Below are 114,337 nucleotides of genomic sequence, written 5' to 3'. Positions count from 1 at the left end.
TTCCTCCAACTGCATAAGCAAAGGACAGGTCGGGTGCTTTCAGTTTGTCAAATGCCCTGTTAGTGGGAGTGGCCACACTACTATCACCGGTAGATGACAGACCCTTTATGCTATGTGTGTGTGTGTGTGTGTATGTGTGCAAATGTTGGAAGGAAATGTCGACAAATATCCATTCCATAATTTGTCATCTGTTTCAATACCACCACATTTCACTGCTGTCATATCAGGCCAGGTGTCACTGTCATTCCCAGTCTTCCTAACCTCATGTACATACTTGCCAACTTTTCAAAATTCTCATAGGGGAGAAAAGTGCGTGAACGACATTTTCAATTGGACGAGGGTCTGATGCACGGTTGAAACAATAAAAACAGTGGCTCCCAATTAATTGCAAACCATTTGAAATGTATACAATTAAAGAGTTTTTGAATTGTTGATATTGTTCTATCAGTTCCTATAGGTTATCGGATTCCTGTATCAGGCATGAGAGAGCTCAGAGTGAAAAATCTGAAATAATACTCGTCTTGAATTTTAATATAATAACAGTGAAAGGGAAGTCTGAAATCAGATTTTGAGCTGAAAAATCTCCTGCCTGAATATTGTATCCATACAGAGACCCACAGAAAATAACACAAGTGATGCTTTAGAAGAATGTTTATCATTTCACTTGTAAACTTTCACTTAAAACTTTCAAACATAAATTCAAAATAGCACTAAGGCACTACCACACTATTCAAATACACTCACCAAACACATTCTCTGTCCTGCAAATTTTCACTAAACACTTTAGAAGTTATACAGTTTGTTTCTGAAATGGTATCATTTTTGGCATCATTTTTTCCACCATGGTTGATGCTAAAATTTCTGCGACACAACTGCAAAAAGGAATTCTCAAGAGTTAAAAACATTTCAATATGATAAATATACTTTGTTTATACAGAGGTGCAGATCCTACTGTATAAGCAATTTACTTATACTTCTTACTACAAAAAAATACAAAACATAATATAAAGCTTAAGTTAATTTCAATGTCTCATAAGTACTTGTTACATACATGTACAAATGATCAACTATTTTTAATTAAAAAATAAAATAACATTAAGAATTTACATAAAAGGGTGTGAATGACCTATTGTAGTTTTGAAGAATATGTAACTTACCTCCTTTTACCCCATGATAAGATTGGGATAAGTGAATTGCAATTGAATAATTTTGAATCGCTTTGTAGTCTTACCTTGCAAAATGCATTGGTCTGGCTGGTCGAACATTTGCTTATCCATGGAAATTCATTCTCCCAGGCAACCTGGTATTTGCATTCATATTTTTGCTGTTTGGTATTGGGTTTAGTGGCCATGATGAATGACTGCTTGTAAAAAATGTCGGACAGCCTGGGTGAATCCTACATTATGGAAGTGACTGTCATTCTGGTCATTGATTGGTTAAAAATCAGTTGACGTCAGCAGTGTTTCTCATACGATTCTGATTGGACATAATCAGGAGTATTTTTAACTTGGCGGTAGGGATTTCCCAAAACCGGGAGATTATCCAGTTTTTAACAAATATGATCGGGAGGCGGGAGACAGAGGCTAAAATCGGGAGCCTCCCGCCGAACTCGGGAGGGTTGGCAAGTATGATAGTACCACAGAGCTGTCAGAAACTGGAATGTTGGAGTGAGGGAAAAGTTCCAACAAGTAGCTCATTGCAACTCTTCCCTAATGAGAACTTCCCAAGATAGGATTTGAGCTCTGGTTAGCCTGTACCTGTTTTGGATGGCTTCATCACTGTAATAATAATAATAATAATAATAATAATAATAATAATAATAATAATAAGTTAGATTTATATAGCACCTTTCAAGAAACCCAAGGACGCTTTACAGTATAAACAAGGAAAAATAAATAAATAAATAAATAAATAAGAAAAAAATTAATAATTAAATAAAATAAAAATAAAAAGTCCACCAAGTAGGGGTCAGGATGTAATTCCCGTGGTGTAGCAGCCACAGTCCCACCAAAAGGCGCATAAAAATGAGTCCCACATCTCCAGCACCGCCGCCGTGATGCTGCCAGCAACATCGCTCGAGCACCACGCCGTGGATCCACAAAGCGAGCACAGAAGCTCCGCCACGCAGAGCGCTGGTGTGTCCCAAACTGCCTGCACAGCCGCCGTGACGGCACCGAGCAACATTGCTCAGAACATCACGCCAAGCGTTAAAGCACAGAGCGCTGGACAACCACGATGTAAAATGAGCAGCGAGCTCACTGCAGTCCATAGCTGGGAGCACAGGCATCACCCACAGCGAACCAAGGCCTGGAGGGAACCGACGCCCAAAACTGGGTCCGGAGCTACACCACCACTGGCGGACAAAAACACTCAAACAAACATCAAACTACACAAACACACACAAAAAATAAATAAATAAAATGAAAATAGAAAAAGAAAAAATAAATAAAAATAAAATAAAAAAGCTCTGGTGAGAAGCGGCAGCCAGAATGCACATGACGTACTCTCAACCGGAAATGGAAATGAAAAAAAAAATCATGATTACATGTAGTGTTCAAGTGGATTGAAATGAATCTTTATTTCCACATTTCATTAGGCAGTGTTGGTATTGCATTGTTGGCGTGGAGTTGCTGGATTTGCTGGAGTGCAGCCATGACTATTTGAACTGTTATCCACAATGCTAAGTTGGCAATGTTTATATATATATATATTGTGTGTTTAACAGTACAGAAATTTATCTTATTTATGACACTAAATTAGATATTCATTTGTTAAATGGAGTTAAATTTGATAAAAATGTGGCGATATCAATGTGACATTACAATATCCATATGTGATTCCATAACATATTGAAATATATTCAAAATGTTTTGTGTGTATTTATGTAATAATTAACTTGATGTACTTGCAATGTACAAGAAAAATAATTTAACACCAGCAGCAGATTCAATACCAGTTTCTGCCCATTGATTGTGAAAGTCCTTCAGAGGCACATGCACATTCTGTGTATTCAGGTGCCAGCGATACGCTCTTTGTTGTGAAAGAGTGATCCAAGTCCATCATAAGTTAAGAGAGAACTAAAGTACTACTTTGGCTACGACATGGTTCGGGAAAACCACGTTTGCATCTCAAGAGGCAGTTACAGATGCTCTTCACATTAAGAGGCTTTCGGGAAACCCACCCCAGACCTGTGCCACATTAAGGCAAAAAAAAAAAAAAATCACATTTGATTCACTTTAGCCTGCTAATGTGAATGTACATAGTGTATTCAGTATAAAATAGCAGGTTAGTGATGGTGTTTTTCCCATTAATTAGGTTGCAGTCTTTAAACAGAGTGAATGGATTTTCCTTTTGTGTTTTTAATTTGTACTGCTTTCTGTCACCCTCATACCCCTTTTCTACCAACAGGCAACAGGTTCTTGAACTGTTTCTGTAATAGATTGAAGTGATTTACAATTGAGTTTGTCACATTGGGGGTCATTACTGAAAAGGCAGTTAGTTGCTGTGTTGTGTTTTGGTTGGCCAACATTTTTAGATGTTTTTACTGAGCTAAGCAGCACCTGTAGTGGGTGTGTCTGTTGCCCAGAAGTCTCCAAGTAAAGATGTGTTCTGAAGCCATGCCCGGCCTGATTATTGCCTCCTGCACAAAACACTACAAATGGCGACGAGGATTTTAAATGAAACCACTGTGTGAATGGACTGAAAAAGTCACCGTACACTGGTCATAGTCGAGGAAACAGAGTTTTTTTTCTCTTTTTTTTCGTGGAGGAATCAGGCATGAGTCGGACTAGCAGTTAGTATTGGAAAAATCCGCCATGGCTGTGCAAATCGGTCGTGTGGATGAATACAATGACGCAAAGGAGGATTTTGAGTCATATCTGGAACGTTTGGAACAGTGGATGTTGGCAAATGAGATAAAAGATGAAAAGAAGGTGTCTGTGTTTCTTTCGGTGATTGGGGCTGATGCTTATAAGCTGCTAAAGAATCTGGTGTCGCCGACAGTACCAAGCACTATGCAGCATCCTGATCTAGTGAGAGTACTGAGCACACATTACAAGCTGGCACCGATTGTAATCGCGGAATGATTTCGTTTCCAGAAGCATAACCAGAAAGAGGATGAAACTGTCTCTGAGTATGTGGTCGCTTTGAGGCAGCTAGCAGCTACTGTACCTGTGATTTTGGACAGTACCTGGATAATGCGCTGAGAGATCGCTTTGTGAGTGGACTACGCTCAGATGCCGTGCAGCGCAGGTTGCTGTCTGAAAAGGATCTGACCTTTCCGAAGGCTTGTGAGGTTGCAGTAGCAATGGAACTGGCATCGAAAAAATCAATGGAGTTTTCGGGACACAGTGAGCCTCATCAGGTAAATGCCCTAACAAGTGCTACTGTTTTTTCTGACAAGGGGAGGAAAGGACAGTTTAAATGAGAGAACAATAATAAAGCACAAAACAAAGACCAAAGGGGAGTAAAAAACTACTTTGGGACACAATAGACATGCTACAGATGTGGGGGGAGACACTCAGCACGTGACTACAGATTTAAAAATGAAGTGTCATACCTGCTCCAAAATTGGACACATAGCCCATGCATGTAGAAGGGGAAAAGCCACTTCTCAAACTCAGTATGTAGACACTGAAGGAAGTACATCCAGAAGAGAAGAAGAAACAGAACTTTTTGGAGTGTATGCAGTATACTCCACCTCAAGCTGTGAAAAGGGGTACACAGTTGATGTCGCACTGGGTGATAAGAGCACAACAATGCTACTGGACACAGGGTCAGCTGTGTCAGTGGTATCTGAGGATTATTACCAGAAAAATCTGAACAGTTTCCCATTAAAACCAGCCCCCAGGTTAAAACTGAAATCATATTCAGGCCAAAGTGTCGCTGTTTGAGGATACATTATGATACTAGTACAGTACGAGACACAGAAAGTCACTCTACCTCTTGTGATTGTGAAAGAAAGTAGACCAGCTCTGATTGGTCGGAACTGGTTAAAGGAACTACAACTGAACTGGAAACAGATTTTCACTGTACACCAGGTGCCAACACAGGCAGAGTGGACCCCAAGAGTCAATGAGGTGTTACAGCGCTACCAGGCAGTGTTCTCGGAGAACCAAGGCTGCATAGAGGGTTTTAAAGGCAAAATCCGCTGTGGCAGTGGGGGCGTGGTCAAGCATCGGTTTGTGACCGGAGGGCGGAGTCAGGGAAGGTAAGTGGCAGAATCACTGCACCTGATGTCAGTTAACATGTGTTTTGTGTGTCTTCCCCAGTGACCGCGCCCTATATAAGGAGAGATAGGGCAGAGGAAGGAAGCTCTCTCCCCAACCAAATGCCTTGTGTGTGTGCATGCGTGTGTGGCTGGGAGAGTGGAAAATAAGTACACTGAAAAGTGGAAAATAAAAGAGTTTTGTTGAACTCAGTTCTGGCCTGCCATCCTTCTGTGCTCCACCCACCCGTCAGAATTGCTACAGTGGTGCCGAAACCTGGGATCAGAGCACAGAGAAGAACAGCCCCATGGAGTCCTCCCCCTTCGCGGACCTGGTCCACGCCCTCGCCACGGCCCAGCAGAGCCAGCACCAGGCACTAATCGCCCTCCGGAAGGAGCAGGAGCAAAGATTCGAGGCCCTAGTGCTGGCGCAGCAGGAAGATCGTCAGGCTTTTCGGCACCTCCTCGCGTCGGCGGGGTCCACCACCTCCACTGCCGTGGGCCCTCCCCACCTCACCCTAACGAAGATGGGCCCGCGTGATGACCCCGAGGCCTTCCTCATGCTCTTTGAGCAGGCAGCAGAGGCCTCGGGCTGGCTGGTGGAACAGCGCGCGGTGTGCCTCCTCCCCCTGCTAACAGGCGAGGCGCAGCTGGCTGCGCTACAGCTCCCTGCCGACAGCCGGCTGGTCTACGTGGATCTCCGCCGGGCCATCCTCCAGCATGTGGGGCGCACCCCCGAACAACATCAACAGCGCTTCCATGCTCTGCACCTGGAGGAAGTCGGCCGGCCATTCGCATTTGGCCAGCAACTCCGTGACGCCTGCTGGCAGTGGCTGAGGGCTGACAACCGCGACGCCGAGGGAATCGTCGATCTGGTGGTACTGGAGCAGTTCATCGCCCGACTACCCGAAGGGACCACAGAGTGGGTCCAGTGCCATCACCCGGCATCACTGGATCAGGCCATCGAGCTGGCGGAGGACCATTTGGTGGCTGTTTCGATGCCAGGACAGCAGATCTCCTCTTCTCCCCTCTCCTCTCTCTCCCCCTCCCCTTCTGTGTCTCGTCCTTGCCCCATTCCCCCACCATGGAGGCGGGGGCCGGCTCCACCCCAGCTGGTCCGCCGCACCCGCGGTGCCCTCCCATTTCCCACTTCTGTGTCTGTCTCTTCCCCCCCTCAGGTGAGTGAGCCCCAGAGTACCGGTGCAGAGAGAAAGCCCGGGCCGGTTTGCTGGCGCTGTGGGGAGCCGGGGTACCTCCAGCAGCAGTGCTCAGCAATGGAGGTGGGCACGGTGGTCCGGATCCCCGACGCGCCAGGAGCTGCCCTCGATCGGGCTGGAGCGTATCGCATACCAGTGAGTGTCCAAGGGGATACATAATCAGGCATTGGTGGACTCTGGCTGTAATCAGACCTCAATCCACCAAAACCTGGTGCAAGACGAGGCATTGGAGGGAGCACAATTGGTGAAGGTGTTGTGTGTGCACGGGGATGTTCACAACTACCCTTTAGTGTCAGTCCACATTCTTTTTTGAGGGGAAAAATTTAGTGTAAAGGCAGTGGTTAATCCTCACCTTACCCACTCGATAATTTTGGGGACTGATTGGCCAGGATTTCAGGAGTTAATGAGGCATTTAGTGAAGAGTGAGTCCTGCCGTAGTTCAGCAGGGGGAGGTCCCAGTGTGGCATTGATGGGAGCAGCTGTCACAGAGCTGCCTACGTCATCTCTGCGTCAGAGTGAGGAGCCGCAGGCTCCTCCTCCCTCTCTCGGGGAATCCCTTGCGGATTTCCCATTAGAGGAGTCGCGAGACGAGACTCTGCGGCATGTGTTTGACCAAGTGAGAGTAATCGATGGTCAAACGCTCCAGCCAAACGCCACCCCGTCCTTCCCCTATTTCTCCATTATGAGAGATAGATTATACCGAGTGACGCAGGACACTCAGACTAAGGAGCCGATTACACAGCTTTTGATTCCAAAGAGCTGTCGGGAATTGGTATTCCTGGTGGCTCACTTTAATCCCATGGCTGGACACTTGGGGCAGGATAAGACACTAGCCCGAATAATGGCCCGGTTCTATTGGCCAGGGATTCGCGGCGATGTCTGTAGGCGGTATATGGCATGCCGTGAATGCCAGTTAGTAAATCCAGCGGCCATTCCAAAAGCACCTTTGCGCCCTCTACCATTAATCAAGACCCCGTTCGAAAGAATTGGGATGGATCTCGTCGAGCCATTAGCCATCTCGTTAACACGAGGGTATCGCTTTATTTTAGTTCTGGTGGGCTATGCAATGCGATACCCGGAAGCAGTGCCTCTTCGCAATATCTCAGCACACAGTATTGCGGAGGTGCTCTTCTGCGTCATCTCCCGAGTCGGAATCCCCAAAGAGATTCTGACTGATCAAGGCACCTTGTTTATATCACACACCCTGAGCGAACTGTATGGGTTATTGGGAATTAAGCCAATCCGCACCAGCGTTTATCACCCACAAACAGACGGTTTAGTCGAACGGTTCAATCGCACACTCAAGAATATAATTAAAAAAATTGTTTGCAAGGACGCACGCAATTGGGATAAATGGCTCGAACCCCTGTTATTTGCAATGCGAGAGGTCCCACAAGCCTCCACGGGGTTCTCCCCGTTCAAATTATTATATGGGCGTAAGCCACGCGGCATCCTAGATGTACTGCGAGAAAATTGGGAGGAGGGACCAAAAATGAAATTCTATACGTTATTGACCTGCGTGCAAAACTCCACAAACTCACACACTTAACCCAGGAGAATTTGCGGCAGGCCCAAGAACGGCAAACCCGCCTGTATGACAGGGGTATGCGCCTTAGGGAGTTTGTACTGGGAGATAAAGTACTCATGCTGTTGCCCACATTGAGCTCCAAATTGATCGCCAGGTGGCAAGGACCCTTTGAAGTCACACGGCGAGTCGGGGACGTCGACTATGAGGTGAGGTGAATGGACAGGGGTGGGACGCTACAGATTTACCACCTCAATCTGCTCAAACTCTGGAATGAGGAGGTCCCCATGGCGTTGGTGTCGGTGGTTCCGGAGAAGGCAGAGCTGGGGCCGGAGGTTCAAAAGGGAACATTGACATCACGTACCTCTCCGGTCCCCTGTGGAGACCACCTCTCCCCGACCCAACTCACGGAGGTTGCCCAGTTGCAGACCAAATTTTCGGACGTGTTCTTGCCCCTGCCCGGCCACACTGACCTCATAGAACACTACATCGAGACGCCCCCGGGAGTGGTAGTGCACAGCCACCCTTACAGGCTACCCGAACACAAGAAAAAAGTGGTTTGGGAAGAACTTGAGGCCATGCTCGAAATGGGCATCGTCGAGGAGTCCCACAGTGACTGGAGCAGCCCAGTGGTCTTGGTTCCCAAGGCCGACGGGTCGGTCCAGTTCTGTGTGGACTATATAAAAGTCAACGCAGTGTCTAAATTTGATGCATACCCAATGCCTCATATTGATGAGTTGCTGGATCGACTAGGCACAGCTTGCTTTTACTTGACACTGGATTTAACAAAGGGTTATTGGCAGATCCCCTTGACTCCACTATCCTGAGAAAAAACGGCCTTTTCCACACCATTTGGCTTACACCAATTTGTTACACTTCTTTTTGGGCTGTTTGGGGCACCTGCTACATTCCAGCGGCTTATGGACAGGGTCCTCCGCCCCCATGCCACCTATGCGGCCGCGTACATAGATGATATCATAATCTATAGTAATGACTGGCCGCGGCATTTAGAACACCTAAGGGCCATCCTTAGGTCACTGAGGCAAGGGGGTCTCACGGCCAACCCGAAGAAGTGTGCGATTGGGCAGGTGGAAGTACGGTATCTGGGCTTCCACTTGGGCAATGGGCAGGTGCATCCCCAAATTAACAAGACAGCAGCGATTGTGGCCTGCCCGAGGCCCAAGACCAAAAAGGGGGTGAGACAGTTTCTGGGGCTGGCTGGCTACTATCGGAGGTTTATACCTAATTATTAGGACGTCACCAGCCCGCTGACTGATCTCACTAAAAAGGGGGCACCAGATCCGGTCCAGTGGACAGAGCAATGCCAGCGGGCTTTTTCTGAGGTGAAGGCTGCACTGTGTGAGGGGGCCACTGTTACACTCCCCTGACTTTTCTCTCCCCTTTATGTTGCAGACAGACGCGTCGGACCGAGGGCTGGGGGCTGTTTTGTCCCAGGATGTGGAGGGGGAGGATCATCCAGTGCTATATGTCAGCAGAAAGCTGTCGGTGCATGAGGGGCGCTACAGCACCATCGAGAAAGAGTGCCTAGCCATCAAGTGGGCAGTCCTCACCCTCCGCTCCTACCTGCTGGGACGCCCTTTCACCCTCTGTTCGGACCACGCACCCCTCCAGTGGCTCCACCACATGAAGGATGCCAATGCGCGGATCACCCGTTGGTATCTAGCACTCCAGCCCTTTAACTTCAAGGTGATCCACAGGCCGGGGGCGCAGATGGTCGTGGCGGACTTCCTCTCCCGTCGGGCGGTGGGGGTATGTGGCAGTGGGGGCGTGGTCAAGCATTGGTTTGTGACCAGAGGGCGGAGTCAGAGAAGGTAAGTGGCAGAATCACTGCACCTGATGTCAGTTAACGTGTGTTTTGTGTGTCTTCCCCAGTGACCGCACCCTATATAAAGAGAGAGAGGGCAGAGGAAGGGAGCTCTCTCCCCAACCAGATGCCTTGTGTGTGTGCATGCGTGTGTGGCTGGGAGAGTGGAAAATAAGTACAGTGAAAAGTGGAAAATAAAAGAATTTTGTTGAACTCAGTTCTGGCCTGCCGTCCTTCTGTGCTCCACCCACCTGTCAGAATTGCTACATCCGCATAAAACCAGGCACCACACCGATCCTCTGCAAAGCTAGCTCAGTTCCTTACACATTAAAGGAAGTGGTAGAGAAGGAGCTGGACAGGTTGGAAAAAATGAAAGTGATTTCAAATACTGAGAAAAGTGAGTGGGCCTCTCCAATAGTCACTGTGCCGAAAGCAGATAAAACAATTAGGATCTGTGGCGACTACAAGGTCAGTATAAATCAGTGTATGGAAGAGCAGACATACCCATTACCAAACACAGAAAATTTGTTCACTACTTTAGCAGGAGGAACATCATTCAGTAAGCTTGACCTCTCTCATGCCTACCAGCAGCTGCTTTTTGATGAAGAGTCAGAGAACTATTTGACGATCAACACTCATAAGGGCCTGTACAAATTTCATCGTCTCAGCTGTGGTGTTTCCAGTGCACCTGCAATTTTTCAGTCTGTTATGGACCAGATTCTGCAAGGACTGGATCATGTGACATGTTTCTTGGATGATATTCTCATCACTGCTTCATCGGAGGAGAAGCACTTAAAAAGACTGGACGAAGTGCTCACACGCCTGGAGAAACATGGTGTCCGAGTGAAACTGTCTAAATGTCAGTTTTTTCAGAGCAGTGTGGAGTATCTGGGACATCGCATTGACCAGGATGACCTGCATCCCACTGATGAAAAGGTTGCAGCCATAAACAAAGCGCCCGAGCCAACAAATGTCACAGAGCTGAAGTCCTTCTTAGGTCTTCTTAATTACTACAGCTGTTTCCTGCAAAACTCCTCCACCATCCTCCACCCTCTACACAACCTGTTGAGAAAAGAGGCTAAGTGGGTTTGGACTTCTGAGTGTGCTAAGGCATTTGAAGATGCAAAGCAGCTTTTAAAGCAGAATAAGGTGTTAGTGCATTACAACACACGTTTGCCGCTCCGGATTGCATGTGATGCGTCACCTTATGGAGTAGGGGCTGTAATTTCTCATGTCATGGAAAATGGAGAGGAATGGCCCGTGGCTTTTGCATCGAGGACTTTAACTGAGGCTGAAAGAAAATATGCCCAAATTGAAAAGGAGGCACTCACCATCATCTTTGGAGTAAAGAAATTCCATAAGTATTTGTATGGGAGGAAATTCACACTCATCACAGATCACAAACCACTGTTAACTATCCTGGGACCAAAGTCAGCTGCTCCAACTTTAGCAGCATTAAGGATGCAATGCTGGGCTCTCATCCTCATGGCATACAGCTATGAGTACAGGAGATCAGCTGATCATGCAAATGCTGATGCTTTGTCTCGCCTACCCAGAGCCTCATTTGACAATACAGGAGAAGAGGGAGGCATTTTTTACTTCTCACACTTGGAGGAACTACCAGTGTGTGCAAAAGACATTGAGAGAGCCACTTTAAAAGAACCTATACTGAACAAGGTGTGGAGCTACACAATGAATGGATGGCCCAGTCATGTGCAGGATGAAGCACTGCGGCCTTATTTCATACGCAGGCAGAAGTTGTCTGTGGAACAAGGCTGCACTCTTTGGGGCCAGCGAGTCATCATACCACCAGGTTATCGACAACGATTACTGGAAGACCTTCATCATGTGCACCCAGGTATCTGACGAATGAAAGCTCTCACCCGCAGCTACATGTGGTGGCCTGGCTGTGATGGGAACATTGAAGAGCTGGTGAAAGGTTGCTCTATCTGCCAAGCTGTCCAGAAAATGCCAGCAGTCGCACTGCTGCACCACTGGAGATGGACGGAAAGAGTGTGGCAGAGAATTCACATTGATTTTGCTGAGAAGGATAAGCAGTATTTCCTGGTGGACATCGATAGCCATTCAAAGTGGTTAGAAGTTTTTCCCATGTCTTCCATCACCTCTCACAACATCATTGAAGTGCTGCAAAGCCTGTTCTCTGCGTATGGACTGCCGGAAGAGCTGGTATCAGATAATGGTCCGCAGCTGGTGTTGAGGGAGTTTACAGTTTCTGGAGAGAAACGGTATCAAACACACTGCTGTACCTGCGTACCATCCTGCGTCAAATGGGGCTGCAGAGAGATCAGTGCAAATTCTAAATTGAGCGCTGATGAAGGATGTGTTGGAGGTGGAGGGAACGGCTCCTTTGCCACTCAGTCACAGACTTGCAAATTTCCTGCTCATGTACCGCAGTACACCCCATACCATGACTGGACAGACACCGACTGAGTTATTTTTGAAACGCCAGATCTGAACCCATTTCAGTTTACTTAAGCCAGAGCTTGCCAGACAGATTGAAGAGAAACAAGCCACACAGAAACTTCATCATGACTGTGATGGCTCATCTCTTCATTTCTTTCAGGAAGGAGATGCTGTCCATATCCAAAATTTCAGGGGAGGAGTGGAGAAATGGATTCAGGCAAAAGTACTAAAAAGACTGGGAACTGTCACATACCTGATACAAGAGGGTCAGAGTCAGCGCACAGTGCATGTTGACCACATGTTGCCATGGCGAGGAAATGTTGAGACACTTCCACCAAGCTTGCCCTCACCAGTGGTTGAGAATGTGCCACCAGTAACTATGGACTGTGCTTTTCCAGCTGTTTTGCCTAGTACACCAGTGAAGCTAACACCACCTACTGTTCTCACTAAACCAACTGAACAGGTTGTTGAGGTGTCATCATCACTAGTATCTTCACACACAGCAAACAAAAGCTCACATGAGAAACGCCACTACCCAGAGAGGGTCCGTGTACCTCCTCAAAGACTGACTCTCTTAATTACAGTATATTTAAATCTACACAGTGAATGTAACTGCCAAGAGACATTTTATGTTGATAGTAGGAAGTTAATATTATGCTAAGGAAATTTTTTTTAAAGGGCAATATATTTATTTTTGTTGTTGTGAGATTTAAATGCCCAGGTTAGTGGTTGATAATTATTCCTAAACTTACAAGGGTTAAAGTTATAAAATCTAAAAGGGGAGGAATGTAATAGATTGAAGTGATTTACAATTTAGTTTGTCACATTGTGGGTCATGACTGAAAAGGCAGTTAGTTGCTGTGTTATGTTTTGGTTGGCCAACACTTTTAGATATTTTTACTGAGCCAAGCAGCACCTGTAGTGGGTGTGTCTGTTGCCCAGAAGTCTCCAAGTAAAGACGTGTTCTGAAGCCATGCCCGGCCTGATTATTGCCTCCTGCACAAAACACTACAGTTTCCATTCAGGATTCTTTGAACCTTGGTGCCAGCTAGTGAACCAGCCCACATTTTCACCAATTTTGAGTGGAACCATTGTAAGCAGGTATGCGTCATGAATGGAGGGTGTTGCACAATACACAAGAGGAGTAAACAGTAGTAGCAAGGTGGTTGAGTGCATTGATTATCTGCAAGCTTTTCTTCAGATATTCAGATATCTGCAGACTGCAGATATTTGTTTTCAGTCCATTTTTTTCTGAAGTTGTATCCTTTTTCATTGTGTTCTCCATTGCTGTACTCCACTTCCTCTCCAAACTAACGACATGCCCACTGATGTTGTCATGGTTCATGCTGGAAAAAACAGTGATATTTTGGTTCCAGTCAAGAATCAACTTTTAAGGTTTCGACCAAAAATAAATTGGTTCGGAATGCTCTAAATGATTCAAAATTTGGTGTGCCAACAAGAACAGAACCCAATCCCTGTTGGTCGAAAAGGGGTATCAGAATGAATCTCCTGTGGGAACTCAAAGAGGTGGGGCTTCACTGTTGTTGCTGCTTCATTGGCTTTTTCCAACAATATATCAACATTTTGAATAATACTGGCATTTTAAATAACTAGTTCCACAGTTAGCAAACAATTACCAAACCTAGCAAGATTAGCACATAGCAAGCTAATGATAACTGCTTTATCTTCAGCTTTTTGTGTGTTTTTTTTAAGTTTGTGTGTGAAGAACAGGTTTTAATTAAAAGTCATGTAACTGTAAATAAAATACCCTGGTTGTACAATGTAGGTCATGTGAAGTCCTTTGAGCTGAATTCTCTCCAGACACAACTGAATATGCACCTATGTGCGAATGGTGTTCTTGGATTACAGTTCAGCATTCAACACAATCATTCCCCAGCAGCTAATACAAAAACTCAGACATTTGGGACTCAACACCTCTCTCTGTAACTGGGTGCTGGACTTTCTTACAGGGAGGCCACAGAACATTCGGGTCAGCAGTAACACCTCCAGGACCATCATGCTGAGCACAGGGGCCCCACAAGGGTGTGTGCTCAGCCCACTGCTCTTCACCCTGCTGACCCATGACTGTGTACCAATCTACAGCACCAACCACATCATCAAGTTTGCAGATGACACAACTGTTCTGGGCCTCATCACTAACAACAATGAAGCCAACTACAGGAATGAGGTGAGCCAACTGGTCCAGTGGAGTAAAGACAACAATCTCTTCATGAATGTGGGGAAGACCAAAGAGATTGTGGTCGACTTCAGAAGAGGTCACTCACAGCATCCCCCTCTGACCATTGATGGCGCTGCAATGGAGAGGGTGAGCAGCACCAAATTCCTCAGGGTGCATATCGCTGAGGACCTCTCCTGGTCCAACACCACTGCATCGCTAGCCAAGAAGGCTCAAACTCACCTCTACTTCCTCCACAAACTGAGGAGTGCATGAGTCCCACCCCCCATCATGTGCTCTTTCTACAGGGGCACCATTGAGAGTGTCCTCACTGGCTGCATCACTGCATGGTGCAGAGGCTGCAATGCCTCCTGCCGGAAGATTCTGCAACGCAGAGTGAACACACCCAGCAAGATCATCGGTACCCCTCAGCCCTCCCTTACAGACATCCATCACTCCCGTCTCACCTGCAGAGCCATCAGCATCGCTGGTGACACCTCCCACCCTTCACACTCACTCTTCAGCCTCCTGCCCTCAGGAAAAAGGTACCAGAGCCTCCAGGCCCACTCCACAAGATTACTGAACAGCTTCATCCACCAGGCTGTCAGGATGCTGAACTCTGTCCATTACCTACCCCCTACCCCTGGTCTGTAACACATTCATTCACACAAGAAATTCTATCTCATCCGTTTGCACATCACACTACAATTGTTTGCATTACTGCTGTATCTGCTGCTATTGCTCATTTGCACTACTGCTCATATACACCTCATAAGCTACTCTTTGGGGGTTCTGGTATGAGCGGTGCCAAGTGAGGTCACATTTCTTTGAGCTCCTCATCAGAATCATTCATTTTGTATATATTGGCTAGATATAAAGTACTAGATTAATGTTACAGTAAAAATCTTAAATATTTAGGCAATCGCTATGTCTCTGTTTCAATATTTTGCGCCTGCTATCTTTTTGTTTTTCGTCTGACCATGACATCTCATCAAAATTCTTTTTTTTTAAATAATTTTTTTCCCTACATGCTCTCATGGAAGGCGGTCACATTCTCTCTCCCTTCCCTTATCTTTCCTGCTTCTGCTTTTGCTGTCTTGTCTGTCTAGTGTCTTTACTTTTGAGAGACTCTCTCCGCACTGCTCTCCGAACTAAAAACCATGGAATTGATTAACTGGTCTCTTCACGCAACTGACACAATCTTCTCGACAAGAAGCCTGGGTTCGGGGGAACCAGCCTGTCCTGCCAGAACGTTCACAGCCGGCTACACGATGGATGCGTGGGAGAAGTGGCAGGTCGTGTGCCTGGCGGTTCTTTCTGTGGAGGACATTGAAGACATCTACCTATTCGGAACCATGATTACAGGACTTTTGCTGATTGGATTAGGCATTGCTCTGGTTTATCGAGGAAATCAGAAAATGGTGACAGCTGTTCAAAGCCCCATAAAGCTGTCCGGCATGATGGAAGTGGTGGGCAGAGCTGTCGGCACTCAGACTGTGGCTATTCAGAACTTGTCTGTGAATATTCTCAATCATCCAGGTCATAGTAAACTGTGGGTGGTAGAAATGGGCAACTGGACTTGCTTGAAGATTCTTGAAAACATTTCACCTCTCGTCCAAAAGGCTTCCTCAGTTCTGTCTGTCTGACAAAATATCTGATACTCCCTATTAGTCAGACAGAACTGAGGAAGCCTTTTGGACGAGAGGTGAAACGTTTTCAAGAATCTTCAAGCAAGTCCAGTTGCCCATTTCTACCACCCACAGCTTACTATTCAGAACTTGAACCGCAATGTGGATAACACCTTGGAGAAAGCTTTCGGCTTTGCAATGGAAATTGGATCATTTTGGAGACCAACATGGACAAAATGTACATACAGAGTAGGCGTGCAAAGAATGTGTCTGCTCGCCAAGACTAAACTAATTCCAATTTTATCTACTTTTTTGCGGGCGGCACGGTGGTGTAGTGGTTAGCGCTGTCGCCTCACAGCAAGAAGGTCCGGGTTCAAGCCCCGTGGCCGGCAAGGGCCTTTCTGTGCGGAGTTTGCATGTTCTCCCCGTGTCCACGTGGGTTTCCTCCGGGTGCTCCGGTTTCCCCCACAGTCCAAAGACATGCAGGTTAGGTTAACTGGTGACTCGAAATTGACCATAGGTGTGAGTGTGAATGGTTGTCTGTGTCTATGTGTCAGCCCTGTGATGACCTCGCGACTTGTCCAGGGTGTACCCCGCCTTTCGCCCGTAGTCAGCTGGGATAGGCTCCAGCTTGCCTGCGACCCTGTCGAACAGGATAAAGCAGCTAGAGATAATGAGATGAGATCTACTTTTTTGGCTCCTAAGCCAGAATGGCCTCGGCCAAGGCCGTTGCTGGGACAACAATTCCCCTGGAGGACACTGCTGTTAGACTCTCTCATATTCCTCCCCCCTCTTCCCGCAGTTGCTGTTTTACCCCCAGTGTGACAAGCGGGTACGTGACCAGCGCCATATGGCTGCAGGAGCGGATGGCTGCTTGCTTGCGCTGGGTTACCTTTACCTCCCCCCTCTTCCCCCCCAAGTCCCGAGTCCTGAGTTTTCATGTTGTAAAATGTACCTGTGTTATTTGTGCTTATGTGCTGATGTTTTTTAATGTTCCCATACTGTGCTCCTCACAGGAGCATAGTGTGGGGGTTGCTTTTTCTCCTCCTCTCTCCTCCTGTTATCTCCTGTTTTATTTTCTGTTTTTCTTTATCCCTGTCTTCCTGTCCTGTCTATCCTCATGTGTATGTATGTACCGTATGTGTGGACAGGTTGATGGTCAATTTTGCTGGTAACAGTGACAATGAAGGATTCATTCATTCATTCATTCATTCATTCAAAAGCACACCAATGCTAATGCTAGTGCTAAGCTTAAAACTAGCACTAATGATGACAAGGCTCAAGACCAGGAGACCACCAGCGACTCATCTCACACCATTCTTGACGTGATCCAGTGCCTAAAGGATAACCTGCTGAAAAGAATCGACGAAAGTGCCAGGACACAGTCCCTGGAGCTTAAACAGCAAATCTCTCAGCTGAGAGAGGAGTTGAAGAGTAGCATTGAGCATGTTAGCAGCCAGACTAGGGTGCTGGAGGACACAGTGGAGAGCCTTCAGTCGGCGTGTAATAGCCACTCAGACTCCATCGCCAAATTGGAAGAACAAGTTCAACAGCTGAGAAAGGACATTAAAACAGTTTGGACAAGAATGAGGATCTTGAGGCCAGGTCAAGAAGGTGCAATCTCCATACCAGCAGAGTGAAAGAGGGATGGGAGATGGGGGAGGCACCTGTGGTGTTTATGGCAGGTTTGCTAAAGGACATGTTAGGGCTGGACAGTTCTCCAACACTGGACAGGCCCCACCGGACTCTGCACATCCGACCTGGTGATGGGGAACCACCCCGAGCCTTTGTGATTAAGTGTCACTACTACCAGGAAAAGGAGGCAATCCTACGCAAAGCAGCCAAGGCTAAAGAGCTGACGACACCAGAAGGTGATAAAATCAGGATACACCCCAACTACACACAGACTGTGGTTAAGCAATGTACTGCTTTTAGAGATGTCAAGAAGATCCTTAGGGACTGTGATGGTGTGGAGTACAGGCTGAGATACCCAGCTGTGTTGCTAATCACCACCAAGTCTGATGGCCAACAACACAGCTTCACAGACCCAATTAAGGTGAAGGACTTTGCATTGACTCTCCCGGGTGCTACATAGCTAAGTTAGCTGCCGATGTAATGTTTTCTTGATTGGTTAGATGCTAAGTTGGCCGGATGGGTGTTAGCTACAGCCTGCCCTGAGCTAAGTATATTTCCGAGCCTTCATCATCTTGTTACGTTACTGGGACTCGTGCATTGTTTTGTTCTCTTTGTTCGATCCAACATGGTGATGTGTTGTGTTGATGTGGTGAACTTTATATCGCCAACTGGTTGAAATGACAATGTTTTTATATCTTGCTACCCAGGTACTAGCGTTGGCTCCTGCCTATTTAGCTCTGCTCAACCAAGCTAGTTAGCTGTTAGCACCAAACTAGACGGTTTCTCACGTCAAGTTTCATGACGTTACTCCCAGGTAGTGGGCAATGTTTATTTGATGTCTGTTCAAGCTATTTCATCTTTTTCATAGTAGTGATGCTATTATATAATAATATACATTGCAATGCTGAATAATCTAGCTAATATACATGTTGTATCAAGATAAAATCTAAAATGATTCTGGTGCAGCTCAGTCTCGCTAGCTAAGCTGTTCACTTTGGGATATGAGTGTTCTGCAGGGTTGGATGCAGTCTCTCCTTGGGAGAGAGACTGGCAGGGTTTGGGTTATGTCGGTGTGGGCTCTGGACCTGTGGTTCAGATGGGCATATTGAATAACTTCAAACAGTTCAATGAGTTTTATGAGATTCAGTTATATGTTGTATGTTATGTTATTAGTGTTTTTAAGTTAATCTTTGTTTTCACCCCTCCCTCCCCCTACTCCTCCCCCCTGTACCTAGTAAAGCTTTATGCGGGTCGTCATCCACCATGACTAAGCCATACCAGTTTAGTAGTACTGCTACTACCTTTGTAAGTTGGAATGTCAAGGGCCTTAACCACCCCGTCAAACGTAGTAAAGTTTTTGCCCACTTAAAGGCGTCGTGCGGTAATTTCAGCAATCAGGCTATATCATGTGTCAAAATGTCGGGTTTGGTGGGTTATTCAAGCCCCTCGGTTTCCCGCGATCTCAGTGTCACGATGCGCCCGCTACAAGCTTTTAAAGTTGATGCGCACAGCCAAATTTAGGCAGCCAGCCGTTAACTAGGTCAACTTATGTGTGACGTCATACCAGTAACCTCCCTTGGGTGATGCTGGCCTGTCGCCATGTTTTCTCTATAGTGTGCGTTTACCAGAGTTGTTTACATTGTGGATTTTGTGGATTAATTCAGTTTGTGGATAGTTTTGAACACTCAAAACACTATGAAATGATGTATTAATATTCTGTGATACAAAATGCCTAATCGGTTGTGGCAGCGGGGGCGTGGTCAAGCGCCGGTCTGTGACAGGAGGGCGGAGTTGGGGAAGGTAAGTGGCAGAATCGCTTCACCTGAGTGTGATTAACCTATGTTTTGTGTGTGTTCTCCCCAGTAAACCACGCCCTATTTAAGGAGGGAGAGTGAGAGCAGAGGGGGGTGATTATCCAGAGGAGACGACAGTCTGTGTGTGCGCGCGCGAGTCAGCCTCTGAGAGATTGAATTATATGTTAAACTGAAAAGTTTGGCAATAAAAGCCAGTTGTTTTCATCCTGATCTCTGTCCTGCCATCTTCTGTGCTCCACCCACACATTGTACCCGCTACAGTGGTGCCGAAACCCGGGAAGGTGGAGCACCTGTCCTGCAGCCCCATAGAATCCTCCCCATTCGCGGACTTGGTCCACGCCCTCGCCACGGCTCAGCAGAGCCAGCACCAGGCACTCATCACGCTCCGGAAGGAGCAGGAGCGCTGCTTCAAAGCCCTGGTGCTGGCTCAACAGGAAGACCGAGAGGCGTTCCGGCGCCTCCTCACGTCGGCGGGGTCCACCAGCGCCCCGGCCGCGGGCCCATCTCCCATCACCTTGACTAAGATGGGCCCGCAGGACGACCCCGAGGCGTTCATCACATTGTTCGAACAGGTCGCTGAAGCCTCGGGGTGGCCGATGGAGCAGCGCGCGGCGCGCCTCCTCCCCCTCCTGATGGGAGAGGCGCAGTTAGCCACACTACAGCTCCCCACCGACCACCGGCTGGCCTATGCCGACCTTCGCCGGGCTGTCCTCCAGCGCATGGGGCGCACGCTGGAGCAGCAGCGCCAGCACTTCCGCGCGCTGCGAATGGAGGAAGTCGGCAGCCCGTTCGCGTTTGGCCAGCAGCTCCGGGACGCCTGCTGGCAGTGGCTGAGGGCCGAAGATTGCGATGCCGAGGGGATCATTGACCAGGTGGCGCTGGAACAGTTCATCGCCCGCCTACCCGCCGGAACCGCGGAGTGGGTCCAGTGCCACTGCCCGGCGTCGGTGGATCAGGCCGTAGGACTGGCAGAGGATCATCTGGCGGCTGTCCCGGTGGCAGGACAATGGATGACATCATCTTCTCTCTCCTCTTCTCTCTCTCTCTCTCTTCCCCCTCCTCCCGTGTCCCGTCCTCGCCCCATTCCCCCACCACGGAGGCGGGGGCCGGCTCCACCCCAGCCAGCCCGCCGCACCCGTGGTGCCCTCCCATTTCTCCCTTCTGTGTCTGTCTCTCCCCCCCCTCAGGTGAGTGACCCTCAAACCACAGCTGCAGAGGGGAGGCCCAGGCTGGTTTGCTGGTGCTGCGGGGAACCGGGCCACCTGCAGCAACAGTGTGCCGCGATGGAGGTGGGGGCGGTGGTGCGGATCCCCGATGCGCCAGAGGCTGCCCTCGATCAGGCCGGAGTGTATCGCATACCGGTAAGTGTACAAGGGGCGACATATCAGGCATTGGTGGATTCGGGTTGCAACCAGACCTCGAGCCGCCAAAGCCTGGTGCAAGACGAGGCATTGGGGGGAGCACAAGGGGTGAAGGTGTTGTGTGTGCATGGGGATGTTCACTGCTACCTGTTGGTGTCAGTCCACATACATTTCAGAGGGGACAAAATCCATAGTAAAGGCGGCGGTTAATCCTCGCCTTACCCACTCTTTGATCTTGGGGACTGATTGGCCGGGATTTCGGGGGTTGATGGCACACCTAGTAAAGAGTGGGTCCTGCCGGTTAGCAGGGGGGGGTCCCGGTGTCGTTTTGGCTGGAGCTGCGGTTGCAGAGCCGTCTACGTCATCTCCGCGACAGAGTGAGGAGCCCCCGGCCCCTCCTCTTTCTATTGGGGAATCCCTCGCGGATTTCCCACTGGAACAATCGCGAGATGAAACTCTGCGACACGCGTTTGACCAAGTGAGAGTAATCGATGGTGAAACGCTCCAGCCGAACGCCACCCCGACCTTCCCCTATTTTTCCATTTTAAAGGATAGGTTATACCGAGTGACGCAGGACACCCAGACGAAGGAGCGTGTCACCAAGTTGTTAATTCCAAAGAGCCGCCGGGAATTGGTATTCCAGGCAGCTCACTTTAATCCCATGGCGGGACACCTCGGGCAGGATAAAACACTCGCCCGGATAATGGCCCGATTCTATTGGCCGGGGATTCGCGGCGACGTCCGTAAGTGGTGTGCGGCGTGCCGCGAATGCCAGTTAGTAAATCCAGCGGCCATTCCAAAAGTGCCCTTGCGCCCCCTACCATTAATCGAGACCCCGTTTGAAAGAATTGGGATGGATCTCGTCAGGCCATTAGATCGGTCAACACGAGGGTACCACTTTATATTGGTTCTGGTGGACTATGCAACGCGATACCTGGAAGCGGTGCCTCTTCGCAATGTCTTCGCACGTAGTATTGCAGAGGCCCTCTTCCACGTCATCTCCTGGGTCGGAATCCCGAAAGAGATTCTGACTGACCAAGGCACCTTGTTTATGTCACGAACACTGAGTGAACTGTATGGGCTACTGGGTATTAAGCTGATCCACACCAGCGTGTATCACCCACAGACGGACGGTTTAGTCGAACAGTTCAACCACACCCTCAAGAATATTATCAAAAAATTCGTAAGTGAGGACGCACGTAACTGGGATAAGTGGCTCGAACCCTTGTTGTTTGCAGTGCGAGAGGTCCCCCAAGCCTCCACGGGGTTCTCCCTGTTTGAATTATTGTATGGGCATAAGCCGCGCGGCATCTTAGATGTACTGCGGGAAAATTGGGAGGAGGGACCTTCGCAGAGCAAAAATGAAATTCAATACGTTATGGATCTGCACGCAAAACTCCACACGCTCACCCACTTAACTCAGGAGAATTTGCAGCAGGCCCAGGAACGGCAAACCCGCCTGTACAACAAGGGCACGCACCTTAGAGGGTTCACACCGGGAGATAAGGTACTCGTCCTGTTGCCCACGTCGAGCTCCAAATTAATCGCCAAGTAGCAAGGGCCCTTTGAGGTCACACGGCGAGTCGGGGACGTCAACTATGAGGTTAGGCGAACAGACAGGGAGGGGGCGCTACAGATCTACCACCTCAATCTGCTGAAGCTCTGGAACGAGGAGGTCCCCATGGCGTTGGTGTTGGTAGTTCCGGAGAAGGCGGAGCTGGGGCCAGAGGTCCAAAAAGGGTCATTGGCATCTTGTTGCAGGCCGAGTTTTCGGATGTGTTCTCGCCCCTGCCCGGTCGCACCAACCTCATAGAACACCACATAGAGACGCCCCCGGGGGTGGTAGTGCGTCGCCGTCCTTATAGATTACCCGAACACAAAAAAAAGGTGGTTTGGGAAGAACTTCAGGCCATGCTCGAAATGGGCATCGTCGAGGAGTCCCACAGTGACTGGAGCAGCCCGGTGGTCTTGGTTCCCAAGGCCGACGGCTCGGTCCGGTTCTGTGTGGACTATATAAAAGTCAACGCGGTGTCTAAATTCGACGCGTACCCAATGCCTCGTATTGATGAGCTGCTCGATCGACTAGGCACGGCTCACTTTTACTCGACACTGGATTTGACGAAGGGATATTGGCAGATCCCCTTGACTCCATTATCCCGGGAAAAAATGGCCTTTTCCACACCGTTCGGCTTACACCATTTCGTCACACTTCTGTTTGGGCTGTTTTGGGCGCCCGCTACGTTTCAGCGGCTGATGGACCGGATCCTCCGGCCCCACGCCACCTATGCGGCCGCTTACTTAGATGACATCATCATTTATAGTAATGACTGGCAGCAGCACCTGCAACACCTGAGGGCCGTCCTTAGGTCGCTGAGGCAGGCGGGGCTCACTGCCAACCCGAAGAAGTGTGCGATTGGGCGGGTGGAAGTACGGTATCTGGGCTTCCACTTGGGTAACGGGCAGGTGCGTCCCCAAATTAATAAGACAGCAGCGATTGCGGCCTGCCCAAGGCCCAAGACCAAAAAGGGGGTGAGACAGTTCCTGGGGCTGGCTGGCTATTATCATAGGTTTATACCTAATTATTCGGACGTCACCAGCCCGCTGACTGACCTCACTAAAAAGGGGGCGCCAGATCCGGTCCAGTGGACGGAGCAGTGCCAGTGGGCTTTCTCTGAGGTAAAGGCTGCACTGTGTGGGGGGCCACTTTTGCACTCCCCTGACTTCTCTCTCCCTTTTTTGTTACAGACGGATGCGTCGGACAGAGGGCTGGGGGCCGTTTTGTCCCAGCAGGTGGGGGGAGAGGATCGCCCAGTATTATACATCAGCCGAAAGCTGTCGGTGTGTGAGGGGCGCTACAGCACCATCGAGAAAGAGTGTCTGGCGATCAAGTGGGCGGTCCTTGCCCTCCGTTACTACCTGCTGGGGCGCTCTTTCACCCTCTGTTCGGACCACGCGCCCCTCCAGTGGCTCCACCGCATGAGGGCGCTCTTTCACCCTCTGTTCGGACCACGCGCCCCTCCAGTGGCTCCACCGCATGAAGGATGCCAACGCGCAGATCACCCGTTGGTATCTAGCGCTCCAACCTTTCAACTTCAAGGTGGTTCACAGGCCGGGGGCGCAGATGGTCGTGGCAGACTTCCTCTCCCGTCAAGGGGGGGGGAGAGTCGGCTGCAGGCCAGACGGGCGCCCGGCCTGAGTCGGGCGGTGGGGGTATGTGGCAACGGGGGCGTGGTCAAGTGCCGGTTTGTGACAGGAGGGCGGAGTTGGGGAAGGTAAGTGGCAGAATCGCTTCACCTGACTGTGATTAACCTATGTTTTGTGTGTGTTCTCCCCAGTAAACCGTGCCCTATTTAAGGAGGGAGAGTGAGAGCAGAGGGGGGTGATTATCCAGAGGAGACAACAATCTGTGTGTGCGCGCGCGAGTCAGCCTCTGAGAGATTGAATTATATGTTAAACTGAAAAGTTTGGCAATAAAAGCCAGTTGTTTTCATCCTGATCTCTGTCCTGCCGTCTTCTGTGCTCCACCCACACATTGTACCCGCTACATCGGTGTATTGTGTTTGGCTGTAACAACAAGCCCCAGCCAGGAATTGCCTTACACAAATTTCCCACTGACAAGACAGTTCAAGAAGTTTCACAAAACTCCAATTAAACCTCCATGATCTTGCAATATTATGTACAACACCCCATGTCGCTTTTAATAGGTCTAAGATCATCATGGGAGAGCAAAATAGATCTATAGGATAGAAACCAAAAGGCCAAATTTGGACTTGTGTCCAAATTTTACAGTGATTTATGCCACAGAGCTGCCTTTAACTAATAATTATCACTTATTACTGACGATTGTATGTTTACTAAACAATACAATACAAAGCTCAATACTCCCAGCCTATAACATACTGAATATCAAGTTAAAATCAACCGCAATAAAAGGAAAATGATGAAAACTGGAATATCAAGGGGTCTACTGTATCAGAAGGCCCACTGCATTTCGCGAGATCGCAAGCTGTCAAGTTGCTAGAATTCAATCTTTCTAGCTATACTTTCACCCCCTACAGCTATCAGTATTACACATAATCATAGATTAATCACACAGCATTCTAATTCAAGTGAAAATGGTCTTTAAAAATACACACAAGTAGTGATTTAGTCAGAGAAACCAACCAAAACAAGTCTTCAAGTCGCCGGTCTTCTTCATTCTCGTCTTCGTTTCTGTCATCATCAGAACTGTCCTCATTTTCTTCTGAAGATGAGCGCTCAGGTTCAAATCTGTAAGGCTGGATACCACCAGGACATTCAGCTGTCAAAATCTCTACTTGTGGGCCATTTTCTTCTTCTGTATCGGTAAAATCAAAGCTAATTTCCTCAGCATCGCTCCTATTTTCTGGTGTGTCCGCCATTGCAACTGCACCGAGTGGTTACTGGTATGACGTCACGCAGCTGTTCCATTGACCGAGAGGGGGCGCTGCGAACGCGGGAAATTTCAAGTGATGGGCATGACCAAATAAGGACCGATTACAACCGCGGGAAGCTTTTGAAAAATTGACGGTCAATTTATTTCGAATCTCGAAAGCATTCTGGTGCAGAATAATGCGACTTTTATCGCCACTGCATGACGCCTTTAAAGGGGCTTAGTGTTGAAATACCTCAAGTGAAGTCAAGTTTATTTCTACAGCACTTTTAACAATATACATTGTCACAAAGCAACTTTACAGAATTTTAATGACTTTAAACATGAGTTAATTTTATCCTTAGTCTATCCCCAATGATGAAGCCTGTGGTGATGGTGGCAAGGAAAAACTCCCTCAGACGACATGAGGAAGAAACCTTGAGAGGAACCAGACTCAAAAAGGAACCCATCCTCATTTGGGTGATAACAGACAACATGATTATAACATTTTTAACAGTTTTAACATGAAGTCTGTTTCTTTGATGTTAAAACTCTTCATTGATGGAAACTTGAGTGCAAAACTGTTCATAACAACTGCAGTCCTAAGCCATAAAAGCATAACTGTAAGTGGTCAGAGCGTCTTCCAAATGTGACTTTCAACTGTCCATATGGGGCTGTCCTCCACAGGAGCGATGTGATGAGACTCCAACCAGACACAGGGCATCAGGATGGATTGGGCAGGTCCGAGAAGCAAAAGAGGTCAGCACCTCGATCTCAGGATTGACATGTAACTCAGAGGGACAGACTGAGGGGGGAGAAAAAGAGAGAGAGAGAAAAAACACAGGTTGTTAGGCATGCCCAATGCCACCTGAATAAGTAGGAACTGTATACATATTGCACTGAGTACAAGCAGGGACTCCGGCAACTAACTATGACAGCATAACTAAAAGGGGAGAGCCAGAAGGTAACACAGGCATGAGGGACCCTGGGACATAAAGCAGCCAGCCACTACACCGTCAACAAACTCGAGTGAGCAAGCGAGTGGGGGACTGACAGCATCCATACATCCCAGTTTACCAAAACACTCTGCCTGAGGATCCTCCAGATCGACACCTTTACCTCATAAACACCATTAACACAAGGCTTGACTAAACAGATATGTTTTCAGCCGAGACTTAAACTCTGAGACTGTGTCTGATTCCCGAACACTACTTGGAAGGCTGTTCCATAACTGTGGGGCTTTGTAAGAAAAGGCTCTGCACCCTGATGTAGCCTTCACTATACGAGGTACCAGCAGATACTCAGCCACTTCCCAAGTATAATATAATCATTCAAGGTAAGGAAGAATGTTCCAGTAAATATGAAGGTCATGAAAATTTGACCCTAAGCACAGGACACCATGGATAAGCATTAGGACGACAGTAGAGTTCCTGTGATAGTATCATGTGCTATTGTTTCACTATGTGTATTGGAAATGAAAAGTGTCTGCACATGTTTTGTCCTGGAGGATCCCACAGGCAATGTAGTACAGAACTGTCATGAAGCATGGAGCAGAGTTTCACACTGACATGATTTGTTTGGTATTACAAGATGTAAATGACTGTAAGAGGTGTCATTATTTATTCTTTTATTTTTGAATGCAACACTAAACTATACAAAAATAAAGGACACAGAAACACATAATACATGTATTTTGCAAGGGTTCAAATTGTTTGTGTTTTTGGTTCATTGTACATTGAGTGATAAAGTAGTCTGATGGAACAGAGCCCATGCTGGAGTTACAGCAGCAGGAGTCACTTTAGGGTGAAGTATGAAGTGTTTTGGTGGTTGAAGTGCATTTTGCACCGAAGGTGAACTGATGTGTTCAGGGTTTTGAATCACATCCATGAAATGTCTCAGTCAGTATTTTGGCCTCATCACAGGACTGAGACAGCTCTGTTCTACACACACTGCTTTCTTCCCTGTACATGCGACCTCTGGGGAAAATGATTCATTAAAGCGAGACGGCCTTTCGATTTCATAACATTGGTGAAATTTAGTTCCCTCTGAAATGTGGTCATTGTGATATATGTTTATTTCTGTAATATCTCAAAAAAATATCAGGCCATTCTGTGGCTGGGAAGTTATTTAATTTGAGGGGATGAAAGCAAATAATGTGCATGAAATCACACACTTCAAGCAGTCAAGCAGACAAAGGTTTTCATTGACCATGCACTAACCCAGTTACATCATTTTGCTGCAAGACGAGGAGCTGATCACAACAGCATTCACATTGCAACTTCGATACTCAAGTTGTGGCAGAAAATATGACATAGCCAATGGATCCTACACATCAAATGTAAGTTTATTTTGCTTCTCCCTGTTGTAAATATTGTAATTAGTGAAGTACAGTGCCTTGCAAAAGTATTCATACCCCTTGAACTTTTTCACATTTTTCCACCTTACAACCACAAACTTAAAGGTTTTTATTGAGATTTTATGTGATAGACCAACACAGAGTAGCACATAATTGTGAAGTGAAATGAAAATGATAAATGGTCTTCAAAATTTTAAACAAATAAAAATCTGAAACATGTGGTGTGCATTAGTATTCAGCCCCCCTGCATCAATACTTTGTAGAGCCACCTTTTGCTGCAATTACAGCTGCAAGCCTTTTGTGGTATGTCTCTACCAGCTTTGCACATCTAGACACTGAAATTTTTGTCCATTCTTCTTTGCAAAATAGCTCAAGCTCAGCCAGATTGGATGGAGAGCGTCTGTGAACAGCAATTTTCAAGTCTTGCCACAGATGTTCAATGGGATTTAGGTCTGGACTTTGACTGGGCCATTCTCACACATGAATATTCTTTGATCTAAACCATTCCATTGCAGCTCTGGCTGTATGTTTAGGGTCATTGTCTTGCTGGAAGGTGAATCTCCTTCCCAGTCTCAAGTCTTTTGCAGCCTCCAACAGGTTTTCTTCCAGGATTGCCCTGTATTTAGCTCCATCCATCTTCCCATCAACTCTGACCAGCTTCCCTGTCCCTGCTGAAGAAAAGCATCCCCATAGCATGATGCTGCCACCCCCATGTTTCACAGTGGGGATGGTGTGTGCAGGGTGATGAGCAGTGTTAGTTTTCCGCCACACATAGCACTTTGCATTTAGGCCAAAAAGTTCAACTTTGGTCTCATCTGACCAACGCACCTTCCACACGTTTGCTGTGTCCCCTACATGGCTTCTGGCAAACCGCAAACGGGACTTCTTATGCCTGTCTTTCAACAATGGCTTTCTTCTTGCCACTCTTCCAAAAAGGCCAGATTTGTGGAGTGTATGACTTATAGTTGTCCTGTGCACAGATTCTCCCACCTGAGCTGTGGATTTCTGCAGCTCCTCCAGAGTGATCATGGGCCTCTTGGCTGCTTCTCTGACCAGTGCTCTCCTTAGATTAGATTAGATTAGATTAGATTAGATTAGATTAGATTAGATTAGATTAGATTAGATTAGATTAGATTAGATTCACTTTATTCATCCCACATCGGGGAAATTCACGTGTTACAGTAGCAAGAAAATGTCAAACAGATAACAAATAAAACTGAAATAAAAATTAGACAAACAAAGGATTAAATACAGAGGGCTATTTGCATTATCTACTGTGAAAAAGTATAGAAAAATTGCCTTCTTGAGAGGCTCGGAAAAATTGCACATTACAGGTAGACTCTGTATATATACACACACACTATATATATATATATATATATATATATATATATATATATATATATATATATACTGGGTGCGATTTGCTGGGGGGGATGGTGGGGATCATCCCCCCCTCTGGTTTTTATCTCTGCTGAAAAAAAATCCTCGGGGACAACCCCGTCAATAAAACAAACAAATAAAAAAAAAAGTTGACATGACAGGCATGTTGTGACACAGTTTTCTATGGTCTACATTGCACTCACTTTCAAAATGACCTGAAGTGGCAGCTTTGATGTTCACGAACGTCCCCAGCAAATAGATACATTGTAGATAATAACAATATCCAGAGTGTGAACGTGGATTTAGCGCCATGAATCACATCCTTACTGATGAGCGCAACAGAATGAATGTATCCATACTGACAGCCTTCTTTTCCTCGCTGTCAATGGGTCAGACGTGCGTTCCTTCCCTGCTGAGAAATTCGCAGAAATGTGGATTAAAGAAGGGTGAAACGCGGCGGATAGCGCACCGACGGGAAAGCAGAAAAGGCCACATGAACTGCGCCATCAGAGCAAACTGTTCATTTAGTATTCATGTATTTTAGTGATTTTCGAGTCACTGTCCATTTAATCCGGAGGGAGAGAAACATCACAGCAATGCGACAAGCAATGCGAACTTTTGTGTTAGTGTTCGTGTATTTAGTCAGAGAGATAGGAAGATGAATTTACTATCTCTGGTTCGTTTTCATTTAGTGTTTGTGGCAGCGGGGGCGTGGTCAAGCATCGGTCTGTGACAGGACGGCAGGACAGAACTGATTTCACACAACTCGCTTTTATTCAGCTTTTCAGCTTCTATCTGCACTCTCACACACGCACACACATCAGTCGTCTAGTTGTGGAGAGAGCTCCCGCTGCTCTCGCTCTCTCTTCTTAAATAGGGCGCGGTCACTGGGAAGACACAAACACATTAATTAACGACAGGTGTAGTGATTCTGCCATTTACCTTCCCTGACTCCGCCCTCCTGTCACAGACTGATGCTTGACCACGCCCCCGCTGCCACAGTGTTATTCATTTGATATCATCGGATGTTATTGAGCTGTTAGCCAATTGTTACCTTAGTTTTGTGACGTTTCATGTTTTTTTTTTTTAAACATCCCCCCTTCTGGTTTTTTGACAAATCGCACCCTGTATATATATAAAAGTATGCATAAAAATAGTTTAAGACCTACCGTATATTATTGCACATAATTGCATCGATGAGAGATGGCAGAGGTAGCAGTGGTGAAGTAGTGCAAATATAACGACAAACAGGTTATTGGTGCTACGTTAAAAGTTGTTGGTGTCTTGCTCGCTCTTTCAGTTTAGGTGGATGGTCATGTCTTGGTAGGTTTTCAGTTGTGCCATACTTTTTCCATTTTTGAATGATGGATTGAACAGTGCTTCTTGAGATGTTCAGAGCTTGGGATATTTTTTTTATAACCTAATACTGATTTAAACTTCTCCAGAACTTTATCCCTGACCTGTCTGGTGAGTTCTTTGGTCTTCATGATGCTGCTTGTTCTTCAGTGTTCTCTAACAAACCACTGAGGCCTTCACAGAACAAGTGTATTTATGCTGAGACTAAATTACACACAGTAGGACTCTATTAACTAATTACATGACTTCTGAAGGCAATTGATTGCACTGGATTGTATTTAGAGGTATCAGAGTACAGGTGGCTGAATACTAATGCACACCACATTTTTCAGATTTTTATTTGTTTAAAATTTTGAAGACCATTTATCATTTTTGTTTCATTTCACAATTATGTGCTACTCTGTGTTGGTCTATTACATAAAATCTCAATAAAAAACTTTTAAGTTCGTGGTTGTAAGGTGGAAAAATGTGAAAAAGTTCAAGGGGTATGAATACTTTTGCAAGGCACTGTACATGCTGCAATTAAGAGTAACTTTGTAGAGGTGTTTAAATTAGCGAAGGTGATGTCCGATGCTGTAGTATGCTCTGGCCCCATCCCAGTGTGGTGTAATGATGTAGCTGACAGCAGGTTATGTTTGCTGAACTGCTGGTTGTCCAGGTGGTGCTCTGAAAACAGTGTGGGCTTTATAGATAATTGGCATAGTTTAGAGGACAAAACTGGCCTGTTAGGGCGGGATGGTATCCATCTCACTCGGGAAGGTGCTGCTCTCATTTCTTGCAGCATAGCTCATAGTCTCAGAACAGGCCGAGTTAATGCAACGATCCAGAGCCAAGGCCAGGGAGCAGACGAACAGGCTAAACCAACTGTCTGCTCGCTGCACAGAGTCGTCACTCAGGGTCCACTACATCAAGACTGGCTTGGGAGCTGTAGTCAAGAGCGTCCATGTTTGTAGTCCATTTCGAGCTGTCACTCTCAACATTGTTACTGACACTTGTTAATGATCTTATTATTGATCAAGGGTTTAATGTGCTGTGTTTCACAGAAACATGGATTAACCCAAGCGAATATGTAGCAATAAATGAAGTGAGTCCTCCTGGATGTAGTTATATGCACCAGCCTCAACTAACTGGTCGAGGAAGAAGCGTTTTGTGTGTGTGTGTGTTTTTTTTTAATAATGATTATCTAGACGTGACACAACCTGGTTATAAATTCAATACAAATAGTTATTCATACTAACATAACATATGTAGCCTCCAAAAAATAAGTCTACTCAGTCAATTCCGTTATTTATTATTTACATAAGTTCCATATTCTGCTGTTAAAAGTGCTAGACAATTAAACTTGAATTGAGAGACAGAGGAGGTTAGTGACAGCACAGACACAGGAGGAGAAAGGGGTGAGGAGATACAAGGACAGGCACGAGTGCGGGGAGCGGGGAAGTTGGCCCCTGTCTCTGTGGGGCTGGGGTAGGGGAGGGGAGGGGAGGGGCGAGGAGAGGGAGATGGAGAAAGTGAGAGACAGAGAGAGACAGAAAGAGAAGCTGCAGGAGTACCTGCTCCCTGAAATGCCATCAGGTGGTCCTCTGCCAGCTCTGAGAGAACTTTGACTCTAGTTTGCTGTTTAGAGCTTCAAAATGTGTTAGAATTACCATCGGCTGACTGTCTTGGGACATCAGAAGGTGCTAGGTTTTCTATGGTTATCTTTTTAGGTTGAAGTGTGAAGCCTCCAGGACTGCTCTTACTCATTTCAATATTTTATGGGCCTCACACACACACACACACACACACACACACACACATGCGCGCACACACACACAGACACACCTGAGACACACCCAGGCTCTCACATACACCCCCCCCAACATACAACTGTTTCAGCTTGCTACAATTATTTTTGAGATCATGCTGTAATTATTGTCTTATTTAGCATGAATTTATGATTGTTATATATGGGAGGTATTTTAACATAAAGGGCAGCATGGCGGTGTAGTGGTTAGCGCTGTCACCTCACAGCAAGAAGGTCCGGGTTCGAGCCCCGTGGCTGGCAAGGGCCTTTCTGTGTGGAGTTTGCATGTTCTCCCCGTGTCCGTGTGGGTTTCCTCCGGGTGCTCCGGTTTCCCCCACAGTCCAAAGACATGCAGGTTAGGTTAACTGGTGACTCTAAATTGAGCGTAGGTGTGAATGTGAGTGTGAATGGTTGTCTGTGTCTATGTGTCAGCCCTGTGATGACCTGGCGACTTGTCCAGGGTGTACCCCGCCTTTCGCCCATAGTCAGCTGGGATAGGCTCCAGCTTGCCTGCGACCCTGTAGAACAGGATAAAGCGGCTAGAGATAATGAGATGAGATTTTAACATTAAGCTCCTTTAAGCTGAGCCTAAGTACACTTTGAGTTTACATGTTTAGAGGAGCTCATGTGTATGCAATCATCTTGCATTCACCACCACTGATTTTTATTGGAAAGGCATTTCAGACACAGTCTCAGTGTTTAAGTCTCAGCTGAAAACATATCTGTTTAGTCAAGCCTTTTGTTAATGGTGTTTATGAGGTAAAGGTGTAGATCTGAGGATCCTCAGACATAGTGTTTTGGTAAACTGGGATGTATGGATGCTGTCAGTCCCCACTCGCTTGCTCACTTGAGTTTGTTGATGGTGTAGTGGCTGCTGCTTTATGTCCCAGGGCTCCCTCATGCCTGTGTTACCTTCTGGCTCTCCCCTTTTAGTTATGCTGTCATAGTTAGTTGCCGGAGTCCCTGCTTGTACTCAGTGCAATATGTACAGTGGTGCTTGAAAGTTTGTGAACCCTTTAGAATTTTCTATATTTCTGCATAAATATGGCCTAAAACATCTTCAGATTTTCACACAAGTCCTAAAAGTAGATAAAGAGAACCCAGTTAAACAAATGAGAGAAAAATATTATACTTGGTCATTTATTTATTGAGGAAAATGATCCAATATGACATATCTGTGAGTGGCAAAAGTATGTGAACCTCTAGGATTAGCAGTTAATTTGAAGGTGAAATTAGAGTCAGGTGTTTTCAATCAATGGTATAACAGTTAGGTGTGAGTTGGCACCCTGTTTTATTTAAAGAACAGGGATCTATCGAAGTCTGATCTTCACAACACACGTTTGTGGAAGTGTATCATGGCATGAACAAAGGAGATTTCTGAGGACCTCAGAAAAAGCGTTGTTGATGCTCATCAGGCTGGAAAAGGTTACAAAGCCATCTCTAAAGAGTTTGGACTCCACCAATCCACAGTCAGACAGATTGTGTACAAATGGAGGAAATTCAAAACCATTGTTACCCTCCCCAGGAGTGGTCGACCAACAAAGATCACTCCAAGAGCAAGGCGTGTAATAGTCTGCGAGGTCACAATGGACCCCAGGGTAACTTCTAAGCAACTGAAGGCCTCTCTCACATTGGCTAATGTTAATGTTCATGAGTCCACCATCAGGAGAACACTGAACAACAATGGTGTGCATGGCAGGGTTGCAAGGAGAAAGCCACTGCTCTCCAAAAAGAACATTGCTGCTCATCTGCAGTTTGCTAAAGAGCACGTGGACAAGCCAGAAGGCTATTGGAAAAATGTTTTGTGGATGGATGAGACCAAAATAGAACTTTTTGGTTTAAATGAGAAGCGTTATGTTTGGAGAAAGGAAAACACTGCATTCCAGCATAAGAACCTTATCCCATCTGTGAAACATGATGGTGGTAGTATCATGGTTTGGGCCTGTTTTGCTGCATCTGGGCCAGGACAGCTTGCCATCATTGATGGAACAATGAATTCTGAATTATACCAGCGAATTCTAAAGGAAAATGTCAGGACATCTGTCCATGAACTGAATCTCAAGAGAAGGTGGGTCATGCAGCAAGACAATGACCCTAAGCACACAAGTCGTTCTACCAAAGAATGGTTAAAGAAGAATAAAGTTAATGTTCTGGAATGGCCAAATCAAAGTCCTGATCTTAATCCAATTGAAATGTTGTGGAAGGACCTGAAGCGAGCAGGTCATGTGAGGAAAGCCACCAACATCCCAGAGTTGAAGCTTTTCTGTACAGAGCAATGGGCTAAAATTCCTCCAAGCCGGTGTGCAGGACTGATCAACAGTTACCGCAAACGTTTAGTTGTAGTTATTGCTGCACAAGGGGGTCACACCAGATACTGAAAGCAAAGGTTCACATACTTTTGCTACTCACAGATATGTAATATTGGATCATTTTCCTCAATAAATAAATGACCAAGTATAATATTTTTGTCTCATTTGTTTAACTGGGTTCTCTTTATCTACTTTTAGGACTTGTGTGAAAATCTGATGATGTTTTAGGTCATATTTATGCAGAAATATAGAAAATTCTAAAGGGTTCACAAACTTTCAAGCACCACTGTATATGTGGCATCGGGGGCGTTGCTGAGCATCAGTCTGTGAATGAAGGGTGGAGTCAGGGAAGGTGAGTGGTCCTGTCACTACACCTGTTGCCAATTAATGTGTTTATGTGTCTCCTCCAGTGACCGTGCCCTATAAAAGGAGACTGAGAAAGGGAGGTCGGCGCTGGGGTGAGGCAAATGGACAGGGGTTGGGCATTGCAAATTTACCACCTCGATCGATTAAAACGTTGGAATGAGGAGGTCTCCATGGGATTAGTGTCAGTAATCCTGAGAGAAAACGGCCTTTTCCACACTGTTTGGCTTACACCAGTTCGTCACACTTCCTTTTGGGTTGTTTGGGGCGCCCGTTACATTCAAGCGGCTTATGGACAGGGTCCTCCGCCCCCACACCACCTACGCAGCCGCGTACCTCGACGATATTATCATATCCAGCAATGACTGGCCGCGGCACCTCGAACACCTTAGGACCGTCCTAAAGTCACTGAGGCAGGCAGGTCTCACAGGTAACCCAAAGAAGTGTGCAACTGGGCGGGTGGAAGTACAGTATCTGGGTTTCCACTTAGACCATGGGTAGGCGCGTCCCCAAATTAATAAGACGACACTGATTGCAGCCTGCCCGAGGCCCAAGACCAAAAAGGGGGTGAGACAGTTCCTGGGGCTGGCTGGCTACTATCAGAGGTTCATACCTAATTATTCAGATGCCACCAGCCCGCTGACTGATCTCACTAAAAAGGGAGCACCAGATCCGGTCCAGTGAACGGAGCAATGCCAACAGGCTTTCTCTAGGGTAAAGGCTGCACTGTGTGGGGGGCCACTGTTACACTCCCCTGACTTTTCTCTCCCCTTTATTTTACAGACAGATGCATTGGACAGAGGGCTGGGGGCCATTCTGTCCCAGAAGGTGGAGGGGGAGGATCGTCCTGTGCTGTACCTTAGCCGGAAGCTGTCAATGCGGGAAGGCAGGTACAGCACGATAGAGTGCCTAGCCATCAAGTGGTCAGTCCTTGCCCTCCGGTACTACCTATAGGCCGTAAGGTGAACCTCGAAAAGTCCTTCCAAAAAGGGATCCCGCTCTGACCTCTCCGAACCGCACACGCTTCAGTTCATAAAAAAGAATGAGTTGTGGTAAGATTACAACAAACAGTTCGCGTCACAGAATCGCGCTCATCTCATCTCATTATCTCTAGCCGCTTTATCCTTCTACAGGGTCGCAGGCAAGCTGGAGCCTATCCCAGCTGACTACGGGCGAAAGGCGGGGTACACCCTGGACAAGTCGCCAGGTCATCACAGGGCTGACACATAGACACAGACAACCATTCACACCTACGGTCAATTTCGAGTCACCAGTTAACCTAACCTGCATGTCTTTGGACTGTGGGGGAAACCGGAGCACCCGGAGGAAACCCACACGGACACGGGGAGAACATGCAAACTCCACACAGAAAGGCCCTCGCCGGCCCCGGGGCTCGAACCCAGGACCTTCTTGCTGTGAGGCGACAGCGCTAACCACTACACCACCGTGCCGCCCAGAATCGCGCTCATTTCTTAAATCACAACATTTAATAAAGAACTAGTATCTCCAAGGCGTATGTACATATTCGGCAGGCATAATAACACTTTGGCTCGCGAGAGGTGCCACGGTTGAAACGTCATCAGACTGGATGAATTGGGTAGCTGGTAGCTACCAGCTGTGTTTGGTAAAAAGAAGCAGCATGGCAGCCACCGGAGTAGCAGTGCTATCATCCAGCAGTACCGAAGAAGAAAACTCGGCCGAAACTGTTGAAAAAACTAAATCTTCGACACGTAAGACTTGTTATATGCACATATCTTCTGTAAAGCATGAAAAAACACAGAATTTGGTTGTACTTTTGCTGGTGTGTGTGTGTGTGTGTGTGTGTGTGTGTGTGTGTGTGTGTGTGTGTGAACTATAATGTGTTGTTTATGTGTGTGGGTGTGAGTAAAATAACATTCCAATACATAACTTCCCCATGCCTATAATATTCCAATACCATAAATGACCAAAATGCAGTGTTTGAGTTAAGGACTGCCCCCCCCTTCTGTCTTCATGCCTGTTGCAAAGATTTTTGACAATAAAGTACACTTTGACTTTAATAGGGTAATGTGTATGTTTGTATGGATGTCATAGTATGTCTGTGTGCTTTGATGTTAATATGCCACTGAATACCAGTCCACCAGGAAAAATGAAGTCTGACTGTTTGTCTGCCTATCTATCCATCCTTTTTTCTTTTCTTTTGTACAAGGCAAGTTGCAGGAAGCTGCTGAAGTAAAGGATGACCATAGCATTCTCGTTCACATCAAGGACAAAGACTGTGTGGCTCTGGAGTGATGCCCTCCACCAGCACTGCAAAAGGGCAAATTATCAGGCTGCAATCATGAGGTCATGTGTGAAAAAAAAAAAACATTGGCGCTCCATCTCCCGCTGGATATGGTTGGCATCTGGAAGATGGAAATCTACAAGTGACATGGATGACAAGAAATCCAGCCCCTGACACTGTTCTGCATGTGATACACTGTGGTTGCAGAGGGAGTGCCTGTGAGACAAACAGATGCTCCTGTGTCTCTGCAGGACTCTGTTGTACAGACTTGTGCAGGTGTTCCAGCTGTTCAAACACAAAGGAAACAGAAAAGAAAGATGATAACTGCCCTGACACTGACACTGACAGTATGTCATGTGGTTTTTACCTCTATTCTATTCCATTGATATCATTATCATTAATTTTATTATGATGTTTATTTATATATGTATATAAGTTTATGCCAGTCAATGTATACTTGTTATGATTGTTTTTATGTGTTGTATATAGTTGTGAGTGAATAAATGAACAAATGAATACCTGAATGTTCCTTATCATTGATAATTAGAATTATTTCCATTTATTGATAAAAATGACAACATGAAAAGGTCTACCTTGTCACCCACTTGCATCATTGTTCTTTGTACTATAAATAAAGCACTGTTTGGAATCCATTTAGCCCACTTTAGAAATACATGAATGGTTTTCACTGATAATTAAATTGTTTCCATTTATTGATCAAAATGACAACATGAAAGGTCACTTGCATCATTGTTCTTCGTGCTATAAATAAAGCACTATTTAGAATCCATTTGGCCCACTTTAGAAATACATGAATGATCTTTATCATTGATAATTATAATTATTTCCATTTATTGATGAAAATGACAACATGAAATGTCTGCCTTTATCATCTACTTGCATCAATGTTCTTCGTGTTATAAATAAAGCACTGTTAAGAATCAATTTGGCCCACTTTAGAAGGATATTTTGGGAGATTCCTTTATGTTGGTTACATTTGACAACACCAGGCAGGCTGTCATTTTTCCAGTTTGTTGTCGTAAATCAGCTACGCAATTGATTTAGCGCGGTCACGTGGTGTCTCGTGACGTCAAAATCGCATTCAGCTCTGAGGAAAATAGTTCTTCAGAAAATGTCTCGATTTAAAAAACGAGTGCGATTCTGTGATGCGGAAAGTTTGCTATAAGTGTAACATTACTTGGTCCTTTTTATCAGCTAAAGAGCATGTGGTTCAGAGACGTCGGAGCGACCTAAAACGAAAACGGGGTTCACGTTATGGTCCACTACTGGGACGCGCTTTCAACCTCTGTTCAGACCACGCACCCCTCCAGTGGCTCCACCGCATGAAGGATGCCAACGCGTGGATCACCCGTTGGTATCTTGCCCTCCAACCATTTAAATTCAAGGTGGTCCGCAGGCCAGGGGTGCAGATGGTGGTGGTGGACTTCCTGTCCCGTCGGGGGGGGGGGGGGGGGGGGAGTCAGCTTCAGGCCGGACGGCTCCCCGGCCTGAGTCGGGTGGTGGGGGTATGTAGCAGCAGGGGCGTGGCCGAGCGTCTGTAGTGAAACGTGATGTCATCGGCAGGTTCCCCTTCTTGTGTACCACGTGTCGGTCTATTTTTAGACCAGGAAACCCCCAAAGTGAGAGAGTCATTTCTCCTCGTATATGGGGGCCAAAAAAATTGTGAAAAATTTTGAGTTAATCTTTCAGTTAGCTAGATTTATTGGTATTAGCTAGATTTATTGGTATTATTTTTATCGCGTTCTATCCGCCATTGCTGATAATATGTGCCACGTCACACGTCACGTGGTACACAAAAAGGGGAACCTGCCGATGACATCACGCGCAGAAATTAAAAGGGTAGGTGACTTTGGTCGCAAAATTAATATACTTGTCGTTGTCAAAAAATTATGTTTGATATATCATTTTGAAGATAAAAGATTTCTCTATCTAGTGATACCATTTATATATGTTGTCAAAATATATTGTATTTTATGCCAAAGAATACATCCAATGGTGGAATGGCACTTTAAAATGCCATATGGTAAATGCTCATATGTCTGTTTTCTTTTGAAAAATAGTGTGGAATGTTTTAGCCAGTGAGAAGTCCCATATTGGGCAGGCAATCAGAAGTCTGTGTTTCAAACAAAGAAAGTCCATTCACAATTATTTTAATAGTTCGCATTCCAGTTAGATACAGGTCTTTTTTATTTGAATGGAATCCGTCAAGACAGGCAAATATTATCTAAGCAAAAAAATCTAAACTGAAGAAGGAGGTTTGTAATCAGAAAATTGCCACAGATGCCTGGCACTCAGCTATCTGTAGCCTACTCACTTTCAGCATGTGATTCAACATTGTGTCTGTAAGGAACAAATCAAAAGCCACCTTAAAATGATAGTGAAGGAACTGAAAAAGAGACACACACAACTTCCAGCAGAACAGATAACCAGAAAACAAGGTGAACTCACAGAATGTTGAGATTTTGTTTTTCTGCTCTATCAAGCATAACTGACAAGGGAGATCTCAAATCTCAAGCAGGAACTACACAACAGAAATGTAATTGTAGAGACATTAAAAACAAAAGTGCAACCTTCTCCTGTCCCCTTAAACACCACCCACACTGACCTCATAGCCTACACCAGAAACCTCATAGCCCACCCCGAGGCCCTCATCACAACCCACCCATAGGCCCTTATCATAGCCCAAACTAGAGTGTGGTGTCATGATCTGATTGAAAAATGTAACATCATCTAATCACATAGCTATAACACACTCTTGAATATGAATATATACTCATGTTTGTCTTAAATAAACTAAGAAACATCTTGGAACAGCTGTGTCTGTGTCAGTGACTGCTCCAGGATATCCATGAGGCAGAATCTGTTAGGCAGCAGAGGTCTACATTCCTAGATTATACTTTGTCAATTCAACCTCTTTTGTTACAGACAGATCAAAACCGATCAACAGGGTAACTTCAACACCTTATGGAAAATTACTGAGCAGGATAGCCAAAAGAAAGAACAGATATGCAAGCAAAGATAAGTTTCAAGAAACTTAACTCAAAACTGGGAATCCAGCTGTGCAAGCATGCTAAAGAAAAATCTCATCTCATCTCATTATCTCTAGCCGCTTTATCCTGTTCTACAGGGTCGCAGGCAAGCTGGAGCCTATCCCAGCTGACTATGGGCGAAAGGCGGGGTACACCCTGGACAAGTCGCCAGGTCATCACAGGGCTGACACATAGACACAGACAACCATTCACACTCACATTCACACCTACACTCAATTTAGAGTCACCAGTTAACCTAACCTGCATGTCTTTGGACTGTGGGGGAAACCGGAGCACCCGGAGGAAACCCACACGGACAACACGCAAACTCTGCACAGAAAGGCCCTCGCCGGCCGCGAACCCAGGACCTTCTTGCTGTGAGGCAACAGTGCTAACTACTATACCACCCCAGATGACAAATTATGGAATGCATATTTGTCAACATTTCCTTCGAACATTTGCATGCACACACACACACGCATAGCATAAAGGGTTTGTCATCTACCAGTGATAGTAGTGTGGCCACACCCACGAACGGGGCATCTGACAAACTAAGAGCACCTGACCTGTCCTTTGCTTAAGCAGTTGGAGGAAAACCGTCAAATGTTAAATGCAGGAGCATGAGAGACATCAGTGCATTTTAATATATGAAATTTAATATGCATAATTTTTGGAAGATGAACATCAGAATTCTCATATTTTCGGCATTGTTGTGCATCACCTGCTTGTTGCTGTACTGCCTCATTGTTGGTCTGGGTAGCTCAATACATATCTTTCCGGTGAAGATATGTGCATATTCCAGTGAAGTGCAGTGTATAAAAAATGATCCATGGTTCAGAGAGCGCTACGACAGCCAGGTGCCAAAACTTATGAACAGGAGAAACAGCAATCTTGGCACTCTCACACTTGACTGGTGGCTGGTAAGAATGAATGAATCCATACTGCTCTTTTCTTGTTTATTTGATTGTTATTTTGTGTTTCTTATCTGTGTGTGTGTGTGTGTGTGAGATTGATATCTACAAAATGCTGGATTATTTTTATATTCCGCTTGGTACGTTTTCTTGCTGGTACAGTTAGCTGGAGTGAATTGAACTAAATTTAGCTGATAAAAGGGAAGCTATTATACTCAGTGTTTCCCACAGACCAGGTAGCAATTTGTGGTGCTCCACTGTGCTGATGAGGGAATCGTGCGTGGTGGTGTCGTGGCGGTCGGTGGAGTCGGTCATTGGGGTGTATGCAAAGTGTTTACAGCGGGCGGTATTCAAACACACAGTATTTTTCTTCAGAGTCACCTGCTGGGACTATTTTAAAGCTACAAGAAGCATTTGAGATTATTCAGTTCAATCTAAATTCTTTTAAGTTCTTTAAGAGAAGACAGCGAAAACAATTTTTACCAGAACCCTGCCTGGTTTCATTCCTCGACCCAACTTTACATTACAGGGCAGGCCATTAGTTTGCTGGGCTTGATGTTGGTGGAAAACTTGTCTTTTAAATTTATGAAAATTACTCACCAAAATTGAAGTTAAAGTTTAGTTTTTACTAGAGATGCACCGATTGCAATTTTTTGGGCCGATTCCGATTTTCCATGGAGTGTGACCTGCCGATACCGATTTTGGCTGATTCCGATTTCGTTTTTTTCAAACCACTTCACAGCACACACAAAGACTATTTTCTTTTTATCTTTTCTTTAATAGAACATTCTGCCAGATTTTCAGTAATAAATTTTCAACACCTCAAAGGTTGAAAACAAACAAAAAGACATTGTTCTTTGTAAAATCTTTCTTCATGTTTGGTATTAACATATTAATTCCTGAAATAGGAAATTCACACAAACATTTTTTCTTTTCCCATCCAATATCTGGCACAAAAACAACTTCCCCCTCATATATTATTTGCCTACTGCTATGGAACACACTTTCATAAGCCTATTTAGATCTGAAAACGTATGCCTTATAGAACAACCCATTTCTTCATTCAGTATCAAAATACAAAAATAATTTCCAGTCATACTTATACCATAGCCATTCTATCATCTTTGTCAATTGTGTATTTGTAGAGTAATTTCCAATGGAATCAAGTGCAACCAAGGCTGTAAAACAAACAAAAAGACATTTTTTTCTTTCTCTCTTTGTACAAATCGAACTAGATGTTTGGTAATAGGCTAACGTATTAATTCCTGTAATGGGAAATTCACACAACCACAAACGTTTTCTTCTTTTCACATCCAATATCTGGCACAAAAAAAAATTCACTATATTTGGATATCCAAATATAGTGATTTTTTTTTTGTTAACGGCTCGCGCGCCGGAGCCAGTCAGGCACGCAGGACTGACACTGTTCTGCACAAGCGCAACACAATCGCACTAGAAAGCATGTTCAAGCTGCCAGTGTAGCTGCAGTCTTTTTACTTGCGAATTACGAGTATTTCCACTTTCATCTCTATGTGATACACAAGTTTTGATCGGCAGAAAATCGGCATATTTTAATTTTGACCGGCCGGTCGCCGGTCATGGCCGATCACGTGAAAATTGGCCGATTCCGATCAGCAGCCGGCCAATCGGTGCATCTCTGGTTTTTACTTTAGTTTTTTGCCTTTTTGGTGGCAATCTTTCAATCATTCTTTAGTTGACATTCAAGGAATAAATTGCAAAAAACAAGCTGGAGGTTTTTATTTTAAATATTGAACTCAACACTTACCTCAACCAATACTAAAATGAAATAAATAGTATAATCTCATCTCATTATCTCTAGCCGCTTTATCCTGTTCTACAGGGTCGCAGGCAAGCTGGAGCCTATCCCAGCTGACTACGGGCGAAAGGCGGGGTACACCCTGGACAAGTCGCCAGGTCATCACAGGGCTGACACATAGACACAGACAACCATTCACACTCACATTCACACCTATGGTCAATTTAGAGTCACCAGTTAACCTAACCTGCATGTCTTTGGACTGTGGGGGAAACCGGAGCACCCGGAGGAAACCCACGCGGACACGGGGAGAACATGCAAACTCCACACAGAAAGGCCCTTGCCGGCCCCGGGGCTCGAACCCAGGACCTTCTTGCTGTGAGGCGACAGCGCTAACCACTACACCACCGTGCCGCCTAAATAGTATAATGTAACAAAATAATAATAAAATATCATAATTATATGTAAGAAACCACTTAAGGTAACACCAAGGCAACTAACAATAATGAAAAAGGATTACCCTAATTGGTGCAAACAGGGCCGTCGCAGGGGGGGGGTGCGAGGCCCTGTGCGAACTTGAAATGCGAGGCCCTAATCTTTGACATGGATGCGTAATTGCGCATGAATAACAGTCGCACGGATGCAACTATTCTAGTTCTATTGCACGCATAATCTCGCTGCAATACGTTTTATCAAGTAGAATAATACAGCATAATCATGCACATAGTCTCAGCTATGACTTTTTGCTATTTATTTCAAAGGGGAAAAAATCAACTGTGCAACGAGTGGCTACAGTACATCAAGTCAGTTCAGTCACTTTATTTTTGGCATCTTGACATTTTAAACAAGCAGATTAGGACACTTTTCATTCATTATATACATTTATTAATCACAACTATACACAACTCATTTTACTTATTATTTAACTTATTTACAACACTAACCGGAACAGATGAGATGGACTCACCATGCGTAAACTGCGCAGAAACTAATCACTTCAGAGTCACTTTCCTTGCCTTCTTGGCCGCAAACTCAGCAATAAGATCTTTATAATCCAGTTTGGATGCAATGTCCTTTTCAATGGACAGCAGGGCAAGCCCGCACAGTCTCTCCTGTGACATGGAGGTGCGCAAATAGTTTTTAATTAATTTTAACTTTGAAAAGCTTCGCTCGCCCGATGCCACCGTTACTGGGAAAGTCAATAGGATCCTGAGCGCAATCTCACAGTTAGGGAAAGTTCCTTCAATCCCTTTGAGGTAACGAAGTGTTTTTATTGCTGTAGTTGTTCCCTTTGGGATTATCTCTCGTAGTATCCTCAACTCCTGGAAGAGGTCCTGATGCTAGTTGCTGCCACAGCATCACTGGCAGTACTGATAAATTTATCCAGCGATCCCCGCAGTAACTTGTGAAATTCCTCCTTCTTTTTAAATTTTTTCCTCTTCTCAGCACCCGATTCGTGCTTGCGAAATCGGTCGCGTTCTCTTGCCGTCGACATGTTTACTTTCCCCCGCTTTAACTTTCCTCCTCTCCCGTCTTCAGTGAGGAAAGTAATGACAATGAAAAACTCGCTTTGTTTGGATTTGTTTTTTATTTGTTTGTTTGTTTTTATGTGACATCTCATTGATACAAAATCATACATAACTAATGTATTTATTTTAAAAAATAATAATAATTAAAAAAAAAAAAACAGCAAGATTTAAGGCGCGAGGTCCCCTAGTGGCGCGAGGCCCTGTGCAGTTGCACAGTTCGCACAGCCTATGGGACGGCTCTGCGTGCAAAGCCTGCATGCCCTATCAGAACATTTAATTCTGCGTGGCTTCCTGAAAAAAAAACTCAAGTGCCCTATCGTAAGGGAAGTCAATGTTGAAGCGGGAAAAACGGGATAATGCAATAAGGCCGGTTCCTCGCGTCAAGCTGCTACTGTCTGCATCAAAATTGGTTTATTGAGGTATTTCACCTGACGTCACAGGGTCACGTGACACCCCGGTGTCCGCCATTTTGGACGGCAAGCTAGCTAATGTCAACAACAGTAGCTGGTATGTTACTGTAGCAATGTTTACGTTCAGTCATTTGGATGACTGTTAAAACCTTTCAGTCTCAAGTTTTTCCTTTACTGGATTTACTAGTTTACTGAGCCAGCCGGCCCCGGAGCGCTCGCTAGCCAGCCAGCCGGCCCCGGAGCGCTAGCCAGCCAGCCCCGGAGCGCTCGCTAGCCGGCCCCGGAGCGCTCGCTAGCCGGCCGGCCCCGGAGCGCTCGCTAGCCAGCCAGCCGGACCCGGAGTGCTAGCCAGCCGGCCCCGGAGCGCTAGCCAGCCTGCCCCGGAGCGCTAGCTAGCCCCGGAGCGCTAGCTAGCTAGCCAGCCGGCCCCGGAGCGCTAGCCGGCCAGCCGGCCCCGGAGCGCTAGCCAGCCGGCCCCGGAGCGCTAGCTAGCTAGCCAGCCAGCCAGCCGGCTCCGAAGCGCTAGCCAGCCGGCCCCGGAGCGCTAACTAGCCCCGGAGCGCTAGCTAGCCAGCCAGCCAGCCCGCCCCGGAGCGCGCTCAGTAAACTAGTAAATACAGTAAAGGAAAAACTTATAACGGGCCATGTCTCAACAGACTAAGAAGTTATTTCAATGACATTTAATAACATTTTGTTTATCCTGAGGACCGAAAGTAAATGAAAATGTGAACAAATCTTAGCTGTCAGTGAACAATCCTGGTGGAAGCAGGTAAACGTCATTCTCCAAGCCTGCTAACCTCAATTTTTGCAAATACCTCTCCCTCTGCTCGCCCTGTAAATGCCCTACATCGCTGGATAGTGAAGGTGTTTTCTGCATCTCGCTCCTTTTTCTTTTGTTTTTCGTTTGTCGCCTTCCTCGCATTCAAACTGATTCGAGCCGTGCCGTCCAAAATGGCAGTGTCACATGACTTGGTCACGTGAGTGAAATACCTCAATAGCCTGACTCAGGGATGTCCGTTTCCTGTAAGCCAAGAAGGCTATGATAAAGCTCATCACGAGCACGACGTAGGCTACCTTTTAAAATAAGGGATTGGAAAGCGAATCGGGAAGGCTGCGTTATTTTTAATTAGCCTAACCAGGGCCGTAACTACCATTGAGGACACCGAGGTCATGTCCTCGGCATTTTTTTCCCACGGTATTTTTTTTTTCACTCAGAAATGTGAAATTAATATATGATGAAAATCGTTCTGACTTTGATCGGTGGAAAATTCTAAATTCAGCTTGCATCCCCCTGTTCTCATTTGTTTGTCTAAAAATAAAGTCCACATAATCATTTTTAAACGAAGCCGAAATATCCGACATTGGAAACATTTCATATTAGGCAGCCTCGCGATAGTCAGCTAAGCACCACGGGATACACAAGAGCTGAGAAGTGTTCTCATCAAGGTCCGACTCCGCAGCCAGGCAGTTTGTCAATTAGTCGTGGAATCTGAAAATTGACATAAGATGAAGAAGTCTACTACACTAAAACAAACCAAACTCAGCTTTGGAAAGTCAGCAAGTGAGAGAAAAAGAAAGAGGGAAGAAGGGGAGTTAATTTTGCCAGTCACTGACAGTTATGTGCCGGAATGCTTATGATCATTAACAGTGCAATTTTAATTAGCATTTCAAGCAACAACAGTCGAAGCCACTTAGCTAGATAGGATTTTCGTTTTCCAGGCGGCACAAACTCTTTTATTCTCTCTCTCGATTTGATTTGGTGCGTTTCAGATCAGAAAAGGCTGGGCAGTCGTGACCTGTTGTTTATGAAGTTATTGGTGCTGACGAGACTTGAGCTATTTTGCCAACTTACCAGACTATAGGCTAACGTGAACACAAGACACTGTTGTTTTGATCATTGGTTGTATTTTCGAACGGAAATGAAAACGGGTAGCAAACTTATTATGTTCACATTTTATTTACAACATGATGCACCGCCTCTGACTGCTTTCTGTCAATCATGAAGAGCCCAGCCGCGTTCACAGCTCCTCCTCCAATCACCAGCTGGAGATGAGCCTCCTCTCGGGAAGTCTTGTCCCGCCCCTCTTATTGACTCCCATCTCCAGTGAGGCTCAGTCTCCGAATGTAGCGTTTTAGTCGGTTTTGTCCAATAACCGTCGAGTATTTTGCTATTGAAAAGGGCAGATATTTTTTTAAAAAGCAATTGAAGTCTATTCAGGCTCGGCTAGATTACGTTGTCACTCTCACTCACTTATTCTCACTCACGCACACACACAATACTTTTGTGATCGTGCAGTTTTGAAATTGTTAAAATAAACATGTTCACCATGTTCATCTTGTTGGGCTTGTGATTTTGACTCGTTTCCAAAATGTATGAAAAGTCACCATATTAGGACATTTTTTTTTTGCAAATAAGATGTATCGCAATGTTTGACCTTGGTATTTGAAAAATCCTGGTTACGGCCCTGAGCCTAACAGGCCTATTTGCAGTCCGGGTATATGCGCACTGGCAGGCCTGTGTACACGCCTCTCTCTCTCTCTCTCTCTCTCTCTCTGTGTGTGTGGGTGTGCACGCACATGAATGAGAAGAAAGAGCACTATGAATGAACGGAACGATACGCAATGGAAAATTTTTTTTTTTCAAAATCGCGAGTCTGATTGTGTGGCGCTAGGAATCCATTGTGTGGCGCTGCGCCACACAATGGTCTATGTATGGAAACCCTGATGCTGCATTGGGGAAGGGAACCTGAAAAGGAACAAGCATAGCATTGTGTCACGATTCCTTTTCTGGAACTTTCCACAGCACCTAAGATGGCGCAACAACGAAGAGAAACTATGACAAATAAATGAAATCTGTTGCAGCTCCAAATAGTATTCACTTTTAACTGAAATTATGATTCAGTTGAATGTTACTTTTAGAGTGAAGATGTTTTAAATTTGTAAAAGTTTGTTTCTTTGCCAACTGATTTTTTCATCACTGGAAAAACAGCAAATTGAACTGCTATTCTTGACAGTAATAAATATCACCAGTCTATAGTTCTAGTCCCTGTGTGATTAGTGGGTAAAAGTACATTTTAACTTAACTTGGTTTTATAAAGGGCAGAAATGTCATTTTAACCTCAAGTTGAGCTCTCTCATACACACACACACACACACACACACACACACACACAATATATATATATATATATATATATATATATATATATATATATATATATATATATACACACACACACAGTGCCTTGAAAAAGTATTCATACCCCTTGAACTTTTTCACATTTTTCCACCTTACAACCACAAACTTAAAAGTTTTTTTATTGAGATTTTATGTGATAGACCAACACAGAGTAACACATAATTGTGAAGTGAAACGAAAATGATAAATGGTCTTCAAAATTTTAAACAAATAAAAATCTGAAAAATGTGATGTGCATTAGTATTCAGCCCCCCTGCGTCAATACTTTGTAGAGCCACATTTTGCTGCAATTACAGCTGGAAGTCTTTTGTGGTATGTCTCTACCAGCTTTGCACATCTAGACACTGAAATTTTTGCCCTTTCTTCTTTGCAAAATAGCTCAAGCTCAGCCAGTTTGGATGGAGAGCATCTGTGAACAGCAATTTTCAAGTCTTGCCACAGATACTCAATGGGATTTAGGTCTGGACTTTGACTGGGCCATTCTAACACATGAATTTTCTTTGATCTAAACCATTCCATTCTAGCTCTGGCTGTATGTTTAGGGCCATTGTCTTGCTGGAAGGTGAATCTCCTTCCCAGTCTCAAGCCTTTTGCAGCCTCCAACAGGTTTTCTTCCAGGATTGCCCTGTATTTAGCTCCATCCATCTTCCCATCAACTCTGACCAGCTTCCCTGTCCCTGCTGAAGAAAAGCATCCCCATAGCATGATGCTGCCACCACCATGTTTCACAGTGGGGATGGTGTGTGCAGGGTGATGAACAGTGTTAGTTTTCCACCACACATAGCGCTTTGCATTTAGGCCAGAAAGTTCAACTTTGGTCTCATATGACCAACGCGCCTTCTTCCACATGTTTGCTGTGTCCCCTACATGGCTTCTGGCAACTTGTTATGCTTGTCTTTCAACAATGGCTTTCTTCTTGCCACTCTTCCAAAAAGGCCAGATTTGTGGAGTGTACGACTTATAGTTGTCCTGTGCACAGATTCTCCCACCTGAGCTGTGGATTTCTGCAGCTCCTCCAGAGTGATCATGGGCCTCTTGGCTGCTTCTCTGACCAGTGCTCTCCTTGCTCGCTCTGTCAGTTTAGGTGGACGGCCATGTCTTAGTAGGTTTGCAGTTGTGCCATACTTTTACATTTTTGAATGATGGATTGAACAGTGCTTCTTGAGATGTTCAGAGCTTGGGATATTTTTTTATAACCTAACCCTGCTTTAAACTTCTCCAGAACTTTTAGCCCTGACCTGTCTGGTGAGTTCTTTGGTCTTCATGATGCTTTTTGTTCTTCAGTGTTCTCTAACAAACCACTGAGGCCTTCACAGAACAAGTGTATTTATGCTGAGAGTAAATTACACACAATAGGACTCTATTAACCAATTAGATGACTTCTGAAGGCAACTGATTGCACTGGATTGTATTTAGAGGTATCAGAGTACAGGGTGCTTAATACTAATGCACCCCACATTTTTCAGATTTTTATTTGTTTAAAATTTTGAAGACCATTTATCATTTTCGTTTCACTTCACAATTATGTGCTACTCTGTGTTGGTCTATCACATAAAATCTCAATAAAAAACTTTTAAATTCGTGGTTGTAAGGTGGAAAAATGTGAAAAAATTCAAGGGGTATGAATACTTTTTCAAGGCACTGTGTGTGTGTGTATATATATATATATATATATATATATATATATATATATATATATATATATATATATCGTCTCATCTCATCTTTATCCACTTATCCGGGGCCGGGTCGCGGAGGCAGCAGTCTGAGCATGGAAGCCCAAACTTCCCTCTCCCCAGACACCTTGGCCAGCTCCTCGGGAAGAACACCGAGGCGTTCCCAGGCCAGCCAAGAGACATAGTCCCTCCAGCGTGTCCTGGGTCTTCCCCGGGGCCTCCTCCCAGGGGGACATGCCTGGAACACCTCCCCATGGGCATCCAGGAAGCATCTGAAAGGTATGCCCGAGCCACCTCAGCTGATTCCTCTCGATGTGGAGGAGCAGCGGCTTTACTCCGAGCTCCTCCCAAGTGACTGTGCTTCTCACCCTATCTCTAAGGGAGTGCCCAGCCACCCTGCGAAGGAAAGCCATTTCGGCCACTTGTATCCGCGATCTTGTTCTTTCGGTCATTACCCAAAGCTCATGGCCATCAGTGAGAGTCGGAACGTAGATCGACCGGTAAATCGAGAGCTTCGCCTTTTGGCTCAGCTCTTTCTTCACCACGATGGACCGGTAAAGTGACCGCATCACTGCAGAGGCTGCACTGACCCGCCTGTCGATCTCACGCTCTATCCTTCCCTCACTCATGAACAAGATCCTGAGGTACTTAAACTCCTCCATTTGAGGCAGGACTTCTCCACCAACCTGGAGAGGGCAAGCCACCCTTTTCCAGTTGAGAACCATGGCCTCGGACTTGGAGGTGCTGATTCTCATCCCAGCCGCTTCACACTCGACTGCAAACTGTCCCAGTACATGCTGAAGGTCCTGGTTTGAAGAAGCCAACAGGACAACATCATCTGCAAAAAGCAGAAAGGAAATCCTGTGGTTCCCAAACAGGACTCCCTCTGGCCCCTGGCTGCACCTAGAAATTCTGTCCATAAAAATTATGAACAGAACCGGTGACATAGGGCAGCCCTGCCGGAGTCCAACATGCACTGGGAACAGGGCTGACATACTGCCAGCAATGCGAACCAGACTCCTGCTCCATTCATACAGGGATTGGACAGCCCTTAGCATAAAGCCCCAAACCCCATACTCCCGAAGCACCCCCCACAGAATACCACAAGGGACATGGTCGAATGCCTTCTCCAGATCCACAAAGCACATGTGGACTGGTTGGGCAAACTCCCATGAACCCTCAAGCACCCTATGAAGGGTATAGAGCTGGTCCAGTGTTCCATGACCAGGACGAAAACCACATTGTTCCTCCTGGATCTGAGGTTCGACTATTGGCTGAATTCTCCTCTCCAGTACCCTGGAGTAAACCTTCCCGGGGAGGCTGAGAAGTGTGATTCCCCTATAATTGAAGCACTCTCTCCGGTCCCCTTTCTTAAAAACAGGGACCACCATCCTGGTCTGCCAGTCCAGAAGCACTGTCCCTGACAGCTATGCAATGCTGCCGAGGCATGTCAGCCAAGACAGCCCCACAACATCCAGAGACTTGAGATACTGAGGGCGGATCTCATCCAGCCCCGGTGCCTTGCCACTGAGCAGCTTGCAAACCACCTCAGTGACTTCGGCTTGGGTAATGGACGAGTCCACCTCTGAGTCATCTGCCTCCGCTTCCTCAATGGAAGATGTGACGGTGGGATTGAGGAGCTCCTCGAAGTATTCCTTCCACCACCCGACAATGTCCCCAGTCGAGGTCAACAGCCCCCACCTGCACTTTAAACAGTGTTGGCAGAGTACTGCTTCCCCCTCCTGAGGCACTGGACAGTTTGCCAGAATTTCTTCGAGGCCGACCGATAGTCCTCCTCCATGGCCTCACCGAACTCCTCCAATTTCCAAGTTTTTGCCTCCGCAACTGCCCGAGCTGTGGCACGCCTGGCCTGCCGATACCCGTCAGCTGCTTCAGGAGTCCTGGAAGCCAACATTGCCCAATAGGACTCCTTCTTCAGCTTGACGGCATCCCTTACTTCCGGTGTCCACCACCGGGTTTGGGGATTGCCACCATGACAGGCACTGGAGACCTTGCGGCCACAGCTCTGAACAGCAGCATCTACAATGGAGGTAGAGAACATGGTCCACTCAGACTCAATGTCCCCCACCTCCCTCGGAAGCTGGAAGAAGCTCTACCGGAGGTGGGAGTTAAAGAATTCCCCGATAGAGTGCTTGGCCAGACGTTCCCAGCAGACTCTCACCATACATTTGGGCCTGCCAGGTCTGTCCGGCTTCCTCCTCTGCTATAAGCAACCCCACACCAGCCTGTTGCCACTCACCATGGGTGACTCCAAAGAAGTGGAGAGTCCAGCCTCTCTTGAGGAGCTGGGTTCCGGAGCCCAAGCTGTGCGTGGAGGTAAGGCCAACTATCTCTAGCCGGTACCTCTCAACCTCCCGCACAAGCTCAGGCTCTTTCCCCCCAGCGAAGTGACATTCCATGTCCCAACAGCTAGCCACTGTGTTTGGGGATCAGGTCATCGAGGCCCCTGCCTTCGACTGCCGCCCAATCCACACTGCACCGGCCCCCTATGGCTACCTCTGTGGGTGGTGAACCCACAGGAGGTCGGGCCCACATCACCGCTTTGGGTAGAGCCCGGCCGGGCTCCGTGGGCAAAGGCCCGGCCACCAGGCACTCGCATACAAGCCCCAACCCCTGGTGCTGGCTCCAGGGTGGGGCCCTGGCTGCGGTATACCAGGCGACATCACTGTCCTTGTTCTTTTAATATCCATAAGGGGTTTGGTGAACTGCTCTTGGTCTAGGACCTGTCTGCCTTAGGAGACCCTAACAGGGGCATAATGCCCCCGACAACATAGCTCCTAGGATCATTCAAGCACACAAACCCCTCCACCACAATAAGGTGGCAGTTCTAGGAGGGGTATATATATATATATCTCATCTCATCATCATATATATATCAGAGGGGTATATATATATATCTCATCTCATCTCATTATCTCTAGCCGCTTTATCCTTCTACAGGGTCGCAGGCAAGCTGGAGCCTATCCCAGCTGACTACGGGCGAAAGGCGGGGTACACCCTGGACAAGTCGCCAGGTCATCACAGGGCTGACACATAGACACAGACAACCATTCACACTCACATTCACACCTACGCTCAATTTAGAGTCACCAGTTAACCTAACCTGCATGTCTTTGGACTGTGGGGGAAACCGGAGCACCCGGAGGAAACCCACACGGACACGGGGAGAACATGCAAACTCCACACAGAAAGGCCCTCGCCGGCCCCGGGGCTCGAACCCAGGACCTTCTTGCTGTGAGGCGACAGTGCTAACCACTACACCACCGTGCCGCCATATATATATATATATATATATATAATCAGTGCCTTCCATGATCATTGTCCCCCTTTGTAAAGACTAGAAAAAAATCCACCTTTTGTTGAAGTCACTTCATCTCAGACACAAAAAAAGAGAAATCCAACATTTAACTGAAACAAATTTATTCAAAGAGAAATAAGTCCCTCATCAAGAAATAACTATTTTCACGAAAAACACATGCCATTTTATTTGAAACCCTGGAAATTATAATGAACACAATGTAACTGAATCATATTTCCCATTTAAATTGTCCATTTTTGAGTTGATTGGTGTGTGAAGGAACTTTCAAGATAATTTTGGAGGGCAGGGTGTGTGTGTGTGTGTGTGTGCGCGCGCGCATGCACGCAGCACTGGTTTCTCTGGTTTTACTATTTATAGGTATGTGTTTGAGCAACATGAGTTTATTCCATAAACTACTGACAACATTTCCCCCAAATTCCACATAAACATATTGTCACTTAGAGCACTTAGTTGCAGAAAATGAAAACTGGTCAAAATAACAAGAAAGATTAAGTGTTTTCAAACCTTGAATAATGCATAGAAATCAATATAATATTCAATTTTAAACAACACAGTACTAATGTTTGATCTTTGGATGAGTTCAGAAATCAAAATTTGGTAGAATACCCTGACATTTAATCACAGCTTTCATGCATCTTGGTATGTTCTCCACCAGTTTTTCACATTGCTATTGGGTGCAAAAATTCAATCAGCTCAGCTTTTTTTGTTGGTTAGTGAACATCCATCTTCCTCTTGATCACATTCCAGAGGTTTTCAATGGGGTTCAGGTCTGGAGGTTGGGCTAGCCAGGACAGTGTCTTGATCTTGTGGTCCTCCATCTATGCCTTGATTGACCTGGCTGTGTGGCACGGAGCATGGTCCTGCTGGAAAACCCAATCCTCAGGTTTAGGGAACATTGTCAGAGCAGAAGAAAGCAAGTTTTCTTTCAGGATAAGCTAATACATGGATTGCTTCATATGTCCTTCACAAACAAAAATCGGCCCCATTCCAGCCTTGCTGAAGCACCCCCAGATCATCACTGATCCTCCACCAAATTTCACAATGGGTGCATGACATGGCAGCTTGTAAGCCTCTCCAGGTCTCCGTCTAACCAACAGATGACCAGGTGATGGGGAAAGGCTGAAAATTGGACTCATCAGAGAAGATGACCTTACTCCAGTCCTCCACGATCTAATCCTTATGGTCTTTAGCCAACCTCAGCCTGGCTCTTCTTTGCTTCACATTGATGAAGGGCTTTTTTTCAGCTTTGCATGACTTCTACCCCGCCCAGATCAGCCTGTTTCAAACCATCCATGCACTTAACCCCAGCTACCAGATGACTGGGTCTGATAATCTCCAAAATGGATGTGTCAGCATTCACTTTTTCAGCACTTTGTGTGAGAGTAGCTCTTCTGTAGGATTGGACCATATGGGCTAGCTTTCGTACCCCATGCAAATCAATGAGCCTTGGACACCCATGACTCTGTTGCCAGTTCACTGGTTGTCCTTCATTGGACCACTTTTGGTAGGTATTAACCACTGCATAGCGGCAACACCCCACAAGATGTGCTATTTTGGAGATACTCATACCCAGTCATCTAGCCATCACAATTTGGCTCTTGTCAAAGTCACTCAGATCCTTATGTTTGCCCATTATTCCTGCTTCCAACACATCAACTTTGAGAACTGACAGTTCTCTTCCTACCTAATAAACCCCACCGCTTGACAGGTACCACTGTAACAGCATAATCAATGTAATTCACTTTAACTGTCAGTGTTTTTTTTTAATGGCTGATCAATGTATATAAACCTGATTATACAATAACCTACTGTAGACTTCAGTGCGGGTGGGTGGAGCACAGAAGGACAGCAGGCCAGAACTGAGTTCCAAAAACTCTTTATTTTTGCACTTTTCAGTGACACACGTACACTCTCCCAGCCACACGCGCGCGCGCGCGCGCGCGCGCACACACACACACACACACACACACACACACACATAAGACATCTGGTTCGGGAGAGAGCTCCCTTCCTCTGCCCTCTCTCTCCTTATATAGGGCGTGGTTGCTGGGAAGACACACAAACACAGGTTAATTCACATCAGGTGTAGTGATTCTGCCACTTACCTTCCCTGACTCCGCCCTCCAGTCACAGACTGACACTTAACCACGCCCGCACTGTTAGGACTGGGACTGTTTTGGCCTCTAGAGGCCGCTGTTATTTCCATCTTGTCATGTTTGTTTTGGCCTCTAGAGGCCGCCACTGTGTTTTTGTGTTTGTCTTCATTGCCTGTTTCCTGCCCCGCCCTGTTCCTTAATTAGTGTGTGTATAAATACCCCTCTGTTTGTTCCCTTGTCACGGAGTCTTTTTCCTATGCTATGCCTGTTAGTGCTAGTTCCCTCTGTTCCATGTTCCTTGCCTGTGTCTTTGTGGTTTTTGTACTTTGCTTTCTTTTTGGACCTTTTTGAATTTTGTTTGTACCATTTTTGAGATCTTCTGAGCGTTTGCATTTTTGCCTTTTCTTTTCTTATTTTTGGACTTTGAACTTTTGGATATTTTTTATTTTCCCTTTATCTTCTGAGCTTTTGGATTACTTTTGTTTTTTGCCATGGATTGTACATATTGTAAATAAACTTTTTGATACTTTTCTACTTCCGCCTCACGCCTCTGCACTTGAGTCATCCCCCTGGTGGCCTAGTGGGGGTTTGCTGGATTATCACACCAACGACCCTGGTTCGAATCCCAGCAAAACCCTCACACCCACCTACAAGTAAAGCAACTGCACCCAAGGAGACAGTGACGATTTCATTGGTCAATATCTGTGATCATGTGATATAACAACCACCAACATTCAATTGAAAAACAAACTGAAATATTGAAGGGGGGGATTAGAATAAACTGGTTGCATAAGTGTGGACACCCTTTTATAATTGGTCATGTGACTGTGCTCAGGATTATCCAATCACATTCAAACTAACGTTCAAAAGTAATTATCCTACATCTGTCATTAATGAAGTGATTGTGATTAAACCCAAATAAATATCAGCTATTTCTCTAAAACATTTTTGACATCTTCTTGGTTTCTTTCAACTGCTGAATCCATGAAAGCATTAGATGTACCATGGAACACTGTGAAGGCAAGCAAAAACTTGAGAAAATAAGACACCACAGTGACTGTATGGTGAAAAGGACTTCTTTCCAAATTTGTTGAAAAGACAAACAAAATCATAGGGACACTGCCAAAAGACCTATGGCAAATTAAAGAAACTGTGGGAATATCTGGCAAATACTGGTCACTCCTAGTCTGGTTAACACCAGACCATATCACAAGTGAAATATGGTCTGGAATCCGCCTATTGAATTTCTCGTCGGGGAGGTGTGGTTTACGATTGTCAACGGCCGTTTATTGGACGTTGCGAATGTCTATCATTTGGCGTATACGTAGCCCATGGCCAATCATGGCAGTTGTACCCGGTGACGTAGTTAGAGCGACGAAGAAGACGAAGAGGCAAAGAAAGACTGTAATGCCAAATGCTGTTCTTTTTTTAAAACAAACTTTCGCTCTAAACTATTCAGAACAATGTCTAAAGCTTGATCGAAAGTTTGGTTCGTATCGCTCGCCACCATGTTAAATGTGATCCATAAACAGTCCCAAATAAACTACAAACTTCCGTTTGTCGAGTAGTACACATCAACGTCTTTCCACCCCTCCCCACTGTCTGATTGGCTCCCTAACTCAGGCGAGCCTATAGACCATAGTTTCCATGCTGTCTTTACAGATCGGAACGATTGTGCAAAGCAGCATGGGATTTCCCAGGCTAGGTCACTCCCAGTCTAGGGTCAGATAGCACAACATACCATAAATGTAAAGGCAAGGGTTATGTGAGATGTATCTGGCTGAAATATTTGGTATCCTAAGACAATGAGATTTGTTCTCATCCAATGAGATCAAGGTATATATTTTCTTTCTTTCTTTCTTTCTTTCTTTCTTTCTTTCTTTTTGACAAAACCATACCTATGCTGAAGCATGGTGGTGTTGGCACCATAGTATGGGGTTGCTGCTCTGCAGCTGAGACTGGGCCTCTAGTCATAGTAAAGAGAATCATCAATATCTCAAAATACCAATTTATTTTGGCACAAAACCTGCAGGCCTCATGATGGCTGAAGATGAAGGTGTACCTTCCAGCATGAAACACAAACCCAAGTGTAAGAGAGTGTGTCAGGGAACAAATCCTTGACATTTGATTTATATTGTTGGTTAAATGATGAACTCCTCAGCCAATTTCTTGTGATCAATGTGGTATAGTAGTGTTTGATAAATAATTCATTCTCATCTCTAGCCGCTTTATCCTGTTCTACAGGGTCGCAGGCAAGCTGGAGCCTATCCCAGCTGACTACGGGCGAAAGGCGGGGTACACCCTGGACAAGTTGCCAGGTCATCACAGGGCTGACACATAGACACAGACAACCATTCACACTCACATTCACACCTACGGTCAATTTAGAGTCACCAGTTAACCTAACCTGCATGTCTTTGGACTGTGGGGGAAACCGGAGCACCCGGAGGAAACCCACGCGGACAACATGCAAACTACGCACAGAAAGGCCCTCGCCGGCCCCGGGGCTCGAACCCAGGACCTTCTTGCTGTGAGGCGACAGCGCTAACCACTATACCACCGTGCCGCCCATAAATAATTCAATATGTAATTATTTATAAAAAATATCATAAATACTACTTAACCATTCTTCTTTCTCTCCACCTTTTCCCACTTCTATGTGGGGTCGGCATTTCTGACAAGTCTCCTCCACTCGCTCCTATGCTGCACTTCCTCCCCTGTAAGTCCTTTTCTTCTTAAATCTTCCCTCACACTGTCCATTCATCTTCTTTTCGATCTTCCACGAGTTCACCTTCCCTGCACTTCCATTTCCATCACCCTCCTTCCAACGTGCTCCTCCTCCCTTCTCATTATATGACCATACCACTGGAGTCTCTTCTCTTGCACTTTCTTGGAAGCTTCCATCACCTTAATAGTTCCTCTTATTCTTTCATTCATTTCATTTCAGCCCATCTTCATTATTCTTAACATTCTCATCTCAGCCACATCTAATCTTTTCTCTTGTGTCTTCTTTGTAGCCCATGTTTCTGCTCCATATAGCAGTGCTGGTCTTACGACTGTCTTATAAATCTTACCCTTGGTCCCTATATTTATTTTTCTGTCGCATAATACTCCTGATGTCTTTTTTCCAATTCCTCCAACCTGCCTGGATTCTCTGTGTTATTTCGGCATCTAACTCTCCATCACTTGCCACAGTGGATCCCATGTATTTAAAGCTCTCCACTCTTTTCAAGGACTCCCCTTGGATACTAACCTCACCCTCACTTCCATCACAGAAACTCAGGTATTCAGTTTTCTTCCTGCTGATCTTTAACCCTCTCTCTTCTAAAGCCCTCCTTCAAAGCTCCAATTTCCTTCCAACTTCCAATCCGTTTGTGCAGCATATCACAATGTCATCAGCAAACGGCATGCACCAGGGAGATGGGTCCCTTATTCCCTCAGAGATGACATCCATTATTAAGTTGAAAAGATAGGGACTTAGAGAAAACCCTGATGCAGGCCCATTTGAACAGTAGTCCATCCAGTCAAGCCCACACTGCTCCTTACCCGAGTTCTAGCGCCCAAGTACATATCTTGTATTAAGCGCACATACTTTTCTGGCCCACCTTTAATCCTCATGCACCTCCATAATGCTTGTCAAGGAACTTTATCATATGCCTTTTCTTGGTCAATGAATGCCAGGTGCAAGCCCTTTCTCGATGTTTTTCCATTAGCTGCCTCATTGAGAAAACTGCATCCATGGTTCCCCTACCTGGCATAAAACCAAACTGTTCATCGCCTATTGATGTTTCTACCCTAAGCCTCATCTCATCTCATCTCATCTCATCTCATCTCATTATCTCTAGCCGCTTTATCCTTCTACAGGGTCGCAGGCAAGCTGGAGCCTATCCCAGCTGACTACGGGCGAAAGGCGGGGTACACCCTGGACAAGTCGCCAGGTCATCACAGGGCTACCCTAAGCCTTTTCTCGATTAACCTTTCCCAGATCTTCATTGTATGCAATATCAATCTTATACCTCTGTAATTGGCACAGTCCTGGATGTCTCCCTTCTCCTTGTAGATAGATAACACTATCTCTCCATTCATTTGGCATTTTTTCTTCCTGATAGATCTTTCGCATCAGGTCCCACAGCATATCCACTCCCTCTTCCCCCAAACTCCCATACTTCCACTGGAAAACCATCTGGCCCACTTGCTTTTCCATTTTTCATCTTTTTTAATGCCTTCTCCACCTCATCCCTACTTATATCTGTGGTTAAACCCTGTTTGGGGACTCTGTCCCCAAAAACTGTCCTAGGATTCTCCTCATTAAGCAAATTCTCATAATATGTCTTCCATCTTTCCTTGATCTTATCGTCATTGTTTAGCACCATTCCTTGGTCATCCTTAACTTGCTTTACATGAGTAAAATCCCTTGACGCTTTGTCCTGAGCCTTTGCAATCCTGTACAACTTCCTTTCTCTTTCTGGTATTTCCAATTCTTCTTCCACCTCTTTCCACACCTTTGCTTTGGCTACAGCCACTGCCTTTTTGCCCTTTTCTTTGCTTGTTTAAACTCTTCTCTATCTACTTGTGATCCAGATAGCTCCCATTTTCTTTTTTGCCTTCTTATCTTTCACCACTTCTTGCACTTCATTCCACCACCAAGCTTCTTTATCTTCCAGAGGTCCCTTTCCCAATGTTTTGCTTAGTACCTCCTCACTCACTTCTTTAATCGCTCTACTATTTTCCTCCCACCACTGCTGGACTCCAGTGTATTGTCACGTTCTTTCCAACACTTTGTCTTTAAACTCTCTCTTAAGCTCTCTATCTTTCAACTGCCACCACTTCATCTTTAGTTCCATTTGCCTCCATTTACTTCTCCTGGCCACTCTCCACTCTATGTGCACCACCACCACCTTGTGCTGTGCCGCCACCCACTCCCCATTTATGACCTTGCAGTTTCTCACCTCTTTCAGATGTTGCCTTCTACATGTAGTGGGATGAATGGGTGGAGCTCCTGGTAATGGCGATCATGGGCCAATGGGTATGCTGGGAGCTTATATATAAGGATATGGAGATCTGGCCCAGGAAAAAAATGCCTTCGTTTCCTGGTCCTACCTTGGCTCCCCGTATACCCGTTTCTGCCTGATCGCCGGTAAGATTTCCTGTTTGTTTGATGTGCGTTGTTTGTCGTGGCTTATTCCTCTCGTTGTGGGTAATGTTTTACTTTCTGCAGCTTCCGTTGGTGAGCTACGCTAATACCTTGCTGCACGTTTGAGTCTGTATATCCTGTACCGGTAGGTTCCCGTTCAGTTTATTTATGTTGGCAGCTTGTTCCATGTTTATTGTAACCGAGAAACTTTCTGCAGTATTAAAGAATTGTGACTGAACCTGTGGAATTCAGCGTTGCAAGCAACTTGATACTGCTCCCCCAGCATGTAGCTTGATAGAGCATTGGAATGAATTTGTTGTTTCACTTATTTTTTTTATTAACGTGATATTTTATGATGCATTTTAGGAATCGTGGGCATACGCGACATTCATTGGGGTGCCTTCTGCTGTTTTGCTTGGACCTGATTTTGTGTGATTGGCCTGACGGCGAACAGAGTTTTTGCTGTATGTCAGCTGCAATTGTGTGGCGTTGCTGTTCTGTTCGCGTTGTGTGTGATTGTCTGTGAGAAAGTGTCTGTATTTGTAATTTATCTTTGTTTGTTATATTTTGTTTTCTGTTGGCCTACTTTGTGTGGGGTAATTGTTTTGTGTGTTTTCTTTTCCTTTGTGAACTGGTGCGAGGATTTCTGACAACTACAGTGGATCACCAGTATACACTTTTTGTTAGTTGTTTGTTTTTGTTTTGGGTTGCTTTGTTTGAATTAATTTTGTGTCAATTTAGTTTAACTTGTATTTTATTTTGTTTGATTTATACCAATTGTGTTGAGTAGGTATGTATGTGTTTTTGGGTGTGTTTGTTAATTGTGTCCACCTCCAGTTATATTAATTTTCTTTTTAGTGTGCTGTGGTTACGTGTGATTAGGTTGGATATATTTTTTTTGCTGTGGGTGTGTTCACGTGTGAGTGGGTGTTTTATTCCTGGGACTTTTCCTAGGCCAAAGACTTGCCCTTTTCGTGGGTAAGTCCCCAGCCAAGACATTTCTTTTTTTTTCTTTTCTTCTTCCCTCTTCATTTGAGGTGGTACATACAATTGTGTGGTTGTTATTGCTGAGTTTGTGTTTCATAAATATATATTTTTATACTTTTTCAATAAACTGAATTTCATGGATGGAAACACGTTTCTTGTCTTGCGGGTACAACGAACCTGTGTGCTATAGAACAGTCTATGGGTAATAACTGAGACACCTGTTAAGGTGATACTGGTCTAGGTAAATTCCCTAGTGGTGTAGTTGGAATATTACAATCCCCCCGCTCCTTTTGGCTGCATACACATTAGAAAGCCTATTTGACTTTCCCTCTCACCACTCTTTTAGGTCACATACCAGTTCTCTTCTTTCTGGAAGAAAGTGTTGCATATCGCCAGATCAAAGGACATAGCGTAATCAATCACTCTCTCCCCTTCGTCATTCATGTCTCCGATTCCCCACCCTCCATACGCTCTCTCAACCACTCCTCTCCCTATGCCCACATGTCCATTTAGATTGGCCCCCAGGATCAACCTCCCCTCTGGCATCATATCAGTCTTCAGATCCATCTGCTCCCAAAAGGCTTCTTTCTCTTCTTCCTCACAGCCAATTTGGGATGCATATGCACACAGGATGTTCACAGTCTCCTCAAGACTAAGTCAAATGCTCATCACCCTATCACTCCTTCTGCTAATTCTGACTATGCTATCTTTGAGATATGTTGATATCACAATCCCCACTCCATTCCTTCCCTGCTGGTTTGCTCCACTGAAATGTAGCTTATAGCCACTTCCCAGTTCCTTTGCCTTGTTTCCTTTTCATCATGTTTCCTGGATGCATAGCATGTCGATCTTTCTTCTTTCCATCAAACCAACCACTTCTTGACTTCTTCCAGTTATCGAGCTAACATTCAGCATTCCCACTCTCACTTGGAGTAACTTCTTTAGCCGGTCATGTCCTTGGACCAGTAGCCCTTGCTCATTTCTCACAGTGGTCAAGTGAGGCCCCTGCGCATTGCCTGTGGGGTACACCCTAGCATTTTCCGAGGCTGTGTTTGGTTGACTTGTCATATCTAGGTTCTGGTGGGATTTTACGGCCAGATGCCCTTCCTGACACCAACTCCTTTTAGTCGCCTTTTATGACACTTAGAGAATACATTAGGCCTATTCTTACACCAGAGCCTACAGGATGAAATACGACTTAACCATGATGAAGAATAAATACATGTACGGTACAGTATTGTTCAAAACTGAAGTCCAAACTGGACCTTTCTATGGAAATGAGGTTTAGTGTGTATGTAAAGCAGTGTTTTTTTTTTATATTTGTGGAGGATACTAATACATATTTTACAGTGGTGCTTGAAAGTTTGTGAACCCTTTAGAATTTTCTATATTTCTGCATAAATATGATCTAAAACATCATCGGGTTTTCACACAAGTCCTAAAAGTAGATAAAGAGAACCCAGTTATATAAATGAGACAAAAATATTATACTTGGTCATTTATTTATTGAGGAAAATGATCCAATATTACATATCTGTGAGTGGCAAAAGTATGTGAACCTTTGCTTTCAGTATCTGGTGTGACCCCCTTATGCAGCAATAACTGCAACTAAACATTTCCGGTAACTGTTGATCAGTCCTGCACACCAGCTTGGAGGAATTTTAGCCCATTCCTCCATATAGAACAGCTTCAACTCTGGGATGTTGGTGGATTTCCTCACATGAACTGATCGCTTCAGGTCCTTCCACAACATTTCGATTGGATTAAGGTCAGGACTTTGACTTGGCCATTCCAAAACATTAACTTTATTCTTCTTTAACCATTCTTTGGTAGAACGACTTGTGCGCTTAGGGTTGTTGTCTTGCTGCATGACCCACCTTCTCTTGAGATTCAGTTCATGGACAGATGTCCTGACATCTTCCTTTAGAATTTGCTGGTATAATTCAGAATTTATTGTTCCATCAATGATGGCAAGCCATCCTGGCCCAGATGCAGCAAAACAGGCCCAAACCATGATACTACCACCACCATGTTTCACAGATGGGATAAGGTTCTTATGCTGGAATGCAGTGTTTTCATTTCTCCAAGCATAATGCTTCTCTTTTAAACCTAAAAGTTCTATTTTGGTCTGATCTGTCCACAAAACATTCTTCCAGTGGCCTTCTGGCTTGTCCACATGAACTTTAGCAAACTGCAGACGAGCAGCAATGTTCTTTTTGGAGAGCAGTGGCTTTCTCCTTGTAAACCTGCCATGCACACCATTGTTGTTCAGTGTTCTCCTGATGGTGGACTCATGAACATTAACATTAGCCAATGTGAAAGAGGCCTTCAATTGCTTACCCTGGGGTCCTTTGTGACCTCACCGACTATTACATGCCTTGCTCTTGGAGTGATCTTTGTTGGTCGACCACTCCTGGGGAGGCTAACAATGGCCTTGAATTTCCTCCATTTGTACACAATCTGTCTGACTGTGGATTGGTGGAGTCCAAACTCTTTAGAGATGGTTTTGTAACCTTTTCCAGCCTGATGAGCATCAACAACGCTTTTTCTGAGGTCCTCAGAAATCTCCTTTGTTCGTGCCATGATACACTTCCACAAACATGTGTTGTGAAGATCAGGCTTTGATAGATCCCTGTTCTTTAAGTAAAACAGGGTGTCCACTCACACCTGATTGTCATCCCATTGATTGAAAACACCTGACTCTAATTTCACCTTCAAATTAACTGCTAATCCTAGGGGTTCACATACTTTTGCCACTCACAGATATGTAATATTGGATCATTTTCCTCAATAAATAAATGATCAAGTATAATATTTTTGTCTCATTTGTTTAACTGGGTTCTCGTTATCTACTTTTAGGACTTGTTTGAAAATTGATTTTGAGAATGCAGGCACTTACAGATGTATGCGCAGAGGAAGACAGGTTGCTGAAGGTCAACAAAGCCAAATCGAAGGACTAGAATTGGTGTCGGTAAACTAGCGAGGGTCGGGCGATCAGCGAACAAAGTAATGTGGTAAAGACAAAGAGCAAGAAACGACAAGAAAGTAGCAAGGGTCAGAAATGTAATAGGCAGTCAGAAAAGATACAAGGCTTGGTATGAACTGAGAGCAGAACGATACTTTGCAAAGGTGTGCTTGTGAAGGGAGCTTATATGGAGGGGCAGGTGATTGAGGAAATGGAAGCCAGCTGTGATTCAGTAGGTGGGCGACAGAGGGCACTGTGTGTTCTGGGAATTGTAGTTCAGAGGGTCAATGTTTGTAGTTTGCTGATTCTCAGTGGTTTTAATCAGTGCGTTTACATGCACATAAAGAAAAGCGAATTTCTGCCGTTGCTCGATTGAAATCGAAGTTCTAAATGGCATGGAAACACCTTAGCTAGGCTGAAATTGAATAGAACTTGATTCCTTGCAATCAAGCTACATGACCTAGATTATGTGATTTTTGCCGAGCTACTTAGTGCATCCCTATCGAGATACGTAATCGAGCTGCTTACTTCAGCACTGCCCCTTCCGGAAGTGACGAGTGATGAGACCACAAGCGGGAAACACAACACCCTCGGTCGGCATGACACTTCACCTTAGCCGCCACTTTATTAGGAACACTTGTGTCTGGGCATGTACGCACCCATTTCCAATTAGTTGGTAAGTTATTAGCAGGCTAACAGTTAATATGTTCACCATTACAGATCAACTTCAACTTAGTGGCCATTTTATTAGGAACACTTCTGTTCGTACATACAAACTGCAAACACTTCTTGTGAACACAGAACTGATAACTTTGTTTATACTCACAGTGTTGCCAGATTGGGCGGTTTTAAGTGCATTTTGGCAGGTTTTGAACATATTTTGGGCTGGAAAACATCAGCAGTATCTGGCAACGCTGCTCTTGAATACCTCTTCTTCATGACAACCGGAAGTGTACCAACACGATGGGAAGTGTAACGTCACCTGTGGCTCGGGTGCACAATGCACCTCACACAATAGCTCGATTTCCTTGTGTGCATGTAGGATTGGATTTCTCTGGCACCCCTGCTGGGACCCACAGCTCAATTACCGACAGCAGCTCAATTTGGATGCGCATGTAAACGTACTGAGTGACACTGATGATGTTTTAGGTCATATTAATGCAGAAATATAGAAAATTCTAAAGGGTTCACAAACTTTCAAGCACCACTGTATATCATATTAAAACACAATTCATTCATTGAAAGAAAACAAACTTGAACATGTCATTTTTCTTTTGTTTTTTAATTATAACTCTTTGTTTACAGGATGACAAAAGACAAAGGAACTTCTTTGTTGTTTTTAGTGAAATGATGCATTGTTCTTGAATTCTACTACAGTACAGAGGATTAAAAAAAAGCTTGCTATATCCATGCAAATACTAGAACAGTACACTCTTTTTTTATATTTTGTCAGACTCTACAACCATACCATAAAGTGAAATACAGAGATGTTGTGGAGCCTCTGTTCTTACACTTCCCTGATAAGGAGCACTACAATGATGCTGGTCCTGACCGCTGCAGAACCTGTGCTGTGGTGGGCAACTCGGACAACCTGATCGGATCCCATTATGGTCATATAATAGATTCTCATGACTTCATTATCAGGTGCTCATCAATTCAAGTCAATTTTATATTCTATATCAACAGTTGATAACTTCAACAAAATAGACTTCATGTTCAAACTATCATGAATTTCCTGATTACACAGTTGTACTTTGTGACTCTATAGGACACAGTTATAGAAGCGAGTTATTTATAATCACGCTATCTATTATCACCCAGATAAGGATGGGTTCCCTTTTGAGTCTGGTTCCTCTAAAGGTTTCTTCCTCTTGTTGTCTGAAAGAGTGTTTCCTTGGCACCATCACCTCAGGCTTGCTCATCAGGGATAAATAAATTTATTAGGGATAAAAATAGCTCATATGTCATTATCTCCACTTTGATAAACAGAAAGACCATTATTTTTTGTACATACAGATGTAAAACCTTGACAAAATGTAATATTGTGACATAGGATGAATCGGGGTCCCACTATAGGCTATGAGAGGGATGTGGGATCAAAGACCACACACCGAGCCATGTACCCTGAGAGTGCTATGGACTTGGACAACTCCACCCATCTGGTGCTGCTGCCATTTAAAGTTTTGGACATGGAGTGGCTCATTAGTGTCTTCACCACTAAACACATTAGACAGTGAGAGCACACACTTGCTATGATGTGAAACTAATCTGTACATCATACTACACAAGCAGGTTCTTGTTTAAATGTGATGTCTTTTTTTGTTTTGTTGTTTTAGCACACATACAAATGTTAAACATACAATACAAGCAAACAAAGACAAGGTGAGTAAACATCTTTAATAATAACCCAATTAATGCTCTTCACATTACGAAATGACAACTGATTCCTTAAATGTTTAGAGCTACCCAACCCAGACTAAATGTCATGCTACTCAGCATAATTAAATACTGGGACAAGCTGATGATTATCTGGCCTGGGGTTACTTGGAAACTTATTTTTCCATGATAAGATGATGACATGCCTCTAGAATGATTCATGAAAGCAGCCAGTGATTTACTATGATTAGTGCTGCTTCAGTGTGTAGTGCATTAAAATATTCATATAAATGTTAAAAAAAAGATACATTTTCTTTTGACAACATCCTCCCTGGTTGTTGTTATAGGTGATGATCATGAGCCCTGAGTTCATGAGATATGTCTACAAGAACTGGTTAAGGGAACATGGGAGATATCCTTCCACTGGCTTCCTCATACTCATGTTGGCCCTGCATATTTGTGACCAGGTAAAACCACCATTTTGCCATAGTGTCTTCATGAGAGATCCCTGGACACCAAATGTTATATTTCATCAGCAAAAATAGTAAAATGAATATAGAAAACTATTTACAAGCCATACTGGAAATTGATATAATGCCTTGTCAAAAGGTACTGGCTAGGAGTGGGGTATAAATGAAGACAGGAAAATGGGGCAGCACAGTGATATTAGCAAGAACACAATGTTCTTCCAAAATTGATTGAGAATACAAGAAGGACTTATTAGGAATTCTTTCAAAACGTCTACAACAACATTAAAAGAGCTGTATAAATATCTGGAAAGTACTGGTCATTCCCTGCATGTGACAAAAATCTCTCATATTCTTCATATCTGGGTGAAAGCATACAGTATGCTAGTTATGCTAGCCAGTGGCTGTAATAGGTAATGCCATACAATGTTATACTAACCCTGAGTTATGACGAACTTTCTGTTGTATCAACTACATGCACTTAAAGCTTAGGCTTCACTTGTTAATGAGTCTGTGAAATAAGATGCTGCTTGAGTTCAAAGTACTTTATCTAAACAGTGTCTAATGGTTCTGACAATGTAATGGGGACATGTATGACCCTGACTGACGGTTTCCATGTATTTGGTTGACATTCAGTGTTGAAGACTTAATGACTTCTATGTGACTATGTAATAGTGACATGGTTAAATGAGTTTGGAGCAATTTAAATGAATCCCATGAAGTAAATGACCTGTTTAAATGCTTCATGAAGTCACTAAGTGTTATCAAATACAAATAGGAGAATAAAAGTTCTTCCTGTGAAGTGAACATCTGAAGAACGTGTGTGTCGTGTCTATTCTCGCCACAGGGAGAATCAGCACTTCCCTAGCCTGTCAGTTAGGGAGGCAACATTAACTCAAAACTGGGAATCCAGCTGTGCAAGCATGCTAAAGAAAAATCTCATCTCATCTTATCTCATATATATTGAATGATCCTAGGAGCTATGTTGTCGGGGGCATTATGCCCCTGTCAGGGTTTCCCAAGGCAGACAGGTCCTAGGTGACAGGCCAGACCAAGAGCAGTTCACCAAAAACCCCCTATGGAGAAAAAATCCAGGACCGTGACGTCGCCCGGTACGACGCAGCCGGGGCCCCACCCTGGAGCCAGGCCCGGGGTTGGGGCTCGTATGCGAGCGCTTGGTGGCCGGGCCTTTGCCCATGGGGCCCGGCCGGGCTCAGCCCGAAGAGGTGACGTGGGCCCGACCTCCTGTGGGTTCACCACCCACAGAGGTAGCAGTAGGGGTTTGGTGCAGTGTGGATTGGGTGGCAGTCGAAGGCAGGTGCCTCGACGACCTGATCCCTGGACACAGCGGCTGGCTGTTGGGACATGGAATGTCACTTCGCTGGGGGGGAAAGAGCCTGAGCTTGTGCGGGAGGTTGAGAGGTACCGGCTAGAGATAGTCGGGCTCACCTCCACGCACAGCTTGGGCTCTGGAACCCAGCTCCTCGAGAGGGGCTGGACTTTCCACTTCTCTGGAGTCGCCCGTGGTGAGCGGCAGCGGGCTGGTGTGGGCTTGCTTATAGCTCCCCAGCTCAGCCGCCATGTGTTGGAGTTTACCCCAGTGAACGAGAGGGTCGCCTCTCTGCGCCTTTGGATTGGGGAGAGGGCTCTTGCTGTTGTTGGTGCCTACAGGCCAAATAGCAGTATAGAGTATCCGGCCTTCTTGGAGTCCCTGGGAGAGGTACTGAGGGGTGCTCAGACTGGGGACTCCATTGTGCTACTGGGGGACTTCAATGCTCACGTGGGCGACGACAGTGACACCTGGAGGGGCATGGTTGGGAGGAACGGCCTCCCCGATCTGAACCCAAGTGGTGTTTTGTTATTGGACTTTTGTGCTAGTCACGGTTTGTCCATAACGAACACCATGTTCGAGCATAGGGGTGTCCATAAGTGCACGTGGCACCAGGACACCTTAGGTCGGAGGTCGATGATCGACTTTGTAGTCGTTTCATCTGATCTCCGGCCCTATGTCTTGGACACTCGGGTGAAGAGAGGGGCTGAGCTGTCAACTGATCACCACCTGGTGGTGAGTTGGATCCGCTGGCAGAGGAGGAAGCTGGACAGACCTGGCAGGCCCAAATGTATGGTGAGGGTCTCCTGGGAACGTCTGGCCAAGCACACTGTTGGGGAGGTCTTTAACTCTCACCTCCAGGAGAGCTTTTCCCAGCTTCTGAGGGAGGTGGGGGACATTTGAGTCTGAGTGGACCATGTTCTCTACCTCCATTGTGGACGAAGCTGTTCGGAGCTGTGGCCGCAGGGTCTCCGGTGCCTGTCGTGGCTGCAATCCCCGAACCCGGTGGTGGACACCAGAAGTAAGGGATGCCGTCAAGCTGAAGAAGGAGTCCTATCAGGCCATGTTGACCTCCGGGACTCCTGAGGCAGCCGACGGGTATCGGCAGGCCAGGCGTGCTGCAGCTCGGGCAGTTGTGGAGGCAAAAACTTGGAACTGGGAGGAGTTCGGGGAGGCCATGGAGAAGGACTATCGGTCGGCCTCGAAGAAATTCTGGCAAACCGTCCGGCGCCTCAGGAGGGGGAAGCAGTACTCTGCCAACACTGTTTACAGTGCGGGTGGGGAGCTGTTGACCTCGACTGGGGACATTGTCGGGCAGTGGAAGGAATACTTTGAGGATCTCCTCAATCCCACCGTCATGTCTTCCACTGAGGAGACTGAGGCTGATGACTCAGAGGTGGACTCATCCATTACCCAAGCCGAAGTCACTGAGGTGGTTTGCAAGCTCCTCGGTGGCAAGGCACCAGGGGTGGATGAGATCCGCCCTGAGTATCTCAAGTCTCTGGATGTTGTGGGGCTGTCTTGGTTGACACGCCTCTGCAACATCGCATGGCGGTCGGGGACAGTGCCTCTGGAGTGGCAGACTGGGGTGGTGGTCCCTGTTTTTAAGAAAGGGGACCGGAGAGTGTGCTCCAATTATAGGGGAATCACACTTCTCAGCCTCCCAGGGAAAGTTTACTCCAGGGTACTGGAGAGGAGAACTCGACCAATAGTCGAAGCTCGGATCCAGGAGGAACAATGCGGTTTTCGTCCTGGTCGCGGAACACTGGACCAGCTCTATACCCTTCATAGGGTGCTCGAGGGTTCATGGGAGTTTGCCCAACCAGTCCACATGTGCTTTGTGGATCTGGAGAAGGCATTCGACCGTGTCCCCCGTGGTATTCTGTGGGGGGTGCTTCGGGAGTATGGGGTTCGGGGCTCTTTGCTAAGGGCTGTCCGGTCCCTGTACGAACGGAGCAGGAGTCTGGTTCGCATTGCCGGCAGTAAGTCAGAACTGTTCCCAGTGCATGTTGGACTCCGGCAGGGCTGCCCTTTGTCACCGGTTCTGTTCATAATTTTTATGGACAGAATTTCTAGGCGCAGCCAGGGGCCGGAAGGAATCCTGTTTGGGAACCACAGGATTTCATCTCTGCTTTTTGTGGATGATGTTGTCCTGTTGGCTTCTTCAAACCAGGACCTTCAGCATGCACTGGGGCGGTTTGCAGTTGAGTGTGAAGCGGCTGGGATGAGAATCAGCACCTCCAATTCCGAGGCCATGGTTCTTGACCGGAAAAGGGTGGCTTGCACTCTCCAGGTTGGTGGAGAAGTCCTGCCTCAAGTGGAGGAGTTTAAGTATCTCGGGATCTTGTTCACGAGTGAGGGAAGGATGGAGCGTGAGATCGACAGGCAGATCGGTGCAGCCTCCACAGTGATGCGGTCACTTTACCGGTCCGTCGTGGTGAAGAAGGAGCTGAGCCAAAGGCGAAGCTCTCAATTTACCGGTCGATCTATGTTCCGACTCTCACCTATGGTCATGAGCTTTGGGTAATGACCGAAAGAACAAGATCGCGGATACAAGCGGCTGAAATGAGTTTCCTTCGCAGGGTGGCTGGGCGCTCCCTTAGAGATAGGGTGAGAAGCACAGTCACTCAGGAGGAGCTCAGAGTAGAGCCGCTGCTCCTCCACATCGAGAGGAACCAGCTGAGGTGGCTCGGGCATCTTTTTCGGATGCCTCCTGGACGCCTCCCTGGGGAGGTGTTCCAGGCATGTCCCCCCTGGGAGGAGGCCCCGGGGAAGACCCAGGACACGCTGGAGGGACTATGTCTCTCGGCTGGCCTGGGAACGCCTCGGTCTTCTTCCCGAGGAGCTGGCCGAGGTGTCTGGGGAAAGGGAAGTTTGGGCTTCCATGCTTAGACTGCTGCCTCCGCGACCCAGTCCCGGATAAGCGGAAGAAGACGAGACGAGACGATCTTATCTCATTATCTCTAGCTGCTTTATCCTGTTCTACAGGGTTGCAGGCAAGCTGGAGCCTATCCCAGCTGACTACGGGTGAAAGCCGGGGCACACCCTGGACAAGTCGCCAGGTCATCACAGGGCTGACACATAGACACAGACAACCATTCACATTCACACCTATGGTCAATCTGGAGCCACCAATTAGCCTAACCTGCATGCCTTTGGACTGTGGAGGAAACCGGAGCACCCAGAGGAAACCTACATGGACACAGGGAGAGCACGCAAACTCCACACAGAAAGGCCCTCGCCAGCCGCTGGGCTCGAATCCAGGACCTTCTTGCTGTGAGGCAACAATGCTAACCACTACACCACCCCAGGTGACAAATTATGGAATGCATATTTGTCAACATTTCCTTCAAACATTTGCATGCACACACACACACACACACATAGCATAAAGGGTTTGTCATCTACCAGTGATAGTAGTGTGGCCACATCCACTAACAGGGCATCTGACAAACTGAGAGCACCTGACCTGTCCTTTGCTTAAGCAGTTGGAGAAAAAACGTCAAATGTTAAATGCAGGAGCATGAGAGACATCAGTGCATTTTAATATATGAAATTTAATATGCATAATTTTTGGAAGATGAACATCAGAATTCTCATATTTTCAGCATTCTTGTGCATCACCTGTTTGTTGCTGTACTGCCTCATTGTTGGTCTGGGTAGCTCAATACATATCTTTCCGGTGAAGATATGTGCATGTTCCAGTGAAGTGCAGTGGATAAGAAATGATCCATGGTTCAGAGAGCGCTACGACAGCCAGGTGCCAGGGAAGGGAACCTGAAAAGGAACAAGCATAGCATTGTGTCACGATTCCTTTTCTGGAACTTTCCACAGCACCTAAGATGGCGCAACAACGAAGAGAAACTATAGCAAATAAATGAAATCTGTTGCAGCTCCAAATAGTATTCACTTTTAACTGAAATTATGATTCAGTTGAATGTTACTTTTAGAGTGAAGATGTTTTAAATTTGTAAAAGTTTGTTTCTTTGCCGACTGATTTTGGCATCACTGGAAAAACAGCAAATTAAACTGCTATTCTTGACAGTAATAAATATCACCTGTCTATAGTTCTAATCCCTGTGTGATTAGTGGGTAAAAGTACATTTTAACTTAACTTGGTTTTATAAAGGGCAAAAATGTCATTTTAACCTCAAGTTGAGCTCTCTCTCTCTCACACACACAATATATATATATATATATATATATATATATATATATATATATATATATATATATATATATATATACACACACACAGTGCCTTGAAAAAGTATTCATACCCCTTGAACTTTTTCACATTTTTCCACCTTACAACCACAAACTTAAAAGTTTTTTATTGAGGTTTTATGTGATAGACCAACACAGAGTAGCACATAATTGTGAAGTGAAACGAAAATGATAAATGGTCTTCAAAATTTTAAACAAATAAAAATCTGAAAAATGCGATGTACATTAGTATTCAGCCACCCTGCGTCAATAAAGACACCTTTTGCTGCAATTACAGCTGCAAGTCTTTTGTGGTATGTCTCTACCAGCTTTGCACATCTAGACACTGAAACTTTTGCCCATTCTTCTTTGCAAAATAGCTCAAGCTCAGCCAGATTGGATGGACAGCATCTGTGAACACCAATTTTCAAGTCTTGCCATAGATGCTCAATGGGATTTAGGTCTGGACTTTGACTGGGCCATTCTAACACATGAACATTCTTTGATCTAAACCATTCCATTGTAGCTCTGGTTGTATGTTTAGGGTCATTGCCATGCTGGAAGGTGAATCTCCTTCCCAGTCTCAAGTCTTTTGCAGCCTCCAACAGGTTTTCTTCCAGGATTGCCCTGTATTTAGCTCCATCCATCTTCCCATCAACTCTGACCAGCTTCCCTGTTCCTGCTGAAGAAAAGCATCCCCATAGCATGATGCTGCCACCACCATGTTTCACAGTGGGGATGGTGTGTGCAGGGTGATGAGCAGTGTTAGTTTTCCACCACACACAGGGCTTTGCATTTAGGCCAAAAAGTTCAACTTTGGTCTCATCTGACCAAAGCACTTTCTTCCACATGTTTGCTGTGTCCCCTACATAGCTTCTGGCAAACTGCAAATGGGACTTCTTATGCCTGTTTTTCAACAATGGCTTTCTTCTTGCCACTCTTCCAAAAAGGCCAGATTTGTGGAGTGTACGACTTATAGTTCTCCTGTGCACAGATTCTCCCACCTGAGCTGTGGATTTCTGCAGCTCCTCCAGAGTGATCATGGGCCTCTTGGCTGCTTCTCTGACCAGTGCTCTCCTTGCTCTCTCTGTCAGTTTAGGTGGATGGCCATGTCTTGGTAGGTTTGCAGTTATGCCATACTTTTTCCATTTTTGAATGATGGATTGAACAGTGCTTCTTGAGATGTTCAGAGCTTGGGATATTTTTTTATAACCTAACCCTGCTTTAATCTTCTCCAGAACTATATCCCTAACCTGTCTGATGAGTTCTTTGGTCTTCATGATGCTATGTGTTCTTCAGTGTTCTCTAACAAACCACTGAGGCCTTCACAGAATAAGTGTATTTATGCTGAGAGGAAATTACACACAGAAGGACTCTATTAACTAATTAGATGACTTCTGAAGGCAATTGATTGCACTGGATTGTATTTAGAGGTATCAGAGTACAGGGGGCTGAATACTAATGCACACCACATTTTTCAGATTTTTATTTGTTTAAAATTTTAAAAACCATTTATCATTTTCGTTTCACTTCACAATTATGTGCTACTCTGTGTTGATATATATATATCTCGTCTCATCTTCATCCACTTATCTGGGGCCGGGTCATAGACATAGTCCCTCCAGCGTGTCCTGGATCTTCCCCGGGGCCTCCTCCCAGGGGGACATGCCTGGAACCCCTCCCAATGGGAATCCAGGAGGCATCCGAAAGAGATGCTCAAGCCACCTCATCTGATTCCTCTCAATGTGGAGGAGCAGCGGCTCTATTCCAAGCTCCTCCCAAGTGACTGTGCTTCTCACCTTATCTTTAAGGGAGCGCCCAGCCACCCTGCGAAGGAAACTCATTTCGGCCACTTGTATCCGCGATCTTGTTCTTTTGGTCATTACCCAAAGCTCATGACCATCAGTGAGAGTCAGAACATAGATCAACCGGTAAATCGAGAGCTTTGCCTTTTGGCTCAGCTCCTTCTTCACCACGATGGACCAGTAAAGTGACCGCATCACTGCAGAGGCTGCACCGACCTGCCTGTCGATCTCACACTCTATCCTTCCCTCACTCGTGAACAAGGTCCTGAGATACTTAAACTCCTCCACTTGAGGCAGGACTTCTCCACCAACCTGGAGAGGGCAAGCCACCCTTTTCTGGTTGAGAACCATGGCCTCGGACTTAGAGGTGCTGATTCTCATCCCAGCTGCTTCACACTCGACTGCAAACCACCCCAATGCATGCTGAAGGTCCTGGTTTGAAGAAGTCAACAGGACTTCATCCACAAAAAGCAGAGAGGAAATCCTGTGGTTCCCAGACATGACTCTCTCTGGCCCCTGGCTGCGCCTAGAAATTCTGTCCATAAAAATTATGAGCAGAACCTGTGACGAAGGGCAGCCCTGCCGGAATCCAACATGCACTGGGAACAGGTCTGACTTACTGCTGGCAATGTGAACCAGACTCCTGCTCCATTTGTACAGGGACTGGACAGCCCTAAGCAAAGAGCCCTTAACCCCATACTCCCGAAGCACCCCCCACAGAATACCACGAGGGACACAGTCGAATGCCTTCTCCAGATCCACAAAGCACATGTGGACTGGTTGGGCAAACTCCCATGAACCCTCAAGCACCCTATGAAGGGTATAGAGCTGGTCCAGTGTTCCACGACCAGGACAAAAACCGCATTGTTCCTCCTGGATCTGAGGTTCGACTATTGGCCAAATTCTCCTCTCCAGTACCCTGGATAAACCTTCCCGGGGAGGCTGAGAAGTGTGATTCCCCTATAATTGGAGCACACTCTCCAGTCCCCTTTCTTAAAAACAGGGACCACCACCCTGGTCTGCCACTCCAGAGGCACTGTCCCCGACAGCCATGCGATGCTGCAGAGGCATGTCAGCCAAGACAGCCCCACAACATCCAGAGACTTGAGATACTCAGGGCGGATCTCATCCAGCCCCGGTGCCTTGCCACGGAGAAGCTTGCAAACCACCTCAGTGACTTTGGCTTGGGTAATGGACGAGTCCACCTCTGAGTCATCTGCCTCCGCTTCCTCAATGGAAGATGTGATGGTGGGATTGAGGAGATTCTCAAAGTATTCCTTCCACCGCCCGACAATTTCCCCAGTCTGTTAGGGTTTTGCTGGGAATTGAACCCAGGTCACTGGTGTAGTGATCCAGCAAACCCCCACTAGGCCACCAGGGGAATGACTCAAGTGCAGAGGCATGAGGCGAAAGTAGAGTATCAAAAAACAGTTCATTTACAAAGCAAAAAATCCAAAAAGTATAATCCAAAACGCTCAGAAGATATAATAGAAAAAATAAAAAATCCAAAAGTTCAAAGTCAATACAAAAGCCAATAAGGGGTAAAAATCCAAATGCTCAGAAGATCCAAAAAGTCAAAAACAAAATCCACAAAGTCCAAAAGAAAGCAAACATACAAAGAACACAAGGACATAGGCAAGGCACACGGGACAGCGGTAACTAGCACTAAACAGCATAGCAAAAAGACTCCATGACTAGAGGCCAAACTGAGGGAGTATAAATACACAAACTAAATAGAACACAGGTGACAATAATGAGGACTAGGCAGGGCACAAGGCACATGGAAAAACAAAACACACAGAAACAATAGCGGCCTCTAGCAGTCAAAACAAAAATGACAACAAACAAGGAATGATAGCGGCCTCTAGAGGCCAACAAAGTCCAAGTCCAAACACAGTCGAGGTCAACAGCTCCCCACCTGCTCTGTAAACAGTGTTGGTAGAGTATTGCTTCCCCCCCCCCCCGAGGCGCCAGACGGTTTGCCAGAATTTCTTCGAGGCCGACCGATAGTCCTCCTCCATGGCCTCACTGAGCTCCTCCCAGTTCCGAGTTTTTGCCTCCACAACTGCCCAAGCTGCGGCACGCCTGGCCAGCCGATACCCATCACCTGCCTCAGGAGTCCCAGAAGCCAATATGGCCCGATAGGACTCCTTCTTCAGCATGACGGCATCCCTTACTTCCGGTGTGCACCACCAGGTTTGGGGATTGCTGCCATGACAGGCACCGGAGACCTTGTGGCCACAGCTCCAAACAGCCGCATCTACAATGGAGGTAGAGAACGTGGTCCACTCAGACTCAATGTCCCCCGCCTCCCTTGGAAGCGGGAAGAAGTTCTCCCAGAGGTGGGAGTTAAAGACTTCCCCGACAGAGTGCTCGGCCAGACGTTCCCAGCAGACCCTCACCATACATTTGGGCCTGCCAGATCTGTCCAGCTTCCTCCTCCGCCAGCGGATCCAACTCACCATTAGGTGGTGATCAGTTGACAGCTCAGCCTCTCTCTTCACCCGAGTGTCCATGACATAGGGCCGGAGATCAGATGAAACGACAACAAAGTCAATCATCGACCTCTGACCTAAGGTGTCCTGGTGCCACGTGCACTTATGGACAACCCTATGCTCAAACATGGTGTTCATTATGGACAAACTGTGACTAGCACAGAAGTCCAATAACAAAACACCACTCGGGTTCAGATCGGGGAGGCCGTTCCTCCCAATCATGCCCCTCCAGGTGTCACTGTTGTCGCCCATGTGAGCGTTGAAGTCCCACAGTAGAACAATGGAGTCCCCAGTCTGAGCACCTCTCAGTAACTCTCCCAGGGACTCCAAGAAGGCCGTATACTTTATACTGCTATTCGGCCCATAGGCAGAAACAACAGCAAGAGCCCTCTCTCCGACCTGAAGGCACAGAGAGGCGACCCTCTCGTTCACTGGGGTAAACTCCAACACATGGCGGCTGAGCTGGGGAGCTATAAGCAAGCCCACACCAGCCCGCAGCCACTCACCACGGGTGACTCCAGAGAAGTGGAGAGTCCAGCCCCTCTTGAGGAGCTGGGTTCCGGAGCCCAAGCTGTGCATGGAGGTGAGCCCGACTATCTCTAGCCAGTACCTCTCAACCTCCTGCACAAGCTCAGGCTCTCCCCCCCCCCCCCCCCCAGTGAAGTGACATTCCATGTCCCAACAGCTAGCCACTGTGTTTGGGGATCAGGTCGTCGAGGCCCCTGCATTTGACTGCCGCCCAATCCACACTGTACTGGCCCCCAATGGCTACCTCTGTGGGTGGTGAACCCACAGGAGGTCGGGCCCACATCACCACTTCGGGTAGAGCCTGGCCAGGCCCCGTGGGTAAAGGCCCAGCCACCAGGCACTCGCATACAAGCCCCAACCCCTGGTTCTGGCTCCAAGGTGGGGCCCCGGCTGCTCCATACCGGGCGATGTCATGGTCCTTGTTCTTTTAATATCCATAAACGGTTGGGTGAACTGCTCTTGGTCTGGCCTGTCACCTAGGACCTGTCTGCCTTGGGAGACCCGAACAAGGGCATAATGCCCCCAACAGCATAGCTCCTCGGATCATTCAAGCACACAAACCCCTCCACCACAATAAGGTGGCAGTTCTAGGAGGGGTATATTAAATATCTCATCTCATCTCATTATCTGTAGCTGCTTTATCCTGTTCTACAGGGTCGCAGGCAAGCTGGAGCCTATCCCAGCTGACTACGGGTGAAAGGCTGGGTACACCCTGGACAAGTCACCAGGTCATCACAGGGCTGACACATAGACACAGACAACCATTCACACTCACACCTATGGTCAATTTAGAGTCACCAGTTAACCTAACCTGCATGTCTTTGGACTGTGGGGGAAACCAGAACACCCGGAGGAAACCCACGTGGATATGGGGAGAACATGGAAACTCCACACAGAAAGGCCCTCGCCGGCCACAGGGCTTGAACCCGGACCTTCTTGCTGTGAGGCGACAGCACTAACCACTACACCATCGTGTCGCCTTATTATATATATATATATATATATATATATATATATATATAGAGAGAGAGAGAGAGAGAGACCTCTCCTAGAACTGCCACCTTATTGTGGTGGAGGGGTTTGTGTATATATATATATATATATATATATATATATATATATATATATATATATATATATATATACACATACATACACAGTGGTGCTTGAAAGTTTGTGAACCCTTTAGAATTTTCTATGTTTCTGCATAAATATGACCTAAAACATCATCAGATTTTCACACAAGTCCTAAAAGTAGATAAAGAGAACCCAGTTAAACAAATGAGACAAAAATATTATCCTTGGTCATTTATTTATTGAGGAAAATGATCCAATATTACATATCCGTGAGTGGCAAAAGTATGTGAACCTCTAGGATTAGCAGTTAAATTGAAGGTGAAATTAGAGTCAGTTGTTTTCAATCAATGGGATGACAATCAGGTGTGAGTGGGCACCAGTGATGGGAATAACGGCGTTAGAAATAAACGGCGTTACTAACGGCGTTACTTTTTTTAGTAACGAGTAATCTAACTAATTACTTTTTACATCGTTATAACGCCGTTCCCGTTACTTACAATAAAATACTATGCGTTACTTTATTAAAGCTGTTCTCATCTGGCACGCTGCTCGCTCAGCCTTTCTTTCCTCTGCTTTAGTGTGGGGCGGGGAGACGCGAGACAACGGCACAGTCAGCCAATCAGAGTAGCTTTGGACAACATACGTAGGTAGGCCACGCCTACTGCACTACTGCACACACTTTCAATCAGAAGACCCAGCGATGGCGAGCGGTCAGCCCAGCACTGCGCTTTCACACTGGAAATACAGCATTACTTTTCATTACTTGAAATAAAAGGCAAAAATGTCTACGTGCAATGCACATTATGTCGAGGAACAAAGCGTTTGTCCTCGTCAGTGGCCAGTAATTAGTAACAATTTTAATAACTACAAAAATATATTAAATTTGATAGATGTCTTATCTCACATTGTCCCACAAAAATATTAATGTTGTGTAGATAACGTTACTAACTGGTTCTGTTAAGTGTCCATTTCAGTCATTAAACACATTTAACATTTACTTTTATTATGATTACACTAATTGAATTTTTTTTTTTTTTTGGGGGGGGGACACAAAATGTAACGGAATAATTACTTTCCCTGGTAATTAGTTACTTTTATGACAAAGTAACTCCGTTACTAACTCAGTTACTTTTTGGGAAAAGTAACTAGTAACTGTAACTAATTACTTTTTGAAAGTAACGTGCCCAACACTGGTGGGCACCCTGTTTTATTTAAAGAACAGGGATCTATCAAAGTCTGATCTTCACAACACGTTTGTGGAAGTGTATCATGGCATGAACAAAGGAGATTTCTGAGGACCTCAGAAAAAGCGTTGTTGATGCTCATCAGGCTGGAAAAGGTTACAAAACCATCTCTAAAGAGTTTGGACTCCACCAATCCACAGTCAGACAGATTGTGTACAAATGGAGGAAATTCAAGACCATTGTTACCCTCCCCAGGAGTGGTCAACCAACAAAATCACTCCAAGAGCAAGGCATGTAATAGTCGGCGAGGTCACAAAGGACCCCAGGGTAACTTCTAAGCAACTGAAGGCCTCTCTCACATTGGCTAATGTTAATGTTCATGAGTCCACCATCAGGAGAACACTGAACAACAATGGTGTGCATGGCAGGGTTGCAAGGAGAAAGCCACTGCTCTCCAAAAAGAACATTGCTACTCATCTGCAGTTTGTTAAAGATCATGTGGACAAGCCAGAAGGCTATTGGAAAAATGTTTTGTGGACAGATGAGACCAAAATAGAACTTTTTGGTTTAAATGAGAAGTGTTATGTTTGGAGAAAGGAAAACACTGCATTCCAGCATAAGAACCTTATCCTGTCTGTGAAACATGGTGGTGGTAGTATCATGGGTTGGGCCTGTTTTGCTGCATCTGGGCCAGGACGGCTTGCCATCATTGATGGAACAATGAATTCTGAATTATACCAGCGAATTCTAAAGGAAAATGTCAGGACATCTGTCCATGAACTGAATCTCAAGAGAAGGTGGGTCATTAGTACACAGTACTAATGTTTGATCTTCGGATGAGTTCAGAAATCAAAATTTGTTAGAATACCCTGACATTTAATCACAGCTTTCATGCATCTTGGTATGTTCTCCACCAGTTTTTCACATTGCTATTGGGTGCAAAAATTCAATCAGCTCAGCTTTTTTGTTGGTTAGTGAACATCCATCTTCCTCTTGATCACATTCCAGAGGTTTTCAATGGGGTTCAGGTCTGGAGGTTGGGCTAGCCAGGACAGTGTCTTGATCTTGTGGTCCTCCATCTATGCCTTGATTGACCTGGCTGTGTGGCATGGAGCATGGTCCTGCTGGAAAACCCAATCCTCAGGTTTAGGGAACATTGTCAGAGCAGAAGAAAGCAAGTTTTCTTTCAGGATAAGCTTATACATGGATTGCTTCATATGTCCTTCACATACAAAAATCCGCCCCATTCCAGCCTTGCTGAAGCACCCCCAGATCATCGCTGATCCTCCACCAAATTTCACAATGGGTGCAAGACACAGCGGCTTGTAAGCCTCTCCAGGTCTCCGTCTAACCAGTAGGTGACCAGGTGATGGGGAAAGGCTGAAAATTGGACTGATCAGAGAAGATGACCTTACTCCAGTCCTCCACGATCTAATCCTTATGGTCTTTAGCCAACCTCAGCCTGGTTCTTCTTTGCTTCACATTGATGAAGGGCTTTTTTTCAGCTTTGCATGACTTCTACCCTGCCCAGATCAGCCTGTTTCAAACCATCCATGCACTTAACCCCAGGTACCAGATGACTGGGTCTGATAATCTCCAAAATGCATGTGTCGGCATTCACTTTTTCAGCACTTTGTGTGAGATTAGCTCTTCTGTAGGATTGGACCATATGGGCTAGCTTTCCTACCCCATGCAAATCAATGAGCCTTGGACACCCATGACCCTGTTGCCAGTTCACTGGTTGTCCTTTATTGGACCACTTTTGGTAGGTATTAACCACTGCATAGCTGCAACACCCCACAAGATGTGCTATTTTGGAGATGCTCATGCCCAGTCATCTAGCCATCACAATTTGGCTCATGCCAAAGTCACACACATCCTTATGTTTGCCCAGTTTTCCTGCTTCCAACACATCAACTTTGAGAACTGACAGTTCTCTTCCTACCTAATGAACCCACCCCTTGATAGGTGCCACTGTAACAGCATAATCAATGTAATTCACTTTAACTGTCAGTGTTTTATTTTTAAATGGCTGATCAATGTATATAAACCTGATTATACAATAACCCACCTACAAGTAAAGCAACTGCACCCAAGGAGACAGTGACGAATTTGTTGGTCAGTATCTGTGATCATGTGATATAACAACCATCAACATTCAATTGAAAAACAAACTGAAATATTGAAGGGGGGGATTAGAATAAACTGGTTGCATAAGTGTGCACACCCTTTTATAATGGGTCATGTGACTGTGCTCAGGATTACCCAATCACATTCAAACTAACATTCAAAAGTAATTATCCAACATCTGTCATTAATGAAGTGATCGTGATTAAACCCAAATAAATATCAGCTATTTCTCTAAAACATTTTTGACATCTTCTTGGTTTCTTCCAACTGCTGAATTCATGAAAACATTAGATGTACCACGGAACACTGTGAAGGCAAGCAACAACTTGAGAAAATAGGGCACCACGGTGACTGTATGATGAAAAGACAAACAAAATCATAGGGACACTGCCAAAAGACCTATGGCAAATTAAAGAAAATGTGGGAATATCTGGCAAATACTGGTCACTCCCACTCTAGGGTCAGATAGCACAACATACCATAAATGTAAAGGCAAGGGTTATGTGAGATGTATCTGGCTGAAATATTTGGTATCCTAAGACAATGAAATTTGTTATCATCCAATGAGATCAAGGTATATATTTTCTTTCTTTCTTTCTTTTACACAAGCAGGTTCTTGTTTAAATGTGATGTCTTTTTTTGTTTTGTTGCTTTAGCACATATACAAATGTTAAACATACAATACAAGCAAACAAATACAAGGTGAGTAAACATCTTTAATAATAACCCAATTAATGCTCTTCACATTACGAAATGGCAACTGATTCCTTAAATGTTTAGAGCTACCCAACCCAGACTAAATGTCATGCTACTCAGCATAATTAAATACTGGGACAAGCTGATGATTATCTGGCCTGGGGTTACTTGGAAACTCATTTTTCCATGATAAGATGATGACATGCCTCTTGTATGATTCATGAAAGCAGCCAGTGATTTACTATGATTAGTGCTGCTTCAGTGCATAGTGCATTAAAATATTCATATTGTATAAACGTACAAAAAAAAAAGATACATTTTCTTTTGACAAAGTCCTCCCTGGTTGTTGTTATAGGTGATGATCATGAGCCCTGAGTTCATATGTCTACAAGAACTGGTTAAGGGAACATGGGAGATATCCTTCCACTGGCTTCCTCATACTCATGTTGGCCCTGCATATTTGTGACAAGGTAAAACCACCATTTTGCCATAGTGTCTTCATGAGAGATCCCTGGACACCAAATGTTGTTATAATTCATCAGCAAAAATAATAAAATGAATATAGAAAACTATTTACAAGCCATATTGGAAATTGATATAATGCCTTGTCAAAAGGTATTGGCTAGGAGTGGGGTATAAATGAAGTCAGGAAAATGGGGCAGCACAGTGATATTAGCAAGAACACAAAGTTCTTCCAAAATTGATTGAGAATACAAGAAGGACTGATTAGGAATTCTTTCAAAACGTCTACAGCAACATTAAAAGAGCTGCAGGAATATCTGGAAAGTACTGGTCACTCCCTGCATGTGACAACAATCTCTCATATTCTTCATATCTGGGTGAAAGGATAGTGTGGCAAAACAGAAGTCCTTATGCACATTAAAAAAAAACATCCAAGGACACACAAATCACCATGTGGCAAAATGTATCATGGTCTGTTGGTACCAAGGTAGAATTTTATGGACATAATTCTAAAAGATGCTAAATTTTTGGCTTAAAAACATGGCAGCTTTTCACCCAAAGGACACCATACTTACAGTGAAGCATGGTGGTAGCAGCATCATGCTACAGAGCTGCTTCTCTTCAATGACTGGCATTCTAGTCAAGATTGAGGAATCATGGATGGCTCCAAATACCAAACTATTTCAGCATAAATTTCTCACCACAGCTTTTTTTAAATTTTATTTTTATTTTCTTTCTTTTTCAATTTTCATTTTATTTATTTATTTTTTTCTGTGTGTTTGTGTAGTTTGATGTTTGTTTGAGTGTTTTGTCCGCCGGTGGTGGTGTAGCTCCGGACCCAGTTTTGGGCGTTAGTTCCTTCTAGGCCTTGGTTTGCTGTGGGTGATGCCTGCGCTCCCAGCTATGGACTGCAGTGAGCTCGCTGCTCATTTAACATTCGTGGTTGTCCAGCGCTCTGCGCTTTAATGCTTGGCATGATGTTCCGAGCGATGTTGCTCAGTGGCGTCGCGGCAGCTGTGCAGGCGGTTTGGGACACACCAGCACTCTGCGTGGCGGAGCTTCTCTGCTCGCTTTGTGGATCCTTGGCGTGGTGTTTGAGCGATGTGGCTGACGGCGTCACGGCGGCTGTGCTGGAGATGTGGGACTCGTTTTCATGCGCCTTTTGGTGGGACTGTGGCTGCTACACCACTGGAATTACATTCTGACCCCTACTTGGTGGACTTTTTACTTTTATTTTTAATTATTTATTCATTTATTTATTTATTTTTTATTGTTATTATTTTTTTCTTTGTCTATAATTGTAAAGTGTCCTTGGGTTTCTTGAAAGGCGCTATATAAGTTGAAATTATTATTATTATTATTATTATTATTATTATAAATACCTTCAAAAATGAAACAGTAATCCAAGTAAAATTAATGACCAAATTAATGAACAAATTAATTAATTAATAAGAAAAAGATGGTCCATGCAGAGCCTAGAGTTAAATCCAACTGAAAATGTTTGGGGAAAAACTTGAAGAGGGCTGTTTACTGGAGATCCGCTTGCAATTTAATAGATCTCGAGCATTTTTGCAAGGAAGAGTGGAATAAAATTGCAGAATCAAGATGGGCTACAGTATGGATTTTTACCTCAATACACTGAGTACTGTATTGCAAGCAAAATATATTTTATAAAGTATTATTTCAGGGGCCTACCAGAGGAAACCACAGAACCCAGTGGAATCCTGACTAGTGCATCTCAAACAATTAGAATATCATTGTCAGTAACAACACTGAAAATCTGAGTTTAGAGCGGCCTTCAAACATGGCCACTCTGGATGATATTTCATAAATGCCACAGCACCCCCATCTCCTGAATTCTAGGACATACACCTGTTTTCCATTATCCCCTCTAATCACTGCTCTACATAAGCCCAGCATTCACAAATGCTCTCTGTGAAGTATCATTCTGTGTCCTGTACCTGAATTTACTGAGCCTTCTGACTTCCTGCCTGACTTCTAGTACCACTTGAATTTGTTCATGTTTGTTTGACTCTGATCCCTCACCTGCCCACTGACATACTGTTTGCCGATCAGCCGACCCATGCCTGATCCTGACTATGCCTTCTGTTTACTGATTTGGATTTGGTTACCAGTTTGTGACACACCTGCTCTCCCCTGCACCTGCATGTGTAAGTGCCTGTGCACTGATAATCATGAAAAAGTTCAATATTTTCCATCAGTTATTTAAGAAAGTGAACATTTAATATATTCTAGACTCATTACACAAGAGCTAAAATATTTCAAGCATTTTTCTGTTTTAATTTTGATAATTATGGCCTACAGCGCAGAAAAAAAAATCTCAAAATATTAGAGTATTTCATTTCAAATTTGAGAAAAACAGAAGAAATACCATGTATCTCTCAGCCTAGTTCAGTACACACAACCACAATCATGGGGAGGACTGCTGATTTGACAGTTGTCCAGAAGATGAACATGGACACCCTCCACAAGGAGGGTGACAGAAAGTCATTGCTGAAAAGGCTGGCTGGAAAAGGTGCACAAGCAACAGGGATGACCACAGCCTTGAGTGGATTATCAAGAAAAGTCGATTCAATAACATGGGAGTGGACTGAGGCTGGTGTCAGTGCATCAATTGCCACAACACACAGATGTTTTCAGGAAAGGGGCTACAACCGTCGCATTCCTAATATCAAGGCCCTCCTGAACCAGAGACATCATGAGAAGTGTCTTACCTGTGCTAAAGAGAGAAATAACTGGACTGTTGTTGGGTGGTCCAAAGTCCTCTTTTCAGATTAAAGTAAAATTTGAATTTCATTTGGAAATCAAGGTCCTAGAGTCTGGAGGAAGAGTGCAGAAGCACAGAATCCAAGGTGTGATCATTAGAGGTGCCACATTATTTGCTGGTGTTGGTCCAATAGGTTTTATCAAGTCCACAGTCAATGTAGCCAGCTACAAGGAGATTTTAGATCACTTCATGCTTTATGCTGACAAGCTTTATAGAGATGTTGATTTCCTTTTCCAGCAGGACATAGCACCTGCCCACAAAACTACTGCCAAATGGTTTTCTGACCATGGTATTACTGCGCTTGATTGGCCAGCCAACTCACCTGACCCAAACCCCAGAGAGAATCTATGGGCTATTGTCAAGAGGAAGATGAGAAACACCCAACTCAAAAATACAGATGAGCTGAAGGCTGCTATCAAAGCAACCTGGGCTTCAATAACACCTCAGCAGTGCCACAGGCTAATCGCCTCCATGCCATGCCACATTGATGCAGTAATTCATAGTAAGGAGCAGCAATCACGTACTGAATGTATAAATGAACATACTTTTCAGAAGTTGGACATTTCTGGATTGTAAATCTTTTTTTGATTGATATTGATATTATAGGAAATATTTTAATCATTTGAGACACTGGATTTCTGAATTTCATAAGCTATAAGCTCCATCCATCCATTTTCTTCCACTTATGCAAAGTCAGGTTGTGGTGACAGCAGGCTATGCAGGGTATTCCAGGTGTCCCTCTCACCAGAAGCACTTTCCAGTTCCTCCTGGGGGATCCCAAGGTGCTCCCAGGCCAGATGAGATACATAATCTCTCCAGCATGTTCTGGGTCTACCCTGAGGGCTCCTCCCAGTTGGATGTGCCCAAAAAACCTCCAAAGGAAGGTATCCAGGAGGCATCCTAATCAGATGCCTGAACCACCTCAGCTGACTCCTTTTGACCCCGAGATACTTGAACTCCTTCACTTGGGGCAGCAACTCACTCCCAACCCAGAGGGAGTGTTCCACCATTTTCCAGCAGAGAACCATGGCCTCAGACTTGGAGCTGCTGACTCTCATCCCAGCTGCTTCACTTTTGGCTGGAAACTGTCCCAGTGCATGCTGAAGGTCATGCTCTAAAGAAGCCAACAAAACCACATCATCTGCAATGAGCAGAGATGCAATTCTGAGGTTCCCAAACTGGACACCCTCCTCACCCCAGCTGAGCCTTGAGATCCCATCTATGAATATCATAAACAGGATCAGCAACAAGGGGCAGCCTTGGCAGAGTCCAACACCCACCAGAAATGTATTTGACTTTGTGCCGAGAATATGGACACAGCTCAGACTTTGGTTGTACAAGGACAGAATGGCTTGTTGCAACAACCCTGATATCTCATACTCCCGCAATGCCCTTGTGGCAGCGGGGGCATGGTCAAGCGCCGGTCTGTGACAGGAGGGCGGAGCCAGGGAAGGTGAGTGGCAGAATCACTACACCTGACAGTGATTAACCTGTGTTTTGTGTGTTTTCCCAGTAACCGATCCCTATTTAAGGAGGCAGAGGGAGAGCAGAGGGAGCGCAACCCGGGACCAGAACACCGAGTGTGTGTGTGTTTACGGCGCTTCCTGGAAACCAGCGATTAGACTGAAAAGTTGAAAAATAAAAGCCGTGTCTATATTTAAAGCGTTGTCCTGCCGTCCTCTGTGCTCCACCCACACGCCGAAAGCGCTACAGCCCTCCACAGGAGCTCCTGGGGGGGGGGGGGGGGGCAGACATTAGCCTTTTCCAAATCTACAAAACACATGTAGACTGGCTAGTCATACTCCCATGAACCCCACAACAATGCTGCCAGGGTAAAGAGCTGATCCACCGTTCCATGACCAGGATGAAATCTGCATTGCTCCTCCTGAATCTCAGGTTCGACAATGAGTTGGTGCCTCCTTTACAGCACCCTGGAATAAACTTTCCCTGGGAGGCTGAGCAGTGTGATATCCCTATATTTGGATCACACTCTCCGGTCCCCCTTTTTAAAAAGTGGAACCACCACGCTGGTCTGCCACTCCATAGGCACTATACCCGACCTCCATGTGACATTGAAGAGGGGTGTCAGCCAAGACAGCTCAACAATGTCCAGAGCCTTCAGCATCTCAGGGCAGATCTCATCCTCCTCTGGTGCCTTGCCATCAAGAAGCTTCTTCACTACCTCAGTGACCTCTGCCAGTGATATGGCTGAAGCTTCACCTGAATTCTCAGACTCCACTTCCTCCATGGAGGATATGTAGGACAAGTTAAGGAGTTCCTCAAAGTGTTCTTTCCACTGTCCAACAATATCTCCAGTTGGGCTCAGCAGTTCTCCCTGGCTGCGCACAGCCTGAGGCAATCCCTGCTTCCCCTTCCTGAGTCACCAAACAGGTTACCAGAACTTCCTTGTGGCCAACCGAAAGTACTTCTCCATGTCAAGTCAAGTCAAGTTTATTTGTATAGCGCTTTTAACAATAAACATTGTCACAAAGCAGCTTTACAGAATTTGAATGACTGAAAACATGAGCTAATTTTGTCCCTAATCTATCCCCAATGAGCAAGCCTGTGGTGATGGTGGCAAGGAAAAACTCCCTCAGACGACATGAGGAAGAAACCTCGAGAGGAACCAGACTCAAAAGGGAACCCATCCTCATTTGGGCAACAACAGACAGCATGACTATAACATTAATAGTTTTAACATGAAGACAGTTTTGTTGATGTTATAAACTCTTCATTGATGGAAACTTGAGTGCAAAACTGCTTAGTTACATGTTGGTCCTGGGATTGAGATACTAGCCTCTTCTGCCCCTCGGACAACTGCAGTCCGAAACTTAGCAAGTCAACTGTTGTCCTCAGCCATAAAAGCATTACTGTAAGAGTCCAGAGCATCCTCCAGGTGTAACCCTCAACTGTCCTCATGGGGCCATCCTTCAGAGGATCGATGCGATAAAACTCCGACCAGACACAGGGCACCAGGATGGATCAAGCAGGTCCGAGGGGCAGAAGAGGCTAGCATCTCAATCCCAGGACCAACATGTAACTCAGAGGGACAGATGGGGGGGGGGGGAGAGAAAACACAGGTTGTTAGGTATGCCCTAAAAATGACACAAGTATTAAATCTGTGTGGTAGGCTCACAGAGATGAGAGTCTTGACATCAGGCATAATACACAACAATGGCATGTTAATATGGTTAAAAAATATCATGACCTGCTCTGGCTGGATGCTTGATTGGGTGATGGGAGCACACTCCTCAGCAATGATGAGATGCAGATGGGACCCTTAGGGCTGGCCAAGACAATTCAGTTACATTTCACCGGGTCTGGGACATGCGACAGAATGTCTGACAGCCGAGTCCCTGCAGGCTACAATAGCCAGTCAAGGTCTCCACCCTCTCCTCCAAAAGATTTCCTGTTGACTCCATGTAACTCAGAGGGACAGATTTTTTTTGGGGGGGAGGGAAAGAAAATGCAGGTGGTTAGGTATGCCCAATGTCACCTGAATAAGTAGGAACAGTATACATATTGCACTGAGTACAAGCAGGGACTCTGGCAACTAACTATGACAGCATAACTAAAAGGGGAGAGCCAGAAGGTAACACAGGCATGAGGGAGCCCCGGGACATAAAGCAGTAGCCACTACACCATCAACAAACTCGAGTGAGCAAGCGAATGGGGACTGACAGCATCCATACATCCCAGTTTACCAAAACACTCTATGTCTGAGGACCCTCCAGATCTACACCTTTACCTCATAAACACCATTAACAAAAGGCTTGACTAAACAGATATGTTTTCAGCCTAGACTTAAATGCTGAGACTGTGTCTGATTCCCGAACATTACTTGGAAGGCTGTTCCATAACTGTGGAGCTTTGTAAGAAAAGGCTCTGCCCCCTGATGTAGCCTTCACTATACGAGGTACCAGCAGATAGCCTGCACCTTTTGATCTAAGTAGGCGTGGCGGGTCATAGAGGAGCAGAAGTTCACTCAGGTACTGTGGTGCAAGACCATTTAGTGTTTTAAAGGTCAATAGTAATATTTTATAATCAATACGAAATTTGATTGGGAGCCAATGCAGTGTGGATAAGACATGCGTGATGTGGTCATATTTTCTAGTTCTAGTAAGGACTCTTGCTGCTGCATTTTGAACTAACTGGAGCTTGTTTATGCACTTATTGGAACATCCAGATAGTAAGGCATTACAATAATCCAACCTGGAGGTAACGAAAGCATGGACTAGTTTTTCCGCATCATGTAATGACATTAAATTTCTTATCTTTGCAATATTTCTGAGATGAAAGAAAGCTATCCGGGTGATGTTATCAATGTGAGTTTTGAATGAAAGACTGGGGTCAATAATCACTCCAAGGTCTTTTACTGCTGCACGTGAAGAAACAGAAAGGCCATCCAGACTTAATGTGGAATCAGAAAACTTACTTCTAGCTGCATGTGGTCCGAGTACAAATACTTCAGTCTTGTCAGAGTTAAGCAGAAGGAAGTTAATAAGCATCCAGTGTCTAATGTCCTTCACACATTCCTCAATTCTATTAAGCTGGTATCTCTCATCAGGTTTTGCAGAATCATACAACTGTGTGTCATCAGCATAACAGTGGAAACTAATACCATGTTTATGAATAATATCACCCAGAGGGAACATATAAAGAAAAAAGCAGTGGACCCAAGACAGAACCTTGTGGAACACCAAACTTTACCTCAGTATGTCTAGAAAAATCACCATTTACATCAACATACTGATAACGATCAGTTAAATAAGAGCTGAGCCAGGAGAGGGCCATTCCCTTAACTCCCACAACATTTTCTAGTCTATCCAGAAGAATGGAACGATCAATGGTATCAAATGCTGCACTAAGGTCAAGCAACACAATTAGCGAGATACAGCCCTGATCAGACGCCAACAGTAAGTCATTTACTACTTTAACCAGTGCTGTCCCTGTGCTATGATGAGGTCTAAATCCTGACTGATACATTTCATGGATGTTATTCCTATGTAAATATGAGCATAACTGTTGTGCCACAACTTTTTCAAGGATCTTGAAGATAAAGGGGAGGTTTGATTTTGGCCGATAATTGGACAGCTGACAGGGATCAAGGTCAGGTTTTTTAATCAGGGGTTTGATAACTGCTAGTTTAAAGGATTTGGGTACATAGCCAATTGTAAGAGAAGAATTTATTATTTTTAGAAGCAGTTCAATTACTTCAGGTATTATCTGTTTGAATAGACGTGTAGGTAAGGGATCTAGTACGCAAGTTGAGGCTTTTGATGCAGAGATTAATGAAAGTAATTCAGTTTCTTTAAGGGGAGTAAAACATTCTAACTGATGATCTGATACAGTTATATAGTTAACTATAAGGTCACTTTCAATGTCTGACCTTAAATTAGTAGTTTGAATTTTTTGTCGGATATTCTCAATTTTGTCATTAAAAAATTTCATGAAGTCGTTGCTACTACATGCTGCAGGTGTGCATGTGTCTATAGTGGACTTATTCCTGGTTAATTTTGATGCAGTATTAAATAGGAATCTAGGATTATTTTTGTTATCTTCTATTAGGGAGGAGAAATATGTTGATCTCGCAGCACTAAGAGCTTTTCTATACTTCAGGAAGCTCTCCTTCCAAGCTAATTTGAACACTACCAATTTTGTTTGACGCCATTTACATTCCAATTTTTGAGTGGTCTGTTTTAATGTGCGAGTGTCATCATTATACCAGGTGCTAATTTTTTGTCTCTGACCATTTTCCTTTTTAGAGGAGCTACATTATCTAAGGTATGGCAGAATGTTGACTCTAAGCATTCAGTTGCCTGATCAAGTTCTGCAGGGGCTGACAGTGACCCAATCAGAGTTGAGAACTCTGGGAGATCATTTATAAAGCTCTGTGCAGTAGTTGACGTGAATGTATGTTTAATACAATAGCGTGGTGAGGTGCATATATTATTACTCAGACATAGTTTGAATGAGATGAGATAATGATCTGAGATAACTTCAGACTGTGGAAGTGTGACTATATTGTCTACGTTTAATCTGAATGTTAGTATTAGATCAAGGGTGTGTCCACCATTATGGGTCAGTCCTATGACATTCTGATTAATCCCTACTGAATCTAAGATGGACACAAACACTGTTTTAAAAGGGGTTATCGAAGTGAATATTAAAATCTCCGACAACTAAAGCTTTGTCTAAGAAAATAACCAGATCTGAGACAAAATCTGCAAATTCAGAAAGAAACTCAGAATATGGCCCCGGGGGCCTGTAGATAATAAGCAATGGAATTAACTGGGTAGACTTATTTTTCGAGGCTACATACATTATATGAGTATGAAGAACTTCAAATGTATTAAATTTATAACCAGGTTTGTGTGTTACACCTAGATAATCATTATAAATAACCGCAACGCCTCCTCCTCTGCCAGTTTGACGAGGCTGGTGCATATAACTGTATCCAGGAGGACTCGCTTCATTTAATGCAATATATTTATTTGGCTTAATCCATGTTTCAGTTAAACAAAGTTGTGGCAGCAGGGGCGTGGCCAAGCATCAGTCTGTGACAGGAGGGCGGAGTCAGGGAAGGTAAGTGGCAGAATCACTACACCTGATGTCAATTAACCTGTGTTTGTGTGTCTTCCCAGTGACCGCACCCTATATAAAGAGAGAGAGAGAGCAGAGGAAGGCAGCTCTCTCTGGAACCAGTCAACTGGTGTGTGTTGTGTGACTGGATATATTTGTCTCTGAAAAGAACAAATAAAAGAGCATTATGGAACTTTATTCTGGCCTGCCATCTTTCTGTGCTCCTCCCCCTCCTACGAACTGCCACAGTGGTGCCGAAACCCGGGACGAAGCACAGGAAAAGAACAGCCCCATGGAGTCCTCCACCTTCGCGGACCTGGTCCACGCCCTCGCCATGGCCCAGCAGAGCCAGCACCAGGCACTAATCACCCTCCGTAAGGAGCAAGAGTGCCAGTTCGAGGCCCTGGTGCTGGCGCAGCAGGAAGATCGTCAGGCGTTTCGGCACCTCCTCGCGTCGGCAGGGTCCACCAGCGCTCCCACCATGGGCCCGTCCCCCCTCATCCTAACCAAGATGGGCCTGCAGGACGACTCTGAGGCATTCATCACGCTCTTCGAGCAAGTCGCGGAGACCTCGGGGTGGCCAATGGAGCAGCGCGCAGCATGCCTTCTCCCCCTGCTAACAGGAGAGGCGCAGCTGGCCATGCTACAGCTCCCCGCTGACCACCGTCCGTCCTCCAGCGGGTGGGGTGCACCCCCGAACAACAACGACAGTGCTTCCGCGCTCTGCGGCTGGAGGAAGTCGGCCGGCCGTTCGCGTTTGGCCAGCAGCTCCGGGACGCCTGCTGGCGGTGGTTGAGGGCCAACAACTGCGACGCCGAGGGAATCCTCAATCAGGTGGTGCTGGAGCAGTTCATCGGCCGCCTGCCAGAGGGAACCGTGGAGTGGGTCCAGTGTCACCGCCCGGCGTCGCTGGATCAGGCCATCGAGTTGGCGGAGGACCATTTGGCGGCTGTTCCGATGGCAGGACAGCGAACATCCTCTTCTCTCCTCTCCTCTCTCTCTCTCCCCCTCTCGTCCTCACTCCGTTCCCCCACAGCGGAGGCGGGGGCTGGCCCCACCCCAGCTGGCCCATCGCACCCTCAGTGTCCTCCCGTTTCTCCCTTCTGTGTCTGTCTCTTCCCCCCCTCAGGTGAGTGAGCCCTGGGGCGCCGGTGCAGAGAGGAAGCCCGGGCCGGTTTCCTGGCGCTGCGGGGAGCCGGGCCACCTCCAACAGCAGTGTTCGGCAATGGAAGTGGGCGCGGTGGTTCGGATCCCCGACGCGCCAGGAGCTGCCCTCGATTAGGCCAGAGCGTATCGCATACCGGTGAGTATCCAAGGGGATACATATCAGGCATTGGTGGATTCCAGTTGTAATCAGACCTCAATCCACCAAAGCCTGGTGCAAGACGAGGCACTGGGGGGAGCACAGGGGGTGAAGGTGTTGTGTGTGCACGGGGATGTTCACAGCTACCCATTGGTGTCGGTCCACATTTTGTTCCGAGAGGAAAAATTTATAGTAAAGGCGGCGGTTAATCCTCGCCTCACCCACTCGATAATTTTGGGGACGGATTGGCCGGGATTCGGGGAGTTGATGAGTCATCTAGTGAAGAGTGGGTCCTGCCATAGGTCAGCAGGGGGAGGTCCTGGTGTCGCTTTGGCGGGGGCAGCTGTCGCAGAGCCGTCCACGTCATCTTCGCGTCAGAGTGAGGAGCCACAGGCTCCTCCTCCCTCTCTTGGGGAATCCCTTGCGGATTTCCCGTTAGAGCAGTCGCGAGACGAGACTCTGCGGCATGCGTTTGACCAAGTGAGAGTAATCGATGGTCAAACGCTCCCGCCGAACGCCACCCCGTCCTTCCCCTATTTTTCTATTATGAAAGATAGATTATACCGAGTGACGCAGGACACTCAGACAAAAGAGCAAATCACCCAGCTTTTGATTCCAAAAAGCCGCCGGGAATTGGTATTCCAGGCGGCTCACTTTAATCCCATGGCTGGACACTTAGGGCAAGATAAGACACTAGCCCGAATAATGGCCCGATTCTATTGGCCGGGGATTCACGGCGATGTCCGTAGGTGGTGTACAGCGTGCCGCGAATGCCAGTTAGTAAATCCAGCAGCCATTCCAAAAGCGCCTTTGCACCCCCTACCATTAATCGAGACCCCGTTCGAAAGGATTGGGATGGATCTCGTCGGGCCATTAGATCGGTCAACACGAGGGTACCACTTTATATTAGTTCTGGTGGACTATGCAATGCGATACCCGGAAGCGGTGTCTCTTCGCAATATCTCAGCACGCAGTATTGCGGAGGCACTCTTCCGCATCATCTCCCGAGTTGGAATCCCGAAAGAGATTCTTACTGACCAAGGCACCTCGTTTATGTCACGAACACGGAGCGAACTGTATAGGCTATTAGGTATTAAGCCGAAACGCACCAGCGTTTATCACCCACAAACGGACGGTTTAGTTGAACGGTTCAATCGCACCCTCAAGAATATAATTAAAAAATTCGTAAGTGAGGATGCACGTAACTGGGATAAATGGCTTGAACCCTTGTTATTTGCAGTGCGAGAGGTCCCCCAAGCCTCCACGGGGTTCTCCCCATTTGAATTGTTATACGGGTGTAAGCCGCGCGGCATTTTAGATGTGCTGCGAGAAAATTGGGAGGAGGGACCTTCACCCAGTAAAAATGAAATTCAATACGTTATTGACCTGCGCGCAAAACCCCACACGCTCACACACCTAACCCAGGAGAATTTGCGGCAGGCCCAAGAACAGCAAACCCGCCTGTATGACAGGGGTACGCGCCTTAGGGAGTTCGCACCGGGAGATAAAAGTACTCGTACTGTTGCCCACGTCGAGCTCCAAATTGATCGCCAAGTGGAAAGGGCCCTTTGAGGTCACATAGCGAGTCGGGGACGTCGACTATGAGGTGAGGCGAACGGACAGGGGTGGGGCGCTACAGATTTACCACCTCAATCTACTCAAACTCTGGAATGAGGAGGTCCCCATAGCATTGGTGTCGGTGGTTCCAGAGAAGGCGGAGCTGGGGCCGGAGGTTCAAAAGGGCACATTGGCATCGCATACCTCTCCGGTCCCCTGTGGAGACCACCTCTCCCCGACCCAACTCGCGGAGGTCGCCCAGTTGCAGACCGAGTTTTTGGACGTGTTCTCGCCCCTGCCCAGCCACACCGACCTCATAGAGCACCACATTGAGATGCCCCCGGGGGTGGTAGTGCGTAGCCGCCCTTACAGGCTGCTCGAACACAAGAAAAAAGTGGTTCGGGAAGAACTCGAGGCCATGCTCGAGATGGGCATCGTCAAGGAGTCCCACAGTGACTGGAGCAGCCCAGTGGTCTTGGTTCCCAAGGCCGACGGGTCGGTCCGGTTCTGTGTGGACTACCGAAAAGTCAACGTGGTGTCTAAATTCGACACGTACCCAATGCCTCATGATGAGTTGCTCGATCGGCTAGGCATGGCTCACTTTTACTCAACAATGGATTTGACAAAGGGTTATTGGCAGATCCCTTGACTCCATTATCCCAAGAAAAAAAACTGCCTTTTCCACACCGTTCGGCTTACACCAGTTTGTCACACTTCCTTTTGGGCTGTTAGGGGCGCCCGCTATGTTTCAGCGGCTGATGGACAGGGTCCTCCGCCCCCATGCCACCTATGCGGCCGCATACCTCGACAATATCATTATTTATAGTAATGACTGGCAGCGGCACTTACAACACCTGAGGGCCGTCCTTAAGTCACTGAGGCGAGCGGGTCTCACAGCCAACCCAAAGAAGTGTGCGATTGGGCGGGTGGAAGTACGGTATCTGGGCTTCCACTTGGGCAACGGGCAGGTGCGTCCCCAAATTAACAAGACAGCAGCAATTGCGGCCTGCCCGAGGCCCAAGACCAAAAAGGGGGTGAGACAGTTCCTGGGGCTGGCTGGCTACTATCGTAGGTTTATACCTAATTATTCGGACATCACCAGCCCGCTGACTGATCTCACTAAAAAGGGGGCACCAGATCCGGTCCAGTGGACGGAGCAGTGCCAGCGGGCTTTCTCTGAGGTAAAGGCTGCACTGTGCGGGGGGCCACTATTACACTCCCCTGACTTTTCTCTCCCTTTTATGTTACAGACAGATGCGTCGGACAGAGGGCTGGGAGCCATGTTGTCCCAGGAGGTGGAGGGGGAGGATTGTCCCATGCTGTACATCAGCAGAAAGCTGTCGGTACACGAGGGGCGCTACAGCACGATAGAGAAGGAGTGCCTCGCGATCAAGTGGGTGGTCCTCGCCCTCCGCTACTACCTGCTGGGGCGCCCTTTCACCCTCTGTTCGGACCACACGCCCCTCCAGTGGCTCCACCGCATGAAGGATGCCAACGCGTGGATCACCCGTTGGTATCTGGCACTCCAACCCTTTAATTTCAAGGTGATCCACAGGCCGGGGGCGCAGATGGTTGTGGCGGACTTTCTCTCCCGTCAAGGGGGGGGGGGAGTCGGCTGCAGGCCGGACGGCCGCCCGGCCTGAGTTGGGCGGTGGGGGTATGTGGCAGCGGGGGCGTGGCCAAGCATCAGTCTGTGACAGGAGGGCGGAGTCAGGGAAGGTAAGTGGCAGAATCACTACACCTGATGTCAATTAACCTGTGTTTGTGTGTCTTCCCAGTGACCGCGCCCTATATAAAGAGAGAGAGAGAGCAGAGGAAGGCAGCTCTCTCTGGAACCAGTCAACTGGTGTGTGTTGTGTGACTGGATATATTTGTCTCTGAAAAGAACAAATAAAAGAGCATTATGGAACTTTATTCTGGCCTGCCATCTTTCTGTGCTCCTCCCCCTCCTACGAACTGCCACAAAAGTATATTAAACTCCTGGTCAGTAATGAGTTCATTAACCATTAGCGCTTTAGATGTAAGAGATCTAATATTTAATAGCCCCACCTTTAGATCAAAAGTGCTGGCAGCAGCTGTACAGTCAGTATGATCTAATTTTATATTGATTAGGTTACTGGAACAAACTCTCTGAATATTTCTACCTTTTTGTTGAGCTCGGGGAACAGACACAGTCTCGGTGGAGTGGACCCTGAGTGACGACTCTGTGCAGCTAGCAGACAGTCGGTTTAGCCTGTTCGTCTGCTCCCTGGCCTTAGCTCTGGATTGTCAGAAATTATCTAGGCCTGTTCTGAGACTATGACCTATGCTGCAGGAAATGAGAGCAGCACCTTCCCGAGTGGGATAGATACCGTCCCGCCCTAACAGGCGAGCAGTGCCCTCAAAATTAGCCCAATTATCTATAAAGCCCACATTGTTTTCAGAGAACCACCTGGACAACCAGCAGTTCAGCGACCATAACCTGCTGTAAGCTACATTGCCACACCACATTGGGATGGGGCCAGAACATACTACAGCATCGGACATCGCCTTCGCTAATTTAAACACCTCTACAAAGTTACTCTTAGTAACCTCAGACTGACGAAGGCGTATATCATTAGCTCCTGCATGGATAACTATCTTTGAGAACCTGTGCTTGCCTAGGACACTAAGATTACCTGCTATGTCCGGCACCCTGGCTCCCAGTATACACCTGTCTAAAGCTGCTGGTGCCCCTAAAGGCTGAGCTAATTTCACATGCTGTATGATAGAGTCCCCTATAACCAGAGCTCTTTCAGGGCTCCCATGGCCTCCCATCCATGGCCTCCCCAAAGTCCTCCCACACTGGGTTCTTGCTTCAGCAACTGTCAAAGCTGCAGCCCTTCTGGCCTCCCAGTACTTGCCTGCTGCCTCAAGGGACCCCTGGGCCAACCAAGCCTGATAGGCCTCTTTCTTCAGCTTAATGGCTTCCTTCACCACCAGTGTTCACCAGCAGGTTCTAAGGCTACTGCCCCAACAGGCACTGACAACTTTTTGGCCACAGCTCCTACCAGCTGCCTCTACAATGGAGGCTTTGAACATGGTCCATTCAGATTACACATCCCCAACCTCCCCCAGGATGAACAAAAAGCTCTTCTGGAGGTGGGAATTGAAGACCTCACAAACAGAGGACTCCACCAGATGTTCCCAGTTCACCCTCACTCCATGCTTGGGTTTGCCAGGTCTGTCTGGCAGCTTCCCCCACCATCTTATCCAACTCACCACCAGGTGGTGATCAGTTGACAGCTCTGCTCCTCTCTTCTCCCAAGTGTCCAAGACATATCGCCACAGATCTGATGATACAACCACAAAGTCGATCATTGATCTTTGGTCTAAGGTGTTCTGGTACCAAGTACACTTATGAACCACAATATGCTCAAACATGGTGTTTATTATGGCCAATCCATGATGAGCACAGAAGTCTAACAATAAAACAATGCTTGGGTTTAGATCAGGCAGGCTGTTCCTCTCAATCACCCCACTTCAGGTTTCTATATCATTGCCCACATGAACGTTGAAATCCCCCAGGAGAACTATGGAGTCTCCAGGTGGCACCCCTTCCAGGACACTACCCAGTAACTCCAAGAAGGCTTAATACTCTGCAGTGCTGTTTGGTGCATAACCACAAAGAACAGTCAGAGTTTTCCTCTGAGTGACTTGCAGTCACATAGAGACGACCCTCTTGTTCTCTGGGGAGAACATCAAAACAGCAGTGGTCAGCCAGGGGCTCATGAGTATCCCCACACCTGCCCAGCGCCTCTTACCCTGGGCAACTCCAGAAATGGAAAGAGTCCAACCCCTCTCCAGGAGTTTGGTTCCAGAACTGGTGCTATGCGTGGAGGCGAGCCGAACTATATCTAGTTGGTACTGCGCCACCTCCCAAACCAGCTCCAGTTCCTTTTCCACCAGAGAGATGATGTTCCACATCCCAAGAATTAGTCTGTGCTGCTGAGGATCAGCATGCCCAGGCACCTGCCTTTATCTGCCACCTGGCTCACAATGCACCCGACAATGCTTGTCCTTGCAGGTGGTGAGCCCACATGGTGGCAGCTCCATGTCATTTCTTCTGGCTGTGCCTACTTGGACCCAATGGGTCAAGGCCCAGCCACCAGTTGCTCGCTGGGGAGCTCCCCTCCCAGGTCTGGCTCCAGGAGGAGGCCCAATTTTCCCACTCCCAGACAAGGTGCTGCAGCTCCTTCTTTGTCATTTCATCGGGTTCTATGAATCGCTCTTAATCTGGCCCCTCTGCTGGAACCAATTTGCCTTGTGAGACCCTACCAGGGGCTAATGCCCCCAACAACACAGCTCCCAGGATCACTGTGACACACAGACCCCTCCACCCCATTACGGTGGTGATTCTTCAGCGGGGAGCTATAAGCTATAAGATATAATCATCAAAATTAAAACAAAAAAAGGCTTGAAATATTTCACTTTATGTGTACTGAATATAGAATGTATGAAAGTTTATCTTTTTTTAATTGAATTATGAAAAAAAATGTACTATTTAAGGATATTCTAATTGTTTGTTTGAGATGCACTAGTAATGGACTTTGCACAGGAGAGAACCTGCACAGGAAATCTAAACAGACAACAACCTGAGTTCAGAATCAAAGCTGGGACAATGGAGCTGTGAGGCAGCAATACTACCTGCTGCACCACCATGCCACCCTCTTTAGCATCTTATGAAACCATGGGCTTTAAATAAATAATTATCTTTTTTTCTGTCACAGGTGAATGTTTTTGGATTTGGGGCAAAGAATGATAGAATATGGTAGCATTACTATGATAAAACATATCGTGTAATGATGAAAGGAGCCAAACACAACGGGAACATTGAATATAACGTCATGCTGGAACTTGAAAAGAGAAATAAAATTAAAATTTATAAAGGATGGAAAAATTAGCTATTCATATCAGATGGTTAAAGATTTTGAAAGACAGATCCCTCTCTGGCTCTAACCTTTAACCCTCATTGCATGGACGTGGCACTGACTCAGACCAACTCCTTAGATTTAGTAGCAATGCAACTGTAATGCTTTGCCAGTTTTCCCAATCAGTTATCACCAACAATAAAATGCCTGCTTCAGCTAAGCATAAAATACAGAATAGAGGGAACATTTCATCTGATGCTCCCAAATTACATTTTTCCCACTTGTTTGTTTGTTATTATAGTTTTTTGTTGTTTTTTTAATTCAAAATAAATCAAAGTTTGACTTGGAGTACTGTATACTGTATATAGATACACATACTATATAAATGTTATTTGTACTGTGGATATACATTTACTTGCTGTTGCTATGCACAATTTCTGTAATTCCTTATGTATTTAAACAGTTTATTCAATCCTAGATTTGGGGGTGGGGTGGGGGAGTATCATATGCCCCAGCAGGACAAAGGTATTTGTAATACTTAATTAATCTACTTAATTGGAGGTCCAGAAAAGATTTTCTCACTAAGACATAGCAGTAATGGAAGACTGTATACATTCCAGTAACATGGAGCAAGCAAAAGGTTCATTGTTGAAAGTTCTGGTGTTTTTTTAGGACAGAAGATACGGGCAACTCTACACACTGTCAAATTCCTCATAAATGCTCCTCAGTAAACACTAGAATATATTCGAGTGAAGAGTCTCATTTGCTCTGTAACGCAGTGTAGTCATACTGTAACAATATACTTATTTTTTCAACCTGTTTGGATGAAATCTCTCATGAAATTAAAGCAATCCTTGGAATTTTCTCTTGAATTGTTTGTATTTGTAAACATGGGCCTCCAGGGCCCTGTACTACGAAGCGGGTTTTCTGGCTTACCAGGGTAACTTCGAGAGTAACTTGATCACGTGCAGTATAACTTCCCGATTAACCCATACTACGAAAGTTGGCTATGTTCAAACCGAGGTATGCTGCCATGGCAACTTACGCTGCATCTCAAACCTGCTCGTCTCAGGTTATGCTCTTGGTTAACCCGAGGTTTCCGATTAACCACACCCTTTTTAAACACCACCTCTCCACCGACATTTCCTCTAGAGACAATGCCAGCGTACCTGGATGACCCGTGCGATATCGGAGCGCAGATTAGAGATGGGATTTATGGCTCTTTGATGGGATCCGCATCTTTGTGATCCGTTCTTTGAAAAGAGCCGTTCAAAAGACTGGCTCATTTGGCTCTTTTTAAATATTTATTCAGTTTTAAGAAGACAGCATCTAAAGAAGCCAGATCCCTCTGCTTAGACAGTGACATCAATATTTCTGGACATACCTTTTATATAAAGCAACCTAGACTTACATTATTGTAACCCCTAAACGCTCATAAATAACCATTAAAAAACAATGAGGGCTTCAGTGAATGTCCATGCAGAACGGCTTGTCTGTAAAAAAAAAAAGAACCCACTCAAGAACAGTTATCAAGAACGCAAGAATATCACACACACACACATCACATTATCTCTAGCCGCTTTATCCTTCTACAGGGTCGCAGGCAAGCTGGAGCCTATCCCAGCTGACTACGGGCGAAAGGCGGGGTACACCCTGGACAAGTCGCCAGGTCATCACAGGGCTGACACATAGACACAGACAACCATTCACACTCACATTCACACCTACGGTCAATTTAGAGTCACCAGTTAACCTAACCTGCATGTCTTTGGACTGTGGGGGAAACCGGAGCGCCCGGAGGAAACCCACACGGACACGGGGAGAACATGCAAACTCCACACAGAAAGGCCCTCGCCGGCCCTGGGGCTCGAACCCAGGACCTTCTTGCTGTGAGGCGACAGCGCTAACCACTACACCACCGTGCCGCCAACGCAAGAATATTTTATAGAAAAACACTTGTTTTACAAAAATATTTAAGTCTGAGATACAAAATAGATACAACTACAATAAATATAACAAGAACTAGTTATCACACAAGAACATTTTAATAGAAAAAAAACAAACTTTCTATATTAAAAATATTGAAATTGTAACAAAAATAGATACAACTAAACAGTCAGATAAATAGATAAAGTTATAACAAGAACACAAGATTATTTTAATAGGAAAAACAAACTATTAATGCAAAAAATATATTAGAAAAATAGATACAACTAGACAAACAGCTAAATAAATAAAATACACAAAAATAGAACAAACAAAATGATGATAGAATAAATTAAATGAACGTCCGTGCAAAGTAGTTTTCCCACAATATTATCATTAATATCACACAACAACATTATAAACTATATACAAAACAATTTGAACTATTAGGCAAACAGATAAAACTTGAATAAATAAAAGGCAAATGAATGCTTGCTTGCACACACACACACCATTATGAATGATGTTTTTATTTCATTTTCACCTGTTGCCAGGTGCGTTTGGCACTGCTGTTGCCTCTGAAATGTTCACAGGACCGACACCAACTTAGTCAAAGGGACTGAACAGTCAGTCATCCTAATTCATGTGACTCATGTGCACATATCAGCTTAAGTAGGCTACTCCATGAATTTACCATACCAAATTTTATTCAGGATTTTTCGGACACTAAACAAGCTATATATGACTGGGGCCACGTCGAAGGACCATTTTCTGTGACTTGTGATTGATCATGAAGCTTTCTCTCATCCTATACTTCTGTTCTGGAACATGTAGAAGGGAGAATGTACTTGCGCATTTACCCGATCGGCAATTCGTTGCCAACATGCTTGCCGCTCCTTATTGGCAGCCGCTGGGTTAGATTTTGCTCTTAATGTTGTTTTGAACTCCTCGTAGCTTTGCATTATGACAGCGCATTCTTCCTCCGTGAAGTACGGCGACCGTGCCATTGTGAACAGTGGGGATTTGCGCTGATAACCTCCCCTTTAACGTGAACGCGCATTAACCCTGATTAGGTTAAACCAGGTTTAGTGTTGCCACCTGTCCCGGTTTTTCCTGATTGTCCTGGATTTTCATGGTCTGTCCCGGAAAAAAAAAAAAAAATCCGGGACACTGAATGTCCCGGTTTTTTGTACATAATGGGCAAAATGTGTATTTCAACTTGCGAGCCAGCTGAGACCCAGTTTGCTTTTCCGAGCTCGCCGTGCTAGGCGGAGCCACGTCATTACGTCGCTGAATACGTCATTACGTCGCTGTATACGTCACTTACGTCGCTGTATACGTCAGTTACGGCACTACGTTTGCATAAACCTTGGCGCGAATATCAAAGCAAAAACACGGAAGAAGCAGCAACAACAGCAATAATAATAATAATAATGGATGACTTCGCGTTTGTACAGCTGCTGCTTCTCGTCGCTTAAAAATGGCGATCTTTCGCGGTCTTGTTATTGTTGTTGGTCTTAACAACTCCGCCCCCCACTGACGTAAGCGGTTCTTTCCTCTGGCCCAGTAGAGAGTTGGTGCTCGCCTGGAACCGGTTTTTCTGGCCCCAGAGCCAGTTCTTTGTCAGTGGAAACAGAAAACCCGGTTCCAAACTAAGCACTGGCCCCGAACCAGCCCTGGAACTGCTTTGGTGGAAAAGGGGCAATGGAGGATGCTTGGACTGATAAAAGAAACAGACTCTCTGTTGCAATGGTGAAGGCTGAGCTTCAAGTCAGGCTAAACTTTCAGTTGTCCTGTACTGAGTTCAAGACATTCATTGAAAATCAGCCAGGACTCATAGCAACAGCAAAGAAAAACACCAAATATAAATGGAAGATTAGGTAAGGTTTTGGTGAATTAAATTAAATCCAAATAGTCTTATCTGCCTACTCCTGTATGTACTGTATGTGCCCAGTTACATGTCCTCCTGTGTATTTGTTTAGCCAAGAGCAGCAGAGGCACAGGCAAGCACAAGCAAAGCACACACCACACTCTAAGCAATCAGGTAAGCTGTTTGACACTACACCTTACATTCAGGTATTCTCAGATACAATGAAAAATTAGATTATTTATTTTTATTCCACATAAGCAAACAAACAATTTAATTATGTATTCCCCTTTTACCTGTGCCCACTACTGCCCCCAAGTGTCCACAACCAAAAACTGTTGGAAATAAACCAAAATAATGAAGACCTGCTATATTATGTAAAGCAATTAACTAAACAAATAACTAGCAAAAGCGTCATTTTTACTAATTAGAGCAATACAATTTCAGCGTAGAAGGGCGATTTTTGTCTTGGGTTAGATGTGTGAAGGGCGCCGTTGCTTACAAGCAAAAAGGTCGATTGGATGGTCGAAATGTCCAGGATTTTTGTCAGACACAGGTGGCAACCCTAACCAGGTTCAACAAATCAACTTCATAACTGGCGTCGTAGTACCGTTTAACCCCAAACAAGATAACCAGATTTTGTCAACCCCGGTTTAGCAGGGGAACCCTGGGTTACTTCTGGGTAGGTTGACCTCCGTTCATAGTAGGGCCCAGGGCCCTGTACTATGAAGCGGGTTTTCTGGCTTACCAGGGTAACTTCGAGAGTAACTTGATCACGTGCAGCGTAACTTCCTGATTAACCCATACTACGAAAGTTGGCTATGTTCAAACCGAGGTATGCTGCCATGGCAACTTACGCTGCATCTCAAACCTGCTCGTCTCAGGTTATGCTCTTGGTTAACCCGAGGTTTCCGATTAACCACACCCTTTTTAAACACCACCTCTCCACCGACAGTTCCTCTAGAGACAATGCCAGCGTACCTGGATGACCCGTGTGATATTGGAGCACAGATTAGAGATGGGATTTATGGCTCTTTGATGGGATCTGCATCTTTGTGATCCGTTCTTTGAAAAGAGCCGTTCAAAAGACTGGCTCATTTGGCTCTTTTTAAATATTTATTCAGTTTTAAGAAGACAGCGTCTAAAGAAGCCAGATCCCTCTGCTTAGACAGTGACATCAATATTTCTGGACATACCTTTTATAAAGCAACCTAAACTTACATTATTGTAACCCCTAAACGCTCATAAATAACCATTAAAAAACAATGAGGGCTTCAATTAATGTCCATGCAGAACAGCTTTTCTGTAAAAAAAAAAATAGAACCCACTCAAGAACATAGTTGCCAAGAACGCAAGAATATTTTATAGAAAAACACTTGTTTTACAAAAATATTTAAGTCTGAGACACAAAATAGATACAACTACAATAAATATAACACAAGAACTAGTTATCACACAAGAACATTTTAATAGAAAAAAACAAACTTTCGATATTAAAAATATTGAAATTGTAACAAAAATAGATACAACTAAACAGTCAGATAAATAGATAAAGTTATAACAAGAACACAAGATTATTTTAAAAGGAAAAAACAAACTATTAATGCAAAAAATATATTAGAAAAATAGATACAACTAGACAAACAGATAAATAAATAAAATACACCAAAATAGAACAAACAAAATGACGATAGAATAAATTAAATGAACGTCCGTGCAAAGTAGTTTTCCCACAATATTATCATTAATATCACACAACATTATAAACTATATACAAAACAATTTGAACTATTATGCAAACAGATAAAACTCGAATAAATAAAAGGCAAATGAATGCTTGCTTGCACGCACACACACTTACCATTATGAATGATGTTTTTATATTTCATTTTCACCTGTTGCCAGGTGCGTTTGGCACTGCTGTTGCCTCTGAAATGTTCACAGGACATACACCAACTTAGTCAAAGGGACTGAACAGTCAGTCATCCTAATTCATGTGACTCTGTGCACATATCAGCTTAAGTAGGCTACTCCATGAATTTACCATACCAAATTTTATTCAGGATTTTTCGGACATTAAACAAGCTATATATGACTGGGGCCACGTCAAAGGACCATTTCCTGTGACTTGTGATTGATCATGAAGCTTTCTCTCATCCTATACGTCTGTTCTGGAACATGTAGAAGGGAGAATGTACTTGCGCATTTACCTGATCGGCAATTCGTTGCCAACATGCTTGCCGCTCCTTATTGGCAGCCGCTGTGTTAGATTTTGCTCTTAATGTTGTTTTGAACTCCTCGTAGCTTTGCATTATGACAGCGCATTCTTCCTCCGTGAAGTACGGCGACCGTGCCATTGTGAACAGTGATGATTTGCGCTGATAACCTCCCCTTTAACATGAACGTGCATTAACCCTGATTAGGTTAACACAGGTTCAACAAATCAACTTCATAACTGGCGTCGTAGTACCGTTTAACCCCAAACAAGATAACCAGGTTTTGTCAACCCCGGTTTAGCGGGGGAACCCTGGATTACTTCTGGGTAGGTTAACCTCCGTTCGTAGTACAGGGCTGTGGCAGTTCAGAGCAGGTGGGTGGAGCACAGAGGACGGCAGGACAGAGATCAGGTTCCAATTGAGTATTTATTTTCACACTTTGCAGTATAAACTTTACTCAGACACACACATACACACACAACGAGTGTGTTCCGGGAAGAGCCCCTTCCGCTCTCGCTCTCCCTCCTCATATAGGGCGCGGTCACTGGGAAGACACACAAACACAGGTTAATTGCTCTCAGGTGAAGTGATTCTGCCACTTACCTTCCCTGACTCCGCCCTCCTGTCACAGACCGGCGCTTGACCACGCCCCCGCTGCCACATACCCCCACCGCCCAACTCAGGCCGGGCGCCTGTCCGGCCTGCAGCCGACTCCCCCCCCCCCCCCCCCTTGACGGGAGAGGAAGTCCGCCACGACCATCTGCGCCCCCGGCCTGTGGACCACCTTGAAGTTGAAGCGTTGGAGTACCAGATACCAACGGGTGATCCGCGCGTTCCCATCTTTCATGCGGTGGAGCCACTGGAGGGGTGCGTGGTCCGAACAGAGGGTGAAAGGGCGCCCCAGCAGGTAGTAACAGAGGGCGAGGACCACCCACTTGATCGCCAGGCACTCCTTTTCAATCGTGCTGTAGCACCCCTTATGCACTGACAGCTTCTGACTGATGTAAAGGACCGGGCGGTCCTCCCCCTCCACCTGCTGGGACAAAACGGCCCCCAGCCCTCTGTCCGACGCATCCGTCTGTAACATAAAAGGGAGAGAGAAGTCAGGGGAGTGTAAAAGTGGCCCCCCACACAGTGCAGCCTTTACCTCAGAGAAAGCCCGCTGACACTGCTCCGTCCACTGGACTGGATCTGGCGCCCCCTTTTTAGTGAGGTCAGTCAGCGGGCTGGTGACATCTGAATAATTAGGTATAAACCTACGATAGTAGCCAGCCAGCCCCAGGAACTGTCTCACCCCCTTTTTGGTCTTGGGCCTCAGGCAGGCCGCAATCGCTGCTGTCTTATTAATTTGGGGATGCACCTGCCCGTTGCCCAAGTGGAAGCCCAGATACCATACTTCCACCTGCCCAATCGCACACTTCTTCGGGTTGGCAGTGAGTCCCGCCTGCCTCAGCGACCTAAGGACGGCCCTCAGGTGTTGCAGGTGCCACTGCCAGTCATTACTATAAATGATAATATCATCTAAATACGCGGCCGCATAGGTGGCGTGGGGCCGGAGGACCCTGTCCATCAGCCGCTGAAACGTAGCGGGCGCCCCAAACAGCCCAAACGGAAGTGTGACTAACTGGTGTAAGCCGAACGGTGTGGAAAAGGCCGTTTTCACCCAGGATAATGGAGTCAAGGGGATCTGCCAATATCCCTTCGTCAAATCCAGTGTCGAGTAAAAGCTAGCCGTGCCTAGTCGATCGAGCAGCTCATCAATACGAGGCATTGGGTACGCGTCGAATTTAGACACCGCGTTGACTTTTCTATAGTCCACACAGAACCAGACCGAGCCGTTGGCCTTGGGAACCAAGACCACCGGGCTGCTCCAGTCACTGTGGGACTCCTCGACGATGCCCATTTCGAGCATGGCCTGAAGTTCTTCCCGAACCACCTTTTTTGTGTGTTCAGGTAGCCTGTAAGGGCAGCTACGCTCTACCACCCCCAGGGGCGTCTCTATGTGGTGTTCTATGAGGTTAGTGCAACCGGGCAGGGGCGAGAACACATCCGAAAACTCGGCCTGCAACTGGGCGACCTCCGTGAGTTGGCTCGGGGAGAGGTGGTCTCCACAGGGGACCGGAGAGGTATGTGATGCCAATGTCCCTTTTTGAACCTCCGGCCCCAGCTCCGCCTTCTCCGGAACTACCGACACCAACGCCACGGGGACCTCCTCGTTCCAGAGTTTCAGCAGATTTAGGTGGTAGATCTGTAGCGCCCCACCCCTGTCTGTTCGCCTCACCTCATAGTCGACATCCCCGACTTGCTGTGTGACCTCAAAGGGCCCTTGCCACTTGGCGGTCAATTTGGAGCTCGACGTGGGCAACAGTACGAGTACTTTATCTCCTGGTGTGAACTCTCTAAGGCGCATACCCTTGTTGTACAGGTGGGCTTGCCGTTCCTGGGCCTGCCACAAATTCTCCTGAGTTAGGTGGGTGAGCATGTGGAGTTTTGCGTGCAGGTCCATAACGTACTGAATTTCGTTCTTACTTTATGAAGGTCCTGTTAGGGTTTTGCTGGGATTCGAACCTGGTTCGTTGGTGTGATAATCCAGCAAACCCCCACTAGGCCACCAGGGGGATGACTCAAATGCAGAGGCGTGAGGCAGAAGTAGAAAAAGTAACAAAAGGTTTATTTATACTATGTACACTATATACAATCCAGGGCAAAACAAAAAAACAAAAATAAAGAGTATAATTCAAAAAGAAAAAGGCAAAAATGCAAAAGCTCAGAAGATCCACAAAACACAGTACAAAGGAAACTGGAGATAAACATAACAGCACAAAGACTCCGTGACAAGAGGACTGAACTCAGGGGTATAAATACACAAACTAATTAAGGACACAGGTGAAGATAATTAGGACTAACAGGCAATTAACAAAAAAAAACACAAAACACAGGAACAGTGGCGGCCTCTAGAGGCCAAAATAAATATGACATGAAAAGGAAATAACAGCGGCCTCTAGAGGCCAAAACAGTCCAAGTCCTAACAGGACCCCCCCCTCTAGGAGCGTCTCCTGACGTTCCCAGGGCGATCCGGATGGGCCAAATGGAAGTCCCGACACAGTTCTTTATCCAGGACATCCCGAGCAGGAACCCAGCAGCGCTCCTCAGGACCATAGCCCTCCCAGTCCACCAGATATTGCAACCCGCCGCGGACCCGGCGGGAGTCAAGCAGGCGATGCACAGTGAACACAGTCTGCCCCTGGAAGATGCGGGGGGGTGGGGGGTTCCTAGGGGCAGGGGCATACGTAGACGTCAGTACAGGCCGCAACAGGGAAACATGGAAAGTGGGGTTGATCCTCAGAGTCCGGGGCAACTGGAGCCGGTAGGAGACAGGGTTCACCCTGCGCACCACCTTGAAGGGGCCAATGTAGCGAGGAGCAAGCTTGCGGTTCTCCACCCGCAGCGGAAGGTCCTTAGTGGACAGCCAAACCCGCTGCCCAGGGCGGAAAGTGTGTGCAGGTCTTCTGTGGCGGTTGGCCTGAGTCTGGTTGGTTCTGGAGGTCTGTATGAGGGTCTTCCTGACCTTGCTCCAGGTCTTGCGACACCGTCTCACATATTGGTTGACCGAGGGCACCCCCGCGTCCTCCTCCTGGTCCGGGAACAGAGGTGGCTGGAACCCGAATTGGCACTGGAATGGCGACAGCTTGGTGGCCGATGACTGCAGGGTGTTGTGGGCGTACTCTGCCCATGGCAGCCAGGTGCTCCACGATGTCGGGTTATCCATAGCCAGGCCTCGCAGGGTGGTTTCCAGGTCCTGGTTGAGCCTCTCCGTCTGACCATTGGACTGTGGGTGAAACCCAGAGGAGAGGCTGGCAGTGGCTCCGATGACCTTGCAGAACCCGTGCCACACTCGGGAGGAGAACTGGGGCCCTCGGTCTGAGACGATGTCCTGTGGAAGACCAAAGACTCGGAAGACATGATTAAATATAAGTTTCGCTGTTTCAAGAGCAGAGGGGAGTTTGCACAGAGGTATGAAGCGGCAGGCCTTGGAGAATCTGTCAACAATGACCAAAATGACCATGTTACCTTGTGACTCAGGGAGACCCGTGATGAAGTCGACTGCCACGTGAGACCAGGGACGCCGGGGAATGGTCAGAGGATGCAGGAGACCCTGGGGACGCTGTCGTGGGTTCTTGGTTCTGGTGCAAACCTCACAGGACAGGACAAATGACCTTACTTCCTGCTCCATGTTAGGCCACCAGAAGCGTCTTTTCAGGAAGTCCAGGGTCCTCCGAGCTCCCGGGTGGGCGGTGAGAGGGGAAGAGTGACCCCACTGGAGAACCTTGGCCCAGGCTTGATGTGGGACGTACAAGAGGCCCGGTGGCCCCGTCCCAGGACCGGGGTCCTGGCGTTGGGCTCGTCGAACAGCCTCCTCAATACCCCAGCGGACAGGGGCCACAATCCGGGACACCGGGATAATAGACCCAACTTCATTCTCCCTGTTAGTGGCAGAGAACAGCCTGGACAGTGTGTCAGGTTTGGTGTTCTTGGAGCCGGGACGGTACGAGAGGGTGAAGTCAAACCGACTGAAAAACAGGGCCCACCTAGCCTGTCGAGGGTTCAGTCTCTTGGCTTGCTGGAGGTACTCCAGGTTCTTGTGGTCAGTCCAAACCAGGAATGGATGTTGCGCTCCCTCCAGCCAGTGCCTCCACTCCTCAAGGGCCAGTTTGACCGCTAGCAGTTCTCGATCCCCCACATCGTACTGGGACTCCGCAGGACTCAGACGGTGGGAGAAGTAAGCGCAGGGGTGCAGCTTTCCTTCCGAACGTTGAGAGAGTACTGCGCCGACACCACTGTCCGAGGCGTCCACCTCCACGATGAATGGTTGGGAGGTGTCCGGGAGGACCAGAATGGGTGCCGTGCAGAAGCGGGCCTTGAGGTCTTTGAACGCCTTTTCTGCCTGAGGAGACCAGCCATAAGATCCACCTGTCCCTTTGGTGAGGTCTGACATGGGTGCTGCCACAGAACTGAAGTTCCTGATGAACTTGCGGTAGAAGTTAGCGAATCCTAAGAACCGCTGAACCTCCTTAACGGACTTGGGAGTGGGCCAGTCCCGGACGGCCAGGGTCTTGGCAGGGTCCATTTGGAGTTGGCCTGTCCGTACAATAAATCCCAGAAAGGAGACCTCGGGAACATGAAATTCGCATTTCTGGGCCTTGGCGAACAGATTGTTCTGCAGCAGCCTCTGGAGAACCTGGCGGACATGGTGGCGGTGCTCCTGCACGGTCTTGGAAAAGATAAGGATGTCATCGAGGTAGACAAAGACGTACAGGTTAATCATGTCCCTTAAGACGTCGTTGATTAGGGCCTGAAAAACTGCTGGTGCGTTGGTGAGTCCGAAGGGCATCACCTGGTATTCGTAGTGCCCAGACAGGGTGTTAAAGGCAGTCTTCCACTCGTCTCCCTGTCGGATACGGATGAGGTGGTATGCGTTCCGTAGGTCCAACTTGGTGAAGACGGTGGCGCCTTGGAGCAGGTCGAAAGCAGTGGACATCAGCGGAAGGGGATATCGGTTGCGCACAGTGATCTTGTTCAGGCCCCTGTAGTCAATACATGGTCGAAGCCCCCCATCCTTCTTGCTGACAAAGAAGAAGCCGGCACCAGCAGGTGAGGTGGAGGGTCGAATGAACCCAGAGACCAGGGCGTCTTTGAGGTATTCCTCCATAGCCTTGCGTTCTGGCTGAGAGAAGGAAAACAGTCTGCCACGAGGAGGGGTAGTCCCAGGGAGCAAGTCGATGGCACAGTCGTAGGCCTGGTGCGGAGGAAGAATGGCGGCCCTGCTCTTGCTGAATACCTCCTTGAGATCCCAGTACTCTGTGGGAACTTGAGATAACTCGGTGAGATCAGGGGGCTCGGCAGGAGACACAGGAGAGCTAGAGAGCAGACAAGAGGCATGGCATGCAGGGCCCCATTCCACAACCTGGCTTGTTACCCAGTCTATGCGAGGGTTGTGGCGAGTAAGCCAAGGAAGGCCTAGAATAACTGGGAACTCAGGTGAAGGAATCAGGTGCAGGGATATTTCTTCCTTGTGACCTTGAGACTGGAGGAAGACTGGAGAAGTAACTTGAGTGACTCTTCCATCACCTAACGCTTGGCCATCAAGGGCAGACACAGACAGAGGGACTTCAAGAGGTGCAGTAGGTATATTGATGCTTTGGGCGAAGTGAATATCCATAAAGTTCCCAGCCACCCCTGAGTCTATCAAAGCTTGACAAGAGTGGACAGACTCACCCCAGGAGATGGAGACCGGGATGTAGATTCCTTGACCAGGGAGTCCGGGAGAGAGGGTAGGCCCCGTCACAACCCTCCCTCGGCTGGACGGGGCGGTCCTTTTTCCAAGAGTTCAGGACATGATGCTCGGAAGTGACCAGGCTTGCCACAGTAGATGCAGCACTTGTCCCTCCTTCTGCGCTCCCTCTCAGATGCGGAGAGGCGAGTACGACCCACTTGCATGGGTTCTGGACAGTCACTGAAGGAGGTAGATGGTCTCCAGGTAGAGGTAGGGAGGCTGGGGGGGCTCAAGGCTTGGTGGCGTTCTCTCATCCTGTTGTCCAGACGAATAGCATGTGAGATGAGGGTTTCGAGGTCACTTGGGCATCCAATAGAGGCCAGACCGTCCTTGATGGGGTCAGACAGACCATGGTGGAAGGCTGACACCAGGGCAGTCTCGTTCCATCCACTTACTGCTGCGAGTGTTCGGAACAAGATGGCGTAATCTGCGACGCTTCCTCCTTGCCGGATGGACATGAGCTTTCGGGCTGCGTCGGTACTGATGTCTGCCTGATCGAAGACCCGAAGCATCTCTTCAGAAAACAGCTGGAAATCAAAGCACTCAGGTCCCTGTCTTTGCCAGATAGCAGTAGCCCAGGCTCGCGCCTTACCAGCTAATAAGGTGATCACAAAGGCAATCTTGCGGCGATCCGTAGTGTAGGTGGTAGGCTGAAGCTCAAAGGTGAGTTGACACTGGGTAAGGAACTCTCGGCACTCACTGTGCTTGCCGTCATACCTCTGTGGTGCAGGAAGGCTGGGTTCGCGAGGTGAAGAAGGCAGCATGGCAGGAGGCACTGGAGCAGGAGTGGGAGCTGGATCAGGAGCAGGAACTGGATCAGGAGCAGGAGATGCAGGCAGAGATGTCAGCTGTGCCAGGGTTTTCCCAATTTGCTGAAGCAGTTCCTCGTGGCGAGCAAGGGCCTCACGTTGGCTGGTGAGCGTACGTCCATGAGCGTCCATGGTCGCTCCGAAGCGTGTCAAAGCTGCCATAATTCCCTGAAGGTTGGCCGGGTAGACAGTTGAAGCAGCCTCTGCTGAGTCGGTCATGACGGAGTCTTTCTGTTAGGGTTTTGCTGGGATTCGAACCTGGTTCGTTGGTGTGATGATCCAGCAAACCCCCACTAGGCCACCAGGGGGATGACTCAAATGCAGAGGCGTGAGGCGGAAGTAGAAAAAATAACAAAAGATTTATTTATACTATGTACACTATATACAATCCAGGGCAAAACAAAAAAAAAAGAGTATAATTCAAAAAGAAAAAGGCAAAAATGCAAAAGCTCAGAAGATCCACAAAACACAGTACAAAGGAAACTGGAGATAAACATAACAGCACAAAGACTCCGTGACAAGAGGACTGAACTCAGGGGTATAAATACACAAACTAATTAAGGACACAGGTGAAGATAATTAGGACTAACAGGCAATTAACAAAAAAAAACACAAAACACAGGAACAGTGGCGGCCTCTAGAGGCCAAAATAAATATGACACGAAAAGGAAATAACAGCGGCCTCTAGAGGCCAAAACAGTCCAAGTCCTAACAGGTCCCTCCTCCCAGTTTTCCCGCAGCACGTCCTGGATGCCGCGCGGCTTACGCCCATATAATAATTCAAATGGGGAGAACCCCGTGGAGGCTTGGGGGACCTCTCGCACTGAGAACAGCAAGGGTTCGAGCCACTTATCCCAATTACGTGCGTCCTCACTTACGAATTTCTTAATAATATTTTTGAGGGTGCGGTTGAACCGTTCCACTAAACCGTCCGTTTGTGGGTGATATACGCTGGTGCGGATCGGCTTAATCCCCAATAACCCATACAGTTCGCGCAGTGTTCGTGACATAAACGTAGTGCCTTGGTCAGTCAGAATCTCTTTTGGGATTCCAACTCGGGAGATGACGCGGAAGAGTGCCTCTGCAATACTGCGTGCTGAGATATTGCGCAGAGGCACTGCTTCTGGGTATCGCGTTCCATAGTCCACCAGAACTAATATAAAGCGGTACCCTCGTGCTGACCGAACTAATGGCCCGACGAGATCCATCCCAATTCTCT

At 46.1% G+C, this 114,337-nt stretch overlaps 1 pseudogene; it reads left to right on the top strand.

The window, feature by feature from the left end:
* The first annotated feature begins 17,655 nt into the window (after window positions 1-17,655).
* On the top strand, window positions 17,656-99,999 carry LOC132870857 (CMP-N-acetylneuraminate-beta-galactosamide-alpha-2,3-sialyltransferase 1-like; annotated as a pseudogene).
* Window positions 100,000-114,337: the final 14,338 nt, after the last annotated feature.

The sequence above is a fragment of the Neoarius graeffei genome, chromosome 2 (assembly GCF_027579695.1).
Source record: "Neoarius graeffei isolate fNeoGra1 chromosome 2, fNeoGra1.pri, whole genome shotgun sequence".
NCBI lineage: Eukaryota > Metazoa > Chordata > Actinopteri > Siluriformes > Ariidae > Neoarius > Neoarius graeffei.
Note: the sequence above shows the minus strand (reverse complement) of the source record. Positions and strands in the feature narration are given on the sequence as shown.